Raw genomic sequence first — 105,993 nt, 5'->3', positions numbered from 1 at the left:
ACCTCCCAGGAGAGCCAGGGTGAACACTATGGCAAGGTCAACTCTAAGCTTGGACACCAATGACCAAATTTCTCAAGGAAATTAATGACCTCTCCATATCACCTGTACTGAGATCTGCTGGGATAAATAAGTGCTTTTAATATTTTAGCTCCTCTGTGTTAGCCACAAAGAAGTGAAAGGGAAAGTATTCCACAAGCAGAACTATAACACAAGCAAAGTATACATTAACAGTTTTATTTTTCCTTTCCATAATCTCAGAATAACTGAGATATCTACATTGTCTGATAAAAGTTTTGTTGCCTTAAAATCGGGAGCAGAAAAATCTGCAGGCTAATTCAGTAGATAAGACAGAGAACAGCTCTTTAATGAAGGCCTTCTGGCACAAGGAGTACAGAAAAGGCACGCCCTGTGTCCAGTGGTTCTACAATTTTATGGTAGTATCCATCCAATCCCAGAACTACCCACCCCCCAGATCCTCCCCAAATCTGCCTCCCAGCATGCCTCTCCAGAATTGAGTCCAGGGTCACAAGACCCTTTTCTTCTTCATCTTCTTCACAGCACATACTGTCTTTGGAGCTTCTCGAAGGTTCCAGGCTTGAGAGTTGCTTTGACTATGATCGTATTTCCTTGTTCAGGCCTGGGGTGCAAATGTTCTTAAACATAACAGGTGTTTACTACAGTCCTACCTTGAAAGGAGCCTAAACAAGCCTAAAGAATTTAGAAAATTCAATATGAAATGGGGGAATAGGGTTTAGTAAGTGTTAACTACTATTCTAAAGTGTGAGAGACTACATAATTATACTAAAAATCTATATTTACTACACAGCTACTTCTAAAATCTACAAAAAGCTAAAAATCCTAAAAATTCTCAGGCATCAGTCCCCCCTTTACCAGGGATGGCTGGTCAAAAAAAAAAAAAACAAAACAGCTAGAGAAGAAGCTGGGAATCCCCAAGTGTTGGTAGCTTAGCTTATTCTCCACCTCTTGATATTGGTTAAAAAATCCCTCTTGTCAAGTTCTGGGACAAATCAATGGGTAAACATTAAATGTGCCATCAGCTAGCAAAGCTTTGGAAATTGTATGAGCAGGCTTGTAGTAAGGAAAACCAAAGGTTCAAGCTACTATTAAATCTGATACAGCTCTGATGTTCAGCAATTTTAAGGCTCTTTTTTTTGTGTAGTTTTGGGAGGTATCTTTCAAGTTCTTTATGAATTGGCATATTCTTACACTTATTAGCCCAATTATTAACAGAAGCTACCATTACCAAACATCCAGCAGAAAGACTGAAACATACTAATCATATGTTTTGACAGGTGAGTTAAAAGCATTTAACAGAATCACATTCTCCCACACCAGTCTCCCAGGAATATCTGACCTTCAGACTTTTACAACAGCTTTTCCAAGATTTTCTCCCTTTAACATTCCAATGAAAGCCATTGGCATGTTCTCAAATCCTTCAGTGACTTGTTCATGGTACTTCACTTTTCCCTGTCAAAAGTAAGAAAGGAAATTGCTGAGTTTTCATCCACCAGAATTGAATGAATTGCAACAAAATTTTCTCCAGCATGTATGTTTCATCTGAAACAAGCAAGCTGGCATGCACCAGGCTAAGTCTGCAAAACTAGGTAGGCTGCTGTGAGGATCTGCTTTTGTTGTGAAACCTTCTACTTGGAGTCATACAGGGGGCAAAAGTCACTGCCAGACATACCAGAATAGATTTAGTGCTACTTGGTCCCCAAATAATTGATAGGTAGGGGATCATTTCCCCAAAGCCAGGCCTGTCTCTACCCATACAGAAATACAGAATTGCAAATCCAAGTGATCAAAAGCTGATCCATCCCAAATCCTCATGTTTGTAAAAGCTAGAGCCTCTTAGCCTTTAGTATTGACACTTACAAACTTCTCACAACCATGAACCAACTTAGTAACTAACTTAGCCTCTATTTACAAAAATAAAATATAAGAAATTCCATATTAAGTCCCTTTAAAGTCCAGCTCCCAATTCCATAAAAACATTAATTCTTGCCAGTAGTTTCAGCACAACACTACAATGGAAATCCTTGCTCATGCTACAAATGACCAAATGAGAAATAGAGGAATTACCCTAACTATGAAAACCTTCATTACCAGATAACAGTTTTGAATTACTCTGGAAGCATCCTTTTTCAAAGCCTACATGTACTCTGGAATATATCTAATTCCACAAGCTAATACTGCTGGTCTTAACAAAGCAGAAGGGATCAGGCATGTTTACTATGGTTTGAGTGTTCCCAAAAGGCTCAAAGATCATGTCAAGGAAAAGAAAAGTACCATGCTGGGACCTCACCCACACAGCTATGACAAGAGACCCCTTGCAAAGAGGGAAGTTATGGTGTGAGTACACCTTACAGAAAACTACCCCTTCCTTCCTTACCTCCACAACCCACTTTAGCAGTGCCTTCACGCCTTCCTCCCGGCGGTTATTCCAGCGGCGCACAATAAACCCTTCCATTCGAAGCTCTTTCAAGATCATTGGAACCTGCATGTAAGGCCCTGCAAGAGAAAGGAACCAGAAAGCCATCTGCAATACCAATTTCATTTAAAATAAATCCCAAGCATAAAGTGGGCTTTTAGCAGTAAACACCACTGAATGACTTTGTTTCAAATATTTTTTCTCCAAACAGAATTTCCAGGACAAAAGACCAAGGATTCACAGATAGACAGCCAAACAAGGAAACACAGGCCTGATCTGTAAAGCTGTGGGACTAAACACTAACATTTCTGAAAACAGCTTCATTCGGAAGTAAACTGGCCTCAGCTTCACCTGAGGGACTTCCGCTGAATCTCAAAAATACTGTTTTGACAGTTTATTTGGTAGCCTGCCAGGCTCTCATCCTCTTTCTAACTCTCAAAATTTAAGTTACAAACTCTAAAACACAGTTCCCTCAATCACAAAAATGTGTCATAGTGTCCTCACTCTCAAAAGCCTGTTTCATTTTTCTGAAGAGGTCTGAGAGTCCAAAGCCAGTCTGCTGTCAAAGAGAATTCAGTCCTCCTATTTCTTCTAGAAGGCAAATTTGGAAAACTTAAATGTTACTGGAAGTGAATATTCATCTCAGCCACATTTCTCGGCAGTTTCACTAGTAGCTGAAACCTTATGGGGAAAAAAAACAACCCTAAGACGCATCATCTAAAAACGTGAGGGAAATCTATTATCTCATCTAAAATTGTGTACTACTGTGTAAATGACATCATGCACCACACCAGCCTTCTACTGATCTATATTTGCTTAGAGCCCTGTGGAGTCCTGTTTAAAGTAGTTTAGTCACTCCTTCATTTCTAATCAGCTGATGTTTTCCATCCAGTGTGAGTGTGCACAAAGGAGGATGAGCGCACGTACACACGAGGAGTGTGGTCATGCTCCCACTGCCCCAGAGCAGCGGTTAGTTACCTGAATGTACACACATACATAAATGGCACAGGAAACAAATAATAAAATCTCCAAAGACTCCTATTATGTCTCTCTGCCATCACCAAACAGGAAATCATTTTAGACACAATAAAGCAGGCCCACACCTTTCTGAGGCACGGAGTCATTGTACAGAGAGATGGCTCCACAGACTGCAATCCTTCCATATTTCTTCATCTGGTTGATAGCAATACTGGCAAATTCTCCACCCACCTGCAAAAACAAGAGCATGTGCAGCTTTAGAGACAATCTAGTGTTTAGTACTTATTACCAAAATCTGCCAACCTTGCATGATTGCACCAAGGGGTTCAATCAGGGAGTGGAGAGGTGAGTTGCACTACTCCAAAGATTTGGTGGTTGCAGAAACCCTTACACTTAGAGAACACTATAATGACTCAATCTCACTCTTCTAAAAATTAGTCATGAACGTAGGAAAGCAGTTTTAATTCCAAATCTGCTTCACAGATCTTGGTTTGGAAGTGTTGGGCAGGATTTACACATAGATCCCTCCTTCTAAGGGCATGTCTAGGGGCACTAAGAAGCACCAGCTTTTCCCACACACCAGTCTGCACTTTTACATCTTCACATCGTGGTGATGTTAAGCTTTTACTTAATGATTCTCATCTCCGAAACAGGGATGTGTTTTGAACAGAAACTTTTAATGGTGAGAAGCTGTGAGAAAATTTACTGCTGGGGGAACTCTACACAGAAGTTGGAAGTGAGAGGGAAGGGAATGGATGTGACCATAAAACATATTTCAGACACTGGCAGCACTGGACATGAAATTCAGAAGGCTAAGGCAAAGTAACCAGGAGCTCCTGAAACCCTGCTCCTTGAACTTTGCATTTCTGTCAATTGCCAGGGCAAGGCAGGTATGTTGCAATCCACACAGAATGACAGACTGCTGAGAGAAAGACATGCTAAAGAGGTGATGATGGGTTTTTTTAAACCAGGTAGCTAGCCAGGGAGTTTTAGGCTGCTATATCTGCTAATACCCTTGTGCCCAGCTATTAGATTATCAGGTATAATCCATATGTTAGCTGCAGTAGGAAATTAAAAGAGCCAGGGCTGGTTGTCTGGCTTGAAGGTGAACTGACATGGTTTAACTGCATCCATACTTTTAAACTCTGTTCAAAACAAGATGGTCACATTCAAAAAGCCTATCAAGAACAGTACACAGTCCCCATTAATTCCAGCTATACTTAGGAGAGGTCAGAAACCCTCTATGAGCCACTCCAGTAGTTTTACAAGTTGGCCTTGCCATTCTTTAGTTTACAGGCACCAGTGCAGCCCCCGTGACCACATAATGTGGAGCAATCTACACTCACTCCCCTTCTGCAATAGCAGAGAACTGGCTGTGGTCCAGGGTGGGCCAGGAATGGACTGGAGCTGTCTCTGTTCAGCATCAGTTAAATGCTATTGTGACCCTTACCTCCCCAAAATTGGCCACAGTTTTCAAAGAGTGAAGTAAAACTTCTTTCTCTCCATTCAAAAACACTGCCAACAACCCAGCTTTGCCTTTCAATCTTTTCCTTTCTGTTGCTGCCCAACTCAGCTGCAGAAATATGTGTGGAAAGGGAACAGGAAAGCAGATAGTTCTTTTTCTCGATTAAGTGGATCTCAGTATTGAGTTCCTGGTGTAGTTTGCAATTAGATGTATACAATACTGAGATCCTGCTATAATTTAAGGAAAATGAGAACTGCTCAGGGCAAGGCCTTCTCTCTGAACTCACATTATCAAAGAAACAGTCGTAGCCATCAGGAGAGGCTTTACGCAGCGCTTCATCCAAAGATTTAACAGTCTTGTAATTAAAAGCTTCGTCAAAGCCAATTTTTTTCAGATAGGCAACCTTGTCATCTGAGCCAGCACAGCCAACCACTTTGCAACCCTGCAAGGAAAGGAAAAGAACATTTCTAAATATCCCCTGACAACACAGGCTGACACTCAAAGAGTGCTGGGTGCAGAGCTCACCCTTAAAGCGCAGCCGTTGTCACCATATGAGTTTCTGAGCTCTAGGAAACATTGAACTAGCTTTGCTACGTCTTCAGGAGCTTGTTCCATCACAAGACCCCAGTGCAGGCATGCCTTCAGGGATGCTTGCCCTGCTGATCATTCATAGCCTTGTTGCCCTGTCTCCCAGCTGAGGCTTCTGAGGAGCAAGTATGAGCGGTTCAAGCCACTCACCCCAATTTTAGCAAGCTGCCCCACCACAGAGCCCACAGCACCAGCTGCAGCATTAACCAGCACCGTCTCTCCTGGCTTAATCTTGCAGACCTCCAGCAGACCAAAATACGCAGTGAGGCTGTGAAAAAGAGGGAAGAATGGCTCAGTGAGGAGGAAAAGATGACAGACTCAGAGATAGGACTTGACCACATTGAACCACAATATCATCACAACCAGAGCAAAATTTAGTTTTCCTCATTCTTCATGAAATACAAAAATTAACCCAACCTCCTTACTTTGGTGGCTTTTTCACAGCCATCCCAGAAAAAAACACAGACATGTTACTGGGTTAACAGAATGTTGCAGCAGAAATCTTTGTGATCATTAGCCAGATCATTAACTTTCTTTGTCATCAGTAGCCAGAAGGAGAAACACAGATAACTTTGTAGGATGACAGTTCAGTTATACGCTGGAAGAGAGAGAGAAAGGTAGAGAAAGGTCAGTAGCCAGCTGGTATCTACCAGATTGAGGCAAAGATTAAATGATACTCATCACAAATCAAAGCTGGCAGAAAAAAAGGGTGGCAAAAACTTGATGAACTGATGGTCTCCCTGCTCCTGAGGACTACTCTGCATAGCTATGGCTATTGGGTGAAAAATGGAATCATTAAAGTTGGAAAAGACCTCCAAGATCAAGTCCAACTTTTGACCAATTAGTCAATTAACCTTAGCACTAAGTGACATGTCCAGTTTTTTCTTGAGCACTTCCAGGGATGGTGACTCCACCATTCCCCTGGGCAACCTGTTCCAATGCTTGACAACCCTTTGCATGAAGAAATTCTTCCTGACGTCCAGGCAGGATCTCCCCTGGCACAGCTTGAGGCTATATCCTCTTGTCCTGTCACTAGATGCCTGACCCCCATCTTGCTAAACTGTTCTTTTGGGACTTATGGAGAGCAATGAGGTGTCCTCTGAGCCTCCTTTTCTCCAGGCTAAACAACCCCAGCTCCCACAGCTCCTTCTCATATGAATTACTCTCTAGACCCTTCACCAGCTTCATTGCTCTTCTCTGGACAGGCTCTAGCACCTCAATGTCTTTCTTGGAGTTAGGGGCTCAACTGGGCACAGCACTTGAGATGCAGCCTAATCAGTGCCATAGTAATCTGTAGGAAACATTTAAGTTCAGCCCATCAACTGGCCCAGAATCTCAGAAAACTCTTCTGCTAATTTCTAAATTCAAGCTGAGAGCTTCACACTTGGTCTGGACTGAAAGTGGGAACTGAACCAACCACCAGGAAAAACATCTTGATTGATGTTAAAATGAAATCTGAGAAGTTCTCCATCACACACAATTTTACAATCTTTTTGAAAGCCTCCCATGTGAATAGGACTGACCAAGTCCTGATCTCCCATAAAAACTACAGAGAATGAGTCAAGAAATGCAAGAGGATGACTGAGACTGCAGTAATGAATATAGATTCCAAGGCAGAGGAGTTTTCTGCTCCAGTGCAAGTTAAAGGACCTCTATTTTGCTGTATGATATGACAGTGATCTTTTGCAATTTTGGGGGTAGTTCTGGAAATATGGTGATAGTGGAAGAGCCAAGTCAGGAAAAGCAGATTAGTCCAGGTGCCAGTGAAGTTTGAGACTTTCCACTAAGGTTAACACAGACTGAAATGGATTCTTTACAGCCCTTCCTGGATCCTCTTTCTTCTTTATCATAGCTCCTCAAAGAGAGGCACCATAATCTCCAAGGCAAATCTCCTCTAATCTAGAGGATGGGACACACTTCAGGTCCTCTACAGGGTAAGGGCATCCAGAAGCACATGTTTCTTACCAGAGTGAAACAGGCAACATACTTGTAGAACAAGGCTGGTCACACAGATAGGCAGAAACATCCTGCACAGTAAAATCCAGATGATAGTTGCCTTTTCATCTCAAAACTCACCCTGGCATGCCAACTGTTCCAAGGGCTAGAGATCTGGGGAGTGATTCTGGCCAACTGGAAGGAAGGACATGTAGGTCTTTCCCATCAGAGATGAAATGAGTTCTCCAGCCACAGTCAGCCACAACAAAGGCCCCCACTGTGAAAGCAGGATTCTTGCTTTCCACAATCCTTTTTAAAAGAGAGAGAGAAAAAAAAAAGAATACCCTGTCAGAGACAAATCAATACTGGCTCTTCAAAGAAATATTTCACATCAGGACATTTAGCCCATACCTGCTGATGCTGTAGGTGTCAAGCTCCTTTCCTGAAATGTCTGCAATTTCTTATTACCAGAGAGATACTGGCCAAGATGATTCTAGACTCAGCTCTGCCCACAACAAATCCAATTTTCCCACGAGTGCCAACTCTTTTTTTGACTGTCACCTGGTATGAGTTCAGACTAGGCTTCTGTGAATTAGAATGCAGGAAGGAGGATGCTGGCATTAAAGCATAGAAAAGCAAGGAGCTGCAGATAGGCTGTAACAAGCAGTTTCCTTCTCAGACAACCTGCAACCCATTTAAAAGTTGAAGATCCTGAAGATGGAACCTCTTGGGGTAATGAAACCAGATAGAAAGCAGTATTTAAAACCAGGGAGAAGTTCATATTAGCAGTGTCTCTATACCAAATGAAACTTCAGCTTCCTTATCTGAACAGGAAAACTGTGTTGGAAAAGGGTAGGTAAGCAGCTTTGAATTATTAGAAACAGCTGGCCTTCTGTTCAGCAGACTTAGTTGTTAATTTACCCCAGGCCTCTGTGTTCCTGCAGAGAAACACAAGAGTCAAAGGCCACAGATGTTCCTAAGCAGCAACTGATAGGCAGCACAGCAGGAACAAGCTGACAAAGGGAAACATCTGTGTAGCTAAATTACCAAAATCTTGGGAAAAGGATGAACTTATGGTTATACAGCCCTTTGGCTGGAGCTGCATATTCAGTGACTATGAGATATTTTCAGCTGGAGTAGATAGCAGGCATGGTTGTGGGCGTGCAATTACTAGTACAGAAGGTTTTAAAATGTGAAGTTGACACCTATGGTAAATACAATAGTTGGTCCTTCATACCTGTAAAATTTGCCTTTGAGAACATTATTGCCAGAAAAAATGTATAGGTTTTGTCAGAGGACTAAATGCCCTACAAAAAGGCAAAAGTAGTTCTTAGGGGAAAAACACATTCCAACCAATTACATATAAGAATACAGTTGCAGAAGTATGTAGTGTAGACTCAAGTCTAGAATAGGTAACACAGACTGCAGATGTCTCGAACATCAGCACATTCCTGTTGAGATCTGCCATATGAATGCATAACAAGAACTGAAGATCTTACCTGGCAACCTGTGTTCCTATCATTATGTCCCCTTCCTTCATGACTGTTCGACTGTAAACTCTGTAAGAGAAGCAGACATGGCTTACTGTGAGCAACTGTAATAATGTTCCGGATACACTATGACAGTAGTAGCTACTGTCTGACCCAAAAAGAGAATACCAGCAGTGCTGTTGAACAGATCACAAAGAGCTTGTCGCTGCAGTGGCATAACTGGATGTTTTCCAGGGCAAGCTACTTGAGCATCCCCAGCATGAGAGTGTTGGGGGACACCATATCATTAATCTTTCCAGCATGGTCCACCACCACAAGAAGCCTAAGACTCAGAGAACTGACACCTGCATCCACCAGCATCTTCTTTAAAACTATCTAGTTTCCCTGAGCTTTAACTGCCTCCTATTAACATCGGTCTATCAGCAATGTCTGACTTAGAATTTGTATTATTAAGTAAAAGGTTGCTAAGATAAATGAAGCAGGTACTGCTACAGGGCTGCAGTCTCATTTGAGCCTGTTGCACTTCAGTGGAACACACAACAAGGAAAAACAGCAGATTCAAAAAAAAATTATCCCAGTGTCTAGCTAAATTTGGCACAGCTCCATATTTTGAGTCTTGTAATTTACACAAGAGCAGACAGAGGCACTGGGACTCTGACAACAAGGGGCACTCTCTGCACATGTTCTTTTGGGGTTTAAGTGGCAGATGAAATTAGGTGTCCTAGCCAGCAAGTCATAAAGAAGAAAAATATATACCTCATGTAAGGATCAACACTGAGAAACACCGATTCAAGCAGCAACTCTGCAACGAAAGAAAAAACAAATTCCTGGACATTAGCAGTGCAGTAAAGCACAGTTTCCATAAGTCAATCTTTCAGCTAAATTGATAGGAGTTCTTGATGCTCAAAAGCATTCCCCACCCTTTAGGGAAAACCTACCAGAAATGACTACTAAATTCATTAGTTTTGATTATGGATGTGCTGTTACAAAAAACATTTTCTGTAGTGTATCTAAGAGATTGTCTTATTTTCATGCTTTTTTGCATCTGCTTCCTCTCTCTATAGAAGGGTCGAGTGGCCAGAACTCTAATTTATTTTTGACCCATATGTAAAAGGGCATCTCACAATTCAGCCACCGGAGGGTGGTAAGAAACCCTGGCACAGGTCAAATACAAAAAATACTTGGCTGCCTTAAACAGGAAGCATTAGTTTATCTTTTTAAAGTAGCTTAATCCACTTTACTGTCTCTAATGACACTAGTTCCCGGAAAATATACCATTAAACATATTTTAATTTAAATTCTCATTCACATGGCAGTTCTAGCTGTTCATCTCCACCTACTAATACTTTTCATTGCCTGTGCTGCAGTGGTCTATCTAGTACAAGCTAGAAATGTATTCAGATAGAAATATCTTCCCATTAGTCAAGAGAGAGCAGGAAGGCCATGTAACATAACAGGGAAGGCCACCTTCTTTAAAAGTGTTACTGCAGTATGAAGTTATGCCTCTTTTTGCTGTAAGGATTAAACTGGGAACAAAAAAATTACTCCAGGTTCTTAAGTACACACAGACACGAAATTTTTAAGTGTGTCTGCGTATGTAAGAAGAAATAGGTTTTCAAACATTTAAGTTGCAAACATAACTAGTACTTTAATGCAATTTCTTTCGTGAACCTTCTAAAGTGGAGTAAATTTTGTAAAGGACAAGTAGAGGGATGAGGTTCAAGACACCATGGTTGATGCAGATGTCCATGTGAAACGACAAATCAAAGTTCATTGTTTTATCAACAGCTCTTGTATATAATAAGTTAACATATTCCTTACCCTTTTCAAAACACACAACCACAGGAATAAAAACTGTCCATTTTTTACTGTTTACATTCACTGTCTCTTGTTACAACAGATCAGATCTAACAGGACTAAGGACTAGGCAAAAAAAAATCTAAGGACTGGCAAAAAAAAAAAAAAGTTGAATGGAAGCAGAAGTCTCGCAGTGTTCCTTCTTAAAATAACAAACTAACCTTTACTCACTCCAGCCTTGAGGTCTCCCTGCTGCAGGCTCATTGTCAGTGCACAGTCTCTCTGCTCTCCCCCCAGCACCATTATCAGTATTTTCCCTAACAGCATGAAAAACTCCACTGAACACATACTCCTGGATGTCGTCTTCTCCACCTTTTTTCCAAAACAATGTAGACAAAAGCCTTTCACTAGTAAAGCATGTTTGGATTTTACAACAGTTATCTCATTTCCTCTGTGTCATAATCAGTGTGATATATAAATAATTGTGATTCGTGAGACAAATGAGTGATTACATCAAAATAAAACAAACGGATTGTAAAACTTAATTACACCCCCATACAGAAATAAAACAGAGCCTCACAAGGTCAGGAGGCCTAAAACCTCCTTACTATCCTAAGAATAAAATATAGTAGAACTTTAAATCTTTAGGTGCCCGTTCGTCCAAGGATGCATGAATTATGACTGGTTGTAGAGATAACCCTTTAGCTTTAGCTGTAAGAAAACCCATATATTAAATACTTAGCAAAAACCTGTAGAATGTATATGTATATGATATAATTAATATGCATGAAGTAGCTAAGATAAATACTAAATGTACCCTGTAGTAAGGGTGTGCAGATTTGGGAAACTGGTCCCATTTCTGTCACCCAGCCGGCTGCTTGCTTTTACCATATAATAAACTATTATTCAAAAACTTACAGAAACTCGAGACTTTGTTTATCACAATCAGCTTCTCTATTTCTAAATGAAACAAATTCTGTTTTCCTTGTGGCTGTGGGTTTCAAGGCTGTATCACGTCGGCAATTTCTCCAGTAAGCTTTATTTGCAAATGCATTCGAGTGCCTTTGTCATCAGGCACCAAGTGGAATTAGGCAGCCTGAAACTGTGAAAGGCATGGCCCAGCTGCTGAGTCCTGGAGTTTGAAGTGCTCAGCCATTGTTTGTAAGGGTATTATCAGAAGGCAACATTACTTAAAAACCACCAAACCCATCAGCATACTTGTTCTTCAGCAACTGTCCTTCTCTCTTAAGGTGCACAGCTTGCCCAAGCCATTTTTGAAAATATAAGCCAGAGAAACATGCAGACAGTTCTAAGATGCACAGCCATACATCAGCAATCAGATAACCTCCAGAAAAATTAATAACAGGTAGCACTCCACTCACCTCCATCCTTCAGATTTGGCAGCTTTATCTCTTTCAAGTCAAAGTCACTGGTTTTGGGGAAACCTTCAAAATGCTTCTTCAGAACCCACGCCTTGGCAGTCACCATCCTGCACAACAAACAACAAAAAGAGGACCTGTCAAAAGGATGCCCAACGGTCATGGGCTGCTCATGGGGGCTGGTTTATACTTCATGAGGCAGAACAGTTATCTCGATAATGTGCCATAACACAAGAAAGCCCTTGCTTGCTCTTGTGGCAATATCACTAGATCAAGAAAACGTCTGAAAAGGCCCGCATTGCCTTAGCAACCCAGAGCTTTCTGTGACTTGTCGGACCTTCCTGCCTGCTCCAGGGCAGCAAGCCTGGAGTGGGAAGGCAGCCCTGGCATGTTGCATGACTCCCACCTTAAAGATATTGAAGGGAGAAAATCTACTAGTTTAATGAGAAAAAAAATACCGTAAGGAAAAATCCCTGATTATTTGGGATGAGTAATGAACCTAAACTTTTACAAACTTGAACCAAAGTACAATTGAGAAAAACAAAGGTAAGCACTACTTCTTTCTGTGACAGTCATTATATTGAAAGAAAATACTTCTCCAGTTGCCAAGCTCAGGGCTTGGAACTGGGAGCACATTGTCACCAGCGTTTTCCACACAAGACAGAAACAAAAAAATAACTTGCATTAATTCTAACCTCACAGCCCCTTTGCCCTTCTTATACACAACTGCACCAACAAGAAAGAGAAGTTATACTTAGAGCAGGCAGGTAGAAAACTGTCTTCTGCTGTCACAATAACCTTCTGCACCCGACTCAGCCAGGGGCTGGACTCCTTCAGTCACACACACTTTCAAAGGTCAAAATGTAGGCTTTTATAGACAGGGCTGGTACCGCCCTCAATACACTTCCCCAAGACGAAGTGAAAACCCTCAGTAAACATAGCATAGCACACACCCATTGTGAGTCACTTTTCTCCTACTAAGATTTGATATCACTCCTCCAAAACCCTCAATTCAGTGCCCAGCCAGTTGCACAGGCACGTTACGCAACACGCGAAGCTGAATGCACAAACCCCGTGGTTCTAGAAACCACCAAAACCTGCAGTTTGGAGACCTATCAGACAGCGCGGGAATTTCTTCAAATCACTTTTTACCAGTCCAGCTCTAGAACTCGCAAGAGTTCTCCCTCTGGGGAAAAATATCTAATTAAAAAATCTCAAATTCCTTGTTCAGTTCATCATTTAGCATAGCAAATGATCCATACATTTGTCACTTCATGGCGTGTGCTCTGACATCCTCATGTTCCCAGTGCACGCCCCAAAGGATCAGAGCATTTGTGGATAAGCCTCACTGTTGCCGAGCCATCTTAAAAAACACTAGCAAGCTTTATCATTTTGCCTCAACTATGTTGCAATGAGGCACGTAGCACCGGAGAAAATTTTGTCCAGTGCTTAGCTGTAATAAAATATATCGTGACACTGTAGCAAGAACAAAGCAAAGCCAGCAAACGGGCTTACAGGAGCGAAAGGTGAGTTCAGAGTAACAAAACTGATCCCACTCACAAGTTTACACCCACAGGCACCGAGAGGGGTTTGTCCCAGCAGTGTGCTCCATCCAGGAATGACCAGGGACAAAGGGATGCTGGCTAGGCCGGCAGTTATTTGCTGATGTGCCATTTGTACCCCTGGGAAGTGTCTCTCATCAGTGCCCCACCTTTGTGAGTCATCAATATTGACTCCCTGCTTTTTGTCCCTTTTGTCTGTGTGCCTCAAGGCTCCAGCCCTGCTCTTTACCTTCCCACCAGCACTTCTTAATAGCTCGAGTCTCTATGTCTGAGTACAGGAACCTGATAACTCTTTGAGGCTGTCCTTTGGTTTCCCTATGTGGCCCTCTCCAACACTAATCATGTAATTATGATGATCTGCAATCCTAGGTGCCATCAGTACAGGCCATTTCTGTCTTCCTTCAACTGTTTCTTTTGATGCTTCCACTCTCAGACCTCCCTTTCACACCAATCTTCACACTCCTATTAAAAGTTTCTAGTTTTTCAGCAGAGCAATGATCCTGTCTACAAACAATACTGAAAGATTAATTTCACAGAACCATTTTGATTACACTTAGGCCTAATTTTGGAAACAGGAGAAATTTTCTGCTGCCCACTTCTCTCTTCCTACTGAAATCACATCATTATAGCCACTTCAAGACTAGGAGTGTTTTCTGTAGGCTGCAAAACAAAAAGCCAAAACAAAACCAAAAATCCAGAAAACAGAACACAGATACATGCTTAATGGATGGATTCACAAACCAATTTCCAGGCTAACAAACCAAGATTATTTTGTATGTTTAGATATAAAATAATAAGAAGTGGTAAGGACTACATTTCTTAAGCATACCAAAGGATGCTTAAGCATACTTCAAAGGATAAATAGCAGTGATGCAACATTTTCAGGGTTCCATTTTAAGTTTTACTGAATTAAGTCTGTGATAGCCACCATCTCAGCTCCTAAAGCAGTAACCTGCCCTTGTAAACCATAAAACTACTTTGTTTTCAGTGTCAGTGGGTTTGGATAATACATTTCTTTCGTGTGTTTTCTGTATAAACTGTTTCACAGACCATTATTACAGTAAAGAGGCTACTATGATAAAAACTTCAGAAAGAACAGCCCATGACAGGGATAAAAAGACTATTTAAAAATAAGGTGACGCATTCCTGCTTGATTTTCTTACAAAAGTACCACTAAAGCTTTTACTGAAATTGAAGTCCAGGATAGCATTTATTGTAATGTCCTTCAAACCCTCCTTGTCCCCTCATCTAGACCATCAAGTTATAAAACAAGAAAGAACACCTAGAAAAGAAGTAATGGAATGGGAAATCCTGTCTCTTTGCACTAATCAAATACATAAGAAAGCAAAGATCCTATCTGTGTTCAAACACTGCAGTTGCTGCAAACTGTAGCTGAGCTGAAAGCAGAGCACTTCGTGCAGAATGTCACAGCTCAGTCTCCAAAATCAGCATGAGTAAGAAGGTTCACAGTTCAGGGGAAAAGGGGAGAGAAGAAGGAAGAGGTGAAAACTGGAATGCCATACTACATACTAGCAACTGGAAAAGAAGATCAGGAATAAAAGAGACAGGCAAGTCTGAAAAAATGGAGATAGTTTGACTGGAGGCCGAGGAGCTGATGGTGATACCTGAAATCTGGGAATATTCACATTCAAGTGGAAAAGTAGTAAAGCTCTCGAGGCAGCATGAGTCAAACCAGAAAATCTTACCTTTCTTAGGTAATCCCAGCTATTATTCCTAGCCCGAACTTGCCCAAATCTAACCTTGAGGACAAAATCACTTTAGCAGCCTGTCAGTTACAAATAAATTCAATTCAAATCTGGGGTTAGCTTAACAGTTCATTTTCCTGACAGTCATAATTTGCAGACATGACTGTGGTACTTTTCCTTTTATGTCTATTCTGAAGCAGGAACACCTATGCTCACATCTACATTGGAAGTAATGGGTGTGACTAAAAGCTGAGTAAAGTGTATCCCTCAGACACAATTGGTTTGTAGATCATTGCTGAGGAAAAACCCACCATCACTATGACAGCAGTTTTTCAGGTAATCATCATCTCATCTAGTCTCTTCCCTAGATTCAATTTATGTCTTCTGCAGCATTTCAAAGCAATCTGCCAGGCACCAGCGTGAAGGACTTGCCAAATACCTTAGAAAACAAACAATCACCTTCCCTCCCACCCCAACCAACCAAACATAAAAGGACTTCTTGGCAATAGAGACTGCCAAGGGAGTAGTAATACAGAGGCTACCTCAGGATCCCATGCACATACAGGATTACCAATTACCTGGGAGTGATCATGGCTTCAAATCATATGTACCTACAAGTTTTAGCAAAAATTACCTGTTCCTCTCCTCTGGCTTAGCTATTACAATGCTTTCTCAAATTTTTTTTTTCCTGTTGTAAAAACAAAGTAAAGGCAAACCATTCCCGTGTTCCTTTTGGCAGAGACTGTACTTCTAAGCAAGCATGACACTGTATTATGAAACGATAAAGCTGCAACTTCACTTCCTTACGCAATACTATTAACTCCTGGAAGAAGGTCAAAGATTGTAGGTGAGTAGTCATTGCTCTGCTACAAGACTTGGCCACGCTGCACTTTGTTACAAGGTTGTAATTCCAACAGAGGTTCAAAAGAGCAAGTTCATATGGGGCAGTGAGAAGGAAAGCAATAGCTTCACTAAATAAGGTCTGCTGCCCTTCAGCTCTCAGAAATTGCACATACAGTGAGACTCTTCAGAACTATAAGAAAAAAGAAGCAAGTCCACAGATAGGAAGGAAGATGGGATTGAGTGCACTACCAGCAAATTCGCATATGACACCAAGTTGGGTGGGAGTTGATTTGCTGGAGAGTAGAAAAGCTCTGCAGAGGGGTCTGGACAGGCTGGATAGATGGGCCAAGGCTAATTGTATGAGGTTCTACAAGGCCAAGTGCTGGGTCCTGCCAGGGGGGTCACAACAACCCCAGGCAGCACTACAGGCTGGGTGAGGAAGAGTGTCTGGAAAGCTGCCCAGCAGAAAAGGACCTGGGAGTGGCTGGTCGACAGCAGCTGAACATGAGCCAGCAGCGTGCCCAGGTGGCCAAGAAGGCCAACGGCATCCTGGCCTGGATCAGAAATACAAGCAATACAGCATGGCCAGCAGCACTTTGGGAAATGATCATTCACCTGCACTGGTGAGGCCGCATCTCAAATCCTGTGTCCAGTTCTGGGCCCCTCACTTCAAGAAAGACACAGGTGCTGGAGCAAGTCCAGGGAAGGACAGTGGAGCTGGTGTAGAGTCTGGAGAGTAAGTCACATGAGAAGCACCTGAGGGAGCTGGGGTTGTTCAGCCTGGAGAAAAGGAGGCTCAAGGGAGACCTTATAGCTCTCTACAACTACCTGAAAGGGGACTGTAGCCAGGTGGGGGTAATCTCTTCTCCCAGGTAACAAGTGACAGGACAGGAGTAGAGTAAATGGCCTCAAGCTGTGCCAAGGGAGGCTTAGATCAGATACTAGGAAAGTTTTTTTCACAGAAGGGGTTGTAAAGCATTGAAATAGGCTGCTCAGGGAAGTGGTGGAATCACCATCCCTGAAAGTGTTCAAAAAACATGCGGATATGGCAGCTGAGGACATGGTTTACTTGTGAACATAGTGGTTGTGCTGGGTTGACAATTGGACTTGATCCTAAAGCTCTTTTTCAATTTTAGCAATTCTATGATTCTGTGGGACACTGTAGGAGATGTGAGCTGACAAATCAAGCTGAAGCTTCTTGAAGGGCCAGCTGTGCTTCCCTGGTCAGTGCACAGAACTCATAAGATTCTTTCAAGCACTCTTTTTACTTCTCCCTTGCTTAAAATGTTGATACAGGCCAAACACATGTTGCAACATCAGTAAATGTAAAATTTCATCAAAGCACTAGAGACATAATGCAGCACAGTTTCGCTTCTTGAATTTGCAGCAACACCCCTTTGCAGCATAAGCATCTCTTGCAGTGTTGTGTAATAAGTGCAGTCAGAAGGGAAATGACAAACATGCTTTCAAGCATCAGCCATCCCTCTGAGGGTCCCTCCTGAATTTCTGTAATATCGCAAGGGCAGATTGATTCTTGAACAAGTTCCTGCTTGTAACATGCACAAACAACTTCTCCCTCAAGACAGAAACTTGCTGCTCCAGCCCACTTAGCATACACAAGACATACTTGTTATCTGTTACCACTCCAAGAAATCTGCAATATTAAAGAGACTGAGATTGATAAATGAAAAATTAAAAGCACATGAGGAAAAAAAAAAAGAGGGATGTCAAGGAGAGTCAAAGGAGCTGGAGTGGAAAAGTGGCAGCACAGAGAAGTGATCAGCATAGCATCTGGAAAATGGGACCTGAGGACCTCCCTGCTGCTGCAGCACACATAAGCAGAGCATGATACTTTACTCTTGTATTCCATCTTGACCATGGCAGGAGGGTTGGAACTAGATGATCTTTCAGGTCCCTTCCAACCCAAATAATTTTATGATTCTCTGATAATGTGCATTGTACCAAGTGTTGAGCAGATCCTTCCTAGTTCTGAAGTCACAAGTAGGTATTCTACAAGGGTAAAAATATAGTATAGCTTCAGCAGTTTGTGATATGAGTATTTTAAGAATTGGGAAAGTGTTTTACTTTTGTAAGTACATGATACAGTGTAGTCCAAGTAGCCACCTCTAACAGAAACGAATCAGGGCCTCTCCTTCAGGCAAGAAACATGCAAGCACATTTGCCACAGACAGCAGATTTTTTTGTCAATTAAAAATGATTCAAAAATCATTTGGGAACATTTTCAACCTGCCAAATAAAATGTGAAATTTGATGCGGCTGTATAGTTACACAGCATCAATCTGATTCATCTCCATACTTCACAATAATTTTTCTCAGTATGGTGTTCAGATGTTAGCAAAGTAACAGCTGATAAGAGATCATCAGGTTCTTCTGGCTGCAGTACCTCCAGCAGCAGTGCTGTCTCAGAAATGCCTTAAACAGCAGCATCCAAGGTAATTCCTGATGTGAGCAAATACACTATTTTATTTCTCTGTAATGTAGCCCTTCAGTCTGAATTATTAAAAATTATTAAAATAACATCAAACTCAGTAGTTCAGGACAGTAAATTTTACAGCAGTGGTCACTATCCAGGAAAGAGCAAATGCATCCAGCCGACTTTCCCCCTGTGACCAGTGTGGCAATAAATAGCTAGACAACTCCTGTTCTTCCAGTGACACACATACACAAATTTTGAACAAGTTCTCCTTCCTCTGCTTGAATGGAAGCGCCTGTTTATATCACAGCAGTAAACAGGCATAGATGGCTTTTTCTTTTTTTGGTAGGTAGGGGGAGAATGGGGTGGTGAAGCACTGTAGTAGGAACGTATGTAATAAGTATAGAACCGCACTTCTTTCATTTTAATATGATTTCAGAGCGGTACAAAGACACTTCCCGCCGCAGCCTGGAGCTGCTGCACTCCAGCTCCTCAGCCCCGCCACAGAACCCCACATGAACGCCCAAGTGCCCTCTCGCCCTGCCCCATCGCCCGCGGGGCCCGCGGGGCCTCATCGCACCTCCCTCACCGACCACAGCCGCCATTTCCCAGCTCCCGTCCCCGCGAGAGCCCGAGGAGCCCCTTCTCGGCCGTGCCCGCCTGCCCTGGGGGTGCCCGCCCACCTTTCAGACCACAGTACGGGAGCGCTCGCCCCTCACCCAGCAGGAGCCGAGATCACACCCCGTGCCAGCCGCCGGAAGGCGGGGGGAGGCAGGCCGCGGCAGGCCCTGAGGGGGCGGCCGCCATCAGGCACCGCCTCTAACGGCCTCTTTGGCGTTCGGCGCCAAAATTCGATCGTGCTGAGCGGCGGGAGCGTCTGCGGCGGGTGGCGAGTGAGGCCTCGGGATCGGTGAGCGGCCCTGAGACCGCGGAGCGGCCCCGACGGTGGGCGAGTGAGGCACTGGGATCGGGGAGGGGAGCAGAGCTGCCCGCGGCACGGGGGGCTCGCTAGATCGGGGTCCCCGCTAGATCGGGGTCCCGGGTGGGCCGCGCGATGCCGGCAGCAGGGACCGGGATGAGGCTGTGGTGGGTCCGTGCTCTCCGTGCCTCAGAGCCGGGGCTGCCGCTTTCCTGGGATTCATCCCTCGGGGGCGGTGGGGCTAAGCAGATATAGCAGTCCTGCAGGCGGGAAATGGGGGCTCCGCTTCTGCTGTGTTCGGAAACACCCGGGACTTTCCTTCCCCTCCGCTGGCTGGCGGCCAGCTTGGTGAAAAACCGGTGTTTTGCCACCAGTCTTCATACAAGTGTCGTGGTGAGCTTTGTGTGAAGTCACGTCTCTTAGAAATGCTGAAGTACAGGTTATTGTTGGGATGCTGCCGGGACCTGAGGTCCACTTGTCATTTCTCGTCTCATAAATGCATGATGTTTTTGTTGTGAAAATCATGTGTTCTTACCATTTTCTCACACGTGTAACTGTTTGTTTGGCATGCAGTATGATTTATTTGCTTATTCTTTTTTCTTTTATTCTTTGAAATATATAGGATCATAATCCAGATACCTTTCTTTGTGCTACTCGGAGGAATACTTTTCCTGGTCCCTTAGGACCATAGAGAAGATGTACATCAAGTCAATTGTTCTGGAAGGGTTTAAATCCTATGCTCAAAGGACGGAAGTTAATGACTTTGACCCGTTATTCAATGCCATTACTGGCTTCAATGGTAGTGGCAAGTCCAATATCTTGGACTCTATCTGTTTCGTGTTGGGAATCAACAATCTGTCACAGGTAAAGGGATGGGGCATTTAAGAAACGTCTTTCTTCTGTTAGCAGCGTTTTGTATTACTATAACGAGTAATCTCCCATGGGAGACCTGAAGTGGTACTTCTTGAAAAAGTAGTTTTATTTACTTGGATTTTTCATTACATAAAATTGGGTGTCTGACATTCTTTCTCATTCTTACTCTAAGGTAAGAATTCAGTAGACTACAGTCGTGAACAGTATGTGGCTTAGAACAATAGACTAAAAATACCCATTTAAAAGGTAACAATCTCAAGCTGAAGGTCTCTTGCAGCAAAAGGCACTGACTTGTTTATTTGTAAATAAAGTTTTTCAGTTCTGAATTGGGTCTTAACATTTGTCCATCTGGTTCATAAGAAAAAATTAAAAAGCTGTTTTTTGTGCAATGCCTGCTATTTAAGAGATGATATATCAGCTTTATTCTCATAAAAAAATTGACAGTTATGACATCAATTTGAATCTCTGTCTTAGGATGATTTTTTGATTTCCCTTCTTTTCCACCCTCTGCCTTCCCCCAGATGTTGACAAATCCAGGAACACTTTCTGAAGCATTTCCCTGTGAACTGCTTTATGAATAATAAGTGCTGGTTAAATAAATGTGCTGATGACTGGCTTTTTTTTAACATCTGTTCAGTGTTTGTCAGGAACCTCATACAGAAACAATTAGCTAACTAATTGTGGTTTTAGAATAATAGCACCTTGCAGCTCCCATGTATCAGTTCACATGAACTCTTAAATATGCAGCTAGATCTTCACTTTTTTCGTTCATTTCTCCAAAACCTACAGTAGTACACTGAAGCTGTGAAATTAATTCTTTCAAAAAAGTATTTATTTGTTCCATGGATTTAGGTGCGAGCTTCCAACTTGCAAGATCTAGTTTATAAAGGTGGGCAAGCTGGAATTACAAAGGCGAGTGTGTCTATTACCTTTGATAATTCGGACAAGAGCCAGTGTCCACTGGGATTTGAAGCTACTGATGAGATTGTCGTGACTAGGCAGGTGAGTCTTTAATATCTGTACTGTTTAGTAACCTAAATACATTTTTGCCATGCTCAACGGAGTGACTGGTCAAGGAAAAAAAAAGGATATTTTTTAAAGTCCTAGAGTTTCTGCAATTGCACAGTGTCCTTGGCACAAACTGCAGGAGTAGATCCAGTGTGCTAGACAAAAATGTTCATAATGCAAGTTCTAATTTTGTATTTAGTATTTTGGTTTTGCTTCTGCTTTTGTATCTTCCTCTTAATATCTGAACTGAATGTTAAGTTTGGTCTCCAAGATGGAGTTTTGGTTTGGGGTTTTTTTTGTTTTGTTTTGTTGTTTTTTTAAAGTAGTATTTTTTGAAATTTTCTTGTAGTATTGTCCTCAATGACTAATCTTTCTTTTGTTTTAGTTAAATATTTTACATGTCTCTTCAGTCAAACAAGATCTATTTTGAGATAGATCTGTGTAGTGCACACATATTTGTGTACACAAAGATGTAATACAGATGATTTGCTCAGATTTTTTTATTCTTTGTTACAGTTTATATCCTCACAATATCACGTAATTTTTAAACCACTGAAAGTTTCTTCAATTTCTTTTCTTTCTCCAGGTTGTCATTGGAGGTAGAAGTAAGTATCTTATCAATGGTACAAATGCTACCATCAATCGTGTGCAGGATCTCTTCTGTTCCATTGGACTCAATGTCAATAATCCTCACTTCCTCATTATGCAGGTATTGTGTACATCTTTATAAAATCCAGAAAGAACAGAACTTGCACTAAATTTGAGGCAGGATAGATAGTGGGAGAACAGTTGATTTCCTAATTGAAGCAACATCTTATTGAGTAAAAATGGAGTGTGTCTGTTATGATTTCTAGTACAGCAGTTTGACCCTAAAACACCCTGGTGGCACACTGTTAGCAAGGTTTTCTGAAATATATTCCTATTTTATTTTCTTTTTTTTTCTCTTTAACAGATATGTGTTTCTTTTATTATTATGCTGAAATTACAGAGATTTTATTTCCTATTATATGTGTTCCATATTAGACAGTATTTTGAGTGAAATTGATATATGTGCCTTCTTAAGTAACAATTGATGAAAGAATGCTGGCTAATTGAAAAGTCTCTTATAAACATCAACATAGGGACTAGGCAAATCCCTGAAATATTTGCAAGGAATAATAAAACAGATCAGGATTTACTCAGTCAAATGTAACTGTCCCAAACTGAATGGGGGGCTGGGATATGGCGACAGTTGTGTACATATTCTGCTTCTCCCCAGTTATATATGAGCTACATCTCCAAAAGAACCGGTTTGTGATTAGGAACTTATTCAACATCAGCAACTCAATAAGACTTTAGAACAAACTGTGCTTTACTCCTTTAAGTTGTCATCAGAATGTGGAGGACGAGCCTAAAATACCTGTGAGGACCATTTCAAGCTTGCTAACTGAAAGTGTGATTTAATTGAACTTTGAATAACAAAACAATTCAGTAAACTAGATTATTCTTATAGTAAAAAAAAAAAAGTGTTTGAACTTAAAATACAACAGTTTTGGGGTTTGGAGTTTTGATTTTTCTTGTTACTACTGCATGGTACACAAACACTGTTCTTGTTTTGTCTTTCTCTCACTAGGGACAAATTACCAAAGTTCTAAATATGAAGCCACCAGAGGTAGGAAAGTTGTAGGAGTTTTTTTGAAGCTTTATTGAATTGTTTTGAATTACAAGAATCCATATTTTGGGAGGGGGACAACAAAAATAAAGGTGTTGGAAGGAGATGGGATGTTTCTTCTTATGCTATATTTGTTCAACTCAGTTGGACATCTCATTTTTGTTGCATTGCTTTATTTTAGATTTTAGCTATGATTGAGGAAGCAGCTGGTACTAGGCTGTATGAGAACAAGAGAAATACTGTCCAGAAAACCATAGATAAGAAGGAAGCCAAACTGAAAAGCATTGAAACGGTACTACATTTTAGAAAGTATACTTTCTTTCATATTTGTTAAAGATAACTGAATAATTAGTTTAGTGTGGTTTTTAAGTTGTTGAATATTTCATTTCTGCACCTGGAACTAGATAGTCATGCTTACACATGTTTAGAGTTTAAAAAAAAAAACAGAATACAAATGTTGTGTTTTATGTTTCAGGTCTTGAATGAGGAGATCAATCCAAATTTAGAGAAACTGAGAGAGGTATGGAAAAATTAAAAGCGAGGTAAAGTAGGTCTTTCAAGTGCTGAAAAAATGCTTTCAGCTGCCCTGAACCAGTACGTGTTGGCTAAAACAATAGTATGTTTCCAAGCTTTGTAGAATCTTTTGATAGAGAAATGTTATTGTCTTTCCAAATACAGAGAATGTGACATTCAGGACTTCCAAGAAGTCCTAGAGAGAAATGTAGGAAGAAGGAAGAAAACAAAAGAACTAGATAAAATTAGAAGATAAAAACATGTCTTAGTTCTTAAAAAAACTGGGTCAAGTGATATTTCTGCTGTGCAGTCAATTATATTAACATGGAGAATCCTTTTTCTTACCTACAAATACTAATGTTTAGAAGTGCTTAGAAGATTTCTGTAACAGTCATATGTATCCTTATTTTCCTTCAAATTTTAGAATGTTTTGTTTTTGTTTTTTTGGGGTTTTTTTTGGTCTTTTCAGGGACGAGCAGCCTATCTAGAACACCAGAAATTAGTACGAGAAGCAGAACATTTAAACCGCTATTGTATAGCTTATCAGTTTCTTCTAGCTGAAGAAAAAAAGGAATCCTCCAGTGCTATGTTAAAGGAAATGGAGGCTAATCTGGAGAAGCTTCAGGAATCAAAGGCTGAAATTGAACAGACAGTAAGAAAACTTAATGAAGACATAGTGGAGATGGAAAAGGAGAAAGATAAGGTAAGTGCAAACAGTCATGCTCATCTGAATACTTGAATACAAAGAATTTTATGACATGGGAATAATATTTACAGATAATATACCCTTTTATCTTCTTCTGGTGGGTTGCTTAGATTATACACTATTCATTGTTGTTCTTGGCCATTGTTTAGAAGACATAGTTTTAAAGTTTTGTCTGAAATGCTTTACTTCCAATTGCTGTATATGAAAAATAACCAAAGCATAGAAACTTTGCCCTCATGTTTCCACCTGTGCATTCAATGGTAGGTTTTGCCAGACATTTTTTTCTCCCTTTTTGTATATGTCTCAAAGAAAAAGAAAAGTAAGGAAGCTTTTGTTCAAAAAAAATCAGTATTGACTTCAATTTTGGAGGCAGTAAATTTGGTTAGATACAATGGCACATAGGGTCTTTGGATGTCTAAATCCAACTTCTGTAAAGGGACAGTGTCCCATCATATGGAGTGATGTGGGTCTTCAACTGTATCTTCAAGTTAGGTTGAATTTCACGGGCAAGAGATATTCTGACCTGTTTCTATTGAAGTCTGACTGTGCGCTTGGTCAGATTTCCTTCTACGTAAAGCTGTGAACAGAAGACGAAATATTACAGGTATGGTATCAGTCTCAGAGGCTAAATTAACTTTCCTTTTTTACTGATTGTAGAAAGTTGGAGGTGTGCTTCGTGCACTGGAAGCTACTCTTTCAGAAAATCAAAGAGTTAATACCAAAGCACGAAGTGCCCTTGATCTCAAGAAGCAAAACTTAAAAAGTGAAGAAATTAAGTGCAATGAACTGGTAACACGTATGCAGAAGGTAAGCTATTTGTCTATAATTTTCTTTACATGCTAAATTAATTCAGACTGTGGGTACAGCTGGTTTTTCTTGCCTGTTACAGTAAGAAAAATCCTGTGATGGGTAAAAAGTACATCAGAAAAGCAGAAACAAATGTTAAGGACACTGTTTAATTTGTGCAGCGTAAGGTAGTAGGTTCCCATTAGGAATGGACACGATGGAGATACAAAGCAAGTGCAATAGAAAGTTCTCAACTCTTTATTAACCTGAGGAGAGATCCCTATAACTTCGAATTATTATACTATCTGGACATACGTTACTCTTAAAATTAAATGAGAATTTCTACCTTGCGTATTTCCGACAGTTGATGTTTTTTATACAAGAGAAGCGCTGAAGATCACTTTTTAGATATTGGGAAGAAAGAGATACTTCTCCTAGTTAGTGGGCAGTTGTCATCACTTCCTGTATTTATCTGTAGATCTTTAGTACACTCATGGGACAAGTACACATTTGAAAACATGCAAAGACATATTGTAAGATTACGAAATTTGACAAAGGTCATAGAAATGTAGTTGAAACTACTTGTAGCTCCTCATCTACATATGAATTTCAAGTTAATGGACTCAGATTTTCTTTTCCTTTTTTGTTTTTGTTCTTTGTTTTGCTGAAGGATTCTAAAGCATTGGTGTCAAAGGAGCAAGAGCTTAAGAAGAAAGAGAAAGAACTAAATGCTTTACAGGAAGAAAGTGAAAAAGATGCAGATGCTTTATCTAGAGCACAAAAACATTTTAATGCTCTGTCTGCTGGTGTATCCAACAATAACAATGGGGAAGAAGCTTCTCTTTCTGAGCAGATGATGATCTGCAAAAATGAAATTAGCAAAGCAGTAACGGATGCTAAACAGGTAAGAATAAAAGCTCTGCCTGCCTCAGACTTGTCTTCATGCTTCTTCTGAACATCGGCTGAAAACTAACTGACACATGCTTGAAAGGTCGATGAAAAGAGATGCAGATATCTATGCCAGATATTTTACATTTTAGCATATGCGTTAAGGTAACTTCTTGATAAAATATAAACAAAATATCCTTGCATGGTGTACAAGTTTCGAGCTGGCTTCCCGCCAAGTCCCCGAAACCGGACAACAAGGACCTGCTTCCCAGAGAGGGAAGAAAAAAAAACGACCTAAGCAGCCAAAGCTATAGCAAAAAATATATATATATATATTTTTCATATGAGACAGATATATACAATGAGAATACTATACACCACAATAGAAATCCTAAATAGCCCCCCAAAAGGGGAGAGGGGAAGGGAGAAGGGAAAAAGGACAAAAAGGGACTAAGACCAAACAAGTCTACACAATCTAAAACTCAGCAACCAGCCAACTGAAGGTAAATTAGCAAAATCTCACCACTTCCCTTTGAACAAGCAGGATGGCTAGACACGGCCCAGCACTCTCCCCTCACGCGTGGCAGACAACAGCAGTCGCTGTAGGCCTCAGCTCCAGATAAGCCAGACCGAGACAGGGACCCACCGTTCTCGAACCTCGCTGGAAAGGAAGAGAGCGAGGTCCCTCCTGCTGGCTTTATTTATACCCCCAGTTACGTAAAGGAATAGCATGGAATACTTCCGTGATCACCTTCCTAGTTCCTTCCTGGTTACAAGCTGGTCTCCAAGAAGGCCTAGAGTGAAACCATCACAAATGGGAAAAAGCTGTAACATTGAGGAAATACAGAAACTGGCATTTGAGATATAAAGGGGGAGTCACTGTACTCAAATGGTTGATGGTATTTGATACAAAAAAAATAAGATTACTGTCTATGATACATGTTCATATGAAGAGATTTCTGCAGTTAAACTTAATGGAATCAAAATAAAGATACCTGAGACTGTGAATGGAGAGTTTAGAAGAAACTTTTGTCCTCAGCTAAATTGTGTGCTAGTCACTTGACTTAACGCCATTTCTTTTGTCTCAAGATAGGAGACCTCTGCTGGGATAGTTCTAGCAGTGGAATTTAAATTTTCAAAGTCAAAAGTGTAGCTTCCTTGTCTCAATTCAGGAAAAATTCCTCTGTAGAAAGTAATAAGAAAGGACTAGCTGTATCCCAGATTAATTTGCTTTGTTTCTTCTCAGGATCTATTTATGTGCTAATTTTACCACAGCTAAATACAGGATTTACGTTATTATTTCCAAATAACCTGTACCATTATTTTCAAAAGCCAAGGGTTCTTTTTGGCATATCTGCAACCAGTGGAAAACTTTACAAATTTTTTAGTGCAAGCGTTCTAAATCTGCACCTGCAAGATTGTCTTTGAAGATCTGCTTCCATACATATTTGCTTACTCCTTACAGGCTCAAATGAAGTTGAATTATGCACGGAAAGAAATAAAGACAAGAGAAACTGAAGTTAAAAAGATCGATAAAGGCTACACGAAAGACCAGAAAGCATTTGAAGCAGTTGAAAAAATGAAAAAAACCCTGGAGAATCAAATGAAGGAGCTGAACTATGCAGGTCTGTACGGACTTCTGGTGTGTAATTTTGAGGGAATCTGAAAAGTAGTACAGAATTGTCGTGAGTTGACCTTGACTGGATGCTGGATACCCATTAAAGCTGCTCTATCAATCCCCCTCCTCAACTAGACAGAGGAGAGAATATATAGCAAAAGGCTTGTGGGTTGACATAAGGACTGGGGGAGATCCCTTGGCAATTACTGTCACAAGCAAAACAGACTTGATTTGGGGAAATCAATTTAACCTAATTTCCCGGGTTCTATTTCATTCCTGAGTTTCTGTACCTCCTCTCTGTGAGCATTACAGGGGGACAGGGAATGGGGGTTGCAGTCAGTTTATCATATTTTGTCCCTGCTACTCCCTCCTCCTCAGCGGGAGGATTCACACCCTTTCCCTGCTCCACTTTGGGGACACTCCCATGGGAAAACTTCTCCAACTTGAATCATTCTCATGGACCAGTTCTTCACAAAGAAGACTCCGCATGGGTCCCTCCCATGAGGTGCAATCCTTCAGGAACAGACCGCTCCAGCATGGGACCCCCTGGGGTCACAAGTCCTGCCAGCAAACCTGCTCCACTGTGGGCTTTCCTTGGGGTCATGGCCTCCTTCAGGCATCCACCTGCTCCAGTGTGGGGTTCCCCAGAGGCTGCAGATGGATTCACTCCGCCATGAACCTCTGTGGGCTGTAGCAGGACAACCTGCTTCACCATGGTCTGCACCATGGGCTACAGGGGAATCTCAGGTCTGGCACTTGGAGCACTTCCTCCCTGTCCTTCACTGGTCTTGGTGTCTTCAGGGCTGTTCCTCTCACATATTCTCACTCTTCTCTCTGGCTGCTGCAGATTGATTTGGGTCTTTTTCCCCTTCTATAATATGTTATCTCAGAGGTGCTACCGCCACTAGTGATGGTCTTGGCCTTGGCCAGCAGTGAATCCGTCTTGGATCTGGCTGGTGAACACAGAAGAGAAGGAAAATAAAAGCATTTAACTCTCTGCTTCCCATCAGGAATCAGGAGGCAACATCCAACCATTTCCTGAGAAGCAGGACCTCAGTATGCATAGGTGCTCTTTTGAAAGACAAAGGCTTTAGTAATGGATGCTCCCTCCCCCCTTCCTTTCTCTTAACTTTTACTGCTGAGCACACCTTTATATACTATGGAATATCCCTTGGATCCCATATCCTGGCTATGTCCTCTCCGAGCCTCTTGCCCACCTCCAGCCTACTGGCTTTTGGAAGAGGGGTTGGAGTGACAGCCAGCACCACTCAGCAAAGGCCAAAACACTGGTGTTATACCAGCTACTACTTTCTGCTAGAAATACAAAGTACAGCTTTATGTGGCTGCTGTGGGAAATATTAACTCCATCCCACTCAGACCCAATGCAGGAGGGAAATGAAAAACCAAGTATTCTGTTTTCATGCACAAAGAAATTTCTCTGGTCGAAGCTCTGCAAACTCTTACCTTCCGCAGAAAGTAGCTTAAAATAATTTGATTTTATAAACTTTAGGCCAAGCGTTTTCAAGTTGGATGGAAAATTTAAATTCTAGCAAAAATTTACGTGAATAAAGTGACCAGTGTCCCTCTTCACTCCTGGTTTTTCTCACTTAAAAGACTTAAAGTTTGTTTCTCATGCCAGGTAAAGTATGTTCCAGACACTACTCAAAACTCAGCTGATATTCCAAAATACCATTTAGAGAAGCACATTACACTTTAAACATTTTTTTTTTTTTTGCATGTTTGGTATTGTGATGGTGTTAATTTGCCTAAACTGAAAATTTACAAAGAACTTTAGAAAGTCTTTGAATTAAATATTCACTACATATGTGTAGATTAAACAGTGTAGGTTACCAGTTTTTAAGCTGACAGATTTTCTGTACTCTGGATGTATGCCTACTGCCTGTGTTCAACTCTGAAGAAGAGAAAGAAGCAACCCTTCCAGCAAAGAAAAAGGCATTGACTTCTGATAACAGCCGGCTGAGAGAATTGTATGAAGGTTTAATGGCAAAGTTTCCACATCTACAGTTTGAGTACAAGTAAGATCTCTGCATGATCCTGAACATTATGTGGAAGTGCTTTTTGGGGCCTTTTGTGCATGGCTCGTGGGACTTAGCAGATAATTCCACCAATGGCTTAGATGTTGCTTTCCTGTTAGTGCCAGTGAATAATGACTGTCTTACCTGCGCACCAAAGTGAAGGGGGAGGCGGGGCGGAAAGTCAGGAAATGTTATGATCTTACCAAAGTCACTAGAACTTAGAAGTTTTGTCTGATGGTTAACTTCAGTAGCTAAAGCCATAGAATCCAAGGGTCTAAACTGCAAAAATGTGTAATCCTTACTTCCAGAGTCCTGCCCATGGACCTCTGTGGAGGTCAGCGTTGCCACCTGTCTCCACTAATCAAATACCTGTATCCCAAGGTTTATGTGTTTATGTAATAGTCAGGATGAACATACTCCCATAGCTGTGATAATAAGAGAACCTATTGGAAAAATCAGTTGAAAACTGTGTGAACAAATCATAGTAAAATCAGGAAGAGCATTTATTTAATGACTACATAACTAACTCCTCATTGGCAAATCTCTTGCCCTGAATTATTTAATTTAATCAGTTTCTGTGTGTTTGGTTTTCTTTTCTAATAGAATTTAGAATTTCCTACACAAGTATAATAAGCATCACAAGTTTTAAATATAATATTTTTTAAGATGTGTGGGAGAAAACCAACATGATTATTATAATTTATATTTATTTTCAGACATCCAGAAAAAAATTGGAATCCAAGCCATGTGAAAGGCCTTGTTGTGACTCTTATAATTGTGAAAGATCTATCCAAAGCAAAAGCCCTGGAGGCAGTGGCTGGAGGGAAACTCTATAATGTTATTGTGAACACAGAGGTAAATTTATTGCATTAGTACAAGAACTCTGGATTTTGAGATGTGGTTTTGTGATTCAGGGCTGGCAAGCATGTGTATTGTTACTGAATGCTTAAGAGGGGGTTTGGACCACCTACATGTTTGAATTGGGTCAAGAGTGTCATGCATAGTTAGTGGCAACAATGTATTCTTTTTCGAATGCCCTGTTGTCTGTCTTTACAAAATCAGTTGTGTATTCAGTTATGCTTTGTAACTCTTTTTCATTTGAGGTGACTGGCAAAAAGCTTTTAGAAAAGGGTGAACTAAAGCATCGATACACCATCATTCCACTAAACAAAATTTCAGCCAGGTGTGTTCCACCAGAGATCGTCAAATTGGCCCAAAGCTTGGTATGTGGATAATACACTATTTACACTATATTGCTTGTGTCCTGTTTTCATTTTGTTTCTGTGTTGAAAACATGAGCTTCTTAATGGTTTTACTAATAAGAATTTTTATTTTGAGAGCATATTGACTTTTTTTCTTTTATATCCTTTCAGCTATGCAATTTTTAAATGGGTATTAATTATTTCACTAGTAACTGAAATAGTTTTAAAGTGTAGTGGTGCTTTTAGAAAGTGTTTTTATCAAAAAAAGACAAAAATTGAGTTTGAAAATTCTTATAACTTGAGGCATACTAACTGGATTCCATTTTGTTTCTAGGTTGGTCATGATAACTTGCATTTAGCCCTTGCTGCAGTTGCATATGAATCTGAACTGCAGAAGGCAATGGAATATGTCTTTGGGACAACACTGATCTGTAATAGCATGGATAATGCTAAGAAAGTGACCTTTGACAAAAGGATAATGACAAGAAGTGTTACTCTTGATGGAGATGTGTTTGACCCCCAAGGCACTCTGCATGGAGGCAATTGCTGGTTTTATTCCTATATTAATATCGTGTATCTGTTGATGTGTTTACTGCTCTCCATGCTTTTTATAAAAATGAACAGTAACTTTTTGTGTAGACTCATACTGGGAATGATATCATCTGTTTAAACTAAGATTGTCTTGAGCCGAAATAATAATAATTAGATTAAGAAAAAATAATGGAAAACTATTTGCATAAAGTAATTTAGATTTTAAATATTTAAATCCTGGTTGTGTAATCCTCTTGGAAGGAGAAGTGCTTTATATTCAAGCACTTTTTTAAGTAATTCATAATGGATTTGAGATAAGTCCATAGATTATGAAAAGTTAGTTCTTTGCACAAGACATGCATGTGTGGTATTCAAAGCCTGCAGAACTAAGTTTTGTAACAGAGGAGACAGTTTTTCTCCATGAGAACTCCTTACTTTAGCCTAGCTGACATATCTGTTTTGCAACTAAATAAATCACCAACCTGCATCATTAACATTTAGAATTTGCTATTACCAGTGGTGAATCCACTAGTCTAATTCCTATTAGCCTGGCTTTTTATTTTTTTCACTGAACAGGTGCGCCCTCACAGGCTGTACCAATATTATCTAAACTTCAAGAAATGAAAGATATTGAAGCAGAACTCAAGACAAAGGAATCTGAACTTGAGGCTGTAGAGAATGAGTTGGCAAGCTTGAAGAAGGTTGCTGAAAAGTAAGGTTTTCACTGTAAAATGTGTATCATTTCTCTTATGTGACTGAGTAAATTTAATATAAAGAAGTGTTTTGGGAGGCCATAGGGCGTGTTGAGATTGGAGAAATACGGAGAAAATTATTCCCTTTCTCCCTCCTTCCGCAGTTTAATTTGTAAGTTCAACAATCAAAAGGAAATTTAGCTTATAGATAACATATGTAAGAAAACTTAGTTTTGAGTAATACAGGGGAAAAAAAGGTATATGTTGATGTCTACTTTAAATCACTTGCAGTTTTCTAAAGTCATGAAGTCCACTGAAGAATGGATCTGTTCAACCATAGTAACAGCCATACAGAATTCCAGTTTGTGATATCTCTTACTTTTCTTGCAAGAAAATGTAAAGATGCTAAAAAGGAGTATTACTGTTTAATGATTTAAATTATGTAATTTTAAATATATTTGATTTTCAGCTACTCAGTTACTGAACATCTTTTTAAAAGATCAAATAGAAAAATGTATTAGTTCTGCAGAATGCCATGAGAAGGTAGTGTTGCATACTATGCTATCTACCAGCTGGATTTATTTTTAAAAAGTGTTTTGAGTTGAAGTAGACTTCCAGAAATATAGCCAAAAGGAAAAAAAGGACTTCTGCTTTTAGATATTTTTTCTTTAATGTTTCAGCCTAGCATCTGTCATAATGCTGGTTTCAAAAACAGTGATCTCTGAATTGCAGTTGTTTTTGATATGTCTGATTGGGGCTACATAGCAGGAGTTACATATACGATAACTTGCATATCTACAAACCTCACAATTGCTATTATAGCAATGAAATCAGACTTTTATTCATTTAAGTGTATTTGTCCTACTGTCATCACTATATCTCACATTAGAATGGGAATATAAGTATTTATCCACTTCAGCTTTGGAAGGGAGATGCTGTGTACCCATCAATACAGGAGTGTGTCACTGCTGTCTTCAAAGGTACCGTCAACTGAAGCAGCAATGGGAGATGAAGTCTGAGGAAGCAGAGCTGCTGCAAAAGAAGCTCCATCAAAGTGCTTATCACAAACAAGAGGAAGAGCTGCTTGCCCTGAAGAAAACCATTGGTGACAAATATGTTCTTACTCTTTTAATTGAAAATCAGTTGCTGAGAGTGAGATGGATATCAAGCTGTTTGAATTTGCTTAGTAAGAAAGTGTTGAAAAGACATAGTGGAAAAATGTAAAAAGCACAAAATGCAGCAACCAGTAAAGCATAAAGACAAAAATGGACAGAAGCGATACATATCTAGACATAGTATTCTAGGAGTAAGGTATCTTGTTAGGTAGCCATCTGATTAATTACTTCTTGATCATGTGATTTGGCATATGCTTGTCCCTGTAAAAAAAAAAAAAAAAAGGGCATGTTTTCATTAATTTTAATTGCTGGTTGTCTGTTTGGTTCCTACCAAGAACTGGTAACAACAGCACACTGTCTTAGGATAATTAGTGAAATATCTGACTTCAGTAACTAGCAAGTTTACAACAACTTTTTTTCTGTTGGGGGCAAAGACAGATTTATTTCAGTTGGAGTTTAGGATGTAAATTTAAAGATGAAAACAGTGCCCACTCTCACTACTGTACTTCTTGATTCAGCGGAGTGTGAAGAGATGTTAAACAAAACTGAAGAGCGCAAAAAGAAAGCAGAAGACAAATACAGGGAATTAGAGAAAAAAATGAAAAATGCAGAAGCAGAATGTATAGAGAAACGAAAAAATGCTGAGCAGGCATTAGCTGTTGCCAAGAAAAACGCAGACGTTTCAAGCAAAAAAATAAAAGATATGCAACAGGTAAAACTTCACTTTTGTTGACAGTTTTCTCAATAATAAAGTGGTTGCAGAAATCAGAAAGTTTGATTCTCCTGAGGTTTTAATATTGTCAGTTCTGAGACTTAATATACTACTCTGTAGTCACTGACATAGGAATTGCTGAGGTTTTTTGTTTGTGGGTTTTGGTTTGGGTTTTTTTTGGTGAGATTGTTCCCTTGCTGAAGAACGGGTGCTATTAATTTTCTACAGCATTTACTACATCAAACTGAATCTTAATTCTTTCCATTTAAATATATCTGCCATAAATTGGAAAACATCTCTTCAGGAAGTCCAAGCTTTGGTTCTGGAACTTGAAGAGCTGAAACAAGAACAGGCTTCCTGTGAACATCAGATAGCAGCTGCAGAGGAAGCAATCAAATCCTACAAGGAGCAAATTGATGCTATGGCAGCTGAGGTTGCCAAGACAGAGGTAAACGTGAATACGGTGTTTCATTATCCATTTTGATGTTACTGAAGGTGTGATCCCCTAAAGCTCACACTATAATGTATATTTTGCTCTTCAGATTTGCTTACCAGCACTCAATCCGCCCAGGTAGTTATTTTTTTACTTGGTTTTCACATGTGAATTTTTTCTACTTGCTGTGTCTGTTCTAGTAAGGGTCTAACACCAGCCTTTATAAGAGGCTAATAAACACCTGTTTGATTTGCTTTTCAGGAATCTGTAGAGAAATTGCAGAAGGAGCTGGCCAAGGAAAAGGAAGTAATTGCGTTACATGATAATGCAATTAAAGAAAAATCTGCAGAGATGCTAAAATACAGAGAACAAAATAATGAATTACATATTAAGATTAAAGAATTAGAACATGAAATCATCAAATGTCAACAAGAGGCTGCTGCTGCTGCTGCCAAGGTATTTCAGAATTGTACTTTTCTTTCCATCTTGTGGCCAGGAGTGGTTACTTCCCTTGCCACGTGCAAAAGAACTTTTTCTTAAGCACTATCATATTTGCAGTCCTTGATGTAAAAAGTTTTATCCCAGGAAGAGGGAGTGAAAATTGTACATTGTAACAGAGCTTATCTGTAGGGACTAACAGAGAATAGATCACAGTGAGAAGGTGATCACTAAGAACAATCTAACTGTATGGACAAATTAGGTAACTAATTACAGAGGGCAATTCCAGGATTTAGTGACATTATTGTAGTCGAGATGTAGAGAAAAAAGTGTTTCAATTAAGTAAGATATATATGAAAGCTACCTTAAAATCTTGGTTTGTGTGCAGTCAAGGAAATTACCTGAAACAATGTAAAGATATGTGTTGAGAGAATCTTAGATGATGCAGGACATATTGCTGCAGGCCTGTTTGCACAATCCAGCCTGCGTGCTGGACGGTGGGGATCTGTGTCCTTGAGCAGCAGATGTGAAAAAGCTGCACAGAGGTAAACAAGAGAAGAGGATGTTATCCAGGGTGTGAGAAACCTGAAGAGGGGAGGGCCTGAAAAGGTCAGAGTGCGTGCCTTGGCTAGGAGAGGGAATAAAGTTATAGCTCGAGCGTGTGAACCCTGTAGGACCCTTGATAATGTGTGTATTTTTTGGAATAAAGCAGAGCATTGACTGTACCTCCATGAGGATGTGTCTTTGACTCTGGAACTCCTTTTTGCATCTTCTCGTTTTAGATATGCACCTGTGCTGCATTGGGATAGAAGAATTAATGTTGTAGAGTAATTTTAGCATGGTGATTTTTTTTTTCTGTTTTCTTATTTTATTCTTGCCATTTGAGAAGGGTTTGGGGAAGGCCTCAACATATCTTCTTGTTTACAGATGAACAAAATGCTGATAGAGCACAAGTGGATAGCTTCAGAAAGACCATTCTTTTGTCAGCCAAACACATCCTATGATTTCAAAAGTGGCAATCCTAAAGAAGCATTTCAAAGGCTGCAGAAATTGCAGGAGCGTATAGACAAGCTGGGAAAGAATGTGGATGCGGGAACTATGAACTTGCTCTCTGACACAGAGGAGAGGGTAAACATTTCTGTACTTTAACCTAAAAAGATTGCGTAGGTTGGGTATAGGTTATGCACATATATATAATGTAGCTTTGTTTTCATATGCTCTATTTCTGAATACACGAAAAACTAGACCTTCATGAGATAGCAGGAAATCTTTTGCTGGATCTTTTATACTAATCTTACATTTTTGAACTGTTCAGTTGCACACCAGTTTTATAGGTTATTCATAGTCTTGACTTTGGATGCTAAAAGGAATTATTTTATTACTTCCTATCCCAGTCCATCCTAAGCTGCAGTGTTAGGCAAGCTCTGTGGTATCTATTAGAGTATCTGAGAACTATATACTGTCATAAAAGTTGCAGATCAAAAAATTATTCATCTTCAAGCATGATAGCTTGAAGGTGTTCCAGAGTTATCTCAAACTAATCTGTATCTTCAGGCTATTCCAGGATGGTCTCAAAACTGCCCACTGACTCACACTTCAAATTTTCTGGTACTGTTTCCTCCTATCGGCCTCCAGAAGCATGCTTTCTTCTATGGAAAAGCAAATTACAATTAACGAAACACAATTAACTTGGAAGTGCAATTTTCAAAGTTATGTTGGCCTTCCCCTTTGCTGATTGTTGAAAATTCTGATGCTTTAATTTGCAAATAATATCCCCAGATTTACCTCCTTCATACAGCTAAATGAATACACTGGATTTCAATCTCATGTTTAATGGTTATTTCGTAGTTAAAAAATGACATGGTAAAGCTGTAAGAGTGGCACAAAATTTATTTTAGCACAAAGTTCATTAAAATCAATATTTTCTTCTCATTTCTTTAGTACCATGACTTAATGAAGAAAAAAAGAGTTGTAGAGACTGACAAGTCCAAAATTCTTGCAGTTATTGAAGAGCTTGACCAGAAGAAAAATGAAACTTTAGATATTGCTTGGAAAAAGGTATGAAACTTGAAATCTGGTTTTCACATTTTAGCAGAACATCAGATTTGGTTTAGATTACTGTTTTGTGTATTTCCATGGAGAAAAAGTCTCTTTTCAGAACTAATGTCCCTTGCCTAGTATTTAAATTACAAAACAACCACTTCATTTCTCCTGTTTAATCTCACTTTTGAGAATAAGACATTCTCTGAGAATTGTAATGATCCAGTTAAACCTGCAAAACTACTTTACCATTCTCTTTTAATGCCCACAAAAATTTAAGGTAAGTTACACTACTGGCCTGCTGAAATACAGGGATTTCTTTTTTTTTTTTTTTTTTTTATCTTAAAGCAATATTTCATCAGAGTTAAAATCTTCTGGTTCCCTGTAGCCCCCTACAATGTGGGGCTGTGGACCTGGGGTGCTGTTCCAGTTGCTGATAGGATACTTAATATTGGGTTAGAGCAACATCTGATTTATGTTTCTGTTACCTAAGCACTCTGCCTTCTTACTAGTTCTCTCATATAATGAACTACAAAAAAGTATAAAATTTTCTCTTTCTGCATGGGAAGCTTTTGACACATTCTTTTCCACTGTACCAGGAGAACTTGTACTTTTTGGCCTTTGAGAAAATCAGTTTTATCTAAGATTGAATTACACACAGACAAAGTATTGGTTTTAATTATTACTGCCTGTACTCAATATATCACTGACAAAATGGTGCCTTTTCATTTCAAAAATCTTGTTTGGGAAAAATTGGTGAACTCTATTCCAAAGCATCATGGGTGGTGGAATAAGTGCGTTTACAGATACATTCCTTAACCTTGGAAGTTTTAATCTGCATTTACAAAGTTGCATCTCATCCAATACCTGGGCATTGCTTAAGCAAACCTGGGAAGAATAAGAGTGGGGAGGATGCTAGCATGTACCTCTTACATGGTGATTATACTTTTACTAGTCCTTTAATTAACTGGGAGAAATCACAGTTTACCAGTTTATAAAACTATGTTAAGGCATAACTGTTTCCCTGGCTGACAGCATAAAGAAGCCTTCCCATACTTCTGTCATTTGATCCTTCTACAATGCTTAGTGTGAGGTGTCATATATCCTTTGGTGTTGCTTCTCTTTTCAGTACAGAAAAAATAAGATTCTGTATGCTAGTATTTTCTCACTATCCTGTATCTCCTAATCTTCGAGACATGAGTTATTGGGTTAAACTGGGCAAGATGTCTTGACCTTTTTGAAGCTTTTACCATTTTTGCTCTTTGGGCTCTTGATTCAAAGCACATTCATACATCTTCTGTGGTCTGACTTCCAGGTGAATGCAGACTTTGGTTCGATTTTCTCAACACTCCTGCCAGGAGCCAAAGCTATGCTGGTAGCTACTAAAACCAACAATGTCTTGGATGGTATGGAGTTCAAAGTTGCCTTAGGAAACACCTGGAAGGAAAACTTAACAGAACTTAGTGGAGGACAAAGGTTGGTGAATATATTTGTTTTCTGTTGTGGTTGTGTATATAATTGATACATCTAACTAATTATAGTTCTGAAAAGCAAAAAAATTATTCTTTTCCCTTGTCAAGTTAGGGACTCTTCCTCCTCCCAAACTGACTCAGTATTGGAAGCACTATTCATTCTGACTTAGAACAATGCATTACTTGACATAAAATAACAAACAAGATTTTACTCCATGAAGAAGTGACAAAACAAATGAGTTGAGTAGTGAGAAAACTACAGTTAACTCTAGGTAATACTGATGTAGTGTTGAATTAAGTGCTCCTCTCTTTGAACTGTAATCTTAAAAATCAGTATAGACAAGATTTACCCCAGTATAAAAGTAGTGTCGTGGCAACAGTTTTCATCTCCAGTGACTACAGCTACTGTGTAGGGTTTGTGCTGCTTTGCAAGGAAAAAAAATCTAACAAATTGAAAAGCAGAAACAGAATTTTGGAAGAGGTGAGACAGATACAGAACTTTCTAAGGACAGAACACTTCAAAAACTGTACACTGAAAAACATCTTTGCAAAACTCAGAGTTGAAAATAGACAGAGCAACAGCATAATTTTAAATATTGTCACGCAACTAACCTGATCTTTCGATAAAAGAGTAAGTAACGTTTGACATTTCTGGCAGAATACTTCACATTTTTAAATGGGAAGCTGTCATTCCATCGAGAAAGCATTTTAGAATCATGGAATTGTTTAGGTTGGAAAAGCTCTCTAAGATCATAAGGTCCAACTATTAACTTAACACTGCCAGGCTGACCACTAAGCCATGTCCCTAAGCACCACATCCATACATCTTCAAAATCCCTCCACGGATGATGACTCAATCACTTCCTTGCACAGCCTGTTCCAATGCTTGGTAACCACTTCAGTGAAGAAATTTTTCCCAGTATCAAATCTACACCTCCCCTGGTGCAGCTTGAGGCCATTTCCACTTATTCTGTCACTTGTTTCCTGGGAGAAGACACCAACCCCCCACCTGGCTACAACCTCCTTTCAGGTAGTTGTAGAGGGCAATAAGGTCTCCCCTGAGCCTCCTTTTCTCCAGGCTTAACAACCCCACTACCTGCTCCTCACAGGACTTGTGCTCCTGCCCCTTCATCACCTTCACTGCCTTTCAACAATTGCTTTCATAAGCCAAAGCCTTTCAGACAAGAGAGTAAATCATAACTTTCTTTTCTCAATCCTAGATCATTGGTGGCCTTATCCTTGATTTTAGCCATGCTCCTCTTCAGGCCTGCCCCAGTGTACATCTTGGATGAAGTCGATGCAGCCCTTGATCTCTCTCATACCCAAAATATTGGGATGATGCTTCAAACTCATTTCAGACGCTCCCAGGTATGATCTTGAAACTATTGTGGTCATAGAATGGTTTGGGTTGGAAGGGACCTTGAAGATCATCTAGTTCAACCCCCCTGCCATGGGCCCAGACAGCTTCCACCGGACCAGATTGCTCAGAGCTCCCTTATTTTCAGAGGCAGTCTGCCACTGAGGACTCTGAGCTGTTCTGTTCACCTGTTTTATTCCAGGAATGTGTGTTGCATTTCTGAGTTGTTTCAACTGGAAGTTACACTGATGATATGGCAATGGTGAAACCTAAACTTTTTAATGTAAGCTGTTGCTGCAGTGGTTAGAAGACAGGTAGTAATAGGAAAGATTTTTGATCAGTTTCAGGCATGATCCAAATCCTGAATTCTTTTTTCCTAGAGTTCTTTAACCTGAGGTAAAAAATATTTCATGCTGACCTTAGTAAAATAAGCCAGGCACTAGTGGAAAGAATCTCTGTATCACTGTGACCTATACATGAAAAAAAAGGTAGTACATGTCTCTATTTGGTGTTAAGACCTTTTCAAATTATCAGAGAAAGGAGAGGAACATTTGTTACCGGCATTGTAAAATGATTTGAACAGCATCTTTTGACTATGAAAGATCCTGCATTCTTACAAAATTAGTGGCAACATTTTTTTCCCAGTGTCTGATGCACCATAAATGGGTATCCAGGGTTGTGGACTGTATCCCAGGCCAAGTACTGGGATAGGGACAGGGATGTATGTTACTAGCTGCAGAAAATGTCTGGTCTGTGGGTTTGCGGGGCCTTGGTTACATTTAGAATATTCTCTTAAGAATTACCACCAAGTTTCTAGCCAAATAAAGTAAAAGGACTTCTCTCTTTAGAGGCCTTTTCCATTGTTGCTTAAAGTCTTTATTTGGATGGCAGCATTTACTTCAAGCTTTTCTGTTTTCTTTTAGTTTATTGTGGTGTCCTTGAAGGATGGAATGTTCAGCAACGCAAATGTCCTCTATAAGACCAGGTTTTTGGATGGAGTATCCACTATCACAAGATACGGTCAGTTTCAAAGAAGACCTGTTACGTTTCCTAACAAGAAAACCAAGAGAACATGTAGGAACTCTGAGACACCACCAGCAAAACGGAGAAACGATGACCTTCAATTGGTGGTATGAGCTCCGTGAGTGTTTTATCTTACTTTGAAAAGGTTTTTTAAAAAGTTCTTTTAAAATTTTAAACATCAAAATTTTAACATTCCTTAGTGTCTTAACTGCACTGTTTTTAATAAAGCTGTCTGTACTATAAGCTAAGCTGACCACATTTATTCCTCTTGGTGTCCTGTAGCACTAAACGTTCATTATATGGGAAAACTGTGGTTTAAACAGGTTTTAAAATGGCTTTTACCTTTTTGCAGTCTTTTGCCCCTTCTTCCCGACACCCCCTGTGCTCCTACACAAGGTGTCCTGGGAAGGTGTCCTGAGGTGTTTTTCATTGGTCCTTGTTAACCCCTTCCTTTGACTGGGTGTTCCTGTAAGCCCCTTGAGACTTCTAATTGGTTACTCTGTGAATCCTCCTAAACCCTATAAATGTAACATCCCCAACAATAAATTCTCTCTTGCCTCCTCTCCACGCCCGGTGTCCTGTCTCCGTGCCGGCCATGGGGCCACGTGCAGGGGGGAAGCACCTCTCCCCTCCAGGCTCAGGGCCAGAAGAGACCTCTGAAGAAACCCCTGGAGTTCCCTTTCCCCATCCTTCAAGACGTCGGAATGGTTCCTCAGATGGAAATGGAACTAGAACTGGGCCGCCCCACGTCGTGGGTGGGGAAGGGGATCCAGAGTGTCCCATAAATAATTCCTATCATCCCTCTGTAAGCATTTACACAGAAATGTATACAAGCAGTAGCTCTGTAAGTTTAACAGGAGGAAATAAAGGCACTGAAGCTGCAGAATGGTAGTCAAATCAGATTGTCCTCAGTGTTTTACAGCATTCAGAAGACCTGTTACAAAGTGTAAACATTACCTTCCTTGCCTGTTGTCAAATTCCAGAGAAAAGTGGCATAGCAATTTTTGAGCGACTATAATTGTTATGGAGCAAAGCAATCATCAACAACTAACTCCCAAGTTACTTTAACAGTATTTGCAAATTGCTGTTAAATATTAATCTCATGGCCTCATCTGCCATGTATATATAATATATGTGTAAGAATGTACATATAATATATACAAAGAATGTGTCTACATAACACATCCCCTAACCCTGCCTGGTTGCAAACTGTGGGCTTAAAAAAAAAATTAAAAGAAAACTAAAAAAACCCACAACCACCCCCACCAAAAGCTCAAAACCAAACCAAACCAAACAAACAAAAATAAACCCAAAAAACCCACAAACCCCACAAAAGTTCCTTCTAAAACTGCAGAGCTACCATCCATGTCCATGGGGTGAGGGGCAAAGCAGAACTGCAGTTTGGAACACAAGGATGCTATAAAATACCCCAGGAGAAAAAACCACCACCAGTCACTTCAAGGAACAGGTCATGCAGCTTTTATTTAATTTTACCTTTTTGGTAAGCAGGAGGATTTTCTTTCAGTCAGACCATTCACATACTTGGACAGTACAGATTGCAGTGAATTTGATGGAGATCTTGCAACATTAGAAAACTTTTCTCAATATACATCCATTTAAGCAACGGCTTGTAAGTCAGAATGAGAGTGCTAGAGTCAAGTCTGCCCACTGCACTCCGGGTATACAAAGCATCGCAGCAGCACAAGAGATGCCCGTGCTGGGCAAAGTACAGTGTGTTTTACATAGTGCAATCACTTTTAGAGGAGAAACTCTAGGAAGGCCACATCTATTTATTTTTTTTTTTTAATCCTATCAAGTTTACAAATGCGAGGGGGGTAGAAATCAAACCTCTGACTTAATTAACTTTTTTACAGGTAGGTTTTGTGTATAGGCACATGCTTTAGAGAGGAGCTCTGAATCTGCTCTGTAATCACGAGAAAGACATATTGCTTTGTGATTCAGAAAGTGTCATACCATCTCTAACCTTCCTAACACTCTTGGCCAGAGTTGTTAATCCAGCTGTTTATAGAGTTCCTAGAATACGCTCTTCCCTCTAGTGTAAATCCCCAAAAGAGAAATTCAGGTTGCTATTGACAATGATTACAGTTATTCTATGTACAGTCATTAGACCATACCAGGCATTGCCTCTGAATACTCCAGTCCACAGTGAAAACTCAAATTACCAGAGACATGGAGGCTTTTGCTTTTCTGTTACTGTCACTCACCAATATGAAAAAACCCAAGTCAGACAATGAACTGCTACAGCAAAGCATCACTGGTAATCACCTAATACAAAAAAAAGAGAACTCATGACACTACATGTCACGGTAAGCAACTTGCTAAAGATACTGCAAAGTGATTTGCCCAGTAAAATCTTTAAATGTACACTGTGCTCAATAGTTCAAACTACACGTAAACAAAGAGCAGCTCCCTGCAACAAGGTGTAAATCAAAACATTATAGCACCAGCTCCCAGCACCAAGGAGTTGCCCACTGACCAGTTCTAGTGTACAATGTGTAGTGCTCGCTGAGGTTTCTGCTACACGAGAGCCACAGTGGGACAGCTCTACCTGCCCATTTCTTCATGACATTGTCTTCCCAGGTGTTCACAAATTACATTCCTCTCCATGAAGAGCAACAACGAGATTGTTACAGTACCAGAAAACACTGACAGGGAAATGGCACCTGAGGGGAAAGTAGGTACTGCATACCTGAATCTGAATAAATGGGCATGGAGGAAACGTGATGTCTGTCATCTCAGCAACCCTCTCCCTAGCAGAGCAGATCTGAAAGAAGCTGCAGACTGTAAGAAAAAAAAAAACACGCCTTCCTATGCTGAAAGCCATGGACGTGATATTGCCCACACTAATGATTTTATTTCACCATCAGCAAAGCATTTATCCCCAAAAAGCTGTACACATACTGGTCAGGTTATGGAGCCGTGCTATCTTTACACTATTAAAAGTCTGTTGCTATAGTGGTCAGGTTTGTCTTTTGCTGGAGGGGAAAAAAAAAAAAAAAAGAGATAGGCAGCATGGCCACATCACCATAGAGCAATTTTACTCCCATGTTACTGCAGATATAATCTTGCTTCTTAAGTGCAAATTAAAAAGTATTTGCTAGAAACCATCATGACTTGGGCTCTGATAAATGACAGATGATTCAGTTTCTTACAAATATTGACAAGTCTAAATTGTTACAGGTTTCCAAAGCAAGAACAAGTTTACCAATAGGAAGGGAATAAAACATTACCACTCTTTAAAAAAATGTGTCATTGCAAACTTCAAACGCTCTTCAAAAACATACCTAGAAAAGATTGTTTTCAGGGTTTATTTCAATTTCCTGGAGCTGAGGAGTGTCCATGCAAAACAATTTTGAGAAGAGCAGTGTTCCACCTGGGTACCAACTAGCCCCAACTTTGTCCCACACAGCTCAGTTAAAGTGCTCTCTTGTGCATCCTTTGAGGAAAAAAGTTCTCATTTAAAGTTTGGGAGGCCGAGGTTGCCAGCTGGGGAAGGCATAATCTCGGTCAGTCCATGTTGAGGTCAGAGAAGAGGAAGGAGCAAAGTTAACAGTACTCTGCCTTTCATCATGCACAAACAGGCTGCAAGGGAGGAACAAGCAGATGCAGAGGTGGGTGTCAGATGAAACCCTGTCCCTGGGAAGCCACAGGAGTTTAACACATGCCTCATCAAGGGAAGCATTTCGTTCTCTAAAGATGAACACCAGCACAATTGCAGAGTGCTGAAGATTTACTGCTTATACACCAGGTAACAGATCTCTACATACACAACAAGTGAAAATCAAATACGCTTTTCACTTTCTGCACTGGTGGTTTTTCAACAATTCCTCTGAAGGACAAAGGGGATGTAACATTCTTTTGCCGATTTAAAGGAAAAAAAAAAGCATCTTGCCCTTGCATTTTTCATGTTGCACACTTACATTCTAGGGCAGACTGTTAGAGGTATTTACTGATAAAACAAGTAACCATCAGCTTAAAAGAGTAAAAATAACATTAACGGGGAAAAGAAATTAAGGCATTTTTTATTTTGGCCAGGAATGATGCATCCTACAGAGTAATCTTCATTTCCCCACTTGGTTTTCAGACCACTGCACTTTTTTGTTTTTGTTTTACATGGCACTTTGAAATTTACTTTTTACAACTTAATCAAGATTTTCAAGTGTTTTCTTCAGTACAAACGCCCTCTCTTGTAGCTCGGGTCTGCTATCTGACGCCATTGTAGACAACGAACGAATGAGGTGCTCCCTGCTTTCTGGTGTCAGGCTTTCCCACTGCTGAGCTTCTGTGTAGATAAAGACAGACACTGGACATGAACATCAGAATGCCAAAAAACCCCAAAAGGTCATCTCTTTCCGCAGACAGGCTGGAACAGCGACTGCCTTAACCTTTCCCTGATAGTCCATACTGCGTTTTCAGGAGAGCACAAATTCAACTGGAGACGGGTGCATGTGCTGCCTCCTGCACACAGAGTCCTGCCCACTTGGGCTAGGTTTCATTGTCTAAGCCTGTAACATGTGAATGCAAAGGCCTGAAGAACCAAGCATTTCCCATGTTACAACTCCTTCATAAAAGAGGCATGTAAGAAGACTTGTAGAATAAAGGAAACATAAAATGCATAACAGAAATCCAAAGGAAAAATTTGCTACAGGACAACTTCAGACACATATGACCTTGAGACCTGACAGGACTCATCCTCCAAAGTCAATTCTGCAAGGCTTAAATCGTAAGTAACAGTGAGGAACTAAACTTGACACTGAAAGTGTATAAAGGAACAAACAGAAGCTCCCTCCTCTCTGGAGACTGAACGTAATGCAGAATCTGACAAGACAGTCAATTCCATATCAGTCCCCATGGGACCCTCCTTGCTGAATTTTCCCCATCCAAGGAGTAACCAACAGCACTTTTTTAGACCTTGACGTCAGCCCCTGTTACTTCAAGCCCTCCCCAGTTCCCAAGTCCCAGCTGCCCCAGAATCACCCAGTGCTGCAAGCAAAAGGTAAGGTCATCTCTCCACGGTTCCAGGGCACACAGCCAGGAGCCATTTTTACCTAGCTGTGGCTCTTCAGGTAGCAAGTAAAAAAGTCTCACCTTGTAGTTTGGTGAGCAGCAGTTGTATCACAGATAAAGCTTCTGTTCTTATGGACGTGTAGCTTTTGTTTTCTAAGGGATTTAAAGAAAACAAACAAGAAAGCCCACAACCACATTGAGAACCAAATGCACACTAACCATACAAAAAGCAGTCACCAGATCACTGTTATTAGCACAGTTCATGAGCTCTCATTTGTGCTGTCAGTCCGCAGTGCTCCCCAGTTAGGCACATTTGAATGGCAGAAAGTGAACAACCAGAGGTTGACAAGTCACCTAAACCTTGTGCATTGCCTCTGCTACTACCACACAGCTCCTGTTCCTTACATATGCCAGAAGGGAACAAAACACTGGCACAGCTGCAGTGTGATCACAGACAACTGTGCATAACAGACCGTTCTTCTGGGGAGTTGTACTGGCTATAGACCATACAAATGTTAACAAGTAGTATTAGGTGAGGGTAGATAAACCCTGTGACATCAAGCACAAGCTTGTCACAAGAAGTTATTTGGTCTCTGAGCTGAAATCTTATCAAGGTACTCACCTTAATAATCTTCATTCCATGAGGACTGATATCTAAAAGAAACTTTCTCTGAAGGGGTGTTTGAATTGTAGCTAGTGCTAAAGTAGGTGCTGCCTTTAGGCACACCAGAAACAAGAGCCACATGCAGATATGTGACCCAGGGCACCATTACAGTCATAGGACAAGCAGGAACACTACCAAAGTACTGAAGAGCCCCATGACTGTCAACATGCCACAGGTAGCACTTGTATCCCCATGGGCGTCCAGTTCAGGGAGAGCACAAACTGCCTCAAAGCCTTAGAGCTTCATGCACTGGCTACCTGATAAAATTTAGGGTACCTCTTGGATACTATCATCTTGGATACATAATGCATATGTGTTCAGGAAGTTTGAACTGTGGAGGAGAAAAACGTGGTTTTTTAAATCAGGAATAGCTTGATTACATGGGGTCCACCTTCTGCATGAAGAAAATTACTGCATTTCTGATTTGCAGTTCTGAGAGGTTGCACAGTCTGCTGTCTACCTTTCCCTCCCCTTTCAGAGCCCTCTTGCACCAGAGGAGTGCACTTCTCTGTGCACTGCACTCTGCACAGTACAGTCTCAAACCGTTACTGCAATATCACAGTAATCACAATCCAGTGCAATGGTGGGCAAAATGTTACCTCTGACATCTTATGCTTATTCTGCATTTCCTCTACCAGCCAAAGGAGGAGGAATGTATTAACAAACAACTCATCATCAATCATAAACCAAGAGAAAGTCTATTTACCTAAAGAATGGGTGATAGAGGAACAGGTTTCCAACAGTATTTCTGTCAAAGCCATGGGGTCAGAGTGTTCCTCATCAAACAGCATTAGCCTGTCAAATGCAAAAACAGTCAGGCACCCTGCATCACTGAAAAAGAAGTCTGCTCAACTTCTCCAAGAATCCAGTGTCATCCTCAAGTTCATTAAACAGTTTGAAGCAAGAAAGAAAAGACAAATCACTGAAGTGGATTGCAGAAAGAAGAATTACCCTTGAAAGTAGGCATTCATGGCTTGTAGCACTCCAAGCTGCACTTTCCATGTGCTGAGTTTCAGACGGTCACACATTAACTTGCAAAACTCTTGGCGATAGCAACCTACAGGAAAGCAAGAATGTCATTGTGTTACCACAGAAAAAGGCAGAAGTAAACACTTCCTAGTCTGTTTCCCAGGTGCTCCTCTCCAAGTGACATCAAGCTAGTTAATGCATATGACCAGGTCAACATCCTGTAATAAGTGACCCTGAAAATCTTCACCACATCAACTCACTCATGCAAATGCTGGAGGACGAAACAGCTGCATTACACACTCTGCCATGCTAATAAAAACAACTTTTTTCCCCTCCCTGCCCCTCCCAGATATTCCCAGTTCCTCCATCTTCTATGGCTGTGATGCAAACATAAATGTGAGCAGCAGAACTAGGCTGCTTTTCATCAGCTAGGCCACCTCAGGCATCCTGCAAGTCTGCAAACTCAGAACATTTTTGTGCATTGAATTAAGGACAAAAGTAATAGAATTTCCCCAAGGATGGGCTACTCTGCAGGAAAGCTGTTGGGGCACCTTTCTCACTGAAAATCTTGCAAGCTGCAGGCAACAAGATCCTACATCTTCTCGAAAGCCTCCTCACTTCCTACGTGATCTCCAGGTTCCTCCCTCCCTCCCACTTTTTATTTTAAGAGGAAACAATTTGCTCTGCACATCATTAGCAGACTTACGCTGTGTCTCCAGGCTCCTTGGCCAGGCTTTGCCCAGGGTCTCAAAGGCACAGATCAGGGACTCCATCTGCATCTCCTTCTCCCTCGTGTCCTCGTCCTCTTCATCATGCTTTGGGAAACCCACACCCACGCTCTCCAGAGAGTTCTGTGGAGGCCATGGGGGAAGGTATGATCGACAGAAGGATGAAGGCAGGCTGGGCACACACTGCAGCGCAGCTCAGTCTTCCCTGGTGTCTGCACACAGCAGTCCTTGTACCCAGCCTGTGCCTCCACACAGATGGGGACAGGTCACCGGGGCCACTGGTGGCTCAGGCGCCATCGGCAGCCTGTGGCAGCACACCACAGGCTCTGTGGCCTGGCATTCAAACATTTGCCTGTGGTACACGAGTCCCACTCGCAGAGCTGCAAAGCTCTGATGACTCTAAACAGAAGCACCCTACACAGCTTCCCAGGAGTCTCTTGCTGCCTGTAAAGCAGCCAGAAATTAACTTTTAATGCTGTATCAGGGCAGTGCTGGACACCACAGGAAGGATTCTGTCTAGAGAACAGTTGGGTTAATTCAGAATTTGGGCAGCACAGGTATAACACCCCAGGGGTCACCAACAATCTGGTATCAGCCCCACCAAAAACCTAGTGAGTGTGGGGTTTTCCTCACACCAGCAGCCTTCTGGGAAGAAGACTGGCACATGGCCAGCATCAGCTGGCCTGTCACCACTTGGGTGTTTCGATTTGATAGAGAAAACTCAAGAAGCTGAATTGTCACCTTCTTTATCATGGGAAAGATGATTTCTGTAAGTTCCTGGAATCGGTCTTCCTTTGTTGCCTGCAGCACCTCAGCCGCACAGCGCAGCGCCACCAGCTTATACTTCAGATTCTCTTTAAGACATTCTTTCAGGACAGCCTGGACAGTATCTTTGATGGTGGGCTGACCAGGCACTGACTTCTGTAACTCTGCACTGAAATGCAATGCACACAGGAACTATCAGACCCACGTTACTCTGTTCCCAAAAACTTTTTCCCAGATGGGAATTAATTCCTATGTCCAGCCACTCAATTGCCTACTAGCAGTTGTAACAGAAGTTACACTCTGGTGCTCTTCCTTGCTCTTTGTCTCTTCTGTTTTTCTTTCCTCTTCTCTCACATGTTCCAAGGCACTTGCCCCCTCACTACCCTTCCACCTCTTACTCTTTTTCCCTTTACAGTGTACATCCTTCCCCTTAGTCTCTTCTTTCCTTGTAGCAATTCTGGCCTCTCAACATCATCTTCCTCCCTAAATCAACCACTTACTTCTGCAGGTCTCTCTGAAGCACCACTTGCCCCTCCCAGCTTTCAGCAGTGACCCATACATTGATATGTAAAGTGGAGAAGGACTTCTCACATGCTGATGGCAGATCAGAATGGCAATCACAAACTTTCCAGAGTCTCTTAGCACCCTATTAGGCAGTAACACCGTGTAACAACCTCCTTTTTGAGATCTCAGATCCTGAGAGTACCACCTCATTCAAGACACTTACCTGCACGCACAGACAACAGTAGCAATGGCCTTTAACAGCTCCTCCTGCAATGAGTAAAACAGACACAGAGTCAAATGGCAGTCCTGCCACACAGGGGAAACCTTTGAATCCTGTTGCAAGAGGTAATGGGGAAATATGCCTGTGACACCAATTGAGAGAAGCAATGTCTGTCTGTTTCCTCCTATTCCTGTTGTAGAGGTTGCAAAGGACTAGGCTTCCAATCTGCACTGAACTGGAGCAGAAAGGGGCCTTGCAGTGCTTCTGAGTACATGCTAGTACCCCTCAAAGTTAGAATATGGTGCAGTTGAAGTAGTCTAAATCCCAAAACAATCTCCTTATCTTCCCTGTCATTTGTGTCATCTGCTAAATGCACGGCAAAAGGCAGACTCTAAGTTCTTACACGTGCTGCTCTGCAGCACGAACATTGTATTTCCTGACTCAAGGACCACGTGGTACTGGGCTCACAATGATCCACGAGCTGACAGTTCCCTCTTTACCTTCCCAGTCCAGGTTCTCCCTGGCAGGCCTTGCAGCAGCGCGGAGAGCACCATTCCCAGATGCGGCGGTACAAGGGAGCCTGTCTGCTTGGCAATTGATGCCATGGCAGCTGCTCCCTGGGCTTTCATCTTCCAGGACTGGGACTGCAGAGCCTTCTGGGTGATGGTTATCAACTCCTGCATATACAGTCTGATGCCACCTTGAGTACCTGCACATCAAACGGAGGAAAACTGTAATTTTGCAACAAATCAAACAAAAATCTCATCTTATTAGGAAAAAAACCCAAAAACCAAACCCACAAACAACAATCCCCCAACCCCCACCTCCCTAAAAACAAAAACCAAACAACCAGTTACAGATTTCTTGGGGTTTTTGGCCATGAAACACATCATAAAAGCCTACTTCAGGCAAAGGAGTGAAGAATTCCTCCCAGGCTAGTTGAAGATGGATTCACTTTCTAGGGGCTTCCAAAGAAAGTCTTTGGTCTGTATCTAGACATAGAGCTCAGCTCACTCCTTCAATATAGCAAACACTAGACATTGTGTTAGTCTGTTTCTAAGGAACAGGATTTTTTTTTTCTTCTCAAGAACAGGTCACTAGAAAACCTTTTTGCAGCTCCCAGTGACTGAGGGACCAGATCTGAAATCACATCACAGACGGAGCCAGCAAAAAAATTCTATCATGCATCTAGATCTTCCTCTATAGACAGAACAGCCCTTTTATAGCATAGATTCATTCATTGAAGTTAAAACCACAGGTATTACCAGAGAGATCTCCAACCAGAGACACAGGTTCTGTAACTTAAGAGTGTGCCTCAGTCCTTAAAGGTTAGCATCAAAATTTCCAAAGATGTCCAGTTATCTGCACCATGATCAAGGCCATATTACAGTGGCATTCAGTGTCCCACAATCTTAAAATACTTCTTCCAACTCTGTCTGTCCATCCTTGTGATCAACACCCTTGTAATTATTTTATATATAGCCAGAGAAGCTAACCTTCATCCAAGAATTTTCAGCAAGAAAGAAAATGGAGAAAAATCTTCCCAAATCTTACTCCCAAAACCCTATTTTCCAAAACAAAATTCCAGAAAGCATGGTATTTCTTGCCCCATGTTTCCCCAAAAGCTTTACTAATCTTAACACAACTTACCAGGTACATTTTCCTGCCAAACTTCAGTCCACAGAGCAGAATTCTCTTTCTCTCCTTTCTCTTCTTCAGGAACCTCATGCATTCCAAGAAAAGCCAATGGCAGCACATGCTTGGCATGGTTCTTGAGTACATCTGGGCTATAGCGTCCCATAGCATGCACAGTTAAAGCACAGCCTGCTCTGTAAACTGGTTCTGAAGGAGCAAAACAAGCCACATTATGACTGGGAAGCAGGAGTATCCTTTTAACTGCTTGGTCTGCCTCTTGGGAAGCAGAGTAAGGCACAGTATTGTATACCAATGCATAGGAATTACTCAGCCAAGCATCACAATACAGAAGTGTTTCTTTACTACCTTTTGCTATCGCCAGGAACATTTTCTGCACTGAATACTCCAAAAGCAACGTACCTTCCTTTTCCATGTACCAACTGCTGAGTTTGTGCAGCAGCTTCTCAGTGCTACTGTCCCGGGAAGTCTGTAACAGGGAAGGGACTCAAATCACTCAAACACTTCAAAAAAAAAAACCATCAGCAAAAGAGCAGGATAAAACCTAAAACCAACCCCAACTCACCCGGACTAGATGCCCCATAGCAAAGGCAAAGGACTTCTGTACCACGCTGTTGCGATCAGTCAGGCCACTAAGCAGTGCGCTCATAAGTTTGCCTGTTGGAAGAGACTTTGCTTTCTCAAAAGTATCATGTTTTATTGCTATGGCAAGAATTACAATAGCCTGAACTTATGCGTTTTCTCCTCACTGTATATTTGTGAGGTTATAGGTCTGTCTGGTCTTTATGCTTAAACCAGTGCTAGTGTTTTGCACACCTTGACTGATAATGTTCCTATACGTCAGCACCCAGCTGATCATGCTTTCAGCTTTATTTCTATTTCGCAACACAAAGGAGACCTTCTTTCCACTATCAAATCACAATAGATTGTAAAAAGGAGACCCAATGAGGCAAAGTCCCTGTTTATGGTGCTCCCATAGCTCAAGTTGAGGAACAAATGCTTTTTGACAGTGAAGTACTAACACAGGGATTGTCAGTCTGCTCCAAGAGAGTTGAGAGATATTTTTGTCTGTTCCTGCTGGGTGCCAATGAATTTCCTCAAGTCCCTCTGCCTCTTCCACCTTGGTGAGGTACTTAACACCCCCAGGACCCACCCCCTCAAACAAAAAAGGTAATTTCAAACAGCTCTCTGAGGAAGATACACATATAAAGATCATTCATGTGATAAAATCAAGGGAGGAAATACCACAGCAACAAAAAGCACCTGTAAAACCCGACACTGGAAACAAACCTTACCTGAATAAGGCGTTAAGTCTTGAGGGCACTGTGTGGTTAATGACACAATCACGCTGGCACAGCCTCCCTGGAAGATTACAAAGGAAAACAAAGGTAAGATAAAACAGTATTAGCTCCTGGTTATTACTGTTAATATTTGCTGGAGCACTACATGCACTTGTATGGCCTGATCTAGACCCACTCAGCCTCTACCCTGATAGGCCAAGGGTTGACACAGTAAAACAGGTTGTACAAAATGAATGACAAGAATTGAATTAGAAAGTGAAAAAAACCCCACACTCAAGACAGATGGTCCTGGAAGATTTACAGTCAAGAACAACCTTCTGCACTCAAGTATCACAGCAGCCATGTAGCCCAGGGGAGGTTAGGGCAGCACACCTTCAGAAAAGTGATGTAGTGGGTTGGGACTCAGATGAAAAATTATTCCATTTGGAAATGAAGAAGGGAATACAGAGAACTGTCAATGTAAATACGGTTCTTTTGACTATGTCTTTTAAAGTGACAGCTTGGTCTCATTCATACTGAACTATTAAAACCATAGACATACCTTTGTGCCAAGGCCTACTCCACTTTTGATCAGTTCACACAGACGAGGAACCAGCTCACCCAGGACGGACACATCCAAATACTGCAAGCTCTAGAGAAAGGCAAGGGATGAGAAAGAGGGGGAAGAAACGAAAAAACAAAAAAAAAAGGTAATAGTGGCAGATTTAAGCTGGTGTACTTCCACCTGAGACTGCCTCAGCACTAACAGCTGGTCCTCAGCTGAACTGTGAGTTTGCTGCACTATGAGAAGCCACCACACAGAGCTTCTCTTGTCCCACTTCTCTGCTGAGCTGACCCGGCTAAAATCATCATTTGCTGGAATTGATGTACTCCTGCACTCCAACCCTTCAGAAAACCAGAAAGTAACAACTAGCAAGAACTCATTTTGGAGAGAGAAAGAGCTGTAGAGGTGTGTTTATCTCAGGACAAACCCCAACATTTCCCCAACTGTCTGAAACAGAAATCAGTAACGTATCCAAACTAGACAATGAAATGAAACCAGCCAAGACAGTTTTTAAACAGGTCAAGACAAATAAGTGGTATAAGTGACATAAGGGTACAAGAGGGATATTACTGGTATAACTTCTAACCTGCTATACTTAAAAATGCCACCGGGTAAAACAGAAAGCCTCATGTTACCAGCACACTGTCTGCAGATGGGAGATCCAATCTCTAGGAAATTCAAGGATCGCATACTAAATGAAGGTAACTCTTTCTGAGCTTCAGAAGTCAGATCAGCTGTTCCTGCCCCCTCTGGCACTGGTAAGATGAAGGGAATACTCCATATAATCTCTCAGCCAGCCCCAGAATATAGAGAAGGTTGCTCATAAGCCAGGACATCTTCACACTACTCCAGAGAAGACATTACTATCTCTCCCCTCCCCTAGGAAATCCCAATCAATAATCAGAGTACCACAACTGCTCTCTGAGGGCTGGCAGAGGAGAGGTATGTCCTGGAGGAGGGACAGCAGCAGCTGCTGCAGCCTGTGGGCTGGCAGTGAGGCACTTTTACATGGAGCCTTTCATTCCCAACCACTTTGCACACTATTTATAGAAAGGCTTTCAGCTGACACCAAACCTCAGCTCCACATACTGTTTTGTACGGGAGGGCTCACTGTTCTTATTTTTCCATAAGGAGAGGAAATAAAGAATAGCTCCGTTTTCTATGCTTCTCCTAAAACTTGCTCAGCAAACCCCTACCTGCCCATATGCCCCTGGCTGTTTGCAGTGCTTGAGCAGAAAAGAGGGATCTTTTCTTTGGGAAGGGGCAGATTCTTACAGAGGACAGATTGTTCTAGCAGGACAAATCCTCCAGCACAGCATTTGGGCATCAGCAACTCCTCCTCCAGCAGCAGGAAACTACAGTGCCAAACACCAGCAGCTGACTCTGTGTTCAGTGATATCTACACTTTCCCTAAATATCTCCACCACCAAAACATCAGCAAGGCCCAGGTAGGGATATCCAAGGCACCACAAGGCAATGGCTGAACAGCGTTTGTGCCTTAAGAACAATGACTATCATCAGTTGGAGGCCAAGGTGAGAAGTTGGTTATGGAATAGTGGGCCAGAGACGAAGACAAATGTTAGCTAGCATAATCCAGAACCAGCTGAGCCCCTATCCAAAGAAGAGCACGTGAAGGATGCCCTCCTTCCTCAAAGTAGGCCAGTCTTCAGGTGGAAAAACAATCCATTTAACTCCAAATGGAGCCAAGACTACTCACAACTGATCTGAGGAGCAAGCACTGGTGACAGGATGAGAAGTCAGTACATGAAAAGGGAAGTGGACAGCCACATGGAGATGTGATAATAAAATGAACCCTGTAGGGGTATTCTGTAAAGTTCCCATTTAAGTTCCTACTCTTCTCCTACAACATATTTTACACTGGAATCCTTCTGAAACAAGAACTTACCATGTTAATGGTTTCCATCATGGGAGATGACTTGACAGCACTAAGTCTGGCACTATCCATTGCAGTCTGAAAAAAACCAACAAAACACCCAAAAACCAGTAAAAAACCCCAAACAAACCCAAATGTAAATGCAACACGAAAACAGCGGAAAGGGCAACATCAGCTGTAACTCACTACCTCACACCACTTCAGATGCATATAGACAGAAAGTAATTATGCCTACAGTCCATGAATGTTCCCTTTTCAGAGGAAGACAGATGTTCTAGCTGGAGTACAGGAGCTAAACCATGCAGTTCTGATATCACATGAATGGAGAAAAAAACCAACAGATGGAAGGAAGGAAGGAGAGAGGGGAGAGAGGGGGAAAAAAATCCCACTCTGAACTACTGTTCACTCTCTTCTCATTTGCAAAGTGCTAAGTTTTACCCTTTTCCCTCTCCACAATGAAATAAGTTAAATTTGCTTCTGAATAGTGGGTTTCCACCACTTCCCCAGAAGACTGTATTAATGAATTAATATGGTTCTTTGAGAAAGATTAAAGGACACCGTGCTGACAACATCCACCTTCCAGCACACTTCGCTATTGTACACCTTCTAATTTAAGCTAAAAGAAGTCCTGAAGTTAATCCCTTGGGAAAAACAGCAGTGACATTTAACAACAGTTTTTACTAAGATTGTTTTTTACTTTCTAAAATGTGTAGTGGTCTAGGGAATAATAATAAAATAATAAAAAAAACCCCAACAACAAAAAACCAGAATCCTTCAAAAAACTTCCCACATTTGTCCAGTCATATTGCAATGATCAATTCTAGTAATTTAATAGCTATTTCTCTTTGTATCTTTGAACACCTCTCAACTAAATCTGCTATTCTTCTGTTTACTGAATGAAGCGTAAATCTTTGTTATCTCTGTTCTGTTGATACTTTCCCATTATAGCTGCACTTACTTTCTCTTGATCTGTTGCAGAAAAACTCAAATAATTGAGGACTTGAGGCTCCAGCACGCTCAAAGATTCCAGCAGGGCTGGGATAAGTTTTGGTGCATGAGGTTTCAGCATAGATCCAGCACTTTTACTGATCTTCACAAGAGTGTTAATGCTGGAAAAAAAATTAAAGGGAAGATCAAAAGAGAAACAGACTGAACTGAAAAACTGGTCTACTGTAATCCAGATGCAACAACATAAATCTACCTGCAAACAAAAGTATGTGCATTTTTCTGCTTAAGCAAATCATACCCTAGCCCTGAGCTTCCAACTGATGTTATGTTATGCTTTGATCAGAGATTGTGATACTCTGGTCAAAGTAAACAAAGAGACAGTACTGCAGACAGATGTACAAAAAAAATAACAAATTCTCATGTTTTAAAGAAGTGCTGGGCAAAGTCACCCAGAGACATCCATTGTTTCTGTCCAAGAAAAAATGAGTTTACAATGATCTATTCAAATCCCACTTGTCAGTTGCAGACCGACCAAATCTCTCATGCTGCATTTTGACAAAGAGTTTTCATATATTCAGAAGGGATGAAAAAAACCTCAGGAAATATTCACTATCATTTGTTAGGAGCTGTCTTACCTTACTAGTAATTATTTTTGCAAAGACCAGCTAGCTACACTCCAAGTCTGAGCCACTGAGCTACACCACAGTTTTTCTGTCCTTCAAGCCAATGAAGGAGTAAACAAGGTTACAAATTGATAAGCATATAAAGCCCCTACACATCAAGGGACATTGAACTGTTACAAGACATAAAATGTATTTGAACAGCATGACCAAATGGGATGCGAACTGTCAATTCTCACAACTAGTTGTGAAATCAGACCTGGCTGTTTGAAGAACTACCATGGGATGTTTTGTTTGCATGCAGAACAGATATGCCAGTCCCAAAGGACAGCTTTAGCAGAGCACATGGCTTGCAGATCAGTTTGCTGTGAAAAAAAAACTTCCTGGTGGGAACTGAACCTGGGCATTTGCGGAGAGGCCAGATACTGTCAAAGACAGGCAGAGTTCTCAGAGCTGCTATTTAAACTCAGAGAGAAACGACTCAGCAGGAAAGCTCTCTTGGGAAACAACTCATCACTTCAAACACAAAGAACATTCTGCAACTCAGTTGGGTCTCTTTGGGACAAATCACGACAACTCCCGGCAAACTTATACGATACAAAACTAACCTGAGAGATCGGACTTCAGCAACTGTGCTTACTATGCCTTTGTCCAGGAGGCAAGGAAGCAGCACAGCTATCGTCTTCTGACCTGCTGCTCCTTTAGAGGGATCACACATTTTCACACAGACCTGGGGACAGGTGAGAATCAGCGTTGCAAACATGTACAAACCTCCCCCTCAGATACATTAAAGCACTTCCTCCTTCAGTCAGAAGGTGGCAACAGCAACTAGAGAAACTGCTGACAGCCAAATCCAGGCTGTTACACCTTCATCCTCCTCTCCAAAAAGTACTTAAATCCTAAGACACATCCCTAAAACAGGTTTCAACTATAGTCAGCTTCCAGAAAATGCAATTTAAGAGCCTAACAGGCCTTGACCTGAAACTGGATGAAGAGATGAATCAAATGACTTCTCAGCTGAGGGATAGCCTATCTCAGCCACAGGGATTCAACCATTCCACAGGGCAGAGCAGCAAGTGCCAGATCAGAACAGATTCTGCAATTGCAACATTTTGTGACAACATTTTTGGACCAGATCCTCACTTGTAGCATTAAAATATCATGCATTGTGAGGGCTGTGATTTCAAATAATGTGACTTTTTTACAGGACTACCAAACAAAATATTAAGGGATATGTGTACTACACACAATAAATTTTGTCAGTAACAGCACCAGACAGTGAAGAACGTATTCCATTACTCTGTTTCATACCACTGAGGTTCTACCAGGCTTGGTCAACTAGATGAGTCAGCCTAGGTCAACTGCTGAAGCTACAAGAAATCCTACCGCTAAATGAGATAAAACCGGCAAAGACTAAAAAACCCCAGTTAATTTTATCCTTCCTTTGCTTGTACAGAACTTAACATCACATTATCCAGAAGCAACATGACTTCACCAGCATCAACAAAAGTACAGGGCAGTATGTGGTGATCCTTATCTAGGGCTATTCAGATTTTCACAACTGCATTTACACTAGAAGCCTTTTCAAGATAACAGACTATGGTAAACAAGTACTCCTGCAGATATGACAGTGAACAATTACCTGACATCATAACCATATATGTCTGGCTACATGTGCATATGATGAAATAAGAGTTTTACCTTGCTCAAAGTTTTTAGGGCTAGTTCTGCTGCCTTTCGCACAGTCTCCTAAAAGAGAAGTCAACAATCATTGCTGCTATTTTTATTTGTTCTATAGAATGATTAATATTAATTGATAAGTGTAACACTAGTACTGACACACCTATCTTCATGGCCAATACTTAATATAACATCTTTAAAAGAAATTTTGGCTTTAGTCCATCTGAACATCTGGTACAATTAACACATTACCACAGATCAAACCTGGAAGGACCCCAAGACTCTGACTTCATACATGCAAGCCATACACGAGCAGCCCAAAATAAATGTTTCTATATTCAATAGTTAAGGACATACTTGGGAACTATTTTATATCCAGGAAAAATCCTGAATCATCAAGAATAAGCACAGTAGGAACGAAACCCAACATTTCAAATACAGAATTTTCAAGGTGGTATGGAAATTTTAACTGCAAGGAGTTTGAATTTCTTCTGCTTAATACTCAAAACTCCCACTTGCTTCAAGTTGACTTGTCAGGGAATCTCTCTTTAAACATCTCCAACTTTTGGTTGGAAGACTCCTGCTCAATTCTCAGTTCCATTACCTTAATGTCATCTTGCACTCTGAACAGGATTTCCCAGATCTCTGGAAGCTTGTCTATAATGTCATCCAAAGGTCTTCCTCTTAGTAAGTCATTTAGTGCCAGACAGCTGCAAACAAGGAATTTTATTTCTTTCACACAGTGTACTTACTTGATATAGGTATATACACAGTTATGTTTATAAATATAAGTAAATGGTTAAAAAAAAAAATGACAACTGTTTCACATTCTTTATTTTCCCCAAACCCTAAATCTACTCTAACAAAAGGTCATCTCCTTTAGCAGAGAAAAAAATGTTCAGTCATTCAGGTAAAACCTGAAACCACTGACAGCAAATGAGAAAGGCTGCTGTGGTGAAAATTGCTATTGCAAACATTCCAGTTATAAAATTGTTTTAGATTTCTTCTCTGTAAGTACAGGATAAGAAGAAAACAAAATGGTATAAAGTCTGGAATTGAAATTAAAATGAAAGTTTTCAATAGAGCATCACCACAAACTATTAAAAACAAAAAGCGGCTTATTAAAAATGGCATCCTGCTGCCAAATATGCAGTTGTCATACTGACAATTCTAAGAGAAAGAAATATTTCAGGACCAAGGATAGGCAAGAACTTTTTGACCAGAAAACTCATTCTTCGAACGTTGCTTAGTATCAAGCTACATGCAATAAAAGATTTTAGGCTCAGTTACACAAATAGCTTCAAGATTGTATCACATTTCAAAGGCAAGCTACAAAGCTGGCCTCTATCTTGATGAATGGATGCGTCCTCTTTCCCCTCTCAGCTTCTCTAGGCTAATAAGTTTATGGTGAAGAAGAGAAAATAACAGAGTTCAAAGACAAATCTAACACTTTTTCTAGCAATACCTGGATTCCCTGATCCTCCACAGACTGCTTGTTAAGTTACTGATCAAATCCTCGAGAATTTCCTTCATGTACTTATCAACCTATTATTAAAAAAGGGAAAAATCATGAAATAAACATGGGCTATGCATCCTTGTCCTGTAGTCTATAAAAAGAGAGTCCTTTTGTATAATACAACCTACTTTCAGCCACATCAGATGAACTAATTCTTGCCAGAGCTGTGCAAACTTACTCTAACTGTGCTTTAGACATGCCTTTCTCTGCACTGTTTGAGCGCTTAACGAGTCTCTCAAAGCCTTTACCAACTGCACTGTTAAAATGCAGCACCAAACATGTATTCCCATGAGAAGCAATTTTGCTTTGATGAGGGATCAGAGTGAATGATTTCACATTAAGAGTAGCTTTCCTAGGAGAAAATATTTGCAAACCCCATTCCAAGCCTTGCAGAACCTGAGCAAAGGCATCTTATGAAAATCACTTATTCCTGAAATATGTCTGGGAGGAGTTCTCCTCAAACTGATGGAGCAGTCTCCCTCCATGGGCTTCCTCCCACTTACAAGTGGAGGAATTATATTTAGATGCTCTTGTTTAGGAAAGCATCTGAGGTCATAAGGATTCATGAAGAGCTTATCATAAGCAAGATCAAAGCAATATCGAAGTGTGGAAAGACTCCATTTTAAGTAAACCATAAATTTTAATACTTGCACAAACAAGGTCTGCAATATTGTTTCACATACAAGAGGCAGTGCAAAACCTCTGCGCATTCCCCAGCTCATCCATGGATTTGCACACCTCTTTCTCTGTAGGACAGGACCTTACCCCTTTCTGCACAAGATCCAACTGCCCCAAGAGGATCTCTGACACACTGCTGGTTTGTAGCAAACCTACCACTCCCCACTGCACTGTTCACTCACCACAGACTTGTCAGTGACCAAGGCATTCCAAATGCTGGTCATTGCCTGTCGAATGCCCAAGTTGGGGTCAAACTGGTAGCGGTAGAGCCGGGGAAGAAGTTGGGGCAAAAATGGAGCCAGCTGCTCTCCAGCCTTGGCAGCTATCACATTGAAACCAAAAGCTGCTCCCTGAAATGATGACAAAGGAGTATTTGTTAAACCACTCTGCTTACTCACTCATTTACTGCTCCTGGGCACACCACAGTCAGGGGCAAACTTGACTGACATAGTGTAGATTTAGACCAAATCAAAAGGACAAGAATGGTACTAGAATTGGCCCATCCTCAGTGCTACAGTACCAGTGGTCTCAAGCATACAATCACCCTCAGTAGACAACATAGTACTACTTCTCTCTCTTCTTCTTCTCTCCAGTCTCTCCAATCTCTTCTCCTTCTCTCCAATCTTTATTTCAAGACACTGACTGACCTACCTCACTTGCAAAAGTGGTACTGGTAAATTAAAACTATGAAGATTTAAATACATTCTTTCGAAAGAGATTCTTTGTCAGCAAAACTGGTGAAGCTGGGCCACTGCTACCCTAAAACTCTGCTGCATTCATAAGAATTAGAATAACATAGGAATGGAAAAATTAAAAATAAAACAACTCCACTTTAGCTCTAGAATCGCTAATTTCTGAGGATTATAATTTTGTATCTGTCCATATTTACTTTAAACTCAAGCATTCTTCTATGATCTCTTGTTTCTCCAACTGTCCGTTCCACTGTCAATTCTAATACAGTGGAACTGATGCTTGCCTATGAAATCCCATGAGATTTTGCCAGATAGGTCAAGAAGAAATTACTCAATGCAGGCAGTGCAGTGACTGCCTCTAATGACTTATGTTTCCTGACTTGCAGTGCCAAAAGCTGCCACTCAAAACCCCACACTAGGGATTTCACAGGACAGGATGTGCTGTCTGGGTTAGTTTAGTAAAGCAAGAGCAATAAAGCCACACTCTCCATTATGACCCCTGCTGTGAAGAGCAAGAAGTTGTGGAAAGTAGAAGGAAAATGAAGGCATCACCTGCAAGGCCCTGAACAGTGGGCTCTGCCCAGCTCTCATGGGGTTTAGAGCACAGGTTTTCAGATACTCCCTTCAACTTCAGTGACTCTGCAAATTCTTCAAATGCCAGAGCTCAGCATACACTTGCTGAGTGGATTTACTGGACTCATCCTGGCTGGTGAAATTCCACAAGGGTCAGGAAACTAACTATGTTCTATGTTCTCGTGCTTCTGAAGTCCCAGTGCAAAGACAAGGAAGCCTTGAAAGATGTTGCTGACTTGCCAAACTCTGGATGAAAGCTAGGACTTGTTTTTTGCACTAAGTGGTGTTACCAGAGACTCAAAACCTAGGTAGCAAGCATGGAAGAGCACAAGAAGTGCAGTATAGCAGAGGCAGCTACACGAGTCTTCTGCATGCAAGCACACAAAAGGTGCTCTGCCTGCTCCCAGTGACAGAATAAATTCTTCCGCGCTTCTGTAAAGCCAGCGCAGAGAGTCCCCATGTTAAAGCTCTGAAGTATACTAAAATCTTCAAATTTATGATGCTTCTTTTTTCAGCAGGAAGTGGATCCCACAGTATTTTGGCTTTGTTTAAGGTCCCAGCAGCTTTAAAATATCAAAACTTCAGAACTTCAGTTAAAAAAGGATACTTTCAACAACAGTGCTTTTTAGTAACCTACTGCTGATTACTTTTTGCTCTGCCTCTTTGTGACCAGGGTCACTTTTCTCTGGCATCTGAAAATTCATGCAGTTTTGAAAATATTATCACCATTTGAACACACTAAGACCTGTCTTCTAAGCACATTCAAAAAACAAAAGGAAAGGATCACAGTTGATTCAGAGGGGGACTTAGGATTATATGAACACTCTGATACCAATGTTTTGTAAGGATTTCAAGTAATCCTAATTTTTTGTCTCAGGCTAAATTTGCCTTTGTCCTGACACCAAAGCATCAACGCCCTCTCCATGCAGTTATCCATAAAACATGTAACCAAAGCCAGAGAAATGCAGTTGTTGATTCCAGAGTTCACAGTGGAATGGAAGTTGTATGAAAGCAGAGACTTACCTTCCGAGAATTCCACATGGCATGATGGTTGGCCAGGTTCATGAATTTGTACACCAGGTCTGGTTGATTAAGATCACTAGCCAGTGAACAAAGCTCCTTGTAGGTAGAAAGACCTTGACTTTAAAAAGCAGAAGGGAAACCAGTGTCACTATGTTTAGCTACGCAAATACTACAATACCTAATAACTGAGAGAACAAGAAGGAGCAAAAAGCTCAGGAAGCAGATTTATAAGCAAAGGAATACTGTTTCAGTACTGACTGTGTGTCTGTATTGAAAGTGCTAGTAAACTTACCCATCTGGGGTTTTGCTCAGACCACCCTGAAACACCACTGTTTCTCCAGTCATCTCATGTTTGGCTCTGATAGAAAAGAGGTCCAGTATTAGCTTTACCAAATTCTACCCTTAAACAGACTGCATACTACAGAACAAGTAATTTATTTTCCTTTATTAACCCAGTAACTGGACATTCTTTCAGTTCCAATCACACAAAAGAACATACAGTTGTGCAAAGCCATACACATTGCAAGGCATCTCACTAACCTGTGTCATCTGTAATGTTAAGGAGAGCTGCAGCAAGTGAGAGTTTTGCTGTGCACTCAGAAGGTAAGAAGTCAAAACACTGAATGTTGGATTTTTACTTCTGCTCAGACAGCCATATAATAGACTGCAAATCTCTATTTCAAAATATAAAAATACCATTCCCATTCATCTAGTTTCTTCCTGTTTACCACCAATGAATCTCTACACTACCAGGCTAGGTTTTTTCACAGTGGCCAAACCCACACCAGGTTATGACAGGAGTAGATTATTAAAGAGCATTTCCAGCACTGACCAACACACAGAACTCGTGGCTAGCGATTAAGACCAGCATTTTCCCCACTAAAGCTGACAAGTGACCATTAACAACACTTTCTCAGCAATAGGTGCACTCCAGGCACAAGCAAGTCCCCCTTCCGCAACATTCACGATGTGCAGAGTTGCTGCAAGTAGTCATTGTTCTCTGTAGTTACACAATGCAGCAAGTAGGAAATCTAATCAAACCCCAACTGATTTGAACTGCTTGAATCAGGACTGAAACATTATTTTGAAGCTTTGTGGAAAGGAATAAAACCAGAACAACTTCAGTCACAAAAAAATCTAAGCTGAAATAAGAAATGTCCCAGTTTGACTCTCTGGGAATGGATATTGGCTTGCCCTTGGCGACAAAACATCTCTTTCCACAAAAAAGAAACACTTTTGTTCCCATAAAACATATAGCTCAGAGTACTCTCACACAGTGTTCTGAGTTCACTGTACCTTTTCCCAGTCATAAGGGTATCAACAAGAGTAGTGACCAGTTCTTGTTGATCCTGTTCACTTCCTAGTTCATATATCAGCCCAAGACCTTTTGAAGCAACATCTTGACTAAGCTCTGCAAGAGATTTTATGAAGTAAAATTAAAGATAAGCATGTAATTAAGCAGCACACAAATTTAAAAAAACAAGGTTCAACCAAAATCAATACATAGCAAACGGAGCTCTGTACTGTGGTTCACAGCTCTCCATTTTAGAGCAGATCTAGTCTGTCAAGACACAAACTTTGCATTCTGAAGCAGCAATTTGTTCTGAAGGCATAAACCCCATGAAGTTAGGTGACACCTTCATGTAAATACTGTTACTGTAGGTTTTGACATAGCAAGGAGAGTTCCAAAAGTCGGAGATATTCTGACACGCTGCTGGCACTCTAAGTCCAGCAACATTAATGGTAATACTCTCTTCCACTTCGGTGAGGTTTGCACAGATTGCTGGATGCCACCCTTTCCACTAGCTGCCATCACAGGTAGCAAAATGTACTAGTTTGAAGAGGTCTCAGAGTTCCTGTCCATGCAGAACTCCGTGATACACACCCTTGTTGCCCAAAGCAGAGTAGAAGTAGCACCACTGAACAATTTCTGTTATTATAATCTTGAGGGGCAAATGCAGAGAAATATTTGTGCTTGTTTACCAAAACACACAAAAATGTTGTGTGTCTTATCTCTGCATGTGGTGCCTAGAAAAGAAATCATTCCTATTAACATCAGAAATCGGACTTTTCTACCTACAGTCATCTTTCAATGCTGACTGACAGAGAGAGTGTAGTTGACTTTTTGCCTGTTCAAAGATTTCCCCCATTCTGTTAAAAGCCCATCAAAAGACACAAGTTTTAAGATGTGATAGTACTTACCATCACTATCTGACAGAATTGAAACAAATGCACTTTGAATATCCTTGAGATGAGACTGTAAGATGAGAAAAGGGTCATTATTTTGGATCCTTTGTCTGGTCTCCAGGCAAGTTCCTAACACATAAAAAGAGGCTACTCTATCAATGGAGCTGTTTATTTGACCTACACCTAGGACAAGAACTGCCCTTCTTTCCTGATTAGTGAGTAACAGCCTGACTGACACTCACAAAAGGTAACAGCTAATGGTAGAGCACCTTTTTACAGCTACCATGCCATTAGGAAGCCATATTTTATTTGCCTTGCCTAACACCTGGCAGCAGTGCATCATAAATCTGCCTTGCAGCCAGATGGTGCCTTCTTCACCTTAAAACTAGTGAGTTTTGCTACCCCTCACAAGGTGCACTGTTTAGGTAAGTGTAATATGCACAAGGTTTTACATGTAACAGCTTACATTTGCAAAGCACCTATTGCCCTAAAGCTCTTTATCATTACCTGGAGAGCACACAATGGTTACATGGTCCCATCAGTCTCTAGTACCTCTATGCAGAGAGAGGACATTTTGGTTGGGAATGTGTTATTAAGTCCCTGTGTAGGACCCTTCACACTCTCTCATTACAGACGGGCACCTTAAATATGAAGCTTTCATCAAGGTGTACCAAAAATACACTGTACATGAAGCACATCGTAACTGCTCCTAGGTACCAAAGTTGTGATAAACTCTGTGTGTCCAGTTCTCCCCCTTCTTGCACTCCTAGACCTCCTTTTATGTTTTCCAAATATGAAGCCTAGAAACTATACAGACACCAACCTCTTCTTCCCAAGGGAAGTTGTACTGCTACTTCATCTTACAACAGCAATCTATGCTGAGCTTACTCTGACTTCAGTGCAAGTCAGATGTTTACAAAGGTGACAAACAGCCTTGTTCATCTGCCAGTTAGTCTGTTCCTCTATTCATAGAAGATAACCCATGACTCAGAAAGACCTCAATAAGGAGGGTACCAGCACTGGGGGAAAAGAGGCAGTGAAGGGGAAGAAAGGGACAGAAATGAGGCAAGAAGCAAAAATAGGGACAAGGAGCCAGTGTTAGGAAAAGGCATATTTCTTACCTTAATTGCTTTGTGTGTGCTCAGCTTCTTCACCATTGACAGAAGCCAGATGCAAGCTGCCTGCCTAGTGTGCGGGTTAGGGCTGATGATGTGCTTGTTCAAAATAAGGTCTAGGACCCAGGGAACCACATCATTCACTTTCAAATCTATATGAAAGACAGAAACGTGGAGGGGAGAGGAGAGCTTTGAGAATCATCCATACCCATTTTTAATGTCAAAATAATGTGCAGCAGCAATGAAAAACCTATTAAGTCCATGAGTACTCAGGTGACACCTCAATCTCTGCTTATTTAGGAAAAGCCTTCACTAGAGTCACTGGTAAGTATTTCTCCTACTAGAAACACTGTGTCCTCCTAACCCTTCATCAATGTGTTCCAGAGCCTGTGGCCAAGAAGAGCTACCATTTATATTGCCTAAGACTCAGGGTGCTACTTTTTCTTTTTTGTAAGGACTTAAAATTTCTGGAGCAATGGCAGGGTTCAGTATCTACTCCATGCTGTACATGCTCAGTTTTGTGTACACTAGAGATCTAAGACCACTCTCACAACACTAAAACACGTGTTTGCAGGTCTGAGGCTGATATTTACACCTGCCTGGTTTGAAGCTAGCATTTTCTCATGCTTGTATTCCAATAGTACAGAACCTTAGTTTTTACACAGAATTTCTGCATTTACTGCATGGAAGTGTCACTTAATGATATCACTGGAAGGTGTTCGAAAAACACTTGCAGAAGTGAAGTTATGGAGCCCAGCGTTAGTCCAGATGTTTCCCAAACCAGCCCCCGCATTAGGAAGGCCTACCTGAAGGAGGGATATATTCCTCCTCTGTGACTGTCCATGCATCACGTGCAGCCACTGAGCTGGTTCCTACTGCAGCACTGGTAATGGCTTCACCAACTGTGAACTGCAGTTCTATTTGTTTGGCCTGAAAAACACATCAGGGCATTGAAGACAGTACTAACTAAACACACACCAAAATTTTGGTAATTAATATACAAACACACAGTCCCTGTCCCAATCCCAATTTCCAGCACTAATTTGCAGTAAGATCACTATTTTGGTGAGCTGCTGACCCACTGAAATTGATGGAAAAAGAGGTCAAACTCTCCAAAATGAATGGTAAAAGCTAAAATTTTCACACTTTTTTTAATCCATACCTCCTACAAAGTATTGAGTAGTCTCTGCAAAAGTTCAACTTAGTGAAAAGAAAGAACTGGATAGACAGGATGAAAACAAAACAGTTAGAATGAGACTGCCAGTGATTAATGAAAATTACTGTGGCTTTGTTATAGTACGTAGTAGTAAGAGTCTCCTGTAATTCCATCCAGAAGCTGATCTCTTAAAAGATGCAGAAAACTCTTTTCACTTTAGAAGAATTTAGACAGTACTTTGTTTTGTTTCACTGTCCTTACACTATCCTCCAAGCCTTCAAGAACGGGATATGCAGAACTTTGCCACTTTCCTGTAATTATTTATGATGAACCTTGACTCGTAAGAACTCATTTCCACGCCTGCTGAGTACCTTCTAGATTGCTTTCCTTACTCTCTGGAAGCACAAAATGTTCAGGCACTTGGAGAAGTAAGCCTTTAGCTTCCTGTCATCTAAGATAAATTGGATTTTTAAAGTACACCTTTTATAAAGGAAGTTGTAATGTCCCCCTGCAGTTACAGGAGAAAAACACAGCACTCAAACATCATTTTATGTTTATGTACACTGTGCTCCTAGTATTCTAAGTATAGTGATAGGACAGTTGATTAATGTCTCAAAACTGAAAGAGTAGGTTTAGATTGGATATTAGGAAGAAATTCTTTACTGTGAGGATGGTCAGGCCTTGGTACAGGTTGCCCAGAGAAGTTGTGGCTACCCCATCCCTGGAAGTGTTCAAGGCCAGGTTGGATGGGGCATTGAGTAACCTGGTCTAGTGAGAGGTGTCCCTGCCTATGGCAAGTGGGTTTGAACTAGATGATCTCTAAGGTCCCTTCCAACTCAAACCATTCTGTGATTCTTGCTTGTTTGATCACATCAGATTGGAGGACTCAGCAAAATATGCCTGTCTGTACTCAACAGTTGCTTCTACAATGCAGAATCCTATGTCAGCATGAGCAGGGAAGAAAGGTAAAACAAGCTGTAAGTGAAGAACACTAAAAAAACTCCTTGATTATTTAATTTTGCTATTTGGCATATTGCAATATGTATAACAGCTCTGAAGTACTGTGCACTACAACAATGTATTAAGATGGAGAACAGGTACATATACTCCTACAAACAAAGCTTCTAATTCAAGTGAGTAGTATTAGTTCAGACAAAAGAGGTGTACTTACATTACCTACTTTTAGGGTACTTTCGAAGACCAAAATACAGACTTATGGTTTCATTACTATCAGATCTTAAGATTTTACATATACAGTGTGTGAAAAAAAATCCATAATCCTCTTGAAGGGGAATGTGCATTTTTCTCAGACTGTGGCAGAGACCTTGAATGCCAAGTTTTTAATCTGTGTGTAAAACACTGTAGCATAAAACATTTTAGCTGCCCAAAGTCTGCTCTCTATTTCAAGGCAGAATTAAAAAATCCAGAGGCACTATTACAAAAAGACAACTTCCCTTGTAAATCTGGCTCTAGAGTATATAAACAGCATCCAAATGGAAATACTGTAGTATAAAGGATAATGCATTGATAGTGTCTCACCTCCACAGAATCCATTAAACCCTGCAACAGGAGCTTCTGGTGAGGAAAATCTTCATCTCCCACTGGGAAGTAACCTAATGTTTGTATTGCTCGTTCCTTCATCTTAAATACAAACAAAAAAAACACAACACCATCACACAACCCTCCTGTAAATCCAGGAGATACATTTTAAACCCACTATTTTTCACCCTTATAGAAGTTCCGCTTAAGGTACCAGAAGTCACACGTGCTAGTGGTTTATTAGATCAATCAGTACACCTCTCTTCCAAAACACAGGCCTCTGAGGATTATTTACAAGAAGGAACTCCCATTTTTCTTGAATTAAAATTATGAGGATTCATATTTTCATCCCTTAAGCCTTATTTATGACTACAGAAAGCACAAGTGATCAACTGCTAGACAATATTGCAAGAACCTTTAGCCTAACTTTGACTCACTAAAGCCAACAACAAACCTAAATCCCTTAAATAAAGTTGAGTTTGGCAGGGAACACATACACCTGGGGATGAAACATTCAAAAACATTCAAAAATGGATCATAACACCATGAAAAAATCTTGCCTTATTTGTTTCCTTGCTAGAAGGGATCCGGGCCAATAAACTTTCAACAAGTTGTAGCTTTGTAAATCCTGTTCCTTCATCGGGAATTGGCAGGGGGCCATTCCTGCCAATCTCCCCAAGAGCCGTACAAGCAGCCACCACGAGGAAGGGAGAGGTGCTGTCCAGAAAAGAACCTACAGGAAAAAGCAAAACAGAACAACTCAAATTTATACTATTATTTATCAGCAGGCAGGCACTTGTATTGTACCTATGCAAGAAGCAAAGCATTTATCTCCTCTAGAGCTGGTAGGAAGTGTTATGCTAGAACAAAATCAAAGTGAAAGGAGATATTGAGAAGAATTGAAGCAGTGGCACTGCTCCTAATTGTGCTTTGTTGGTCTCTGAGTTAGAGTCCACCTAGGTTTTGTTGAAAAGGCTTATGTCCATACATCTAACCAGATTACTTGTTACATGTTGTAATTTCTATCACAAAAATTGAACTCAAGATTATACTATCTATGGGCTGAGTATCTCAGAAAATAGCAGAAAAATCAGAAAAATTCTCAGCCTCGAATAAATTGAAAAAACAACTGTTACATGCAGCAAAGTCTTAGGCAAGAAGTTACCTATTGTCTCTGTTGTTGACTTTATAAGTTGTTCTTGTTCCGGCATGACTGCAGTGTTTGGTTGTTCTATGTCATGCAGCTCCATTGTTCTGATTTTCCCTTTGGCCAAGTACCTTCCTACTGTAAATCCCAAAGCCAACAAGGATCCATGTTGGACCTCCGGGCACTACGACAACACCAACAGTGCAAAAAAATCTCATTTTCAAAGTAAGTAACACTTTGCACAAAGCACTGATTTAAAAACACATATGGACAAGCCAGATCAGAAGACACTCTGAAGAATGCAGAGTTCTAACACATAAGGCAACAACAGACAGTTTGATGTTGCTAGTACTCTCTTATGAGTGGAGTCCTTTAAGACAAAATAACAAAACTTATAAGAGGTTTAGGAGGACAGACTAAGAATCTATCACCAGCATTCACATTCCTAAAACTACCCTTTTGTAGTCAGGTCAAAAAAAAAAAAAAAAAATCATCGATCTCATCTGACTTCAAAGTACAGAATTACAAAGGTAAACTAAGATAATACTACAGTGTCTCTACTTAAAAATTGGACATACTCAGACTGAGGGGACAAAATGTACTCTGGTAAAAAGCAGAAAAAGGGAATTGCTCTAGATTTGCATTGCTAAGAATGAGAACACAGCTGACCTTTACTGAAGACAATGCCTCTAACACAGTTTGGTAGGCCACAAATGGTGAAACTTAACTATTACAATTTAATGTCAAGAAAGTCACTTTCTCCAATGCTGATTCAGTGCTGAGACTATCTAATGATAATGCTCATTTCTACAGGTGAATTCTATTGAAAGGATTTTGTGCAGAAACAAGGCTGGGAGACAAGTGCTACCTTAACTGGGGGGGGGGAAAAAAGGGATGGGAGCAGGGGCTTAAACTTCAATTAGTTCACACCTCTGTTTTGTATCACAACCCTACAAAAAGTTGCACCAATGCAACTGTGATGCCAGAATGGGATCTTCAACCTTGTTTGGCCACCAGGGACTGTTCCCTGATGCGGTCTCACTACAGCAAAGCCAGCAGAAGATGGGTCTACACTTCAGCTATCCATTCACATTGAATTACCACCACCATTAGCTGTACTGATTCAACTGGTTTTGTATATTCGCAGCAAATAAGAGTTCTAACTGACTCAGATTCAAAAAGGCATGGGAAAATCCTGCTATCTTTTGCCTTTCACAGTTCACATCACTGTTCTATGAAACTTCAACCACAGTTTCCTGGGTGACCGGGGCAAAAAGCAGTCATGGGGGACTGGGACTTATCTGTGCTGGCTTTGTAACTGCAGGAGCTATACCCTACATTAAACTGAGCAATGGCATGGCTTTGGTTCACAGGTATAGCTTTCAGAGATTCAAAATAAATCATGTTTGTTTACTGTGACAAAGTGATAAGCACTTCTTGTCAGCATTTGAGTCTGTCACCTGCAATGTAAAATGGTGGCCCATTAAGTCCTTCAGAGAGACTGATACAAAAACATTTTGGAGAAATATAACCTGGAAATGGTACTCCTTTCCTTCCCTTTCATGATTCAAGACACCAGCACAGAAACCTGTCCAACTGGTTTACAAAACTCCTTTTCCATGCTTGTAGTGTCAAAATGCAGAGATAAGGATAATGGAAGGGGGAAGGAGCAGCTGGAGGAAGGAAGGTAGGCAAACCCACCATGTAGAGATACAGCTGTGGAGGGCTGCTGAGCAGTCCATGTGGAGTGGGAGGGAAGAAGCCACAACCCTCACCCAGCACAACACCCTGAGGTGATGAGGACCCAGGAAGGGGCTATGGCTCAGGAGGAGAAGAGTTAAATATTTAACAAGTTAAACATTTTCTAGGTTCTGTGGGTACCTATAGATGCTCAAGAATAAGGAATTGGTAAACTGTTTGAAGAAGGTACTGTGATCCATTACCACTCAATGGGATGTGGCTATTTAGCTGACTAAAAATGGTAAAATGTATGACGGCACTTTGCCTGGGACGTGCCTCCAGGAAACCCTCCTACTGATCTTAACAACAGTTTCAGGGATTAACTTATTTAAAGACCTGTTCCACTCACCTACAACAAAAATCCCTTCTCACCATCCAGTTGGAAGCCAGCTACTTAATTTTACACCCAGATTAAGGTTAATACATCCTGGACACACTGTGAGATTCAAATATCCTATCAGTTACATGACATGAATAAAAACAAGAAGCAGACAAAGGAAGGTAGTTACATGGTTGTCTTTCGTCATCTTGATCAGCTGCTCCAAGGTTGCCCTAAGCTCATCTCCAGACATGGTAGACAGCACTACAGAATAAAACAGGGCTGCAAGCTCGCGCATTTCTTCTTTGTTAGTGTTCATCAGGCTCTGTAGGAGTTTAAAAAAACAAAATCAAAGCATGAAATACGGAAGTAGCTTCTTATACAGTCTGTTCATAGAAAGATTCAATATACAGAGACAACTGTCGTGCAGCTACGTAAGTACATCTTAACTCAGAAACCACTCTTTAAACCAACAGCATTATCAATTTGTAAGAAACAAAGCCCTCAATTCAGCAAAGTATTCATTACACACTCAGCTTTTTGGAGAAAGATGGCACCAGCCACAAGAGGGTCACCCATCAGGTCTGTGTCAAAATACGTTGATCGAATTCCTGGCCGAATTCCTGGCCAAACTTTGTCCTCAGCTTAGAGCTCTCACGTTTTGCATCCATACTAAGCTAAAAAAACGCACATCTGAAACCCACTATTTCCCCAAAGCTACCAGAGGCTTCCAAACCCTTTTTATTAATCAAAGGGGGAAAAAAGACCCAAGAGGGTTAAATCATTTAAATCCAACTGCAGCAAAAAAAAAGAAAGTGTCCAGGAAGTCACAGTTCTCAATGCAAAATTATCCACTTTGGAGCAGAGATCTTGTATTATCTAAGTAAATTGTTAAAAAGTTGACTTTCGGAAGCCTTGGGTCATTTGTTACGATAATCTTATCTCTGCCAGTAATGCAATGCATAACGCAACAGACTCCCATGAAAAACTCATACCCAAATCTTTGAATGGCTTGGGCCACCACAAAGGAAGTAAAATTAGCCAAGCAAGCAAAGAAGAAATGACCTCTGTCAGGCTCATGAAATGTAACACTAACTTCATCTCCAAGTTTGCATGAGATCACACAGCTGATTTCTAACAAACTCCTGAACCTGTTCCTTTCCCTTGGCAAGACAAAAAACACACAAAGGATGATTTACAACAGTATTTCTGAAACTAGGTATTATCAGTAACCACCCCTAGAAGCTTAATTTTGCAAATGGACAACAGGCCAAAGAAAAAAGAAGGCTTTTCTAAAAATGATGAAGAATACTGAAAAGGAGAATGTTTTTAAGTACTCTCCTCTGCAGTTCATACCTGCATGTAAATGAGGCGTGATAAACCACATACAGTGAGTGCAATGCAGCACAGATATCATCACAAAAAAACCCTATTTGAACACATTCTATTTTTTCAACCTTTAAGTATTTGTTTCTGCCAGATTACCCCAGTGAAAGGAAAGGCAACCTGTAAAAGCTTCAAAAACCCTGAATGCTTGAAGTAAATTCATGAAAAAGCACAAAGTTGTCTGCAAAAAGAATCTAGGGAAAGCAGAATTCTCTTTGCCTTATTCTCAAGCAGGCTCCAGTTTATTTTTTTTTTTTATTTGTTTTGCTTGAGGCTAATAAATAAAAAAAAGTCCAAAGAAAGGCCTCTAAAACATTTAGCGATCTAAATAATCTCATTTTCTGAGAAGCCACTCACATCTTTCCACCAAAGCATTTCCATTGTTAAACAATTTCTTCAAAAATGTGCAGATTTTGTTTTCAGTTTTCTTTTGTCAAGAAAAAACTGGTTGACATTACCAACAGGACTGATAACACAGATTACCCAGCTGTAGGTCAACAAACAAGGTCAATTAACAAAATCAGTAACACCAAAGAACTAAAAAATAATTTCCCCCCTCCTGGTACACATAACATCTCATGAGGTGTGCCTGTAAGTATAAATACCAGACTTCAAATTAAGTGCATACTTGAAAATAATACTCTGTTTCACTATTAGAAATACACCAGATTTTGCTAATGCCAAATCCCATCCAAGTAAAACAAAAGAAAAAAAAAGGGGTTTCAGTATACCTTTATCCAATCCATTTTGTCTACAAATCTGGTGGCTAGTTTTTCTGGATACACTGAAACAACTTCTAGAAGACAATACATGACTGGTAAACCTAAAGAGTAATTAAAGAATCATGTTATTAAACAACTCCAGTATTTACATGAACCTAACAATCAGTGATAAAATGAGGTTAAGTATCAGGCATTTCAAAGCATTCATCTGCAATTCACTAGGGATAACAAACAATACAGAATAATAGGGTACAGTATTTCTCAGAAATATTAGGGAAGCTAATAAAAGCAAATGCTCTGGTAGCAATTTGTTCTAAACTCATTCAAGTGTTTTAGACTACACTTGTGGCAGATAGGCTATTATCAGAGTGAGGAAGACAAAGCATTCACTGGTAAGGAAGCTGTTACAGAAAATGGTTTCACAATTTTACATTATTATGTCAAATGATGCCGCAATTTTACTGCACTGTTTTCTCCCACCTATATAACAGCATAGAAAAAACAAGCTTAAAGTAAAGAGTATATAGTCTACGTTGCAACTCTGTGACAGCTGTAGCCAAGTTCAAAGCACTACGCAACTCATTTCTAGTAAGAAAAGACATTTTTTTCTTCAGGATGCTGCTGCACACAGCTTCTTACCGCCAACACCAGCTAAGAGCTGCTGAAGAAGGCCAATATATATATGTACAGGGTTGGTTTCTGCACTTTTTGAAGAGGATGAGGAGGAAGAGAAAGATATGTGGTTGCCAGACATAAGGTTTCTTATGTAACGTCCAATGGCTGGAGCATGATCTTGCATATCTGCCAAGCTCTGTGAGGTTGGCACCACACCAGCACTGTGAGCAAGACACATCCGCAGATACAGCACTATCTAAGTAGAGAAGATAAAAACACAGGATACTGAGTGCATGAGCACTTGAAAAACTGGGGAGGAGAAAAAAAGAGCAGGGAATATGCTATTTTTAATGTAACCAAAACTAGATCGTTTCTTCTTTAACCAAATCTAGACAGAAGAGTCAGTACAGATGCAAGAACAAATATAAAGTGTAACAAATCTCAGGACCAGTTTCTGCGATACACCTCTGTAAGTAGACATCCCTACAGTGCCTGCATCACTCTCTACAGATTAAATCATATGCAGAGTTTTGGTTTATCATCAGCTGATGCAACCTCCTTGCAAGCAGTTCAGCCTGTACCCTACAGCAATTTGGCAAATGCAAGACAACACATCGGTAATACAGATCTTGCTTCCCATCTGACTTTGTGTCTACAGGTCTCTGAAGCCTGGGAATCTGTTATGAAAAGAACAGCCTCAAGGAGCATATTAGGAGTTTTGCACAGAACTTTCAGTTTCTCTTTCTGACAAGCTCCTACATTAGGTATGCTGCAGAAAGCAGTGGAGTAACCCTCTCAGGAACATTCCTCCCAATCCCCCGTGAAAATCCTGTTCAGACTGCCATTTAAGGACTAAGGATGGAGAGTTAATCCCAACATCTGTTTAAAAGAATTTTAAAATGTAGGTGACTTATCACAGCTGTCAGCTTCTTGCAGTATCATCTAAATGAATAACAGTACACATATCTAAGGAAGTAAATTCAGACAATTACCTCTCCAAATGTGGCAGGATTAAAAGGCAACGCTGCAGTTCCAGTCATATATTTAGCAGGTGTTTTCATTCGGTGAGAGGCCTGAACAACAGAGCAAATTAAGAGTGGAACATTCAGACCCCTAACAGCAGAGATGTTGGAAAGGTCAATGAAATTTTGCTGATTTGACTGTGTTAATCCTTCACTTAGCAACTAAAAATGCACAACAGCTCTGTAACAAGAAGGGCACAGTGCACTTGGAAATGGCATGGTTCAGGTTGATCTACCTTACTATCAACCTAGAAAGTGGAAACTCTGAATTGATGAGAGGGAATGGAAGGGAAAGCTGAAAGAGTAAAATGCTCTTTCTTCCCTTCAGGGAAAAAAAGAAGTGCTTTAGAATTCAAAAACAAAATACCTCAAACTTTCAAACTCTGAGGTGCCCCACTGACAGGTAGCCAGGAAGCTTTGAGATGGTAGCTCTGCCTGGAGAGGCTGCAGCCAGACTTCCCCAGTAGAGTGAGGTGGGTGCCCTGTGCTGCACCAGCCAAACCCAGGGAGTTTCTCAGACCCTGCAGGTGGAAGGCTGTTGCAGCAAGCGCGTAACTTCTTTCCATGGAAATGTTAGCTATGACAAGTAGGAATATTACATAAGAAAAACATCTGAACAGGAGGCTTCCAGTGAAACCCACTGCAAATGTTGCAAAAAGCATGTATATATTAAATAGGCAGCATGCACATCAGTGCCAGGTTCGATTCAGCTAGGCAGCCTTGCACCTGAATGAACACACAAAACAGTTGCAGATGTCAACAGACTCTCACTTCTCTTAACATGCTGAGATATTTTGCTGGATGGTAATCTCAGTGACACCCAGAATCATTAAAGAAAACCTGAATTAGTGAACAGAAGGTGATTCCCTTGAAGAATGGGTTCCCATTCACACCCAGCAGATTGGGTCCCACTCTTTCACAAATACTTTCTTGCAGGGGGAGAGAAGGATCATGCTAATTCATGCAGGAAAGCCATTTTGCAACTCAGCTGGCTGTGCCAAGCAATGCATACAGACATCTCAGACATCTCTTAACACCCACAGAATATTGATGATGTGTGAAAGTTCACATTTAGAGATAACTAACCAAATTAATGCACCTCTGGGATTTTGAAATTCACCTTCAGGAATATAAGGGAGATCTGAAAAGTGCTCAAAAATTCTTTTTTAAGTTTCCTCATGAGTGAGGGCATCTTGTTTTTCTCAGCAGTGATTAAACTACACTGATCCATAATTATTTAGCGATATGACAGGTGTTAAGAAAAATTTTAAAATTACCTACAAAGGGACACACACTAAAACTCAATCCTGGTTTCTTAACATTTAAATACATATTTAAATAACAAGCATTCTAGACAAAAAAGAAGTTCTCGTGAAACTTCAAATGCTTCATATAGTAGCAGAGTACACCAACAGAGTACACCACCATTAGAGAATACAACATTTCACAAGAAATTTGTCAGGTTTAAGGGTTCTGCTACTGCAGATCTCTTACAAAACCAGACATGCTCCAACATTACAAACTTCTGAAATTTCTTTAAAAAGTAGATGATAACAGGAAGAAAAATATTGCCAGTGACTCTCCACATATTTAGAGTTTATAAGCCTACTACAGACACTACAAGGAAGTGTGTAACACAGACTATATTTTAACACTTCTCGCTCTCAGTGCAAACAGTGAGGGTAAACTGAGTGGCACAGTTTTTGGCATATCATTCCACTAAACTCATGAAAGGCTAGTTATGTGGCCATTATGCCCATAAATCGCAGCAAAGATGAAAAATTAAGCCTTTAGGTCAACAAATTGGACTTTTTCACTTATTCCAGTATCTCCTTTATAGCACAGAATCTTTTTTCTGTTTTATGCACATTATTTCTCATTGGGCCAAAAAGAGAGTGGTCCTCTTGTGCCTTCACAACACATTTGTGAGCAAGCCCTACTTGAGAAAAATGCTGGATTATCAGCCTTGAATACTAGATTGCCCGTTCCACACATCATTTGCACAAATTGAAACAAATTGTTACAAGGATCTGCCTCATTACTTAACACTTGGATCTCTTGCAATCGTTCCCAGCAGAAACTAATGAGTGTTAATCTTGGCAGTGCACTACTATGTGTAGTCCTCTCTGTGATTTTCACCGAGTTTATTCCTTGGGGAGGGTGAGGGAGACAGACACAGGGAAGGGAAGACCACATGCCTGAGCATCAGGGACGTATTTGTCATTTATTGGGACAGAAGCATCATACCTTCTCTTGAATGTAAAGGACCATTTCAGGGAAGGAAGGCAGCTGCTTCCCAGAACTCTCCTTCTCATTTTTTCCAGAAAATGTTCTCAGTACCCGTTGGGCTTCTCCATGTACCTCCTCCCGTCTTTCAGAAGAAAAGATAAACAACAGACATTATTTGCATGGAACAAATGGCCTGTAATGATCAGTAAGGTATGATGGGAAGCTGGGGGAGAGAGAACAGTTTTTAAATGAGATGTGAGGGTTTTTTTTGAAAGGAAGGGAGAAAAAAATCTTGCATTAGAACTTTTAATGACTTGTTTACTTTAGAGAGGGGAAAGAAAAAAAGGATAGTAATGAGTGCTCTCTGCAAAACCATCTGTATGAGCTCACTTCTGCTGCTCTTACATCCTTCTAGTGTTCATCAGCAGTTCCTGGTTCCCACATCTTTCTTTTCCTATCTGCTACTCCTCCCTGTCACTTCCTATAGTCAAGCTTCAGCCAGCACCTATCAGGTTTATCATTATCTCCTTAACAGCATATAACTATTTCTGAAACAGTGCTGACACAGCAGTGCTAGAGCTGTTGCAATTGATCTGTTTAGCTTTCCTTAGTTACATAATAGCTACTTACATCAAAAATTGAGCAATCAAAGTTAAGTACGAAAAATCCCCCCCACTTCTGTTCTGCAACAGAAGACTGCAAATGAAATGATTAGTGTAATTTAACAAGTCACCTACACCTCAGAAGAGTGCAGCAACTCTCACAAGTGCATGCTCTTGACTCTTTACAAATACCAGCTAAAAATAGACTGATAAAATTTGCCAGGAAAAAAAAGAATTCCTAGCCACTGTGAGACTGATTTCAGTTAACACATTTCTACTTTGTAATTGCAACTGATCATTAACATGAAGTGCTTTAGTGACAGCAATTCATCTGAAACAAGAAAAACAGTCCAAAGTAAAAAGTGTCACAGAGTACAGTAACAGTTCTCCACAGAACCGCCAATAATGTCCCTATGCAAACGTTAATTTCTGAATTATCATATTTGATCTTCTGTGAGTTATTAATGTGCAGACTTACATACATACGTATATACAGGCATTCTTATTTAATCCAAATATATACTGGATGTAAATATATATGTGTGCGTGCATAAATATATACATATGAAAATAACTTAGAGAGGAAAATAACTTACGGGTCTCCTGCGGCTAACAGGAGCAAGTATCTGGAAGGGATATGATCTGGAGGGAACACTGTGCTAGCGAATTTCACAGCCACTTGACGTACTTGAACTTCAGGCTTAAAGGGAAAAGACACAAACATATGGCTGAGTTTTAAATGACAGCACTAATTACTTGCACTCACCACTTTTATATCATCAGTAGACTGTTTTGTCCTCTGATACCAACATGACTCAAAGACTTTAGACATTTTGAGACACTGTTCACGCTAACTCTTCATATGGCAGGAGATGGGGAAAAGCTTCTCATATACACACAAGTGGGGAATTAAATGTTTAATTAAATACAGGCACATTTTGGGGAATTGTAAATCAAGGTTATCACTCATTCTTGGACAACTGAACTGTTCCATCCAGGCAATTTTGAAATTAATATAACATACATCATCTATGCACAGAAAAAAAAGCTATGCTTCAGAGCAGCACAGCCAGAGGCGGAAGAGAAACATGAGCCTAGGGTGGTCATTCTGTCTACAAGACATGAGAGTCTCAAAAAGGTATAACCTGGAGACCTAGATCCTTTGAGCAAAAGAGTCAAGAGTCAACAGCAAGAAAATAGTCTCTTACACTAGAAATACATATACTTCCAGTCAGCCTGAGTACCCATACAAACATGGAGTATACAAAAAGCACTCTTTCTGAAAATTCAGACCTCTGGCGTATTCTGAACATGAAGAAGGTACTCAGTAAAGTAAGAGAGTCAGTCAAGTGTGGTTTAGCCTAAACTAGTGTGTTAAGGCTGAATTCTTGGGTAAGTTCCCAGGAGCCTTGTGTCAGAAATCACATAGCCCACTGAAACCCCACTTAGCAGTGAATGATCCCTTCTACCAAACTCCTGCTGTCTCAAAGCATTTCAAAAGCACTGTCCTTGAAGCACCTACTTCTCAGAGTTTCCTTACGAGGAGACAAGAAACATACAGTGAAATTGCAATGGATTTGTTTGTTTGCTAAACAGAACACAAACAGAGAACTGCACTGTCACTTTCCGTGCAGACACTGAGCCATATTAAAAATATTTTTTTTAGACAAACTCTTCCTCACCCCTTCTCCCAGACAGGCCAGTACACTCAGTAAGAAAAGGGACACTTATTCCAAAAGTATCTAACAGAAATGCCAGGAAACAGGAAAACAATTAATAGTGATTTGTTTTTTTTTTAAGGTATGTAATTTTGACTCCACTGAAAATACCTTTATTAAATAAGAAGCTACAAGAGCTTCCATTAGGGTACGCTGGGCTCCTTCCAAGTTACTGTATGCTCCAACCATCATAGACAACGCCTCCTGAATGGCAAGCCTAGTATCAGCATCTTCCTGCAGTATAAAACCAAGAGTTTTCACTTTACAGAGTGTGGTGTCAAGAATTAAGCAAAACTAGCAAAAAACACCAATGATTCCCCAAAGCCCCACCAGTACCCACCTTGCATAAAGCTTCAAAAAACTGTTGTACCAGTGCTATATCCTTGGTAAACAGTTGAGGCATTCGGCTGAAACAAGACATTTTAATTCATGAAGCTTTTGGTTCTTTCAGTTGAAATCCTTCACATTTCATTGGTCTTCCCCTCATCCCATACTGTAATTGTCAGAGTCAGCACAGAAAGTTTGCCTTATCTTAGCCATATCCACCATAAAGCAGCACACTCGCCCTCCCTTAACACAGTTTGGAAAGTGAAACATTCTACAGACAATCACTTAGATCACCAGCACATGACTGAACATGGCACTTGTCTAGCTTCACGCCCTCTAGTCTTCACTGTATATTTCTTAAATTTATGTTTCTGGCAATCCTGAAAGTGAAACTATTCCTTAAATTGTGTTCATAATTAATGAGCTGCCATTAATCACTGGCAGAGAAACTATCAACTAGAACATATTTCTTTTTACATCTCTGGAGATGTCACAAGAAGAATGCTTTTCTCTGCACCATGCACTCAGCTGCAAAATTGGCAGGTGGCATAAAGCTTGCTACTGATAAATTAACTGATTACTCTGGAAAAATCATTCAATGTACCATTGCTTAAATGGTGCTTCAGTTACCTGGAGAGCTTTCCAACCGCTGAATATGCCATTGACAGCAGTTTTGAATCCTTGAATGATAAAACAATAAATAAAATTCAGCAAAACCAGAAATACATGACAGTGTATTTTTTATAATTAAACATTAACTTTAAAGCCTGTCTACAAAGTGCTTAAACAGGCTTTCATGGAAAACCAATCCTGAAACAAAACATTCCTATCCAAGAATAAAAGCATTATATAGGAACAGAGGGAGCACACTTCTCTCCAAGAAACAGAACAATTGCAAATAGAGGCAAAATGTAAATGCCCCTTCTGGTCTCAGCTAATCACATTTTATTTCAAGAGCAACAGATAAGAAGATTCAGTGAGTATAAGAAACAGTAGCAGAGCAACAGAAACTTTCCACTAGACCTAAACAGCAGCTGTAAACAAAAGAAGCTGTTTGCACAATGGATCCTGCAGCACATTTATATATGAGCTTACTATACCATGAACACTCCCTTTTCATGCCTTTCCCAATGACAGGGGAGGCCCATGCATTCAAGCACCAACTCAGGCCAGAAAGTCACATTTAACAGCTCAAATGAAGCAGCAAGAGGTTCAAAGCTGCAGAAAGGGTTATCTGCAACATCAGCCTTTTGTAAGGTACATGTAGCAGTATCATGTGCAATTTGCCTTCTGAAATTGCACTGGAAGCACCTCATCAGGCCAGACTGGCATTTGCAGTTCTGTTTGTTAACACCCTTCTCATCACAATACCATCTCTGGACAGATAGGATGGAAAGCATTCCAAGTAGGCCTATACAGCTGTTTATCACAACAGGATAGACACCCAGAGGTGAAGTCCCTGTGTGCTCCAGAGTAACAGCAGTTAGATGCTACTCTGGCCTCACTCTTTAGAGTCTCAACACTATTATTTCCTGTGACTCTGCAAATGGTGCCCAAGCACCTATCTGTAGGTGTTGAACAAATAATTTTCCTATATAGCCTTTTAAAATATTTGCTTCTCTTCCAAGAAAATTTTTTGAAAGGTATCCTTTCACAGCTATCTCAGGCAACCAGCACAAAAAGATTCATCGGTTTCCATCATAAAGGTATTTGTCTTCTGTTTGCATTCGTCTGAATAACTATAGTAAAGAACCTTTCATCTTACCTCTTTGTATTCATTGATCAGCTTTGTAAGTCCATTTAAAAGCATTGGGCCTAACGGCTTTATTTTACTCTCTGGACAACTGCAATTAGAGACACCAACAAACAAAATATTATCTTTTGCATCCCTTAAAAGTATTTTCTCTAGTGTTACTTCTTCTCAACTGAAAAAAGTTGATAAATTACACCTTACTGCATGCAAGGACTGACACAGAACTATCAGGATTAAGTAAAAAACTCCTTACTTCCTATGAGTTTTAGTACTTCTTAGTTCAGTTACATATTTATTGAACAGAGTGGTTTCTAAGCAAATAACTGAAAAACATTGTGCTCTCTGAACTACTTACATGATACAAATATGATGCACAAACTGCAGCGACAGACTTCTCAGTTTTGCATTCGTGTTTGCACCAAAGAGTCCATCATAAACCACCTGACCAAAACGAAGAAGGAATAGATCAGTAAGTATCTGGTTTCACTTTCAAAGGTTTTCCAATTCCCCCTCTTCTCTACACACCGTCATCAGAAACAATGCTTCCCTCCTCTACATACTGGAGGAACTGTATTATCAAGGTCATAAGGAAAACCTTATCTGGAACTTAAGCATACCTGAATGTTAGCTGGGAACATTTCTGCAGCTTGCCTGGATCGCAGTAGATGAGGAACTATCTTTAATTTAACACGGGTACTGACTGATTCTCGTTTCATTTCTGGTTTCAGAACAGATCCCTGTCAGAAACAGAGATGAAATAGTGCATCTTTGGACAGCAGTACTTTTAAGTTAGCTTAATTACTTTCTACTGCAAATCAGAACACACTGGGACACAGAAAAAAATTATTCAATAGCACAAATGTTCAGTGAAAGCAGAGATCAAAGGAAGTGATAGATTTAAGAAATAAATTTATCTCTTCTTCAAATAAAATAAGCAACTAAAATTACTTCTTCAGAAATTAAGAAGATATGCAACTGAAGGCAAATCTTACCTCCTTGGTTTTCAGTGGTATATCCCCAAGATACACTTTATACATTTTGTTGATGATAGCAGGATTGTTCCAGTCAATTAAACTGAAGAAAAAAACCACATTGAACAGCAACATGTTATGATTCTGACCTCTGATTGCTTCTCAAAATATATGTGGTTTACAGCATTTTGCATCATATTCACATTCCTCCCAAAGTTTAAACAGAACTAGTTTGACTTGTAACCACTCTTCCCACACATATATAAAGAACATGAAGTGATTACACTTACAATTTCTGACAACATATTATCAAATAATTTGTGAGAAACCTATGTGTTCCCTTCTCTCCCACTGAAATAAGATATACAGACCACAGTAATATACCAACATAGAACATAGAATGCTAATCCGTGAACTAGCATATATTTCTTATAAAACAAACTTAACATCACATATTAACATGCATTTCGTCCACACTTGTCTGACTTCAAGTTAAACAGTCCTACAGAAGCCACCTACACATTTCAAAGACAGGCCTGTCATGAGCCAGCAAACCTCCCACAATCAATGTCTCAGCCAATAGTACCAATAGCCATTACTCTGGCCTCATGATGAGTTAAAGACAGAAGTATTGTCTTTAGATGATGAAAGGTGAACTGCAGCCAAGCCAAAGTTTTACTAATGCAGAGAACAGTAGCTGTCAAACTTCCTAGACTATGAGTAATTTCACAATTATTCTCTTTATTCTCTTAATAAATTAAATGAAAATATACCTTTCTGGGGACCATTTACTAGGGCCTTATTGACCACTGATAATTCACAGAGGATAAAGTGAAAACTAATGATATTCTCTACCATTTGGTAAGAAAATGGCTCAAAAGCAATATAAAAAAAGATCAAAACTACACAATCAAAGCTGTCAGTTCCAAAGCCAAGTGATATTTCCATGTGGTGAGCAACACCATTCCCAGCCTGGTGTGAATACGTTGCAGCTTCACAGGTACACAGGGGACTGCAGCTTTCCTCCTTTCAGAACACAGCCTCTCTGGAGCATTACATTCACTGCAGCTAGCTTAAGACACTAACGTACTGTCTTTTCCAAACATCCAGACCATACCTTTGTTTGCTCTTTAGTTCAAGGTCTGCTGCAGTGGCAACACTGTGTCTTGTATCACTGGAGGCTACTACCAGGTGTATAACAGCTTCAAGTTCGGGCACTTGCTCAGCTTCAATGAACTTCACTATCCCCAGCTTACACTGTTCAACACCAAGGGAAAGTAAAGACAGTATTACTGGCAAAAAAATTGGATGTTACGGTAACAGCAGTTCAGATGTCTGAAATCGTGGCTTCTGCTTGCTAAGAATAAGTTCACATGTTCTCCATCCTTTCAGCTGAGCAATCCTCTCGCCCCCTGTCAAAGCAGTCACCTGCAGCAAAGTATCAGCATGACCATTAGGGATACGCTGTTACTCTGCTGCCAGAAAGGTCTCATAAACAGAAGACACTGTTGCAACCTTTAGGAGGAAAACACAAGAGCAGACTGCAGCCACAGCTTCTTCCTTATCAGTTCTGAGAACTGCTGCCACCTTCCTCCTATCTCACCACTCCAGAATTCCTTAAGGCATCATGCAAAGTCCCTCAATAAATTCCCTCAGGGCAACTAAAGATCTGTCCAATTTAGTTACATATTTCCCTCTGGCCCTCCATTCCTCTATCTGTGCCCACCCCTAGTTACTCAAGGACCAGTCCCACACCTCTGAGTACCTGTTCTAGCAGCTCTGGTGTCCATGGGCTATCTCCAATTACCCTTTTGGCTGCATAAAAGCTCATCCCTGGAGGTGGTTGAGGGATTCCAGAACCTCCTGCGCTACTCAGTGAAGAGCCCTGGGTGGAGGGCACATTTTGTCTTTGAGATTCATTCAATACAAACCTAAGCAGGTGGGAAAAGACTTTCATTAGAGGCTTTACAATGCACATTATCAGCTGAATTAGACACTGGAATGAAGGAATACACATAACCTGTCCAACTTCATATATTTTTCTTTAATCCCATGACTCTAATATACAACAGAATTTGAGACTCTGCTACCAGTTATCCCAACATATTCTGCAAGAGCCATAAACGATTTCACTGTAACTGAAAACAAACCTCAGTTAGGAAAGGGTTCACTGGCATTTCCTGAAGAGGTTCGGAGGTTACAAACCAGAAAGAATTCTCTCTCTTGTCTTAGAAGTAAATACATATACAGCACTACATTCGAGAAACTTGTGCTAAAAGCTTCAATGACATTTGTATGTGAAAAAACACAAACCTACCAAGGGAAATAAAGAAGCGTATGCAACACAAGTGGCAGGAAACAAACCCTCATATAAAAAATAAATAAATGAGATATTGTCTTGGAAAATAGCAGTCTTAGTGCTGGACATGTAAGGAAAGCAAAAATAAAAAGATTAAGTTTACAAGTCTTGGTCTTTTGGAAAACTGGCTAGTCTAGCTGCCCTGTGCAAATCTCCAACCTTTCACAAAAGCCACTCCACCTCTCCACCTATCCTTGGAAGCACCAAAATTGTAGTGCAGAGACCAACAAGAATTACTTGACCCCAGCCAGACATTCACTGTTCTGCATTCAGCACACGGCAACAAAAAGAGATAAACAGTCTCAACAATAAGGATAAACATTATTACAAGTCTCATTAGTCAAAGCTTTAAACACTTGATTGTTAGCTTTAAGCCCTACAGTTAAGCTTTCTCCTTGGTTTACTACATGGCAAGGCTAATTCACAACTGGGCAGTGACAGAGCGAGTTCTAACAAGCACAAATTAGTTGTAAACTGCTGCAGTCACATCAGGGAGCAAGACTTCAAGACAGATATCCAGTGCCACAGGCTAGCTGAAGACACTCTATAAGCACCTTCTGGAAAGAAAATTTAAACCTTCACCCCCTACTTTTGACATCTGAGTATTTTCTCAGAGGTATCTTTCAATTTATATGATTCTATGATTTAAAAACTCCTGCCTGGCCAGAGTACAAAAGTGTGGAAGGGAGTGAAGTCTCACTGCAAAGCCCAAGGACTTCATCTGCAGAAGCTACAGCCCCAAACAGTGGGGGGATGAAGCTAAGAGCATAAACCTAGGCCAACTGAAGAGTTTAAGCTGTGGACAGAAGAGCAGCCTAAGCATTTTAAATTACAAGCTGCAAGATTCTACACACTCAAACAGAAAGGAAGTGGCCCCCGAAACACCTGATAGGTGCATGGGCTCCAGCAAAGCTACCTGGAGAAAGATCACATGCTCACTATTTTAAACTAATTCCCTTAGGTTAATCCACTCAGGTGAGCAAGAGTTAGGTGCTCAGAAAAATTCTATTGGAACCAACCCTATGGGAAATGGTTTTGTGTCAGAAAAAAAAAAAAAAAGAGATATGTTCTACTGTTAAAATTATTTCTATTTTCTTTCAAAGCAAAAGCTTTCCCAGCAATACAAAGACAGCAAAAAAAATTAGTGGAAAATTCAGTGGAAGATTTTGAGAAAGAACTGATTTTAGACACTAGACGGTTCCTAACAAAGCAGTGATCAATAAATTTAAGTTGCTCTGTACATTCTTCTTGCTTTCAGAAACAGCAATCACACTAAGACAACACCATCACAGTCTAAACATTTTTCACCACAAGATAGACGAAAGATAAATCTTGTTATTAAAGATTCCCCTGTGGAAAGCACAAGTTTTCAGAGATTATGTTTGCTTATGACCCTAGAGTAGTATAAGCCTTAAAATTCAACTACAGGAAGATGAGCACACATTTTGGTAGGAGTTCTACATGAAAGGTTTAGTGCAGAATACCTAATTTAGTGGAAAAGAGACATTTTGTAAAATAAGGAAAATGGTGATCCCATTCCTAAAATTAGCACCCTACTTTCTACCTCACTGAAACATGTAATTGGCTTCATCTGAGATAGGAAATAACAGCATATTTTAAATGAGTTTCCAAGGGTGTAGTTTGTGATGTTTCACATCTAAAGAACGCATTGATACTAGAGAAGAATGGTATCAACTCACCCATAAGGCATAAGAAGAACATCCAACATAAAGTCCAAAAGCAGCTGTACAGTCTTTGGTTTTTCAGCAAGATTAAAGGGAGAAGCTGCTGCTTTCAGTGGTTCAGCAGGGTATTTCATGTGAAAAAGGGTTGGTATTAGAAGATGCATTAGGCTGAAAAACAATTATATTTACTGCAACCATTAAAAAAACCACACCTGTTTATTCACAACATTCAAGAGAGAAACCTTTTACAACACATCTGGTCCTTAATAGCAAAGAAGAAAATGTTAACAAAAGTTAAACATATTCAGTGGCCTCTATCTGCCACCTGATGTATTTAAAAATGGAAGATGAGTTAGGATTTGCCCTTAAAATAGAACATATATGTCTGCATGCATGCACAGACACACATCTGGAGAGATACAGTCACTGCCTTTGTCCAAACTTTTGATAGCCCATAATTATGCCCAAAAATACAATCTATGACTTTCTCATCCTCAAGAAACATAGACAAATACATTGACTATACAGCAGCCAGATTTTCCACACTCATGCACTTTCTCTTCCCTCATGCACTCACTTTTAGGACAGAGCAGAACCACACTCCTGGATTTTCATACCGATCTCATGAACAGAAACAAGATTTTACTGCAAGACTTTTCAATAAGGTCACTTTTAAAATACTTCTACACCATCACAGTAATGCAGAGTGAATGAAGATATTATTTTAATGGCATTTTCCAATGCCAACACAGTGGAAACTCATTTCAATGTAAATAAGAATCAGGTCCATTACTAACAGTTTTCTAGAGGTAAATATACAGCAGCCCCCAACTTCAGGGTTTTTTTATTTATTACAACTTTGTGTACCAAGTAAGTAAGAATTTTGACTCTCTCTCAATTTAGAGTGGCCAATACGAAACATCTAGTGCTGTTCCTGCTGCTAGACAGAGGATATTTACTGAAGGTCTGACCTTAAGCCGGAAACCAGAATTTGATGAAGATGTATGGGGGATATGGACAGGCATTTAATTTCTGTCATAACACAGGCCTCTTATCATACAAGGAGTCTGCTGATGCAGATCCTGTACTATTACAACAGTAGACTATATGAATTCTTCATACCATCCAAACTACTGGATTGCTGATCCAAACCGTACAAGCCAAGAACATCCCAAACAATGAAGATAGTACCCAGGGAAAGAAATATTTTAACAAACTGATACAAATTATTTTACTAAAACAATACCAATAGAATTCACTACAAAAATAAGTAGTTATACCTGTCTTGTTGTGGCTGAGGTTTCCCTTCCATTGCAGTAAGAAGGGTTGGAGCCAATTCACATTGTTTTTCCACAGGCAGACGGGGGTATCCCATCTTAACATAAATTATGGTAAAATTCTAAAGGAGTAGAAAAAGCACATAGTATTGCAAGAGTGCAAAACAAGTATGTGTTCTTTAAACTCTTGTATGTTGTGTTACATAACTGGGTGTTGGGAACAACATATGTGTTGGAAGACCAATTTCTTAAGTCTAAGACTCGTAGGACTGATAGCTACTGAAAGGCAGGCTCAGCAATAACTACTCAGAGTAGGTCTTGCTGGGCGTCCACTTCAAAAGGTGGAAAAAAACAATGCAGAAATGAACAATGCAAAAAAAAACCTCTCTGGCTTGTCTTATTCACTGCCAATTTCACTAAAAGCAACCATATCTGAGCAACAGCTTCAAGGAAAGCAAATGTAATGTTCTCTCTCATCTATTTCTGAAATAAAATAGAGAGCAGTATTGCATAAATACAAAGTCAGCAGCATAGGAAAGGTTTCTCTTGAAAACATGTTTCTAAATCATAATTAAAAGCTGCAAATGCCATTAAGAATCCAGTGACAGGACAGCAGAGCAGAGCAATACTGAACACCAGACTATCTAACTGCTGTCCTGCTGCTCTAAAGTCAGCCAAGAACTGCAGAGGTAACAGCTGTGTTCAATGACCTGGCTGAAAGAAGTGCTGAAGAGGCAAGAGCTACGCTACTTTTTGGATGGCATTTAAGTTAAAGTATTATGAAGCCTTATGACGCAAAACAAGATGCATCACTGAGACACATGAATGAAAAGAGGTTTTTGACATGTTCAGCCAAAAGCACAGTTTATGTCAAGTATGTCTTTAAACAAGATAGTTCTTTTTGCTCTACAACACACATCCACCCTAGATGCCCTTAGCCATTTCTAAAAGGGGAATGCCAGTAATGCCACTTGCGTTAAGACAATCTAAGATTACTTCTATGTTACTGCTGTTTAAAGTCTAAATATTTCTCCATGAATTCCCAAGATGTTGTTTTTAATTTATACTACTCATGACTGAATAGTATAATGAAAAATACAAAGTTTCCCTATGATTTTATCACTTTTGTTTCATGGTGGTGGTTTGCAATAGATCTACCAAAACTGAAATGCAAATTGTCTCATGGTTTCACAAAAACATTTTTAAACCATTTTCACTTTTTAAACCAGATTGAATGAAATAATTAGTAAAGTTTTGCCATCTATAAAATAACTTTTTTTTTCATCTTTTCCTGCTCAGCTAAGGTCCTGATCCTAAACCCACATAAAAATACAGGTCCTCATGTGTTCAGAGATACAGGTGGTATCTCTACACATATTAGGATAAGGATTGGTGGCTGCTTGCAAGATACATCTCCTACCAACGAATAGACCCTCTACAATACACACAATGACAATTCATGCATTCACAAGATATCAAGAGTAATTATCACTAATTTAAACTGAAAAATGCTTTATGAAACTAAGTTTCACCCATACCAGACTATAACTTCAGTTTAAAAAAAGCTCTTAAAACTTCAACCTTGTAACAATAACATACTTACTACGAAAACTGACAGAGCTAGATACAAGAGCTTTAAAGAATATTCTGCTTGTTACAAGCAAAGCAGCAACCATTCTTGGAAGAACAGACACTTACAGTGACAAAAGACACTGCAGAGGGATCTTGATATTGAACTAGCAATGTCTCTACTGGAAGTTGAATTTTTGGACGACTTTTGATGCGCTTATTCAGATGAACCAGCAACTCCATGACCTGACAGGAAGGAAAAAAACCGAAAAATGTTGAAAGAAGCACTGTTAATTTTACTGCTTTGGACTCCATGCATCACCCTCAGTCCACCAGGTAGGCCTATTATAAACAAATCAGGCCTGAGCTTACTGATTATTTAATCCCTAAGAAAACAGCAGCCATCATTTAGTGGATTATCTTGAAACCACTTTGACATGTCTCAAGTCACTGTTAAGACAAACATGTAAGCCCCAAAGCATAATACAACCAATAACTTCCATCAGGAGAAATATCAGAAAGGATTAGTGAAGACGACCAGTTCTTTCTACAGTTGGTTACTATCCCTCAAAACTGAGCCTGGCTTGGAAATCTGCATTGCTGCTCTATACTGGGCTGCAGAATAAGTCAAATTCATGACACAAACAAAAAATATTATGAAAAAACGCCCACCCATGATAAAGTTATCAAGTATGAGAACTACATTTGGAGTGGAACATTACAGAACTTAGATGCTTCAACCAAGAGGGGAAGCCAACGGGAACGCTGTGATTGTCAGGCAGGAGCAATGTGCAGCCATGCCCTGGGCAGGCAGAGCCCAGCAGCAATGCCAATGAGAACAGGCAACTGCTGTGGTAGGGGGATGGTCCCAGGCTCTGGTGAACAGTGAGCTAAGCCAGGGCCATAGTGTGTTGAAACCAGAGGGGTGCAAAGTGATACTTTCTCATGATGAGGACTCTCAAGCTGTGAAGTCGGGGCCCAGAAAGTTTGTACAGTCTCTATCCTCAGAGGTAAAACCTTCAGCATCCTGAACTGAACTTGTAATGGACTGTTTTAAATAGGAGATTAGTCTGGAGACCTTCTAAGGTCCACTCCAAGCTGAATTATCCCATGATTCTACAATCCCATTAAGTTATTCTTAGCATAGCATCAGCAAAGTGTCATTTGTAAACCCACTCAATGAGATAACATAACTGAATGGAGTAACTTGAAAAACTACAAAACTCTACTCTGGAACAAATATCCATTCTGAGAAATCACACTGAACATCTACACCTCACTTGCAGACCCTATCAGATTCTCATGGCAAGGTGGCGCAAAATATAAGTGACATTAGATGAAATCAACTCAGTTTCAGTAAAACCAGACAGAGCCAGTCCTAGATTCATGTTGACTTCAAGCAACTAAAATCAAAAAGCTAGGATGTCCTGTGCTTTTGAGGGATCATTACCTTGGTCATAGTATGCTGAAAAAACAGCTAAACTGCTGTCACTGAAGTCTGTAATAGAAACATACATGTGCTGAACTTCACTGAGCTAAGACACCATCTTTGCATCCACTCCATGACTAAGTGTCAAACAAAATAATGTTCAGCTATAATCCAGCAAAACTGCAGAGCTGACCACAAGCATGTGATTGAGACCAGAGATAAGCTGACAAACTAAGTAATGCTGACAGCTATCAAATTTTGCTGCTGTCAATTTATTATAATAAGTCAAAAATTCATGCTATTTTGAAAAGGAAAAAACTTGTCTGCACAGATCTTTCTTTGAGAAAGAGTAGAAAATACAACTAGTACTGACCCTGATGAACATGTTCAAATTACCAATGGTGGCTGGTAAGAAAAGACATGGTTGGATTTGGATATGCATGAGGGTTTAGCTCATGCCCTGCTTCTCTAGTCATTAATATCAAACCAGTGCACTAAGGATCTCATCCAGCAGTAGTCTTCAGACCCGAACCAAGTGAATGTCAGCACTTTCAAGTATGACTTCTTATGTTTTTGCTGGCATCATCTGGGCTGCATTTAAAGAGACAGGGTGTTCAGTCTGGCACAAATGCTGCCAGTGCAAAAATAATTCTTGGAGCACATCTGAACCAGCAGAGTGAATTTACTCTGGATTAGTTCTTTGTGTGACACTGGTAGGGTAAATGATTTTGTAGAAGACATCCTAGAGTAGAATTTAACTCATTTGTCAAACCATGGCCTGAAAAAGTCAAATGCCTTCACTGATATGGCAAGAGCAGAACTCAGGATAATTTCCACAGCTGCAATGAATTCGACAAATACTAAGAAGTACATGGAAGTGTTATAATTGCTTATACTATCGTCATCTGATGTAGATAAAAATCTATAGTTTAACCATATAAAAGGAAGAAGAAATGCATTCTATTTTATCATTCACTCTAACACAAAAAAACTACTAACAGTACTACTACTACAATACACCATAAGTATGCTGTGAGATTTCAAGAAGCTTCTTAAAATTTAATTTTCCAAAGAGTAGTCCTCCTTCTTTCCTGAATCTCACAACAGCCCAAAATAAATGACAACACATTCCAGATTATGGAAAAAATGTCATACAAAAATACCCTAAGAAATTCCACCAGCTAGCGAAATGCTTTTCTTCAGAGCTTCAAGTGCACATGGTAAACAGGCATGCAGAAGAACACTCCATCTCAGCTGCAGTATCCATATTTTGGCATAGTGGAATGCCTTGACATCTACAGATACACTTTCATGTAACCATTGTTAGGACCATGTTTTGTGCAGAACTTTGAGAAAAATCTGTGCTATAGTCACTTGTAGCTTCTGAAATCTACTAAAATCCTGTGAAGGTATGACCATTTCCCTATTTCCACAAGACAAAGAGGGGATTATGAAAAGCTTCTTTTCCATCTCTAACCCCCAACACTTCATCTGCACACTGCTTCAAAAGGTTCTGGTCCACTTCTATCACCAGACCTAAAACCTAATGCTGGTAACTGAATTCCCCAGGTACATCTTAAATTCCACCTCTGAAACTGCTTGGTCCTTGTTCCTGTGCCTGGTTAGAGGCAAAGACCAAACAGTTTGGTCATTCAAGTACATATTAATGTACCTGAATGAATTCTGTGATAAAGCTGCCTTCTGTAGCATGGAACTGAATTCCTTCCGCTAGGTATCAAATTCCATCTTCAAAATTGTTTGGTTACTGTTCTTATTCCAGTTATCAGCCAAATGAAGGACATCAATGGGTAGGTCTTCATGGCATACCATGCACAGAAGCAAGCTTGCGTCACATGTGCCCTAAGTCAGGTTGGAAGGACAACAGACCTAATCTGGAAGCCAACTGTCCCTACAGCAGTAAGGCTCAGTCTCCAGCTAACTCAGAGCTAACTGGCCTCAAGTGGAAACAAATGCAGCCTCCACACATCTGCAAAAGCCTTGCTGCTACAAGCAATGACTGTTTTGTTAAGTTCTGACAAGTATAATAAACTTATAATATAAACATAATATATATTAGGGTCACAACAATTTTTTCTCAAAGAGTAATTTTCTCCATGGAGAACAGCATGCAAATCATGATACATCAAGGGCATTTCCTTATTCCTGATCAGGACAACATACCTTTATGGTAAAATGAACCCTTACCTTTTTGCGAACTCCCTCCTGCGTGCTGGATAGCTTAAGGAGAACAGGGGGTAAGAATTTGGAAATGATGTTCTGTAACTGTTCATCTGTTTCTGCATGGCCAAGACGCAAGAACACACGTTCCAGCTGATCTGCAGTTAATTAAAAAAAAAAAAAAGAGAAACTGGTTGAAACTCGAAATTGCTGTAGCAAGAAAACAACTTTTTCAGAACATCCCCTAATGGGCTTTTAAGAAATGCTACACAATGTTATTAGAGTACTTATATCTCAACAGCACTCAGCACAGATGCATCTTGTATTTTTAACACTAAATTACTGATGGCAGAAACAAGCCTGATGGCTTCCAGTACTAGCCTGCACAATTATATGGAGACTACTTCTAACAGAGAGAGAAGCAAATAAGGCTTCTTTTGCAGGAACAGGCTGCACACCTGAAAGCACAATCAACAAGCAAGAGTGAAGCTCGAGACTGCTGTTCCAGGGTAAATTTGATATTCATGGGAGTATTCATGGGTCATCTTGACAGAGGCTAACCTGCCCAGCACACAACTTTCCCTTGGGGCACTCGGGTCTCCCAGGAAATCTGTACAAAGTTATAAAAGTGTCTGCTGAACCAGTTACTGGTTTGTTACAATTGATTTATTTTCCAAGAGATAGCACTAACATCCACAGGAGTAAGTTCATAAGTGTGAAATGTAGGACATGTTGCTGTACCTTAAAACACGAAGACCCTATTATCACTCTAAAAAGTTGCTCTAGCGTTGTAACAAATTCACCTTCCTCTAGCCAGCAGCTCTACTCCCCAAACCCAGGAAGGAACAAACAAACAAACACATTTCAAGTAAACAGATAAGACCAAAATCTTCTGTGAACAGCTCAAGCACAAGGGCTGAGGACCATCTGTCTTTACAAAAACAAGGGAAAAGTCCTTATTTTAAGTGCCAACATGCAGCTGCCCCAACAGCTACACCAGAAGTGAAGCAAAGCAAAGCCTATCCAGCAACAGCGGCATTCCCAACACCTGGACTGAGAAGAGTCTTTGTGTACAGGATCAGGAGCATCTGTTAGTTATCCTGCAGCAACGCAGACCAAACCCACAGGCAGCAAGGAAACTCAGGGCTTTTGATGGAATAAAGGTCTTAAGACATCCTACAAGGCGAAAATCATTCCCCCAAAGACTAATCTATAGTGACCTGTTGCAAACTGAGATTAGACGGAGACCAAGGAGAAGCCTCCCTCAGCAGAGGAGGATCATTGACCTGGCTATAAAGGACTACAGTAGGAAAAAAAAAAAAAGAGAGAGAAAAAAAAGCACTGGTACAGGGCAGAGGTAAAGACTGAGGTGAACGGATACTTGGCTGGAACCAAAGTGAACAAAAGGGATGCTAAAATGCAAATACAGCTCTAGCCAGCAAACCTATGATGATGTAACTTCAGAAGCCTTCACTATCCTATTTTTAAAACCTGTGCTATCTCGGCACTAAGAGTTGTCACAGCATCATTCCTCCTCTGCTAGACACAAATTAAACAAACATACCACTTCCAAGATTTCATTTTCTACTGAGTAAATATGACAGAGAGCTGAAAAGACAGAGGACTATGAAATTTTACTGTCAACAAAACTACAAGTCAAAACTTTGCAGCAGTTATAATGTAAACTGAGTTGTAACTCAATCTTTTGCTTCAGACAAATTTCATGGAACAGTCAGGATGTCAGATAGTCAACAGCTTCAGGACATTTATATCATATTCTAATTTTTTTTTCAATCCTAACAATTTACTTCTCTCTTCACCTTCCTTTTCCTGTCATACTTCTCCACCCTCCCTCCTCTGCCAATGATTCCCCCATTCCAGGACATCCTTGGTGTCTCCCAATCCCACCAGCACTAGGGGACTACTGAAGTCACACCAAGCAGCTGAAATAGCAAACAATGAATAAAATTATGAAATCTTTCCCCTTGGACCTAGAACTCCAGAATAACGCTCCAGATCCACCATCCTCAAGTAAGTCAACTGAGGAACGAACCTACCCAACATGTTCCTTCACATAGCAACAGACCAGACACAAGTGTTAAGAAAAAGCCATTTGTGGTTGTCACTGGACTACACACACACTCCTTCTGAAGGCACAGAAACCACTCTGCAAGCACCCTCAGGAAATGCAGCAATGTACTGAATTGCAAGCATCTACCCCATTTCCAGCTTCCTCCATTATTCTGCTGTTAAAAGCAGCAGCAGCCATAATACTAACACTACTACTAATAATAGAGACAAGGAGGACAAAAAGCTACCCCCTTGTTTATGCTGCCTGTGAGATATGATTATTACTTTTCTCAAATCTCTGCTGCATAGTCAGTTAAGCCCTTATCCTGTCATTAGGTATCCTTCCCTTAACCATAAAGACAACTGGACTCTTCAAAAAATTCAAGGATACTGGTCGCCTGCTGTAGTTAGGAAACTGGTCAGGAGTTTGTCAGAGCACCCTCCCATGCTGCTGATGCAGCCTGTATCCATAGCAGTGGGACAGGAAAACAAAGAGCTATAAACCCTCCCAAGTACTGCACATCAACCATTTTCTCCACAGTTTTTATTCTAACAATTAAGACCATCTTTCAAGCTGACAGAATTCATTACAGGAAAGCATAAACCCTGGAGATTTAAAGCACCACACACAATGGTCCAGGAAAGTCACTGGAGATAAAGTATCTTGGTCTCAGAAGCTGTGTCCTACTTCCATGTGTGTTGCAGACCTGATGGCTGGCACGGGCAAGCGTCTTTCCCTCTTCTGTCTCCTCACAGCCTCCACCCAGCCTATGCCAGTGAGCACACCACTATGCACCAGACATCAAACAAGACAAAGGGTTTGCTCACAACCCATCTCATTCCCCCACATCATGCACTTCACAAGTTTTTAAGTATAAAGCTAAAGCCTTCTCCACCTGGTTTTACAGCTCCTCCTGCCGAATGTGAAACTACACAATTGTAATGTTAGGAGAGAACCACCAGGTTATATGATAAAAATAAGTAAAGCAAGAGACCTAACTTGCTTTACTACATACCCTGGGGGAAGGAGGGGGGTGGAAGGACAAAAACTGTTTGAAAAAAGCCTTAGAAACTGAAATTAACTACTACACAATCTTACTACAACTTGACAGTAAGAGCACTAAAATTTAACTAGGAGGCTTTATGCATATCAGTCTTTACCTTTGCCAGTCATCACTGAACTTAAAATGCAGTCCCTGCAGTGACAGATTTCCTACAGTTTTTCCTTTTGAAAGTTGGCTAATACAGTAAAAGAAAATTTTAAAATTTTCTGGAAGAAGTGGAAGAAAAGTAATGGAGGGATGACACTTGGCAAGGATATCTTTATCTCCATCTAAAATGCCGATACTTTAGAGATCTGAGATTTTACAAAGGCTTCTTCAATCTCACAGTCCTAAATTTCAGATGATGGTTGAACGTACTGTTTCCTTGGTATTGGTTCCCACCTACAGCACCCTCTGTATTAGTCAATTATACAGGTTTATAAAAGTACTTCCACTCAATCTACTGCAGTTCAACTTTGAGGAATGTGGGGCTGGGGGAAGAACAAGCTATCAGAGGCAAAGGACCAACTTTTAATGCAGTTCAGAGAACTGAAAAAAAAACCCCAACAAACTACACTACAAAAAAACCCAAAGATTGCCATTATTTCATTTCTACAGTGAGAAAGTCAAAAGTGAAAGGGAGAAAGGGGGAAAGGAAGGAGATCTCACTGGAAACATAACTGGAAATCCCTGTGCCCAGTCCTGCAGGGCTCTACAAAAACCTCTCCAATAAGAAACTGCACATCAGAAGAAACATAAAGGTGTAGGAATCACCGAGATCACTGTGAGCATCCTAGATTCACTTCATGTTAAGACCCCCTTGCTCTGGCAAGGACTGTTGGAAAAAAATAACACAAATAAGATTAAATCAGCACATCACAGAATTCACAAGTTTCGGAATACTCTTGCAAGTTTCCCTTTAATAACATGAAAGCTGGACACAATTCCTTGAGAAGAAAGATGATTGCTATGGCACCCAGAATCTGCCTACAAGTTATGTGCCAACCATAGTCCCAGCCAGACTTACTCACTCCATTACAAGCACCTGAGAAATGATGTCTATTTTAATAATTAGTCTTAGAAACATCATACGTGTGCCACAGTTAAGACAGTTACCATTTTACTATGGACTGAAAAAAAAACCCCAAACCCAAACAACAAAAACAAGAATTAAGTGCACGAGTAGAAAAACTAAGTAGTTATAGTTTTAAAATACATACAATTAAATCCATGCAGAATTTGTAACAGTTATTCATGTATTTTCTTTCCACGGTGCTATGCAGTACTTTTACACAATATTAAAATTTTCTGTGGCATTTTCTTGAAGAAAAAAAAAGGTGTTTATGAAAGGACAAACACATATGGAGAACTTAACAACAGGCCTTGCATATGAAGAAGACATTTCCTTTCACTGTATGTAACAGAAACAAAGGGCCAGGAAAACAAGATGTATCTTTGTATCCCTGTTTCCAAGAGCAGTGTCCAATTTTTGTGAACAGACATAGTGTATTTAGAATTTGAAATCCCCAAGTTACCATGGCAATGCAGCTACCTATCTGTGAGAAAATGCACTTCTTGTTTTTTCCAATCTCCATTTAAGACTACAAGGAGGAACACAGGTTTCAGTACTTAACCACCTTGCAAATGCAAAAAGGAAATGAATAGCTTTCAAAACATAGGTAATGTATACAAGTTGAATAAGAAAGCCATATTGACAACAAGACTTGTGCCTTGTTGTGACAACTGGTGCCTTATGAACTTCCAAATCCTGCAACACTGCCCATAAAAGGATCAGAGTTATTTTAAGTTTTGTTACTTCAGAACTGATCTTGTAGTCTCCCAAGGCAACAGCAAAACCCCATAGCCTGCTCACAGAAACAACATGCCCTTTCCTTTCATTTGGTAAATATAAATACCAGAGCTTGCCAAAGGCAACAACAACAGAGAGAAAGACACAGAAAGGATAAAAATATGGATAAACAGTAAAATAGCTACCTCTATAAAGCCAAAAATTCAAAGAGTTTACTTTCATTATTTAAATTAAAAAAAAAGGAAGGAAGATGCCATTAACAAGGGCTTTATTGAGATAGCTATGTCACTATTTATCCACAATTTTATGGCATAAATCTTCTCTCAGTTCAGCTAACCACAGCTCCATGTCAAATTAGCTTCCTCTGGCACTTACGGATATTATGCACAGCACATCAGGTGTTCCACACAGACCCCTTGGCAATGTTTATTTGTGTAGCTGGGTATCAAATAAAAGACACCCTTCCTTTATGAAAACTGACTCCAGGAACTGCTAGAGCTAGGACATGTCAAACTAACTGTACTTCATAATTTGACCGTTAACCACTAAAGCATTCGAGGAACTAAAAAGAGAGTCCAAGTCCTCTGCCAAACAGAGCAGAGACCGGGATAGCAAAAAACTGTGTATGCTGTCAGAATTTGTCTTCGCTTTCCTGAAAAGCATCTTTTTGACAGATTGGTGTGACTGCTACAAAATAAGTAATTTCTAGAATTGTTTCAGTAAATCAAACAAAAAAACCTGAAACCCTCCTCTATTACTTGAACTCTGTAGAACCATTACATCTCACTAGCATTCCCCCACACTTCTCCAGAAGGCCCTACATCAAATAGACTCCTGGGCACAAAAGCATTTCAACTTCACCTCCTGGATGGCAGGGGTAGATTTAGGGGCAGGGCCCTGCTAAAGCAAAAGCTCAAACACAGCCTTTGATCTCTCCAGAGCCAGGCAATTGTCTCAGGCACTATTCCACATGCAGAAGAAAGAATAAAGCTCTCGTCTGCTGTGCAACTACTAAAATAGGAGTCAAATTCTTGTTCAAATGGTATTAGACTCTGGGAGAAACTACATTTAGTATGATTACAGCAGCAAACAGTGAGTCAGGAGTTGCTAGTGCTATTCCTGGCTCTACCAGTAACCCATTCTGTGCCTACTGCCAAAAAATATACAGGAGCACTTAGACAAGTAGGCCACTCACCAGGCTGTTTTACAAGATCTGACCAGAAAAGATTGGGAAGGCCTGTTGCAGGGAGGAATATATTATCTTTTTTTCCATCCCATTCTTCCATTTTATAGGAAAGCTTATGTAAAAGCTTGAATAGCACACTACAATCCCAATATGTGCAATATGCCAGGCATAGGTTCTCCATTTGAGTGGCTGACTGTTGTCACTCAAGATTAACTTGCGACTCTGGCATCTGAACTCTTATGGCTTCAGGGCAAACATACTGATCTTGCATTACTTTTTAAACTGCCATATCCTATTCTGCATTCAAATAATTTGTCCTCTAAAACAGTAAGCACCCTTACACAGTGTTGACACAAACAGTAGAGTTTATGTGTTTGACTGGGGCTACAGAACAAAGCTTCCTATAGCCATGTGAATATAAAGCAAGGAAAACTGGTTTACCAATCTAAAACTAATAGTAATTACTCTTGTTATTTTGAGACTACTATTATCCTAAAAAGGAAAGGATTCCTTTCCAAATATCCTGAAATTTAACTATTCGAACATATCAAAAGACAGCAAGCCCATAGAGAACCTTAGTTTCCCCCTCTTTCTCTACGTAAAGTTATTCTTTTTTTCATTAGCTTTAATTATTTTTTTAAGACTATGGTACTTTCTATTCAGTGACAGATAAGGTACCAGGGAAAAAACAAAACAAACCAACCAACTAACCAAACAAAAAATCCCAAAAGATATTCCTTCCCCCAAACAAATTAACCAAACCAATAAAACCCTCTCAATTTTGAAGGATGTAGTGGTCAAGTAACCCAAATGACAACATGTAATTATTAATGCGAATCTCAATTTAGGGACATTTGTCCTTTTAGCACAGTTTAACGGAAAGGGCTGTGTAGCAACAGGCACATGGCTGAAGACTAATTTTTTGCAAGATCATATTTGGAGGCTGGGAAGCTAGGTTACACACAGATAAATGCCAAGGAGTTACAAGCAAGAGATCTCACACCAACTGGTTTCACCAAAGGGAATCGCTTTAGCATTGTAAAGCTGACAATAGAATCTCTTGGACGACAGCAGCAGTGAAAGCTTTCACTGCCTTTATTACAATTTGCCCCAGTTGTCAGTGGAATAAATAGCATGGCATCTGGGTCCTCCAGTTCAAGGATCAGTGCAGGATCAAGATCCTTCTTACTTCACCATGGGATCCGGCTACATAAAGGACGTCCATTATCATATGCCTGTTCCACTTAGCCTAATTCCAGTAACATCTAACAAAGAGTAGAACTAAAAGCTTGTCTACACAGCAGCTCACAACAAAAAAAACCCTGAAGACATATCACACAGAAATGCCTTAGTACTGAAAGCCAATAGTACAAATATGTTCGAAGTATTTCTCCTGCCCTTCCTCCCTGGTGACTGCCAAGTACTATTTCAGGGCAACCAAAGGCCCTCTCATTTGGCTGAGTCATATGTTATCTTGCTATTAATTCTTCACGGCTAAGAATCAGCTCTATGCCACGACAGGAAAGGCAAGGAAAGAAAAACCGCTTTTTTAAAAGTTGCATAGGCTTCTCCAAAGAGCAGCTGACCGTGTGCTGCCCCGGAGCCTCTGAGAGAGGGGCTTGGAGGTGACAAGAACACAGGGCCGAGCTCCCCCCGCCCCGAACGCCGGCGGCTGCGGCACCTCAGGTCATGTGGCGAGAGCCGCACGGAGGCGATGCGCTCCCGCATCCCCCGCCCGGCACCGCACCTCGGGCCGGGGCCCGCCCCTGGATGTGCCTGCCCGCGGTGTCTTCGCGCCGGTTCTGTGTTTCAAACACGGCGGTCCAACAACACGGGGCGAGAGCTCTGGCGGGCAGAGGCGCTGCCACTCGCGCCCGCTCAGGGGTGGTGGGCTGAGGCAGCTCCCCGTGCCCGCGGGTCCCGCCGCCCCTGGGCTCCCTTCCCCGCAAGGTCACGCAGCCGGCGGCGGAGGGTACAGCCGCGCCGCCCGCCGAGGGGCCAGGATGCGGGAAGCGCCGCTGCTCTCGGTTTCCGCTTCCCGAGATGGCCGCCCAAGGCCGGCCCGGCCCCGCTGCCGTCACCGCCCGGCCGGGTAGCGGGTCGGGCCCCGCCGCAGAGCGGATCCGCTGCGGGGAGACCCCGGCCCGCCCGCCCGCCTCCTCTGCCAGTCCCGGCGCTCGGCCACTTACTGAGCTCGTCCTGGGCGGCCGCGGCCATGTTGCCGGCTGGGGAGGGAGGGGAGGCGGCGAGAGACGCTCCGCACCTCCCACCTCGCTCCGGCACCGGCACCGGGCCGGCGGCCACCTCCCTCCTCCTCCTCCTCCTCCTCCTCCTCCTTCCCCTCCTCCTCCCCCTCCTCCTCCCTGCGGCTGCCCTCGACAGCGGCAAAGCCCGCCCTTCAGTCACCGCCGGTTTATATTTAGAGAGAGACCTGCCGTCCCCGCCGCCCGCCCCCGCCGCGCACACGCCCTGGCCCCGCCGCCGCCGCCGCCCCGCCCGGCGGGCCCCGAGGAGGAGGTTTGCGGGGGCAGCACTGACCGGAGTCCGCGCTGACCTCCATGGCGGCTCCGGCGGGGCCCGGCGGCGCTCGGACGGCACCGGGAGCGGCGCGGGGCGCCCCCGCGCGGCCGTGAGTGCGCCGGCAGGCGGCGAGCCCCGCCCACTGCCCGACATGGCCCCGCCCACGGCCGGGCACAGACCGACCGAGAGACGGGCACGGCCCCGCCCACTGCCCGACATGGCCCCGCCCACGGCGGGCACAGACCCACGGACAGACCCACGGACAGACCCACGGACAGACCCCCGCCCAGCACCGACACCAGCGGCGCTGCCAAGCCGCTGTATTCCAAAGCCTGGAATACTGGAGGGATAAAGCTGCTCCGAAAAATTCCCCGCGTGCCCTTCTCGGCTTGCTCAGACCACAAGAGAGAGAGGTGCGACCACCACACAGCGTCTTTCTCTCAAGCGTTGCCATGCCACGTGTGGTCTCCGTAAGAATCATCTTGGCAACCAAGAGGCGCCCCTGGGGCACTGCAGACAAAGTGTCCCCAGCCTCCTTACTGCTGCGACTGAGCAGGTTGCACGGGAGCAGTTGATGACCTCTCCCTACAGCTCAAGGGCCAGTCCCAGGGCAGAAGTGAGTCTAAGTGACAGTGTCAGAGCTTCATTTGTGTATTGGGTCTGGCTGAGATGGAGTTCGTTTCCCCACACCAGCCCTCACAGTTCTGTACTTTCCACTGGTAGCTAGAAAGGTGTTGACAACACACCAGTGTTTTGGCTACTGCTTTCTCCAAGGTTCCACCCTCCGTCAGTAGGCTGGGGGTGGGCAAGATTCTGGGAGTGGACACAACTAGGCCAGTGAACCCAAATTAACTAAAGTGATATTCCAGACCCTATGCTGTCAGCTCAGATACAAAAGCTAAGAAAAGGAGGAGAGTCCTTGTTAGAACAGCTGGGCCCAGTTCATCACTGGATGGGTGTAACCCAAAACTGTGTATTCTATAGCCTTCCATGCCATTTCCCAGAAACTGTTGTCAATAGACTATTTGCACCCTCTGCCCAGAGCAGCCTGACTCATCAGGCTACAAGCTAGGTGCTAAGAGGCCTGCGAGATAGAAGGATGTTTTTGTCCTCACACCCACTGAGGAACACCCCACCCCCCTCCCCAGGGAAGTACTGAGCATTCGTGCCTGAACTGGAGAATATATAATCTTGGAGTCTTGGGACTTTTGGAACCACTCGTGGGATCCAGAGGAAGACTGCAGACCACTGCTCTCAACCAGACTGCAACCACCACCCTCGACCGGATTGCAACCACCACTTTTGACCAGACTGCAACAGCACTCTCACCAACAGGTTTTCCCCCCTCTCCCTTTACTTTGGACTCAGGGGGCCCAAAGAACACCACTCTGTTCATGCCCCAGGGTGCTGGGTTATACATTTGGGTTTTGTGGGTTAAAACCAATTGTTTGTCTGTATAATCGTACTCATTGTATTATTTTATTAAATTGTTATTCTGACTTATAATCTCTCTTTTGGGTTGAGTTCATTTTCCCCTGCTGGTTTACCTTTAAACCAGCACAAGGAGGAAGGAAGAGCATTCATTATTTACAAGGTTTGCCTTCCGGAGCAACATCTACACTGAAGCCCCACTTCCCAGGAAGTGGCCAGACATCACTTGCTGATGGGAAATAGAGAATAATTTATAATTTTTTTTTTCTCTTTGCTAGTGCGTGCACAAACTTTTGCTTTAGTAAACCGCCTTTTCTCAGCCACTTGGTTGTCTTCCCTCTTATTTTTTCTCCCCTATCCAGCTGAGAAAGGGGAGTGATAGAGCAGCTTGGTAGGTACCTGGTGTCCAGTCCGGAGTGATAGGTACCTGGTGTCCAGTCCAGGTCGACCTACCATAATTTGCCTGAGGAGCTGACTGCCAACCCAGAGCACTGAGAGGCTGGGCTCTAGTGAGGTGCAAAGAGGAAGCTTTTTTTTTTTTTTGAGGAAACAGATTTGGGACCCATCCATCTCTCAATGAAATAATAAGCATTTATTAATGCAGAAAGGAGACAGGCAGAGGATGCCAGGCACATGGGAGGCACACTCATTTTTAGTGTAAGAACAGCACATGCTCTCTGGTGAGCTGAGCATTTTTGTGGTGGGTATTTACAGTGTCAGGCATATTTCTGGCTTTCCTGGGAAAGGTCTAACACTGAGGTAATGTTCCTGCTGGTTACACTGGAGCAGACATGTAGTCCTCCTTTCCAGGAGAAGTCTTCAGGTAGAGGAGATCACAGGCCTGCTGTTGCAGCCACCATCCTGGGGAGCTGTGCATGCAGAATCACACAGAATAAGAGGGTCAGGTTGGAGGGGACCATTGAAGGACATCTAGTCCAACCTCCCTGCCTCAAGCAAGATTATCCTAGAGCACATCGCACAGGATTGCATCCAGACGGTTCTTGAATGTCCTCCATGAGGGAGACTCCACAACATCTCTGGCCTATCTCTTCCAGTGCATGGTCACTTGCACAGTAAGGAAGTTCTTCCTCATGTTCAGGTGGAACTCTACTGTGCATCGCTTTCTGCCCATTGTCCTATTGCTTGGCACCACCAAGAAGAGCCTGGCTCCACCCTCCTGACACTCTCCCTTCAGATACTTACAGGCATTAGTGAGGTCCTCTCTCAGCTGTCTCTTCACGTAGCAGCAGCAGGAGTGCTCCCTGTGGGTCTGTGTAGTGAGGGGGGCTGGGAGCGCACAGGGCAGTTCCCACTTTGGGGCTGGATCCCACATGACAGGCAGCCAAAATCTGAGCTCTGCCAGAAGCAAGCCCAAACCAGGCATGGGCTTAGGCATTATTTTAAAAGGTTTTTCCCTGGAAGAATCACGGAATCATTAGGGTTGGAAGGGACTTCTGGAGAACAACTAGTCCAACCACCCTGCCAAGGTAGGGACACCTAACAGTAGGAACATGCCCAGGTGGGTTTCCAGCATCTCCAGAGAGGGAGACTCCAGTACCTCCATGGGCAGCCTATTCCTGTGCTCTGCCACCCTCATTGTAAAGTTCTTCCTCATGCTGAGGTGGAACTTCTTGTGTTTTAGTTTATGGCCATTACTCCTTGTCTTGTCACTGAGCACCACTGAAAAAGATTCTGACACCTTCCTCTAGGCACCTGCCTTTGAGATATTATATGCATTAAGGTCCCCTCTCAGGCTTCTCTAGACTAAATAGGCCCAGCTCCCATAGTCTCCCCTCATGAGGGAGATTCTCCAGACCCCTCATCATCTTTGTGGCCTCCGCTGGACTCTCTGCAGTAGCTCCATGTCCTTTTTGAGCTGTGGAGACCAGAAGTGAACACAGCAGTCTAGATGCAGCCTCACTGGGCCTGAGGTGCAGGACCACGTCCCTCGACCTGCTGGTAGCGCTCTTCCTAATGCATCCCAGGCTTCCGTGGGCGCTCCCGGCCGCAAGGGCACACCGCCGGCTGAAAGAACGAGAAGGCGCAGGCTGTGAGAAATGAGGGCAAAAAGGACTCGTCCTATTGCTCGGCACCGCCTAGAAGAGCGCAACTCCATCCTCCCGACCCCCTTAAAGCGCGGGCTCTGTCGCGACCCGCCTCCTGTCGCGACCCCGCCTGGCCCCGCGCTGGCCCCGCCCCCGGCCGCGCGCACGGCGCGGAGCGCGGCCCGGGCCCGGCGGCGGCGA

General features: G+C 41.1%; 3 protein-coding genes across 8 annotated transcripts; 1 reads left to right on the top strand and 2 right to left on the bottom strand.

Moving 5' to 3' along the window:
- Window positions 1–213: 213 nt before the first annotated feature.
- On the bottom strand, window positions 214–19,451 carry PTGR1 (prostaglandin reductase 1). 4 transcript variants are annotated; one of them, XM_027652633.1, is made up of 11 exons: window positions 19,290–19,404; window positions 12,088–12,194; window positions 9,665–9,710; window positions 8,918–8,977; window positions 7,560–7,727; window positions 5,634–5,751; window positions 5,182–5,337; window positions 3,556–3,661; window positions 2,414–2,532; window positions 1,376–1,488; window positions 214–708 (listed from the first exon to the last, which is right to left on the bottom strand). In XM_027652633.1, exons 2-10 carry the CDS (start codon window positions 12,191–12,193, stop codon window positions 1,378–1,380), a joined length of 990 nt encoding a protein of 329 aa, XP_027508434.1. In that variant the 5' UTR covers window position 12,194; window positions 19,290–19,404; the 3' UTR covers window positions 214–708; window positions 1,376–1,377. The 4 variants fall into 4 exon arrangements, with proteins under 4 accessions (XP_027508434.1, XP_027508433.1, XP_027508432.1 ...); XM_027652632.1 differs by having other exon boundaries at window positions 214–1,488; window positions 19,349–19,451; XM_027652631.1 differs by having other exon boundaries at window positions 214–1,488; window positions 19,290–19,403.
- On the top strand, window positions 19,425–40,893 carry SMC2 (structural maintenance of chromosomes 2). The gene is made up of 25 exons (XM_027652630.1): window positions 19,425–19,582; window positions 20,172–20,412; window positions 21,274–21,423; window positions 22,016–22,138; window positions 23,042–23,080; window positions 23,262–23,372; window positions 23,556–23,600; window positions 24,063–24,296; window positions 24,957–25,106; window positions 25,756–25,989; window positions 27,439–27,598; window positions 29,510–29,627; window positions 30,344–30,482; window positions 30,731–30,850; window positions 31,164–31,368; window positions 31,937–32,072; window positions 33,033–33,157; window positions 33,686–33,879; window positions 34,184–34,327; window positions 34,574–34,768; window positions 35,678–35,878; window positions 36,692–36,808; window positions 38,106–38,266; window positions 39,483–39,630; window positions 40,543–40,893. The coding sequence occupies exons 2-25, from the start codon at window positions 20,245–20,247 to the stop codon at window positions 40,753–40,755; spliced, it is 3,630 nt and encodes a 1,209-aa protein (XP_027508431.1). The 5' UTR covers window positions 19,425–19,582; window positions 20,172–20,244; the 3' UTR covers window positions 40,756–40,893.
- Window positions 40,894–42,098: 1,205 nt separating this feature from the next.
- ECPAS (Ecm29 proteasome adaptor and scaffold) lies at window positions 42,099–102,427 on the bottom strand. 3 transcript variants are annotated; one of them, XM_027652628.1, is made up of 49 exons: window positions 102,335–102,427; window positions 93,715–93,845; window positions 90,210–90,326; window positions 88,515–88,633; window positions 87,250–87,402; window positions 84,956–85,121; window positions 84,308–84,447; window positions 83,212–83,293; window positions 82,837–82,956; window positions 82,575–82,660; window positions 82,232–82,310; window positions 81,097–81,146; window positions 80,480–80,546; window positions 80,251–80,373; window positions 79,018–79,121; window positions 77,838–77,961; window positions 75,561–75,641; window positions 74,593–74,824; window positions 73,963–74,054; window positions 72,036–72,170; window positions 69,805–69,970; window positions 69,200–69,372; window positions 68,640–68,741; window positions 66,751–66,874; window positions 65,951–66,096; window positions 64,845–64,899; window positions 63,939–64,053; window positions 62,935–63,000; window positions 62,643–62,760; window positions 60,537–60,704; window positions 59,626–59,705; window positions 58,765–58,870; window positions 58,182–58,229; window positions 57,089–57,210; window positions 55,871–56,021; window positions 54,925–54,990; window positions 53,016–53,105; window positions 52,469–52,535; window positions 51,739–51,830; window positions 51,576–51,642; window positions 51,171–51,362; window positions 50,021–50,229; window positions 49,524–49,567; window positions 48,773–48,965; window positions 48,010–48,154; window positions 47,286–47,391; window positions 47,041–47,129; window positions 45,752–45,823; window positions 42,099–44,945 (listed from the first exon to the last, which is right to left on the bottom strand). In XM_027652628.1, the coding sequence occupies exons 1-49, from the start codon at window positions 102,354–102,356 to the stop codon at window positions 44,806–44,808; spliced, it is 5,535 nt and encodes a 1,844-aa protein (XP_027508429.1). In that variant the 5' UTR covers window positions 102,357–102,427; the 3' UTR covers window positions 42,099–44,805. The 3 variants fall into 3 exon arrangements, with proteins under 3 accessions (XP_027508429.1, XP_027508428.1, XP_027508430.1); XM_027652627.1 differs by lacking the exon at window positions 102,335–102,427 and adding an exon at window positions 101,986–102,090; XM_027652629.1 differs by lacking the exons at window positions 90,210–90,326; window positions 93,715–93,845; window positions 102,335–102,427 and having other exon boundaries at window positions 87,250–87,337; window positions 88,515–88,595.
- Between the last annotated feature and the right edge of the window lie 3,566 nt (window positions 102,428–105,993).

The sequence above is a fragment of the Corapipo altera genome, unplaced genomic scaffold (genome assembly GCF_003945725.1).
Source record: "Corapipo altera isolate COAL_440 unplaced genomic scaffold, ASM394572v1 61286, whole genome shotgun sequence".
NCBI lineage: Eukaryota > Metazoa > Chordata > Aves > Passeriformes > Pipridae > Corapipo > Corapipo altera.
The sequence above is the reverse complement of the archived record's forward strand: the minus strand, read 5'-3'. Positions and strand labels throughout refer to the sequence as shown.

Bases quoted from the DNA above. Each gene is read 5' to 3' on its own strand.
- PTGR1 (XM_027652632.1), bottom strand. From the start codon at position 12,193: ATGGTGACTGCCAAGGCGTGGGTTCTGAAGAAGCATTTTGAAGGTTTC. The intron at 8,978-9,664 runs GTATATATTTTT...CTTCTCTTACAG, and splicing joins AGTGTTGATCCTTACATGAG to AGTTTACAGTCGAACAGTCA. The intron at 3,662-5,181 runs GTGAGTTCAGAG...TTGTTTTTGCAG, and splicing joins ACGACTGTTTCTTTGATAAT to GTGGGTGGAGAATTTGCCAG.
- SMC2 (XM_027652630.1), top strand. From the start codon at position 20,245: ATGTACATCAAGTCAATTGTTCTGGAAGGGTTTAAATCCTATGCTCAA. The intron at 23,601-24,062 runs GTATGGAAAAAT...TGGTCTTTTCAG, and splicing joins ATTTAGAGAAACTGAGAGAG to GGACGAGCAGCCTATCTAGA. The intron at 24,297-24,956 runs GTAAGTGCAAAC...TACTGATTGTAG, and splicing joins TGGAAAAGGAGAAAGATAAG to AAAGTTGGAGGTGTGCTTCG.
- ECPAS (XM_027652627.1), bottom strand. From the start codon at position 102,013: ATGGCCGCGGCCGCCCAGGACGAGCTCA. The intron at 66,875-68,639 runs GTGAGACACTAT...TGTGTTTTTCAG, and splicing joins GTTTAATGGATTCTGTGGAG to GCCAAACAAATAGAACTGCA. The intron at 45,824-47,040 runs GTAAATAGACTT...TAAATCCCTTAG, and splicing joins CTCTATCACCCATTCTTTAG to AAAACAAAAGCTACACGTCC.